The sequence below is a fragment of the Pseudopodoces humilis genome, chromosome 16, assembly GCF_049639895.1.
Source record: "Pseudopodoces humilis isolate 2021_Gansu_Grassland_sample_001 chromosome 16, ASM4963989v1, whole genome shotgun sequence".
Classification (NCBI taxonomy): Eukaryota; Metazoa; Chordata; class Aves; order Passeriformes; family Paridae; genus Pseudopodoces; species Pseudopodoces humilis.
Window position 1 is genome coordinate 14,570,836 of NC_142215.1, and position 144,179 is coordinate 14,715,014.

The 144,179-nt window shown below is 37.8% G+C and overlaps 6 protein-coding genes across 13 annotated transcripts in view; 2 read left to right on the top strand and 4 right to left on the bottom strand.

Annotated features, from left to right (window-relative positions):
- Nucleotides 1-292: 292 nt before the first annotated feature.
- On the bottom strand, nucleotides 293-35,507 carry LRRC49 (leucine rich repeat containing 49). Of its 2 annotated transcripts, XM_088063048.1 has the most exons (16): nucleotides 35,306-35,507; nucleotides 34,754-34,816; nucleotides 34,098-34,185; nucleotides 31,676-31,775; nucleotides 30,890-31,093; nucleotides 29,485-29,551; nucleotides 25,421-25,564; nucleotides 21,399-21,460; nucleotides 19,246-19,393; nucleotides 12,596-12,679; nucleotides 11,716-11,867; nucleotides 9,504-9,741; nucleotides 8,088-8,273; nucleotides 4,159-4,268; nucleotides 3,344-3,497; nucleotides 293-1,385 (listed from the first exon to the last, which is right to left on the bottom strand). In XM_088063048.1, the coding sequence occupies exons 1-16, from the start codon at nucleotides 35,357-35,359 to the stop codon at nucleotides 1,179-1,181; spliced, it is 2,061 nt and encodes a 686-aa protein (XP_087919174.1). In that variant the 5' UTR covers nucleotides 35,360-35,507; the 3' UTR covers nucleotides 293-1,178. The 2 variants fall into 2 exon arrangements, with proteins under 2 accessions (XP_087919174.1, XP_087919175.1); XM_088063049.1 differs by lacking the exons at nucleotides 25,421-25,564; nucleotides 29,485-29,551; nucleotides 30,890-31,093; ... (2 more) ...; nucleotides 34,754-34,816; nucleotides 35,306-35,507 and adding an exon at nucleotides 21,559-21,615.
- A 2,523-nt stretch (nucleotides 35,508-38,030) lies between these two features.
- On the top strand, nucleotides 38,031-45,472 carry LARP6 (La ribonucleoprotein 6, translational regulator). The gene is made up of 3 exons (XM_014251277.2): nucleotides 38,031-38,236; nucleotides 42,195-42,387; nucleotides 43,472-45,472. Exons 1-3 carry the CDS (start codon nucleotides 38,031-38,033, stop codon nucleotides 44,540-44,542), a joined length of 1,470 nt encoding a protein of 489 aa, XP_014106752.2. The 3' UTR covers nucleotides 44,543-45,472.
- Nucleotides 41,244-54,548, bottom strand: MAPDA (N6-Methyl-AMP deaminase). 2 transcript variants are annotated; one of them, XM_088063152.1, is made up of 10 exons: nucleotides 54,483-54,548; nucleotides 52,600-52,730; nucleotides 52,006-52,066; nucleotides 51,597-51,684; nucleotides 50,935-51,016; nucleotides 50,097-50,223; nucleotides 49,355-49,435; nucleotides 48,627-48,765; nucleotides 48,072-48,172; nucleotides 41,244-41,516 (listed from the first exon to the last, which is right to left on the bottom strand). In XM_088063152.1, the coding sequence occupies exons 1-10, from the start codon at nucleotides 54,540-54,542 to the stop codon at nucleotides 41,424-41,426; spliced, it is 963 nt and encodes a 320-aa protein (XP_087919278.1). In that variant the 5' UTR covers nucleotides 54,543-54,548; the 3' UTR covers nucleotides 41,244-41,423. The 2 variants fall into 2 exon arrangements, with proteins under 2 accessions (XP_087919278.1, XP_014106753.1); XM_014251278.2 differs by lacking the exon at nucleotides 41,244-41,516 and adding an exon at nucleotides 46,281-47,196.
- Nucleotides 54,549-54,884: 336 nt separating this feature from the next.
- Nucleotides 54,885-60,748, bottom strand: TM2D3 (TM2 domain containing 3). Its single transcript, XM_088063150.1, has 6 exons — nucleotides 60,650-60,748; nucleotides 58,387-58,485; nucleotides 57,439-57,596; nucleotides 56,746-56,920; nucleotides 56,104-56,179; nucleotides 54,885-55,832 (listed from the first exon to the last, which is right to left on the bottom strand). The coding sequence occupies exons 1-6, from the start codon at nucleotides 60,687-60,689 to the stop codon at nucleotides 55,667-55,669; spliced, it is 714 nt and encodes a 237-aa protein (XP_087919276.1). The 5' UTR covers nucleotides 60,690-60,748; the 3' UTR covers nucleotides 54,885-55,666.
- Nucleotides 60,749-60,994: 246 nt separating this feature from the next.
- On the bottom strand, nucleotides 60,995-74,995 carry TARS3 (threonyl-tRNA synthetase 3). Of its 2 annotated transcripts, XM_005521453.2 has the most exons (19): nucleotides 74,738-74,995; nucleotides 73,950-74,039; nucleotides 72,999-73,189; nucleotides 72,411-72,534; nucleotides 71,190-71,311; nucleotides 70,266-70,383; nucleotides 69,542-69,606; nucleotides 68,804-68,882; nucleotides 67,458-67,604; nucleotides 66,758-66,856; nucleotides 66,254-66,420; nucleotides 65,585-65,747; nucleotides 64,830-64,967; nucleotides 64,316-64,393; nucleotides 64,119-64,219; nucleotides 62,904-63,008; nucleotides 62,081-62,153; nucleotides 61,273-61,387; nucleotides 60,995-61,157 (listed from the first exon to the last, which is right to left on the bottom strand). In XM_005521453.2, exons 1-19 carry the CDS (start codon nucleotides 74,987-74,989, stop codon nucleotides 61,009-61,011), a joined length of 2,376 nt encoding a protein of 791 aa, XP_005521510.2. In that variant the 5' UTR covers nucleotides 74,990-74,995; the 3' UTR covers nucleotides 60,995-61,008. The 2 variants fall into 2 exon arrangements, with proteins under 2 accessions (XP_005521510.2, XP_087919275.1); XM_088063149.1 differs by lacking the exon at nucleotides 73,950-74,039.
- A 33,960-nt stretch (nucleotides 74,996-108,955) lies between these two features.
- The window catches only part of TJP1 (tight junction protein 1), a 159,291-nt gene continuing 124,067 nt past the window's right edge, over nucleotides 108,956-144,179 (top strand). For 3 of the 5 annotated variants that reach the window (XM_088062906.1, XM_088062907.1, XM_088062908.1), the window contains exons 1-2: nucleotides 108,956-109,122; nucleotides 118,075-118,207. In XM_088062906.1, the coding sequence (XP_087919032.1) occupies nucleotides 108,956-109,122; nucleotides 118,075-118,207 (300 nt within the window). The remainder of the gene's footprint in view (nucleotides 109,123-118,074; nucleotides 118,208-144,179) is intronic. The other 2 variants (XM_088062911.1, XM_088062910.1) reach the window with 2 other exon arrangements.

A 144,179-nucleotide genomic window follows, 5' to 3' on the forward strand; every position in this document is an offset into this window, starting at 1 on the left:
AAGGTTTTGGATTGTTTTAGTTAAGATATAATGGAACGAAAAAATAAATTTAAATGGCACAGATTTCTACCTGCATCTGAATGCTATCCACTGCAACTAGCTGGACTTGGTAACACTTCCTAAATGCAATTTCTGGACAGAAGATGGCAAGCTGTTTATTGTGGTAGTTACTGTACTATGGAATGGGCTTTTTTTCTACCCATTCAGTTGATTTTGGGGCAAGTTGTGTCTCATCTCTTCATGTAGCATTAAGGAGAAGTCTTTTCTTTGCACACATTACTTCTTTACAATATCTGTGAAAGGTAAAAGTGGAGAATTTATTTTTATTGATAATATGAAATTTTCACGTAGTCACAGAAATGAATTACATCCAAATAGTATTTATAAGTTACCCTACCAAATATAATGCATGCATTTTAGCTCATTTAATCTTGGCAAACCTCAGAAGTTAATAAGTTAGTAATCAAGAAACAAAATAAATTATATTAACATATTTTAACAAAATAAAAATAAAGCTCAAGTCACTATACCTTGGAATCATATTTTACCTATAACGATTCACACAACCTTATTAGTAAAATTAATGAAAAAAATTTGAAATTAAGTTTGGGCAATTTGTTCAGTTGAGAATTAGGCTGATTAAATGTCAATATTCTGAGCACTCTCATGTGAAAAAGTGTTCTATAATCTGACAAATTAAACAAGAATAGTAAGTCTTCATGGAGTTCAGGATGTAAAAATAATTTATTAGCTTCTGATCATAAAAAATTAGCTACTCTTCTTGGGTTTTTTAAACAGCAGCAGTCAAAAAAGTGACAATTGAAGAGTGTTCAATAAAAATAAGGCAAGCTTTGTAAATTGATTTTTTCTTTAAAAATCAATGCTGTAGCACTACAGAATCAAGGGTAGCAGAAAAAAATAAACAAAAACTTAGTAAAAAAAATCACCAAGTCATTTCAGTGTTATCACTTTAGCTAGCCAAGGAAGCATTGGTAAAGCATTATGAAAGTAAACTTTTACTTTGAAACTATTAAGAGTTAATTAAGATTTAAAGGCGTCCCTTTGGGGGAGGAAGTGAAGTATGCCCTAGTGAAGATAATTTTATATTCTATTGGTTTATGTTTGTAAAACATGAGAGAATAGTGAACCAAAAGCCTGCGAGACAGCATGTCTCGACTCTACTCTTTCTGATCCATGATCCGCTGAAGGCAGAGCTTCATGTAGGAGTTTTTATTGCGTATTTCTATCACTGCATCTCTGACAAGTTCAATGAACATCTGAGGCCAGAGCTTCTGCAACGACTCATTTTTCATATTGATGTCAGCTGCTTCTTCCACTAAGTTCTCAATGTATGTCTGGCAAAATGTTTTTCTTTCTTTGATTTCCTGCATGAGAGAAAAATTACACAATGTATAAGAAAAAGGAAAAAAAGGTTAAACAAGAGCAAATCCCAAAAAAATCTCCCCATGGTTTTAAGTTGCATGGCCCAGGGTCTATGTCCAGTTTTTATGAGTGTGCCATAGACCCTTAATATATTCATAATACTCATACTATATTAAGTTATTAATTTATCTGAAATTAAATTTCAAGTAATTATATAAATGTCTGTTAACAGCATTACAATTTGTGTTGCTTTCTGGCAGAGCAGTGAAAATTTACAGAAATTATTAAGCACTAAACTATTTTGTCTTCTCTGCCTTCCCAGAATTTCATCCTTATAGCACAACAGCTGAAAAGCGTATGTTTCTCTACCTGCCCTAACAAGAACATTGTCATAGAAAAACATGCCAGTACCCATCCTTTTCTACAGGCACTCTGGCAAGTGCTGGTTCCTAAATGTGCATTACATTAGATACTGAAGTAAACCGAACCTTTAAAAATAATAAAAAGATACTGTGCTTTGTGCAACTTCTAGCTTTTCATTTTAGTAACTCAAGCTGTATTAATCCCTGCTTCTGCAAAGTTTCTACAAAATGCCTTAAGCTTTGAACAGTAGGTTATATTAGAGCTAAATATCTAACTAGTTTGGATGGTGGCATTGTTAAAAATGTGAGATCATGCTTCAGGCCACAAAAACAAATGTTTTCTTTATTGTATAATAAAGGTGAGAAAATGCTTTTTAGCAGTTTCAGCTAAAATCCCAAATTATTAATCAAAGACCCAAGACTGTCATCTTTAGCAATACACTTCTTCAGTTACATTTCTGATGTTAGTTTACTGCTGCAGGGGAACTGGAAGGTGTCCTTTTTGCCTGGATGTACTCTTGTGACACCCTGCAGTACCTGCTGCCACATGCACAATGCTACAGCAAAGGACAAGGTGGGAATTGCTGCACTGGGAAGAGAAAACAACACGTTTACTTAATGGGCTGTACGAATACTAAACTTATTTTATCTTATTATAGGGCTGGTTCCATGGTAAAAGACAAAAGGAATACTTCACTGTCTTACTCCATGCTGTTCAAAGATGTAAGAGCTACTGTCACAGCTTTTGAGACTAAAATGTTTTCTTAATTTAATCTCTCTACACATGCAGTCACTGTCTCCTTCTAATGCTGTGGATCTAAGATAACAAAATCACAATGGAATAAGAGAATTCAGTGATTACTGAACTTGATTTAATTTCTTGCGCTACAGGATTTATATATTTCCAAATAATCTAAAAGCAAACAATGGGACAAATGTGGGGAGTACCCACAGTTAGAATTCAGAATGATTACTCAGAAGGGAGACTGTGGCTAAAAAAATCATATTCTCCCTGGGAACAATTTCCCTCTCCCCAAGCAAAAGAATTAGCAGATCAGAAACACAAACTAAAATAAGCGTGACTGATGCCCTTGTCTGAAACAAGCCAGCTTGCAATTTTATTAATAATTAAATCTAATACATTGCCTATATGTTTATTTTCCTGTAACTCACTTAAAAGCTAGGAAACAGCCTTTTATTACTTCAGCCTGCACTATCTCACGTATTCTCTAAAGGTGCTCTTCACCAATTCATTCAGGGAAAATCCAACATTTTAAAAAATATACATTTTTCTTCATAAAAATATTGTGCCCACTCCATATGGCTTGTACGTGAGAATGTACTTCTGAGACTGTGGCACTGCTCAGGAATCACTTCACCAAAGACAGAAACTGAGCATTTTGAGTATTTGAGTATTCTGAGAAAAAGATTGGTTAGATAAAATGTTTGATCAGATTTGTAAATATGTTAAGCAGTGATCTTTTAAAACCACTATTCTCAATAGCACAACTGAAACTTGATGTTCAGATAAATTTAAGGAGTACTAGCCTAAGGTTACCTAACATAAAATGTAAACATTTTGTAATGATATATTTTACCTCAAGCTTTTCCATATGAAAATCCTTCGTCATGTAATTCAATGTTGCTCGAGCTGTGCTTTCCCCTCCGCTTCTTCTGTTATCACTACTTTCCTCACTCCCAACCCCAGATTTCTTTCCCTTTCCCTCCAGCAGATAATGGAATTGCTTCCTCCTGTGAAATGAGATTTACAATCCTAATTAACAAAAACTTTTAAGTGCAGACATTTCTAGATATTGTGAGGGGGGATTCTCCTTTTGAACATACACTTTTGAGCTTTGAAGTATATTGCATCCTCATTAAAAATACATATGACTCTAGATGTCCCTCCATTAATTTGTCTCTAAACAATTGACCTTGATATAGGAGACATAGCATCTACTAAACAGGAAGTCTAGAAGCTTTAGTCTTATTAAGTATTTGTCTACAGAAGACTAAAAATAGGGGGCTTGGAACCCTTTTTTACAGTACAACTCTTAAATCTGTTAACCATTAATTAACCGCTATTAAATAGCCACTAAAAATACCCAGTTCTCCATCATGAAGGTCCACAAGTCTTCAGCAATCCCAGTACAAATGGAGAACTGAACATGCAGTTCATTTGTGTGCACATTCATTTTAATCTCCTCAGCAGACTTCATACAAATTCTGGGAAAACCTCTGGCTACATGGACCAGGAGATAGTAACACCTGTTCATTATGCAGAGGACCTACCTTCTAGATGGTATTTGTGAAATTTTTATACTTTCACCTAAAAATAATTCATCATAAGAGCGTGCAAAAGAGTTAAACAACATGTTCTGAACAAACTCCAGCTCTGTTCCTTTTATTTTACCTGGATTCTCCAAATAATGAAAGCATGCGATAATGTGGCAGCTCTGAAGATGCCACATATGCCAGAATGCCAAAGAGCCTTTCTGCCTTTAAAATATCATTTTCAGTAACCTGTGAGAGAGTGGGAGGAAAAAAGGGAAAAAAATTACATTTCAAAATTAGCACATTCATATTTCATTACATATCTATATTGAGAAATAACTACAATTTGTTATACAGAACACTGCACACAGATCTGTAGCAGGCACATCTTCAAAACATAGACTTGCTTTTACTTTAAATGTATTTTAGAAGAAAGCAAACGAGGTACTGGTGCTTGTTTTATTTCCTGTCATTCTAGATATTTGAATGTATATACATGATGCCCTGTGCTTCATGATAGTCTTCGTGAAATGAGGAATTTTATAAAGGTTTCTTACGCTCATTTTCTGAAAGCCAGACATATTAATTCTGCTCCATACTGCATGCACTTAAAAAAGGTCTACTGGAAAAATTCTGATTAAGTTATGCTGGAGAAACAGATTCTGGGCATGCACATGTGAAAAGATAACTTACAGACTCTCCTATTTTGGCAGCATCATGTAAAAGGCTTTATAAAATAGAGGCTTTAGAGGGAAAAATTTTTCTCTGCATTTTTCAGCTCCCAAAAATAAGTGTTCACTCATTATATTTCTCTAAATGTTTACCATACTGTTGTTTCAATATTAAATTCCAGTTGTCTCCTTAAACTAACTTTCAAGGGTTGAAAAATTTTCAGGATTCATTTTATACAAAATTGAAGTGTAAAGAAGGTGGAAGAGATTCATTCTCTGGTGGTGGTGGTGGTTATTATTTTTTGTTTATCTTGGCTTGTAATCCCTGGAGACCATGGCCTGTGTTTCTTCTCCACTGATGGCCAGACTATGAACTGACTTCAACTGCCAAAAGTTTGTTGGCACAGTTTCTGGACTCCTGACTTTGTAATGAGTGCAGAAGCGATCTTTATGATCACTAAATCTGACCTGGATAACACTGGACAATGAAACTCACTGACTTCTTAACTTTTGGATGAAATGTAATTTCCATTCATCCTATAACGTATTTTGGGAAAGCAACCCATTATTAAATACACTTCAATACTCAAAATATTTACTAAGCACTTCCAGACAAACTTTGTATTCTGTTTTATTGAAATGAGTAAAATGGAATTTTGGTCCACATTAACAGATCTTTACTGTATTCTTGTGCAATGTTTAGAGACTATACAACCTACACTTGCCTAAAGTATGCCACAACGGCTTAATGCAGGGGTATATTCAGTGAAAACACAGATCAGGAAATCAGAAATATAAAGTCAATTCCATTTTTACAGTGGAATTGTTCATTTTCACTGAAAATTGAGTAAATCTTACTTAGTAGCCTTGGAGTAGATAACCTTGCTGAACAGTCTGTAACAGAAGCAAGGTCTAAAACAAAGAGCACAGAAGGCAGCTAGGGAAACAAAGCCCAGTGCAGGCAGAAATGCCTGCTGGAGAAATAAGTGATTTTAATGTATTTATTTATGTTAAGAGAAGCATAAAGACCAGGTCAACAGAGACAGCAATGCTGAATACACTCTTGAGCTCACACAAACTCATGTTCTCTATCTTAGAGCAGTGCATTGTTTGCTCCATTAATCACAAAAAGATTATAACGGTAGTATCACATAAATGTAAGGCTTTATGCCTGCCCCTTGCCAAGTGCACAGAAAAGGCACCGACTGTGCCAGCAGGCCCTGCTCAGGGAAAGGGATGCATCTGTCACACTCTATTCCATACCACTGGGTGGACAGCAGTCTGGAGGGCTTGGTAACTTCAAACCTTGACAATTTAGAATTAATCTGAGATTACTATCACTGGGAAAAACTTCAAGTAGTATCCCAATAAAAATAATTTGCTTCTTCACAGTTAGCAAATGTAACAATTGGACAAATGTAACAATTGGGCACAGAACCATTGTTAGGGGGAGACCAACACTCAGTTTCTAGCCTGGAATATTAACTGGAATGAAAGGGGAGGGTTGGGGAGAAAATGAACGTTTTTTTTAAAGAGGATTTTTACAGTTTGAAAGTGCTAGAGTGATGCAATTTATTTAGTTAATTCAGTTAGTATATACTGCTTTTACTTTGCAACTCTGTGTACCTCAGAGCTGACAACACAATAGTCTCCACAAACATTGCACACTAATGGTAATCAGAAGAGCAGAATATGCACATTTCCTTTTCTGTCATCTGAACTTATTTAGGGCTGATCTAAGGTCTGAGAATCACTTCAGGGGTTGTGTTCCTTATATTGAAATAGGATTATCTACTACTCATGCTAATCCATAGGTAATACACATCTGCAAATCTAGATATCATGACTTCTGCTGTAGGGTGATGAAGAACAGAAATCAGAACTCTTCTCTTCCTTCTGCTTAGCTAAGACACTTTTCAAATTATTAACGACACTAGACAAAAAATTCTGTATGCACATCTTCATGCAGTGTGGTCTGGATGAAAAAGTTTGCTGAGGACAAAAATGTTTTTGTCATACATATTTAAGATCTCATATATGTCCTACATAAAATCACGCTGTGGTACATGTGCTCCATTTACTAAATTAATCCCCAAGAACTACTAAATACAAAGTTTTCCCTCCCAGACTGAAATTGTTGACCTTGAGATTGTAACAAAAAATCATCTTAAACAGTTGTGTTACTTTCTTTCTCCATGAAGACCAAACACACAAGATTTTTCCTCTATTTGCTTTTCATTTGAATCACTAGTGTTGATTTTGAAAATCTGATGCACTAAAAAAATAAATAAAATTTATATTTTTAAAATCAAATGTGAAGAGCATTTTTTCAGCAGAGTACTAATTTGAAGTTATTCTATATTTTTCAAGGAATTACTGATTATCACTATATATTTTTCCTTTTCAAGATACTGTGATGTTGGAATGAGTCCTATTTCCATCCATCCTTTCTATGCTAGTTAATTAATTTAATCTCTTTACCCACTCTTACTCTTCTGAGCAGCTAATATATGTTTTATATAACTAAAACCAAGTAAACCACAACATCCAGCTAGCTTTGGCTGGATCAGATAACAAGTATATCTAATCCAAAACATATGATGATGACCAAATTAAAATACCAGATCTAAATGCTAAAGCTGTGTATTATTTTTGCTCTAATTAACTTCCATAACATCTCTTAAACTTATTTAGCATTTAAAATTGAATGTGCATTCAAACATTGTGTTGCATTGTAACTATTTTCACCCCCTTTATGATCAAAGCCCAAGTATAAAATAGCTGTTTTATATGTGTCATGGGGTGAATGAATTTGAATAAATTTACTTTCAATTGATGTAAAGGGGAATACAAAGTACAAAGAACAGCAATATTAGTGTCCTAACTTCCTATTTATTTAAACATAAAATGCACACCCCAAGAAAAAAAACCCACCCTAAAGATCTTGTACCTAGCAAGCAGAAAAAAATTTAAAACAAAAATCTATTTGACAGACCTTTCCTGTGACAAGCTTAGAGCAGAAAATATGATTCTATGGTATTTTGTAACAGTAGCAGTTACAAATAATCACACACAGTAAACTACTAAGGAGTCTGTGAAACACATTTTTGCGTAAGTATTCAATGTCAGCACTGTGATTTTCTCAAAAACAATAAAAACTGCTTCTTAAAATCAAGCAAAATTGTGCAGTTCTTTAATAATAATTTCCACATAGTTTTATTAAATAATATTAATTGCACAAGAAATTATGTGGTGAAGTCCACTTAAATTTTTTCCTCCTTAATACTGAGAAGACACTGTCAGGGTAGTATTCATTTCATCAGGAATTTGTCTGCTCTTTTAAAAACAACACTAATTTATCCTGTAAGACCAATTGTAAGAAGCAACACCATCCTACCTTCACTCCATTTATCTTCTGTAGATTAAAATGGTTCAGTCTGAACAGAGCATAGTATTTCCACAAAGTTAAGTTGACAACTGGATTTCCCTGAGGATCAACTGTCAACTGTTCCATGCGATGCATCTCAGCCAATGCATTGAACTGCTGCAGCGCCACAAGATTTGTCTCCTTAAACTTCAGGTGCTAAAAAAAGTAAAATCCCAATAAATTAAATAAGGAAACAATACAAAGTGAACACAATGATTCCTATTCTGTGCCACTCAATTTTCAAAGTGTAATAATCATGTGTCTGATGAAGCAACTGAGCTCATTTCATTTGAGGTCTCTGTAGCAAAACACATCAATGCATCAACCAAGTGCCGTATTACATATACTAAGAGATGTCAACATTACAAGCCCCAAGCAATTTGTAAATTCTTTACTTAAAGCAGGAATATTTTCAGTGTTCCATAAAGCAATGATACTACTTAATCAACGTCTACTTTAATCCTGCAAGTAAAGCATGTGCAATATCTACACATAGAAGTAATTACAATAGATGCTTTTAAAATATTCTGCCCCTTTTGGGCACAGGCTGCTGGCCTAATTCATACCCTGCCCTACACTAATGTCTCTATGAGCATGGTGTATGCTACACAGTAACATTATTCTGGGAAGAGGAAGGAGGAAAAATTGATGCTGAAGATAAAAATTTAGTTGTGATTCTGTTATCACCCACAAACTGCCCCCATCCACACTGAAACAACTGTTTCATTAAGACAGATAAATTTGTCCTAAGCTCCCCAGAAATTTATCAGTCTCAATTAAGCCATCAAATTTTGTTATAGTCAAAATCTTGAGAAGCAGCAGGGAGCTCCAGAGCCAATCAATCTGAGCTACAAATTACTTATGTTTGTTATCTCTATTTTAATATTTGCATCAAAATGACTGATTTGAATGACTAAGAAAAAAAGAGACATACTGAAGAAACTTCTCATTCATACTGCTTTTCTTTGTCAAGAACTGAGGAATTCCATGAACTGTGCTAATTTGCTTAGCTACTCCTTCTAATCTTTTTATCCTATCAGCAATTTGCCCTTTGAACTCATGACACAAATGAAGTCTTCCTGATACCATGGATCCATAACAATAGTACAGAACAACAATACTGTATTTACACACAAGTTCTGCAACTTAAAAATAATTAGGTAGGTCAAAGGAATTAAAAGAAATAAAAACCAGTCTGAAAAGAAATCTAAATTAAAATGATTGATTTTTAAGTATCAAGGTTAGCATTATAACATAAGGAAATATGTAATTCTTATCTGTGTCTATTTACATAAAAGCACTTAGTGGGGGCTATGCCAAAGTAAGGTTCTATTAGACAATCCATGTTCCATAGCTGTTCAGAGCTGAAACATGAGGCATGCTCACCACACAATTAGGAAATTTTGTCTTCAGTTTTGCTAATACTTGAACAATTTCATCAAATTCTATGAACATAAAGGAGACTGTGGCAATAATGCCAGCTGTTTGAACACTCCAGTTTCGATCCAGGCACTCCAGTGCTCCAGCACCATACAAGCCAAGAGTGTCTCCTTCCACTTCCACTAAATGAGACTCTAGAACAGACAAGCCTTGTACTGCACTGCTCAGGATTGTATCAAGAGATCTGTAGAGGAAATAAAAATACAGTGATACAAATGAGATGATTTTGAAATAATATCATCACTCTACTGAATAGCAGTCCTTTCTTTTACCAAAACTCAACTGTCAAATACAATGGCATTTCTCAGCATTCATTCATTTTCAGTACCCCATCTGGTTCAAATACACTATGGGCTGGAAAACCCTTCTTCCATCAAGTAACACTGTATTTGTTCTACTTCTTCGGCAGAAAGGCTCTGGGTGTATCTGAGTTGGTGGTGGGGTCAAATTAAATAAAGAGTCCATTCATATTTAGTAATTTGCTTTAAAATTCCAGCTCAGAATGCTAACCTTGCATTCTTCATGTTGCTTTAGATATCTAAACAAAATTTTAAAAAATGTATTTATTTAAGCTATGTCCCCCTCACATTCTGTTTGCTATATGAAATGTGAAAGTGGACATAAGTAATAACTCAAGCATTTCTTTCAAATAATGTGACCTTTCCAATTGACAAGAGTAATTTTAAAATTAAGCAATAAATCCAGGTATTCCTGACTCCTGTCTATTTCTGTCCTACTTTCAACATGATCCATTCAGCTGGCTGGCCCTAAAGTGTACAGAGAACTCAAGCACAAATTACAGTTATTAAATTACAGTATTAATTAAAGTTATGTAATGATTGTCATTATTTTATTCTTTACCATATTTTTAATCTTTTTAATGTATTTTAACTAGTAGCAATCATTTGAGTAATGTTCTCTTGACAATCACAATCGGAACTCTAAAATTTCACTCAACTGAAAATGTTGAGAGCCCACCACTTCATATGTGAAGCTCTAATCATGTATCTATGCTGAATTTTACCTGCAATTTTATTGCTTAGTAGCTCATCTTGAAATTCTTCACAATGATAAAACACATACATCAAAACAGCATCATTTCTCAAGCAATGGGAATTTGTTCATTAACAGAACAACAATCAAACTACCATAATTATACTGACTTGGTCATGGGGGAGGGATCACCAACACTGAATTAAATGGCAAAGAAACTGAGCAGGCAAGAAAGCAGTGGGTGAATGCATTCAGGGAAAGCTTTGGAAACACAAGAATAGAAAAGATGATGGCAATTTAAAAATGCTAAGGAAAAAGTGTTTCAAAAGATGTAGCACTTGACTGGAGATAAGAACCAGTTCCAGCCATAATAGACAAAATCTCAGATGAGTTCTTCTTGTGAGAGACAAAGACTTCCTGAGCATCTCTGACATTGCCAGCATTGACCAGGGACAGCAGGAAGCTGTAATTGCTATTGAATTTGTGCAGACTATTTTTTCAGACATTTGGCTGAGCTAACCAAGGTTGAAGCACTACTTTGGTTTCAGCCAATGTTCATTAAGTTCTGCAGTGGGTTCTGGCCACACGGCCGCCTTTTTAGATCCAAATAAGCAAAAATATTATATTTTAAACTAAGAATACTAAAATTATCCTGAGAATAAAACTAAGTCTGGTAACTGCTACTATTAAAATAGCATGGGTGTGAAAGCAGCCCAATAAAAGACGCTGCAGTTCAAATTAAGAGCCTGAATACAACTATGAAACCTCTTCATACACAAAGAGATTACAAATCTTCATAATGCTCATACATCTTCATTTTGCTCATTTAAACTGAAGGCAACAATCTAAGCTGTTAAGGAAATGAACAGCCTAAAGAAGGGTCAGGAATTTACATTTAACATTTCTTGTAAACATGAAGTTGTCCTTTATTTAGCAAAATCACATAATAATTTAGCTTGCACTTCTTTAAGCAATGAGTTACTGTTCTATTTCTTTTAAACATGTTACTTATTAGTTATGGTCAATAGCAAAGTAAACCATCTTTTCAGTGTGAATTTGCACATATAGTACTTTTGATAATGAAATACAGTGAGATCTCAGAGGTGAGAAGTAGTAACCTGAAACTTAAGACATGAACAGGTAAAAGTATCACCCAATAAAATACCTGCTTTCTTCAGGAAATACATATGCAGCACTGCCATTGATCTGGCAGGGCTCATTTTCTTTATCTTTGTTTAAAGAAGCCTCAAGAGCAATTCGGTTCTGCTGGATCTCCCATTGCCGAGCAATGTTACCAATCGTTAACCGCTTCTTTTCCTGAAACAAGACACACATTATAAGGCATGACAGGGCAGGATCAACACGTTGGTTTGTTCAGCAATATGCTGCTTATTTGGAGACAAACAGTGATATTAACACAGCAAATGGAATGTAGATACTCTTAGATTCTTGAACTTTGGTCTCCTGTTAGGAGCACAGCTCATGTAGTCAGCAGCCCTATGAAGAGCATTTTGGAGGGCACCAGGGTTTCCCCTGGTGGGGCACTTCTCTCTCGTGTGTGTCAGCTCCAAGCAGTTCAGCTGGGCTGGGAGATAAGACAGATCAAAGTTCTGCTGACAGAAACAACAGCTGGGCCTCAGGGCCCCTTCACTCTATCCATGGAAAGGAACAACTTCACCAGGAAAATATGAAGGAAAAACTACTTCAGAACACCCTGCACAGCTGCAGTCAAGAGTGTTCATCTGAAAAGGGGAGACCAAGGAATGCAAAATCACTGGAGAAGTCCTTTACTTTAGCTTGGATTTCTGAAAATGAAATGCCATTCACTGACACATATCATAGTTGTGTTCAACATGGGCGTTCTGCTAAAGTGTACCTTGCATATTTGACTGAAGAGTTTCAGTCATGGAGTGCACTGTTGAAGCTGTAAAAATAGATAGAGGTGTACTGGGATATACAATATAATATCTGCAGCAAAAAATTTTGGATATAAATTATTGCTGTAAATTGGTTGACAGTAACCTTAGAACAGCCACAGACAATACCTTAAGCAAGGTCTGTCTATGGCTTTCACGCTTCCTTTCTTCCTCTTTCCTTGCTGCAATAGATGCCATACGTCTTTCTTCTTCCTGGATGAAAAAAAAAAGAAAACCAAATTCCTAAAGGGAGGAACTGAGCCAGTTCTGAAAAGTATTACTGGTAAATTATGTTCTTGTGTTGGTATTTTAAATGTAAATTTTCATTTTAACACAATTTTAGCATTTTTATCATCTTAATGTTTCTAAATACTATTAAAACCAATAAAATTGTTAATTATACATAACTCAAGAAAAACAGAACACATAACTAACCAGACATAAACGCTGAAGATAAAGCTAGTTAAAAGTAATATATGTAAGAGTCTTTGAAAAAGTATAAAGCATATGGTGAGTATGACCATGAGAAATACTTTTAGATATGACAGTACATCTTCTTATCTTTGTAGTAGTTTTTGAAATTAGCAGGATTATTTTTTTGTAAAAAAAACCACACAGAACAAAAAAGTTGGGTTCTATATATGCCTGATTCATAACCCAAGATTAATTTTCATCATTATAAACTGTTTCCAGGCCCTAGCTTTTCTCAATCAGCAACAGAACTTGAGAAGAACAGATCATTTTCAAAGTTAGCTATTCCATAACCATTATGTCTCATCAATATTACAGCCTTATCACAAAGTCTCAAGAAGAAAGCCATTGATTTCTAAACAATGAAAGTGAAGCTGCTTCATTTTCCTGGTACAGCAATTTGATGCTGCAATACACCCATATTAGGTTGGATGCCCCTTGTTTACAGAAGTCTAAACATTCTCACAGCACAGTATTTTAAGAACATATATTTTCCAAGTAACAAAAGAAATATTCACTATGAAGTAAAAAGTGTAGAGTCCTTCCAACACAAATATTTGGGAAGCATACTTTAACTTATTTTGATTTACTTCACATGCCATTTGGGTGTTTCTACTGAAGTGTCTTCCCAGAGCATATGAAAAGTGTTTTCATTTCCTCAAAATAGAAAGCTCCTGTCCAAACCTTTTCATTTTCTAGAAAAGTTATATGTTAACAAAATTAACAAACAAAAATGAACAGAAAGCACCATCAAGCAGTAAGATATATTGACATGTCAAAATTTCTACATAAATAAAACATGCTATGTTTAGAGCATTGTAAGAACTCCCAAGCACATGGGTGAGTGCTTACTGGAAGATAAAATAAAACAGGAACTTCACACTTAGCATGGCCATTACATTTTTAAGAAAAAAATTTCCAAAGCATAAGAAGTTCAGTGCATGTAGACTTACTCTGATCTGTGTACAGTCCCCCTGAAACCCACTGACACACCATGGATTTTGGCATCAGTCTGAAAAGGGGTTAAACAACAGATTTTCAAACTGTTCCTCCATGACTTTAGCCTAGCATCATACATTAAACAAGAGGAGTACCTCAATGCACAGTAAGGCATGAGACTTTGGACAGGTCAAGCTTCTCTAACACAGTCGTATGCAAGAATTTCCTTGGAACACTAACTGGAAAGCCCCTAATTTTTTTTTTGTTGTTGTTTTTTGTTTTGTTTTTTTTTTAAATTTATTCTCAAAGCACTTGTCTTTTGCTGATCAAGTTCTGTTGGTGGCCTCCTCTGCTACTGGACTTTTAAACTATTCCTAAACAGGGTATTTCCAAGGGGCTAGTGTCATGGAATTACAGCATAATCCAGGTTAGAAGGACTCTCATAGGTCACTAGTGCATGTTATAGGAGATCACCAGTAACTGAATAACAAAATAAAGCACACACAGGTACAGAAGGCCTTCTAGGTGCCGCTGCAACAAAATACCATACAACAAAATCCAACACTTGAATGGGAGGGTTCAGGGCAAGCTGTAAAAATCATTAAATAAACCCCATGCAGGTAATATGCCACAAATATGAATGCATCATTAATAATGCAAAATAAAAATGCACTGTTCGTCAAGATACGATTCAGAATTTTAAGAACTGCGAACAATATTCTCATTATAGCTGTTTATCCCAATTATGTATTTCATTATTCTGTTAGTGTTTTATTTTAAGGGATTTTTTATTTTTTAATTAAATCACTTCATTTGACTATGTATCTATGCTTTTAAACTTGGCTTCCTAAAAAAACAAGCTTTTTACAATTTTTTCTCTTCATCTTCTCTAATGACTTTTCAACACATTGAACATACCAAATAACAAAGTATGTTTAGAAGTCTTAAATTAAGGGACTTTTCTCATTCCCTAGATGTTTGATTATATTAAATTGGTATGTAGAAAGAAGAGTAATGTCAGCTAGTTTTACCACCAAGGAAGTGGAAGCAGAAACTGTCCATTCTATTTGGCAGAAAACATCTGGCCATTCATCAGAGACTCAGTTTCAAACTAACTGAGCTGGTGTTGTGTTTCATACTGGTGGAGGTGATAACTAGATAACAAAATTGCACTGATAGAAAATTAGCCTTCATTATTTTTTTTCATTTCAAAACAACTTGCTGTAGTTTTTTCCCAAGCTTTAAGGTAATCATCCATAAAGTTCCCTAAGTCAGATTTTTCTCAGCTTCTACAAATCTCTTCTTACTCTATCTTTCTTCTCAAAGGTCTCCCTTAATCCAGTCTGGACATGTACTTTACAGCACTGTCTTCCGTGCAGGAGGGTCTACTGCCCCTCCTGAAGTCAGTCCTGCACCTTACCTACCAACAGTCTCCACACAAATATCAAAATCAACTAATGAAAATTACATTCTAATAAGAGTATTAACTGAATAAGACTTTTTTTTTTCCTTGATTAAGAGTCCTAATTTTAAAAACACTAATCCTTTTCTAAAAGAAGTTAGCTCAGCCAAAAATTAAAACACATCCTTAGCTTTACTCTGTATTCATAAAGGCAGAGTGATAGAGAAAATCTCTGAATGAAGATCAAGGGTCACATCTACATATAAATTTCTTGATTAATCTTGCACAACACACGCAAGCAACCTTTAAAAACACATTCCGCAGGAACCAACTAAAAAACCCCAGAGTACCAAAAAAGGTAGGAGACAAACCCCTACATAACCTTGCCACAATTCATTTTTGCTATCATCCCTTCTCTTTCAGAAAGGATTTCGGAAGAGCTGGAGCCCTCGCCCTGTACCATTTGTTTCCCCTCGTTCTCCCGCTGCTTTGGCCCAAGGCTCCGTTCGCTCCCCGGGCCGTTCCCGCCGCGCTCCGTGAGGGCTTTCCCGTGCCGATGGCGCCCCCTGCCGGCGGCCGTCACTGCCCGGCTCCGCAGCACCGAGTGGATCCGCAACAGACCGCAGGGAAATGCACGCGTTCCTCCTCACTACTGCTCTGCTCTGCTTCAAACAAGTGCCTTTCAACAAATGACACCATTTAAGTCGCACAAAGTCACACCGAAGTATCTTATTTCCCAGTGGAAAGAAAAAAAATTAGGGATCCCTCCTTAAAAAAAGCTCTTAGAACACTTTATGGTAGTGATGGAATACAGTAATGAATTCTATTCTGGATAAAGCAATAGAACCTACTCCCTGAGCAGCAATGAAATGTCTAAGAAAATAATCAAAACCAAACACAGCTCTCTTTAAGCTTCTAAAACATATAAAACAACAATGAAAAATGCAAGCTTTACTTATAAAATAACACAGCTTCTCTTTCAATCTGGTAACATTTTAAAAAATTTGTATTATATATCATATTTACACACACATATAGGAATACATACACACTTAGCAAATTCTCTTGAGGTAGTCTGTTTGAAGTGATGGATAGCAAATGTTCCTGGTTATATAACTCCTTAGTAAGGAATATGTACACATTTCAATCATATTTAAATATTTTATTACATATCTGCAGACAATATCTGCTTACTATTACAAAAGAGTGGAAGAAATAGGTCCCAGTCAAACTAAGCACCACTGGGTAGACCCACTTTTGAAAAAGTTCAAACTGCAAAACAGGGTGAAAAAGCTTCAGTGCCCAGAAGAACAACCATTATGCTAAGTTAACCATGGTAAATAATCAAAAATGCAACCTGAGTCTGCTCTAAGGCTCTGCACAAGCCCATTCCATGGATCCATTTGTCCAGTCCCATCACCTTGCAGCTAAGGTGAGGTAAAGGTGTAACTGTGAGTTACTGACAGGAACACAAGTGAACACAAGAGTCTGTCCAGCCACGGTAATTCAGCCTCCTGTGCAGTCTTTAAGCTTTAGACTGAGCTACCAAAGGTCAAGCAAGCAAAAGATTTTCATAGAGTTGTAGATACACAACACCAAGTGGTTGAGTTTTCAGCTCAAAATCATCTTGTGTGGACAATGAACAAGTGAAGAGCGTTACGAGTACTTAACCTCCACTGATTTCACTGCAGCTGGGTCTGTGCTTCAGCGGTACAAGAGCTTGAATCTTATGTTTAAAAATGGCTTAGGGAGGAGGTGGCCTAAGAAAACATCAGCTTCTACACAGGTCAGGGTTTGGAGAGTTGTCATAATACAATACAACCCCTTGCCTAAAGGCAAATCTACCCCAACTTAAACGGTATTAGAACAATTACAATGCACAAATGTTTTATTCTAATTACAGTGTCCTTGGTTTTCATGGCAGCTCTATGTTTCTGAATAGTGCCCTAAGGCAGATACAGCTGTCATTAAATTTTTGCACCAGGGCTCCTTTCTCCAGGGAATCCTATGGAAAAAGCCTGGCACCAAAGAGTGTGCATCTTCTTGAAACAAAACATGAATGAAGCTCCCAAGTCTCATACAAACTTTTCAAAGAAAAGTTTTGAAAGGAAAGTTAAAATCAGAGCTAGCAATTGTGTAAAACTCAGTTATTGAGCAAAAAAGCTTCTGAACAAGTTAGTGAAGAATACTTGGTCAGAAGAAAACCCAACAATCATCCGTTTCAGTTTGTTACAAAACAAAGCAAAGCTGAAGTTCCAAATGGCCTAAATGTTTTTCAGGATGATGAAGAAAAGATCTTACAAATGTAATTAGAATTTAGTTTAGTGTCTTACACTAAACAAGACTGCAAATCACATACTCAACACTGCAAGTGCTTTCCCCCACAAGGTTAGATCTACCCTTACAGCCGATGGCAACAGCGTGTTGCAGTGCTAGGAAGAATAGCTGGATTTGGGACTGCCAGCTCTTTAATTTTACAACAAATCCCATGACACTTGTTATTTTCCTTTAAATTCCAGTTTCTTAAGTCATACGATTATCTGGGTAGTTTTTATTAGAGAAAACATATAGCACCCTCTACATGGAGAAAAATGTTAAAAGGCTCAGAAAACAGAAGGCAAATAAAGACTGTAAAACACATTATTTTTACAAGTAGGTTTATGAGGAGCACAACTGGTGAAGCCTGGTTTTCTATGGCTTTTTGTCTTTGTGGTTGATTCTCTGATGTTTAACAAGGTGCAAATCCAGATTAAGTTCTTCCCAAGGCTGTGCACTTCTGACAACTTTTCCCCCATACAGACCTCATGGAGTCTAAAAAGCTCTTTCTACAGTTTTTCCCATCACTGATATTTCCACCAGGATCCATCCCCTCTTGACAAGGGAAAAGGTGGGGAGATAGAGAGATACTTTCTTTATGCAACTCAAGTTTCCAAAAAAACACTGATGAAGGAAGTTTTCAAAAGCAAAGTAATTAGCAATTATTAAGTCAGTATAAAGTCATAAAAACCCCCGAAGCTTAGAATATCTGTGAACAAACAAGTATTTAGTATTTTCAATGACAGGAGCAAAACTCTCACGCCCCAAATCACTTTCTTTTTTAAAGCAATGTTTTCCACATACATGTTATATTTTTCAGCCTAACTGGTTCTATGAAAAAGCATCAGCTGCAGTTTACAATGCACTACAGCCTTTGTACAAAGCAAATTAGCATTTAAAAGAAGGTGTATGTATCAGCACCTGGTCCAAAAAGTTACCACTGTATCACTGTTGCTTGCTGCTGGACAGATTTCTCCAGTAAGAAATCATGCTTACACATCACTTTTGAGTAGGCACAGAAGAATTAGCAAGGGTATTCCTATATTAAAAGAGAAAAGAGGTGGCATTATGGTAAAACCCTGGTGATTTTCTTTCATCCTCTGAAGTGGATTTTCAAGAAGCCTGTAGGAGACTGAGTTGTGTCCAAGTCCTCTCTCCCTTATCAAGGTTACTTGAACTTGAGCAGCAGAAACAGAAATTATTAAGGAGAGTAGGTTACGAAGAGAGAAATACGGGCAGACACAAACTGTGTGATCACCAGATCTCCCTAGGGAGGCTGATTAAAGAAACCAATTAAATTCTTAAACAAAAGATACCAATTACAGCAGTTTTAGGGCAAACAGAACACTCCTTTGGAAGAAATGTGCTGTTCCTTCTCAGCTTTACAACAAATCAGCAAAGACTGTTAGGAAAATTCTAACCAAAAGCTTTGCAAGCTCTCTCATGTCACATGGCAGCTGAACCTACAGCATTTGCTGCTGAAGAGTTTTAGCACTTCAAAATAAACATGTAATGTCTATTCACCATTCAATTCAATGCTAAATTAAGAAAAAAGTTTGTACTTTTAATATACACATATACACAGAAACCCCTGCATTTTACTTCTGATTTTAATTATCTATTAAATTTTATGAAAACAGAAATTTCTTACTGTGATTCTCTTCATATCTAGCTGTCGGAGCTGCATCATATGATGGAGAACAGTGTGTTTGTACCATGTCTCCTGAGCTATTGGATTGCCATCAAGGGTGATATCTGATAAGGATGAGGAATCAGCAAGGCACAGAATATCCTCAAAACTGTAATCAAAAGAGTTTAAAATTTTAATGCCATGGAGCAGGAATAATTTTGAGGTGGAAGATTTTATTTCTTAAGGACAGAACATAAATATTTAACTGAACTGAAACACTTCCACCCATCAATACTGCATAAGATAAATACAAGTATTCTGAAATACCAGCAGATGCTGCTGGTACTTTTTAGTCTCTTCACATACAGGTAAAAAGAGATGCAGAATAAGGAGAATTACAGGGTTTTTAGCCTTCAGAACTGCTATATGTAGTAAAAGCTTATTTTAAAAAACCTGAGATGAATGTGATTAAAAGAAATTTTTCATTTGTGTGTTTTAAAATAATGACTAGTAAATAGAGAGTTAAAGTTATCTATCCACATATCTACCCACATGCATAGATCAAATTTATAGAAGAGCAATATCTTTTGTTTAACATTAAGATATTTTTATACCTATTCCAACTGCAAACTCAAATCAAATTATATATTTCCATATATGTTCTAGATAAGTATTTGTAACTTACATGAAACCTAAGACTAGATCTAGCAATAGACCAACTAAAGCCTCCATGAATAAATGACAAAAAAATTGATTTAGTACCAAGAAGCAAGCTATTGATCACAAACTTTGAGAAATCAAAACCTCACAGTAAATTCCAAACATTTTTCCTTCTTTGAACACTGTAAAAATAACATGAATTTGCCTAAATCAATATGAGAGAGTAGTCAGAAAGCTGCACAAAATCCACCAAGTCCATAAAAAGACAGGGCAATTTCCCTGACTGCAGTGATGCTCCCTGACAGCGAGGGAGTCAAGCTGCTGCAGTCCCCTCCTTGCTCCTGCCAACCTGAGACTTTTTTTAGAAAGCCAGAAACAAAGGCAAGTCTCAATTATGGAAATGATTCAATAGAAGCAAAATTCTAACCCCCTCTCTTCACTATGCCAATTTAAAACATAAAATAAGAAGAGTAGCAAATTAATTAAGGGAGTAGCATAAGAAAGACTCCTGTGGTTCATCTCTGAATTGTTTTTAAATGTTTAACTGCCATGAGTATTTAAGATGTACTGCATTTGTACTTTAAGAACCTAAGGAACACAGACAAGTAGGTTGGAGATGTCTGCAAAAAACATAATGCAGGTCAATATAAAATGTTTGAGTAGCTATTAAAATAAAAGCTCCCTACTAAGTACATTTTACAGAGAAAGCAGATACCACAAGAATAGCATGACATTTCCAGTAATTAGAACACGAAGCATCTTCCCCCTACCTCACATCTAATTATTTGATTCTAAACAAAGAAAGCTGTTGGTGATCAAGGAATTAAAAAAAGGACATCGCAAACTGAAGATAATGCAGGCACTTGGCTTTTTTTTCAAATACTGGCACAAGCATAAAGGCAGACTTCAAAAATGCATTAATATGAAAAGGCACAGAAGACAAACATTTCTATTTATAACAAAATGCTCTTAGTTACTTGAAACTATAGAAGCCCAGCTTTGTGAGTTGAGCTATTTTGCTTCTGCCATCTGGTCTGAAGGAGAACCATGAATATACCTTTCAGACTTTATTAATTCGTGGACAAGTAAAATACAAGCATGAAATAATTTACCCATAGCAAACAGAATCTGACTCAGCAGTTTGCATAACTCCAGAAATACAGTGATGGAATGTTAAATATAATTTGTACCTTGCATAATGCTGCTTTAACAGACAACTAGGTTAACAGCAAAACAACATATTTACAAATCCACTTTTAATTTTGACCACTATAAACAGTATAATCAATTAAAAATATGTTTCTTGGTAGAATACTCACAGTACAATTACATTTAAATGCAAAGGGTTTCAAGAATTGTTATACTTAAAGTAGAAAATAGACAATGCCTTGATTGTATTTTTATCTGACATGTTAGGGAAGGAAAAAAGGATCTGTACTCACAGTGTTTGAATTCAAATTTTCATGATATACAGTTCAAATTACTGATAGGAAGCAAGCTACCATTCCCCTTACCTAGATATATTGTTGAAGCTGAGGAAGAGACGCTGGAGACAGGGTAAAGTATCCACATCTTTCTAGAAAGAAAAGATAAGCATAAATTCAGCAGCTGAAATTGGCTTTTGAGCCTCTTTATTCGGCCTGATGAAATGCTTTCATTTCTAAATGCTGTAACCTTGCTGCAACATTGATTTCTGTTGAACGTGCAGCTCCATCTCTCCCTAATGCAGACTGCAAGGGAGTGTTTCAGTGCAGATCCCACTCTGCAGAACAAGCTGCATCACTTGCAAAGCAAATGATGGTAAAGAAAAGGAGGATACGGCTGCTGCTGCTGCTTTTGGGAAATAAGCCAAGGTGCTGTCTCAGCATTTAAACTGCAGGATAAACATGCTAAAAAAAAAAAAAAAAAAAAAAAAAAAAAACTTGCTGAAATAAGGTTTTTGAAGTGCAATACAGCAGTGCAATTAGCACTGTCAAACAGCAGTGACTCTCTGGACAGAGAATGACCTGAAGGACTCTGTCACCTTTACAATTAGTACATTTAGATGAAGGCATGAATTGTGAATTTACAGAATAAGAAACTCTAAATTTAACATTGCCATTAAATGTCTTTGCAGAGAATCTCTAAATAGCAAATAACTCAAATATTAGTAAGATGAGACATATCAAGTAAGATCAAACTTCATTTATGAAACATAAATCCATATCAGACAGACAGCACAGTCTGCAGGGATTCACAAGCCATTCAAACCTAACCCCTCAGTTCTAAGTCTGCATCTCCTTACCTAACAGTGGTCATACTCCAACCTGAAACCAGAGGACACAAACCTGGGAAAGGAAAAGGAGCATCAGAGCTCAGTGTCTTGATTTTAGCCTACATGTCTTCCTCCCTTCATCAGATTTCTGACATGTCTACATAGCAGTCCAGACCAGTTCATTCCAAACAGGTAAACAAAGGGAGCTCAAACAAACCCTGAAGCTCCTAATGAAACACTAAATCTAAACTAACAAAGCTGCTGAGAGTCACTGCTGGATACAATGAGCAGGGCTTATGTGATCAAGCCTGCAGTTGCAAAACTCTTGGTTCAGAGGTGTCCTGAGTCCCCCCAGATCAGACCATGGAAAAATTGAGTTCATACATTTGGGCATCCCCTCAGTCCCTAAGGCTACTTGGTGTTAATGCCTAAAAGGATGGACACACATGATACAGGTGGATACACACATGAAAATAGGTATTATAGGCTGATGCACAATAATGCTTAAGCAGTAATGACTTCAGCTAATCACTGGGGAACACAAAGTAATTAACCCTCAAGTCAAATTTCCTAGCAGGATGTGTTGGTCTCTTGTAAAACTTGTTGCAAGTCTCATACATGTGGCATGAAACACTAGACAGGATTGTTTAAAAAAACCCCCCAAAGCCTCTGGCTACTTCAATTTTGATACAAAGTCTTATAGTGAGGTGGACAGAGGGCAGGAGCTCTTTCCTGAAAAAAGTCTTGACCAGTCCTCCTTTATGTCTAAGATCAAGCTCCAGATGACAAAATCCAAAATACTGAATTTAATTCCTCAAAGCAAAGAAGCCGGTCATTCTTTCAAAGAAAAACATAGATAATCTTCCTATCAGAGGCCTTAACTCACAATTGGATGGAAAATAAGTAGATATTTCATAACTCACGGTATGTATAGATCTGTGCTTTTGATGCCATATGAGACTCTTTGTAATCATTTATTCTGCATGCTATTCTCCTGAGTAGTCAGACTCTGTATACACTTCAGTCCTGTAAGATGCTTCTGCTATAAACCAAGCCCCAGGACTACCTCTGTAAATCTTATAGCTTTGAATCAACTACAGTTCATTCTTACAAAAATAACTACTGATGATTCAAGGTTTTTCAGTCTGTAGTGAAAAGCTCAAAGACAAAAAACAGTCCCTAAACTGGTAGTCCAAGGCCAGTAGATTGTAAAGTCTGACTGCAGATTTAATTGTTCAAACTAGCTACAACCCAGTTGGATAACTTTAGTAATTCAATACAGTAAATTGCAAAGGGCAGAGAGTTCAGTACAGAACCTTCTTTTGTTTGACAAAGGAGATCATCCTCTTTCCTATACAAGAATAATACACTTAGGGCAGGTCAAAGGGAGGTATGTGAAAAATAAGGAAGGTTCACAAAAAAATGCAAAGTTATTTAGATCAGATTAATTTTTAAAATTATTTTAGAACAGTAATTTATTTTTAAAATTGAGTTTAGATTCTTTCATTTGAAGGACTAATCAAACTTAAAAAGCTTGATTCATAATGAGCATTGTCACAGTAGCTGAGTAACTAAAGCACAGTAAACAAATTATTTTCATGAGCTTAGGAGTGAATATTTTGCAGTTAAGTGCTAGATCATAACAATATAATGATTAAAATATCTCTACCACCTGCACAATCAACCACATGATCTTAATCTTCATCTTAAAGAAATATAGTCCCCCTCCCTCAGCTACTTGAGCACTCCAGAAATAAAATATCTTGGATATTCTTTCCATAGAATGATCTATTTCTTTCCATATTTCTGCATTTTTAGTAATTTCCTATTGCAGCAGAAACTGAATTTCCATACAAAAGGAATGTGGCTGTCATTTTAAAAAAATAAAACAAATGTAAGTAAAGAAACACACGCACATCATTGTACACACAGTAAAAGACAACACCTATCATTAAAATAAGAAAAAATATTTTATTTTAGGAGCCATATTTTCTTAAGAGTTTTAGACAATATAATGTGTCCAAAACTTAAACATAGAGTTAGTGCCATACTAGCTAAAATTACCATTCAAAGAAAAAAAAAACAATCCACAATCACAAAACTGCATTTCATTAGAATTTAACCAGAGTAAAAACCCAAAAAGATAGCAACAACAACAACAGTTAAAAAAATCCACAGGACAACAAGCAAAATAAATATTTCCCTGAAGAGAACATCATCTTCTGAAACACTGCCTCTGCCAGGAAACACTAAAACATTGAGATACAGCACAGAGTCCAAGTCTGTAAGTCACTAATTTAAATTTCATGCTGATTCTTGTGACAGCAGAAGGCAAGCAGAAAGTACAAGTTGCACCTGAGAGGACTGAAAAGGCAGAAGCTACAAGCAAAGAGAATTCCAGATAACATCACTGACACAGGGGAAGGTACAGTGACAGAATCAGCAATGAGCAGAAATTTCTCATTTTTGAGATCTAAGAACAATTCCAATTGGACAAATAGCAGAAACTGAAGACAAGAAAGGTTCAGCAGCAACAGGGGACTAGGAACTAAATTATGCAGGCCAGAAAAATGTAGCTATCTAAGTAAACTGTTTTATTTTTGAAAGCTCTTGTTTGAATAATCCACTTGCCATACCTGAACTACAACTCAAATTGCAAAGTGAAAAGCTTAATTTTTAGACTATGAAGATTTAAAATGCTGGGTTTAAGCTTCTATTAGAAAACTCTGCTCTTATAATCAATACCTGTTTTCTCTGCATTTACCCTGGCAACATTCCCAAGTTGAAATGTAAGATGGCCTTATGGCTTAGCTAACCTACAGAAATCAAGATGATTTCTTTCTAGAACATGAGCTTGTATGGAAGTATCCAAATTTACAGGTTAGAGCCACAGAGCTTTTGCAAAATCTCTTCCTCCCTCCCAAAGGAACATCATGAGTTTTCAAGATTTGAAACACTACAAGTCATCATAGAATCACAGCATGGTTTGGGTTGGAAGAGAGCTTTAAAGGTTATCTAAGTCTAGTCTCCCTGATCATATTTAAATAAAATAGAATTGAACCTTTGTTTCACCTTTATGTTGTAGAATTAAGCATTGCAGCAGAACAATATAAGCAACATATATGTGTTATATATATATATCACATAATATGAGGAAACACGAGATGTCAAAAATCTGAAACACTGATATGGTTTAAACAAGTCAGAGTTATCATGCATTTTGTCAAAAGCAAAGACAAGGAAATGAAAAAGAAAAAAAAGGACAAGAGTTTTGCTCCTTACAATAGCAGAGACTTGATTATGACGGAGGTTGAGCTCTGTGAGTGAATCCAGTCCATTCAGGTTTTCTACAACAGTTAGCAGGTTTCTGGCAAGGTTTAACACTCTCAGTTCACTTAAATGACTGATGTTTTCTATTTTGGCAATCTGTTCGAGATAAGATAAACATGTACACTGTGTTTTATATGGATATTAAAAAAAAAATTAAAATAATAATAATATATATATGTGTGGCACACACATTTTCTAAAAGTATACATGAATTATCAGCTTCATACAATAGTGTGCCTGTTTCTCTAAACCATGATACTCAGAGGTCCAGAACAAGTATTCACCCACATTTTTCTTGCTATCCTGCAGTAAAACTCAGTAAACATTTCCTTCTATCCCATCAGAAATCAGGTTACTTCAGCTGTGCTGCTCTGTAGCAGCAACCTCAAAGACAGAAAACCAAGACAGCTCTGGTATCGTAGTAAACCAAAATGGGGAAATCTTGTGCATGGTTGAGCCTTAATTTGTCTGCAAAGATATTCAGTTGTTTTCCTGAGATTAGAAAAGGGAGGGACCTAACAAAGAATGAATTACAGTAAACAGGCAGCTGACAGGTGCTTCTTTTTATACTTAATTCCCTATTTTAAAGGCTCAGGTGATAATGACAAAGCAAAACAAAAAAGGCATAAAAGGAGCAATAATAGCTAATGATCCTTAATTTTAGTTTTTATTTTCAGAAATACCAATGTATTTTACAGAGGTGCTATCAGATTATTGCTCTGATGATTCAGTATGGATTCAATTCCTGCTGTTATTATTTCCCAGAGATCCACACAAAGCTCTCTATCCAGATAATTATTTCTCATGGCAGTGTGGGATCTGTCCTTCAACACGTATGCAGAATTTGTGCCTGACTTTAGGAGTCAGGGAGAAGGAGGACAGCCACTGCACAAGGGACATGCCTATGGTACTCTCAGTAAAATCCATGCTGGGTGGCAGAAAGAAGACAGCAAGTTTTCCTGTGGAAAATACTTCAGCAGCCACAAGGTTTTGGCAGTGCAAAGAGCTACCAAGATGTATGATTCCCTGTCAGTTAGAATTAGCATCTCTGTACCACTTTAAGCCCCGTTTAGCACCCAGTGCCCAGGCACACTATTCCTCCTCCAAGAGGCCAACAGTGCCAAGGTGCAGACCAGTAAAACAGTGCCTGGTGTTACAGACATGGAACTTCCTGATGCTTTACACCAGTGCAAGTCTGGCCATGCCAGTTTGCAGAAAGTGTCTAGCACCTCCAGGAACAGAAGATGATTATTTAACAGTTTGAGAACATCCAATTTTTTTGGTAATTTCCATTATATCCATACACATAGACATGTATATGTAAATCTGTGACTGGAATATGCTGCTATAAGAAATATTTTAGCAATTTCTCAAGTAAAAAGCATACAAAAGTAAATGGCAAGACCAAAATTAAATAACGTCTTCAACCTTTGATTTGAGGTTCTTAAACTTGTGATTCAACTGCTAATTAAACTATTGATTTATGTGTATTTCATAAAAAATATTAAAGCAAGAGGAACAGAAAATACCACTATTTAAAAGAACATATTTATACTGAGAGACTTTTAAAAGCAACCCTAAAATCAGAGTTGGCATGAAGAGCACAGACCTCTGCTGATGTCTGCCCAGCTAGAATTACAGGCAAGAATGCCACAAGTCTAGAATACTAATCCTGGTATTTCACTGCTATTGCAAAGATAATGATTTCATCAGCAACATATAGAGATACTCTTTACTATTTTGCTAAGCTTTAAGATTAACTCTACTGAATTGCCTGTTTCAATAATGCATGCACATATGAAGGTACACCAGCTTTTCATATGGACTATTAGATAAGAAGTAATAGAAGCTATTATCACTTCTTTTTGGATGTTTCAAATAATACTTACATAATATAAAAAAATTAGTATACAAGTCAAAGTCTCCTTGTAAACACTGAACAAAAACACTATTCATTTTCTCATTAGCTTGTATAACTTAATACCTCACTATGAAATAGAAGTCAGAAAAAGGTTGGTATGCACCAAATAATCACCCATCAATAATTAAATTGCACAAATGAAAGTTACATCTTTTAAAAAACATTCTGAGATGAATGAAAAAAAGTTCATGCATGAAAAAAAAAATCAGGTTGCATAATTTTACTTGCATCTTGAACTCCCGGAAAGAAAAATGATTCACAGAATTAAACAGAACACAGGGAATTACTCCAATGACATTTCATATTTAACACATTCTAGAATAAAATTTATGTGTAGAGTCCCTGAACAATGCAACTCTATGTGTCTATATTAATGTGTCAATAATAGTTAATCTAGTGTATTTCCAGTACCTTGTCTATAACTTGTATACAGGATTTAACTGTTCAGTGTTCATCTGGGATCACTGGTAACATATAAGAGATACTGCACAGGATTAACAATGCTCAATAATTATTGTCTTTTTGCTCAACACCACTGAGATAAGTCTGACTCAAATTCTCTGATCTGTTGTTTAAATTGGTACATTCTTGAACATGAGAAACCACATTTTGAAGTTCTCAAAGCCAATTATGTTGCTGTAGTCTGTTCTTCAGAAATTTAGAGTGTAGAAGAAGTATCTTTTAAGATAGGCTAGAAGGCTGCCAAAAATAAAAATCCCACAAATTTAAATAGTCAAAGGAGCTCCCTTATTCAGTGCTGTATAAGTAAACAACCAAACAAAACCCAGCCTTCAAAAGAAGGCACTAGTCCACTAAGATATATTCCCAAACACAGCATTTCTTCATTCCTTCATTAAACCTTCAAAAATAACTAATACTATGGATGGCAGATTGGTGCTTTAAATTTTGAATTCCTCAAAGACAGGGAAAAAAAGAACTTAAACAGAAAAACTTGATTATCTTTGCATTAGAAAGGAAGAGAAAAATAATTTATTTATGGAAGATAAGTTCATAGTCCTTATTTGGACTTTACATGAATAATACACTAAACCTACCAAAACCAGAAATAATTAACTCCATTTCCAAACATTTGTGCCCTTCATATCTACATTTATGATGCAAAAATTTTGAAAACCAAAATAACTTAATAAGCTCCAAGATTTAATGTTAGTTCCAGACACAGGGTAATTTTTTATATTCTCTGGATCAAAGAAAGCCTATCATTATTTAGGGGATCAAGCAACAACCAGCCCAAAACTCCTAGTAAAGTTGCAGTTAATGTAAAGAGAGTTCTACAGATACTTGAAGACAAAAAAAGTCAGACCTACATCACAGTCACTTGTAAGAACTGTGCAAGATGTTTTTCATTTTCATTAGTGATACCTTCATTGTGCTGGGAAAGTGTGCTGCCACAGCTGCATTGTTAGTCTGCATGTATTTTTATCAAAAAAAAATTGCAAATTTCCAACAGCAATACAAAAAGGATTGTGTTGTTCAGACAAACACTTGTGAATGAATGTTTGGAGATGGCCAAGACTCCAAGGGCAATGCCATCACCTGGCCACAGACTGCCTCTGCCACTGCACAATGTGCACATTGTTTGACTAATGGGATTCAAAGCAGCCACAAATTTATTGTATCACTTATGACAACAAGTCCCTACAGTGCTAACTTGGCTTTTTCTTCTCTTCTACATGTATGAAGGGAATCTGGTTTTGTCAGACCACCAACAGCAGAAACAGAAATCAATCAGACCTAAATATTTTATAGCAGTTCTAAAACTGTGATACTTCAATTACACCACAACTGTTTGTGGTAGGTTACTGTTGTGTAGGTGTGAGTGCCATTATACTCAGCTAACTCAGCATTTTAATCACTGTAACCTTCCTGAAGTACAACACTGAAAGTACAAGAGACTGGTACAAAGACTCAAAATAAACGTCATGACACCTTTTATTAACATATTAATTTCTGCTACCTCAAGAGCTGCAAACTTGCCACCAATTCCCTTTCACAAAAAAATACTTTGGTAAAAGACACACCAAAACATGATGTCTACACAACAAACATAAGCAATCAAGTTATTGTACTGCACCTGATTTCCATGAAGATCTAAAACATCAAGGTTTTTTAGGTTCTCCAGATTTGAGATTTTCTTTATTCTGCAAGATTACAATTATGACAATTATTTTTAATATTAGATTAAAAATATCTTTTGTTTTCCAGCCAATACAAAATTAAGCCTTTTCTTCCTGACTGACAAGACTAACAGAAAAATAACAAAATTTTGAACCATGAAAAGAAAAATTGATGGATAAATGAGTATGACTTTAAGACTATCACCTTCTTCTCTGACTGTCAAGAATTTAATAGCAACAGAATTTATATGGTTCTTCTAGAAAGAAGAAAAGGATGGAATACTTGCTCCACTGGAAACCAAAGTCAACAACTTCATTGACTTAAAACTTCTCTGTCTGGTCATGTTTTGTCAGGTTCCAGACCTAGGCTATTATACAGCCAACAGCATCATCTACTGGCTGATGACATTAAACACGTGTATTAAGCATTTGTTTTAAGAGTAATCAAAGATCCCACACAGACCAAGCTGAAAACAAGGTGTTAACAGCTCTGTCTGATATATATCCACTCACTCATGAGTAGGCCAAGTCCTAACTACGTCAACACACTTCTAAGCTAAACTGCACTCAGGGTGATTATGATAAAGAAAATAATTCCTCAAAGCACTTTAAAATTGTAGTATCCACACCCCATCATTTTACTATAAACAAAATTGATTTCTACAGGTGAGTTTTTTAATACAAAAGCTCTTAGTTGTAGTAACATACTTCACTATTGAAACTTTTAAGTTTTGAGTACAGGCTGAATTAGGAGGTACATTCTTTAAAATCTGCATATAAGTGAAATCTGGTCACCGGTTCTCACTTTACTGAATATAAGAAAATGAGGAAAATTTAAAAGTCAGAGCACAACCTTTAGATGTGTGAGCAATCCCACAGATAAATGTATTAAATTTTTAAAATTAAAGGCTGCAGGACTAGAAGCAATAAATAAGCATTAAAATCCATGAGTCATCTGTCTGGTATTTTTCCCAGCTAAATATATCAGGAAGAACCTCTCTATAGGTTATAAATAATCAATGAATACTACATTTGATCTGAAAAGACATTCCACAACATTCCATACAAATGTAAGAACACTTACATATATTTAACAATTGATCAGAATAGAAGATTAGATGGAAACATGTGAAGTACTTTGGAAACATTGCTTAAATTTACTAAGAAAGGAAGTTTTGAAGAACATGACACACAAAATCTGTGTGCTTCCTCAGTGGGATCCCTGATACTTAGCTAATCCTATGGCTGGTCTCACTGGTATGACAGCAACATCACAAACTGAAAACTAACAGAAACTATGGGAAATCATAGTTGTTACACCATAGGCAGAAGAGTGCCTTGGCTAAGTTTTATTATTTTTACCTGTTCTTTCCCAACAGAAGGACTCTCAGGGATCTCAAAGTTGAAACCCCACTTATCTCTTCAATCTGATTATCATATAAATCTAAGAAAACAAGATGGTGGAGATTAGAAATATTTTGGATACGAGTTATAAAGTTATGCTGGAAATTCAAAAGACGAACGTGATCTTCCCCATCAATAATTGGGCACACTGTCAGTTTTTGCCTGGAAGAAAAAAAGAAAAAAAATAGAACACACCAGTAAGTAACAAATCAGTAATCCACCTTCTGCTCACTCACTCTGACTGAACAGAGAAAAGTATATTATCTTGGTTAAGGTAGCATTAATTAGGTTTGCTAATTAAATTCTGTAGATAAAGCAGAAACTCCTACTTATTAAAACCTGAAAACATAGCAGAAATACTTTCAAAATTTTCTGAACACCTCTCCTCTCAGAGATTTGTTTGTTACATGGAAACTACATGGAAGTTTTGTGTTGTCACCACACTAAAATTCCATCAGATGCAGTCTCACAATCTGTTAAGTTTTTCTTCAGTTATCACATGAACAGCCTGTTCAGATTCAGAAATCTGTCTGCTTTAGATGACTGCTGTATGCATATATTCCTCACAAGGATACTCACAAAGAATTTCTCCATGGGACACAATTCTTCTCTCAAAAACACACACACAAACCCCAACAACCCAAGTCCACCACTGACTGCAGCCATTAGTGGAGCACTGGTCACTGTGGCCACTGTAGACCAGAGGCCTGAGGCTCTGGTGCGTGCGTTCCATCACCCTCTCACCTTTCCAGGGTAAGTCTATCTGAGTTCAGAATCTTTTCTTCAGCAGTACGTTGCAATACAGGAAATGTTATTGATGAACTGCTCCCAAAATTCGTGTTATCTATTGGAAAAATCATACAGAGAATATATGAACTACTTCTCTGTAGATGCATGTTGTGAACTACAGGTCATAAAAGCAAAATTTTCTTTTTTATAAAAAGTAAAGCATGAAAGTGCTTTTTGCCTCCATTCAGTACTATGATTTATCCATTTTTTCCCTGATTTTATTTGTTTATGACTATATCCCTCTACATTCTCTTTCCAAAGTACATCCATTTCTTTCTTTTGAGATTTTTTTCCAACAATTTGTTGTAAGCAGATATTTTGTAAATGCCTTTATTTTAATTAGAATTACCCAACGATATTTTAACATAAGATTGTAAAATTCTTTCATAGTTTCAGTATCTGAACTTACAGAAGATAGTACCCAACTTAAGAAAAATTTAAAGGTACAGATCAAATAGATGTGCACCAAAATATTGAAATACTCCCACAGAGCCACAAATAAATGCAAAGTCTTTCAAAGGTAAGTGCACACAATACCTAGTGATCATTGGTATTTCACTCCATTATCAAGAAATAGGCAGCCCTTGAAAACATATTTATAAAGCTATTCATCTTTATGCATTTCATTAATATAAGAGGTAAAAAGGGAGAAAGTCTAAAAATACCTGCAAAATGAATCAACAAATGTGTTCTATGAACTTTGGCTTATCTGGAAAATGATCCACTGAAAAATATTGGTCAAAAATATATCATTGTGTGTGCACACTACCACAAAATATAGGCTTGACTTCTGTGTGCTTGCCTTTTTTTTTTCTCTTCAAATAAATCCAATATATAACCAGGAAAAACATCAATTCTTTAATAAACAAGACAACTGTTTTACTACTATAGCAATGAGTCCATTGTTGTCTGAAATATACTCTTAGGAATCTGTTTGAGTTAAACAATTTGTCAGCCAATTTAGAATCTTTTCAGTGCTACTCTTGAATTTTATCATTAGCTACTCTAACAACACTCTTTACACATCCTTCAAAATCAAAACTCTTAAAAAAACCCAAAAAATATTAAAACAAATTAACATCGTTGCAAAAATCTAACTCTAGTTGTGTCACAGGTTTTTAAATGTAAGACCAGAAACTGAATAATCAGTCTGAAAACGTGTCAGGATGGCAGTAATGTGACTTTTTTTTCCTACTGTCATCCTCCTAAAGACATGTGAAAGATCCCTACCACTATTCTTTCATTAAAGAAAGCATTATAAAGCTTTCATTATAAATGAATGCTTATAAAAAAACATTCATTTAAATGCCTGTATTATATTTTTGAAAAAGATTTCTAGTGTCTTCTTGACAATTATGTACTGACCTCTATTAACACCCAAAGGGAGCACTAAGAATCATCTTTTATTGTAAGGCGCCCAGTAAAAGAGAGAGAGACTAATGAGAAATTTCCACTGCTACCTGAAGCATGTGAACTAAAAATGTGGCTTTTTGTAGGGCTCTGGATTTTGTGCTTTATCAGGACCTAGGAAGATATCTTTTTTATTCACTTTTGTGAATAGAAGTCTCCCCAAGTCCTGATAAAGAACCTGTACTCTGCTTCAATGCCAAACTAGAAAGTTCTGTCAGACTGGATGGTACTGGGAGATGGAGCTGCTTATTACGCACCAAAGGACTTAATATTCTTTGGTCTCCTGTGCAGGGAACAAAATCAAACTGCAGACTTACTCCACAAATTGCATAGTATCCCTAAAAGTCAACCCATTCTGAATGAATGAAGGCTGCTGGCCTTCATTTTTTACCAGAATGAACAAAGTTACCTTGATAACTAAACTGGTCTTCTACTCACACTAATCACAGACAAGCAGCAGCAACATGGCAAGAAATGTTGTTTCAAGTCTCTTCCTGTCCTCACCACAGTTAGCAGTGGTGCTTAGATAGATAACAGATCACAGATAGCACCAATATCTTGCTTTGCAAAGCCAAGAACACCCAAGCACAATAGAAAAACTATCTCTTAATATCATGGTTCTAAATTAGAAACTAATTTTGTCTAAACATATTAAAATGTTAAACATCCAGTAAAATGTTTGTGTGGCTATTGAGAATATATACAGTAGGGCACTTGATAGGTTGTGGCATTGTAGGTAAAAGAAAAAATGCTCATCCATGAGGGGGGAAAAAAAAAGGATGCAAAAAGCCAGACAGTAGCACAGTTGGTTCACCCCATGATGCAACAGTAATTACATTGAATTACTGTAGCCAGGTAGGAAACACTGTCACTCTTACATTTTCTAATCATGATACAATCTTTCTTTACTTTTAAAATAATAAAACACATACAAAAGACAAACAAACCAAACCCTGTCAGATATTACCTTGTCTTCCTGAGTAGTTTCTTTCCAGATCATGCTGCAGAAGTCTGTTGTGGAAAGATGACTGTTCTTTATTTATCCTGAATTCAAACTGTAATACAATGTAATAGATAAATGTTAGAGGTTTCAAATGCAAATGTCTTTACACAGACAAACAGAATCTTAGTACTAACAGCAGTTCTCAGGAATTCCTACAAATGCTTTGAAAAAAAAAGAGAAGAAATAATTTCTCCAGTAAAAGGTGTATTCATTCTTTCAAGACACTACAACTAAAAAGCTTCACTGTTGGAAACCAAAATGAAAATATGGAAGTTACCAGTACATACACAGTTGACTAAATAAATAAAAATCAAGCCACACCCTGCAAGGAATACTTCAATTACAGGAGAGGGGTACAGACAGAAGATCAAGAAATCAAATATACATATATATATATATATATATATATATATATAAAGCTTATGGCAGGCTATAGTACAACGCAATGTTTTTATATGTTTTTAATATGATGAAATAAATTAACAAAATACTATCAAATACATTAGATAAGTCAACAGATGAGTACTGAAAAGGTAATTCCTATTTGAAAGCATACAGCTTTGTTTGTATGATACAACTACATTAGTTAATATAATTATCCAAGAAAAGGTAATAATTACTGGTTTGGTTTTTTCTGGTATTGACGAGGTCTGGATGACCAGCTGGAGACCACAATTATTAACCTGCAAATTGGAGAAAATGCAATTAAATGCTACATGTCTCAGAAGTATCAATACAATTGTTGATTGTAATATTTATATATATAGTGCATGTCAGTAAAATTGCTTTTTAAACAATAAAGCTATTTTCTACAGCAAAATCTGGCAAGAAAGGAACTATTTTGCAAAATACTATGAAGAATACATCACAGCTCTAAGTAACACTAATTTTTTATTTTACAAAAATGACACTTGTTTTAGTTTTAAAAATACACTACAAGCGTGACTTTTGTGATACCATTCTCAGTATGAAGAAAACAAGCGTTTACATTTAAATATGCCTTGTATTTCCAAAAGGCAAAACATGCTGATCTTTGAGCTGGAGCTACGTGACAAAACCGAAAGGTCTGACAGGAGCACTGAACCAAAGGGCTCGTCCCTGCACCGTCCCGGCACAGCACGAGTGATGGGGAGCTGTCACCCGGCCGGCACCCCCGCCCCGGCAGCACCTACCGCTGCGGGCGCGGCCCGCGGGCTCCGGCCGGGGCGGCCTTTGCTGGGCACCATGGCCCGCTGCCCCTCGGCCCCGCTCGGCTCCGCGCAGCTCCTCAGTTCCGCGCAGTCCCTCGGCCTCAGGCAGTCCCTCAGAGCCCCGCAGCCCCAAACAAACCCGCACGGCCCCGCGCCGCCGCCCTGTCGGAAATGGCTCCGCCGTTACCGCGGCGACCGCGGCTTCCGCCCCTCCCGCCGTCTGGGGCGGCGCGAGGGGCGGGAAAGCGTGAGGGGACGGGGACGGACGGGTGGACGGACGGGTGTGTGTGGCGCTCTGTGGTCATCCTGCTGTGTCCGGTGTCACCCCCACCCCGTTGCCCCATAGTAAAAAGCCTCTATTATGATTGTATTTTTATGAATTCTACAAGCTAGTGAGTGTGTGTGAAAACCCGTGACAGGGAGAGAAGCTGGATGGTTCCTGTCGTGCCTCAGGAAGTTGTTTTCTGGGGGCACAGACTGGTCACAAAATGTGACAATCACTGAGGTGACAATCAACCTGTGCGAGCTCCTGGTGCTGATCCTCAGCAGCTCCTGGAGCCCAGGAGCTCCATTGATGCATAGGGGACGCTTTCAAATATACACATCAAGAAATGGGTGGTTAGAGAAGCAATGGTGCGACTGTCAGTGCGTGGAAGGGCTTTGAATTGGTGCCTTCCCCAGTCAGAATCATGGCTTCAAGGTTGGAAGAGACCTTTAAGGTCATCGAGTCGAAATGCCAACCCAGCAGTGCAATTGTAACCCCTAAATCACAAACAACATGATCCAGAGCACATCCCGATGCTCCTGAAAACCTCCCTGGGCAACCTATTCCAATGCCTGGCCACACAAATGGATAAATATTCCAGGTTTAGTTTCTTGCATTGTCATTTTAATTTCCATCTGCTGAAAGGTTGACAGAAGAATAATGTAATTACAGCATATTTTGTGAGAAATGCAAAATATGTGGGGATTTTTTGTTTGTTTCGTATGTTTTTTCTTAAATGATATGTCAACAGTGCTGTACGAACAATAAATGCACAATAAGAAATCTGCGCAGATTTTGGTTGTGCAGTTGAGGTTCACGGGTTTATGACGTTTACTGGGCACCAGTGACCCATGGGTTTCCCTCTAAGGGACTTGTCTACATTAATACATTTAGTTTTAAGTTCTGCTGTGGTTACAAATACTGCTTTATCTCTACAGGAAGTTCAGCATTATAGAGCACTGTTACATTAAGAGGAAAATAAAACAAACCAAACAACCCCAAAAAACATTAGTCTGGTAATTTCAATGGAGATCTAGTCAACACAGTGTTTGGAATTATGTCAGTCTTCATCTGGCCAAAGTTCTGTGCTGTGAGCACTGGTAGAACAAATAAATGCATCTATTGCCCTTTGCTATAAAATCAAGTTCCCTTAACCTTGACAGAAAGATATATCAGATAAACCAAAAGGTCTCTCTCAAACATCATTTGGGTTAGCTGTAGCACAAAATAGTCCTTTGTTCATACTCCTGACCTTGTTTGTGCCCAGGGAGACAAACAACTTCCATGAACCCATACAGAATCTGACCCACAGTCCCTTTCCATATTCTTTCCTAGAATGTGTAATCTGTGTTTGTATTTCTGCATCCACTGAAATAAATAGCAAAGTGATGCCTTACCCAATACATATTACAGAATGTTCCATTAGCAGAGAACTAGTGATTTGGTTAGTGATGCTTGTAAGCATATTTCATAAACAAAATACTTTATTGCTTAAGGCACATTTAAAACTCAGCCAAAGCCTGAGGCAGGACAGTCTCAGAATGTGTCCATGCCAGCAAACCTGACTCATGAGGACTATTTGCCACAGTGATGAGAATTGGCCCTGAGTGCAGTCTCACTTTTTGTCCATCTAAATTTTTAAGAAGAAAATATTGAAGCAATGCAAACATGAACAAGGATGCCACAAATGAAGTTGTGACTTAAAGATCATTTAGCAGTTTGGGTTCAAACAGTATTGAAAAAAAGAACTTCCTTGAGTGAAGAATGAGTTGTTATGTGGTAAATTAAAAATATTTTGATTCTAATATTTAGGCCATAAATGTTAATTTCACTTTAGTAGCTGAAACAGTCCACTGAAATATAGTGCAATAATCTTAAATAATCACTGCCTAAGTGTTTCAGAAAAAGGTCCTCTATTTTAATTAGTTCTTAAGGGGGAATGTGTAAGTGCCATGCAGAACTACAGAGGAGTCTCCTCCGCAAAACCTTCCTTTACACGTCCTTTCCAGTCATGTATCTTTATTTCCAAATCTCACCTTCGGCATTTAAGCCACACTTACCGCAGCGAAACCTTTCTGACTTTCATAAAACGCAACGCCCTGGTCAGGGAGCAGTGGCGTAGCCGCAAGGCTGTACCAGGAGAAGAGAAGCTGAGACGCTGCTTTCCGGAGAGAAGCCCGTTGTTTTCCAGTGAAACAAAAGCAGTCCCTGTTCAGCCGTCAAGGAGAAGGGCTCTTCAGCTGCCCGGCGGGCCCGGGGGCGGCACGGCCGGAGGAGGGTCGGACCGTGCCGCTGCCGTGCGGACGCGCCGGGGGAGTGGAGCTGGGAGCGCCGCCCCAGCGGGAGGGGACAGGGGGCGACAGGAGGGGAGGCGGCCGGGCGGCTGTCGCAACCCCGAGCATCGCTGGTGTGGCGGCGGGCTGAGCCCGGCCGGGGAGCGCCATGGCCCAGCCGCAGCCGGCCGAGCCCGGGGCCGCGCCCGCCGGGCCGGGGCCGCCCGCGGGGGGCGGCCCCGTGCAGATCCGAGTGGCCGTCCAGGCGGCCGCCGAGGAGGACGAGGACGACGAGGAGGAGGAGGAGGAGGGGGGCGGCGGAGCGCCGTGCCCCAGCTGCAGCGAGGAGGACTCGGGGCGGTGCGAGCGCTCCAGGTGAGCCCCCGGGCAGGGGCTCCGGTCCGGCGGGGGCGAGGTGCGGGCGCGGCTGTGCGGGGCGAACAGCGGGGCCGCCGCGGACACCCCCGGAACGGAGCGGGCCCGGCTGATGCAACGCCGAGGAACGGGTGGGAGACGCTGGAAAGCCTCCAGCAGGGACGGCCGGCGGCCAGGAGGGAGCTGCCCGCCGAACCGATGGCTCCGCCCGGGCTGCGTCCCACCCGGCCCCCGCGGGACTGCCGGGCCCGGGACCGCGGCTCCCCCACAGCAAGAAGCGCCGGGCTGTGATGCCCCCCACATTTCCAATTCACTGCTTTTTACAGAAAGATTTTGGGGGTTAGTTGTAGCTGCGTCTTGGAGTTTTGTTTTGGATTTCATGTTTTGGTTGTTTTCCTCTTTTGCCCGTTTTGGCTTGCTGACCTGAAATAGTTTTGATGCTTACTAGAATCTCTTACTTGTAAGACGAACATGCAGGATTTTTGTGCCAGCAAGTTGCAGAGAGACAAAGCTCTACTAGTTGTAGTTCATCTTGTGGTTTGTACTAAAGCTGCAGATGGCGTCATAAATTGTCACATAAAGATTTAGGTACAGTAGCAAGAAATCCAGTATTCTGTTTGAGCCTTTATTGTTTCTAGCAATAACATGTTATTGTTTCTAACAATTCTATTGATTTTCTAACTTCATACGTAGTATTGACTCAGAATGAACTGAAATGTAGTATTATAAATTACAGAGGGGTAGAAGGGGAGTGAGAAATTTTCTGCAGCTGCCAAAATTGTCAACTGTGGACTACAGAAACAGGAGTTGAACATAACTAGGCACAGTTAAGGTTTTTAAACTGAGACAGCTTAGTTATTCCACATTTATATGTGACTGTTGTCATCTTATAAATATGTACAGCAGCCTACAGTATTGTATTTCAATTACTGATTTCTTAAAATCGGGATATTATTTACATTTGTTATCTATTATAGTATTAATTGTGAAGAGCTTCTAACCCTGGCCTAGACTAGTAAAAAAAAATAGTTATTTTTTCAAGCTTTGAAAGACAACAGCTATTCTTAAATGTGTTGATGTATATTCAGTTCTTGTGGAAGTTGCCTTTTTGTAAATGGCAAGAGGTATTGTGTATTTTGTAAATGGCAGGGGTATTTCCATGGAGAGAACTCTCAAGTTTCAACTCTCCCCACCAAAAGCAGATGAATGGAGTTTACACATGTTTCTGCCATTTACATATAACCTTACCCAAGGATCTCCTTTTTGTGAATGCAGCATCTGACAGGAAATAATTTACAAACATTTTGAAAATTATTAGGGATGATCTAAAACTGCTGGGAATGAGCCGTCACACTTCCCAGCTGAAGCTTGCAGACAACTTGCCATCAGTAGGTACCCAGTACCGTATTAATGTTTTTGTTGACAAACGTGGACTGTCCTTGAGTGATTGTACTCTTGGAACTTATAAATTAGATTCCACACAGTGCTTATTAATACAATTAATACAATACTTTATTCATTTGGAGACTCAGCTAAAATAATATATATTATTCTAAAATATAATTTTAGAATAGAAATTATTATATTAAAAAATAGAATTTTTAGATGCTATCCAAACAATTTATTATTTGTGAGTCTTGATATTTAAAATTCCAAATCTGCTTTCTCTGTAGATATGTTTAGTTTCTTGTGTGACTAACGGCTAGATGAGTCACCATGTTAAAAGATCGTCTTTCATTCTGTTTTACAAGCATATCATCACAAAGCTCTGAATAAAAAAATAAGTTGTGAATGGCTACTAGGGTTTGCTTCTTTGTCAGTGTTGACTGAAATTATTTATCAACTACTTTTGTAATACAGTTGATACTCTAGAGGTGCTGCTAGTTTATCATTATCACAAAGTCATATGGAGCTACTTTAAAATTTCTGCATTTATTGTAGGTGTTATTTCCATACATCATTTAGTGAAGGCTGTTGTAAGAGCCCATAAGATTTTGTAAAAGCTGACTTGTCTCCTAAATATAGAAATAATGTATAGGTCAAACTGTGACCAATATTTGAGAGGTGAAATGAGACCTGTCTGGCTCTGATTCACTGTATTCAGCTGTAGGTAGGGATGGTGCTGTTCTCTGCAAACATGCAATTAATTTTTGTTGTTTTCCAAAGCACAATATTCCTTTTTTGTCTCCAAACAAACACCTGCAAGTATCTGTGCTAATAAATCCCTGAAACAAATGTAAGCCAAATCCTGAACTCAAGGCAAGCTTTTCCTAGCAGAGTGTGGGTTTGTAACAAAGGCTGAAATGTTCCAAGCTTCTTGTACCCAGAGTAATTCTCAATCAGTAGTAAATGAAGTAGTGGGAAGAGATGACCATGAATGAAAAATAAACATCATTATTTTTTGCTTCCTTCTGAAACCACAGCTGGGCATTAGGTATTTTTTACCATCCTAATCATAACTTCATCTATTATCCTCCACTTCTGACTTTGCCAAGTAACATAAATTCTTTGTCTTGCTCTCTCATTCTTGTCATTCCTTTGAACCGTACCCTATTAAAGGCTAGGGAGGTTTTTAACAGGGAGACTTCTAGGATTGTGCAAGGATCCACAAATATCTGATGTGTTCCCCTATCATCATAAGAATCGTAGCATATAAGTGAACCATAAGCTTCAAAAAGCCAGGTCCCAGAGAACTGCTGCAACTTGTCCCAGCAGCAGGCACAGTTCCTGTGCAGAGCCCACTGACCTATCACTCTCTCCAGACAGCAGCACAGCTGCAGCACTGCGGTCACTGCCTCCATCACCCCTGGACAGAACTGTCGGGGCAGGGATCCAGCTGCCTGCATCCTCCCACCAGAACGGCCTCACAGACCTCCAGTGTGATGCCTGCTCCTTTTCCTAAGGATTTCAAAGCCTGCAAAAGCCACTTCAGACCATTTTGGGGAAATGAATGGCTCCTTTCCATTGTTAACTTACCTGGGAGACCAAACTAATACATGATTTATGGGGTATTTAGTAGATGATTTTATTTTTTTAACAGAAACTTTCATGATGATCCCACAACAAAACTAGACCACTAACAGCTGGAAAAGATGATTCCAACTTAAGATAGACTTGTCCATTTTAGTCACCTGTAAATTTCTATTTCAGCAACAATCATGTTGCTGTAACTGCACATGGCAAGATGTTAACCTTGAATCCATGGCTGCAGTATTTTTTGAAGAAAAGGATGCTCAACAGTGCTCCATTCTGCCCAGGTACTGAGACAATATGATGGGAGCTAAAGAGAAGAAATGAGAATGATTTATTAGGAATCTGCATATGTGCATATAAACCTGTTCCTGAGGTACATGATCTGGCAGGTTTGGCCCCTTTGGTAAACTGCTGGTTATGTTACTCTATCACTCTGGAAGTGACCTGTAAAATGTGCATAATTCCTGTCAGTCCTTCTTACTCCCTGGATATCAGCTCCTGCACTCATGCAGTGAAGAGGCTTAAGAAATCACAACTGCATCATGTTGGAATATTCATTCTCTGGTATGTGACACTACTCATGAAGCACATAAAGGCCAGGCCTAGGTTTAATAGCTTCATATTGAAAAATGTAACACTGTCACTGGAGGAGCTTATATAGTACCAAGTGCCAGTGCACCTTCATTTCATATTTTGGTGAATGATTTGAGTTGGCCATGCTTTCAAGCCATTAGTGTAGATGTCTCATTGTTCTGCACTGAGATCAGTTTTTGGAATGAACTCAGGAACTTGACTCCTTATGCTGACTGGAAATCTTCATCCTCTGAGCTACTGGCTCAGCTGGGTGGGGATACCTGTCCAGTGCCCACATCTAAAGTCAGTTGGAACCAGCACAATGGTTATGGCCCTTTCATTTTGAAAAGCTATTTGAATCCACTAATAGAAGATGAAAATCTGCTGATAAAATGATTTAACTGTTTTCCAGTGGTGGAGAAAATGATGATGACTCTAACCAGAACTGGAAACCACCAGAAAATGACCTGATCCAGAAGTTAATAGCACAGATTGAATATTACTTCTCTGATGAGAACCTTGAGAAAGATGCCTTCCTTCTGAAGCACATAAGAAGAAATAAGATGGGCTATGTCAGTGTTAAACTCCTCACTTCATTTAAGAAGGTAAGGTAACTTTTTAAGACTTGAAGGGTCTCATGCAAGTCTGATGACTCTAAAAACAGTAGAAGAGATTAAAGTAACATCTTCTACAGGCACCTTTATAGTCTTTATCTGCCTGGTTTTGCTATGATTTGCTACTCATCCAAAACTTTAACTGCTGAACTCACTGATGACTGGCTAAGGAAATCATTGGCTTAAAAGCCTGTATGCTTTTAAATTATCATCCTTGGACACAGGAGGACATTAGATAAAATTAATATCCATGGCAACTACTTGCGAACAGCTGGGTAGTCCTGGTAAAGTTACATTCCTGTCTCTGAGAAGGAACAGTGAATCTGACTTTTGGACGGAGAACCAAAAATTAAACGTAGTATAAAGCAGCTGGTAACCAAAGTCCCCTAAACATGATGAGAGTTTTATTATTTTTTCTTTTTTTTCTCCTTACATTAGAAAGACCTATGTAAATCTGTATGTAACTGATTTCTAGAATTACACAAGAAGCACTTTGTCAAGATTCTAAATCTCATTGTTCTACAGAGTTATTCTGTCTAGAAGTTAAGGCAGTCTCAATTTCTTCAGACCACTTCAAACAGATTATATTGGTGACAGATAAACTCTTTACAAACATTTAATGAAAATGGAAAAGTCTGGGGTGTTTTTTAGACTTAGATTTTTGAGGGAGGAAAGATCAGGTCAATACAATGAAGACCTAAACTTAACAAAACTTTTTATTTGGCAAATGTAACCTCCCTAGAACATGCATTTTGATCATGGTTCAGGCCAAGATGACTAGATGATGTGGAATGACCAAGCACTACTTGAGCAGGCTTTCAGATGTAGTAATGATTTCCAGTTTGAGCTTTAGTGCCAGTTCCTGTTTTCATTAGATTCAACAGGATATGAGCTTTAGAGGAGCTCACTGATGCCCGTCATAGCATGAAAACTTTATTTTCTCACTAAGTCTGCTACATGAAACTTAAATCCAGGGTTCTGTTTGTAGACTGAAGCCTGCATCTGCTTTAAAATTCAGTGCTTAGTTTGATTGGGTTTGCTCAGTTGTAGTGCTTAACCTGTGTCTGTCCCAAAGGTGAAACACCTTACCCGTGACTGGAGGACCACAGCCTATGCACTGAAGTATTCAAACACTCTGGAGCTCAATGATGATAACAAAAAGGTTCGAAGAAATACTCCAGTTCCAGTGTTTCCAAGTGAAAATGTCCCTACAAGGATGCTACTGGTGTATGATATCCACATGATTTCTCAGCTGCAGGTCCTTAACAAAGAAGAAAATGGATGCATGCAAGAAAGGATAATGGAGCATCTCCTCAAAGCCTTTGTAACTTTTGGTGTCATTTCATCAGTTCGCATTCTCAAGCCTGGCAGGGATCTCCCACCTGATATCAGGAGGGTCAGCAATCGGTACACCCAGCTGGGAACCCAGGAATGTGCAATTATAGAATTTGAAGAAGTAGAAGCTGCCGTACGTGCTCATGATTTCATGTGTGCTGGAAACAAAGAGACCGGCATGAAAGTTGTCCTAATAGGCATGAAACCACCAAAGAAAAAAGTTCCCAAAGACAAGAACCGTGATGAAGATACCAGCAAGAGCCTTAAGAAGACTCGATCCCTTAACAAGAGAGTTGAGGAACTTCAGTTTGCTGGTGATGAATCTTCAGCAAACAGCTCTTCTGACCCAGAGAGCAATCCTACGTCACCACTGTCAGGACGCAAACGTACCACGTCAAATACTACGAGTAATTTGAGCCCTGTCATCCACCCAAACAACCATTTGAGCCCTAATATGTCACCCAGATCAAGTCCTTGGAACAGTCCATCTTCACTAAGAAAAGTAACCAAAAAATCTCCACTGGCTGAAGACAGCAAGCTTAACCCAAGCACTAGCCCTGAAATTCCAAGGAAATACACTGATTATTCCTCAGATAGCAGCATCACTCCTTCTGGGAGCCCCTGGGTGCAGAGAAGGAAAGCCCAAACTCTGACACAAGAGAAGAGTCCTGTCAGCAGTCCCATGTTGGTTCGGAAAATACAAAATGCAGATGGTCTCCCTGTAAGGGTGCTGCGGCTGCCTAAAGGTCCTGATGGCACCAAAGGATTCCACAATGGCTGTGAAAGAAGGAAGGCTATGAAGGGTGAATAGACTATTCTTTATAAACAGTTTCACAAAGCAGCCAACTGCTGGTGACCAAGCCTGATGAAAAATTGTCACTTGAGTGACTCAGTTAAGTCAGTATTTAATTTTAAAAGCTTTTGTATTTATACAGACTTTATCATTTGTATATTTGTTTATTTCCTTCACAGAACAGATGAGGTTGGAAGGCATCTCTGGAGATTTCCCAGTCCACCTCCTTTGCTGAAGCTACAAGTCACTGATAGGTTTGAGTATCTACAAGGACAGAATCCCCAGACTGTCTGGGTGAGGTGCTCCCATATTCAACCACCCACACAGAACCAGTCTGTGCCCCTTTCCTGTTACTGGGTATTGCTGAGAAGTGCCTGGCTCCATCTTCTTCACTCCTTCTCATCAGATATTAAAAACCTTGATTAGATCCTCCCCCAGAGCCCTCTCCATTCCAATCTAGCCAGCGCCTGCTCTCTAGGCCTCACAGGAGGGACATGCCAGCCTTTTAACCAGCTGAATTGCTTAGCTAATGCAGGACCCTTACCTGCATCCATTCTTTTTAATGGATTATTTTGAAACACCTGAATATTCAAGCAGGCATATAAATCATTGATGTAAGTACTTTACAGTACTTACTAAAAGTAATTATTTGCCAAGCTAGGATCCTGAGGAGCAGTATGTACTTATGTACGGTTTAGTGGTTGTATTATGAAAAGCTATGGAATGTTAGTCTCATCATAAGGAGCTGAGGTTTTGAAGACTTTCTGTGTTTGCCTCAGAAGGAACTGAGAAACCAATGCCACAGTGAGCAGTTGTTCTCACATACATCACCAAAGCAGTATTCAATAGTACCAGTGTGCATTTCCATGAGTAAAGACTCTGAGTACTGGATACTGCTCTGTAAGTGCTCTCTTGTATAATCAGATGGAAATAAAAATATTAACTCTAGATCTATTTTGTTTACTTTAAAAATAAGTTGAGCTGCACATGAATAGATAACTTAAATTTCATCTTATACCACATGAATTCTAGTAGCAGTTACTCAAAATTTCCATTGCATTCAGGAAAAAAATCTTCTCTGCCCCATTTCTTATGATCAATTCTGTGGTGATGCTTCACTCTGTGTCACAATCACTTTTATACAATATTATAAACTAAACAGCGATTATGTCACCACTAACTCAGAATTTGACAAGCAGGCTCAGCAAGAAGTGCTTAAATTAAAACTAACTATAATGCTACATGCAGTCAAAGAAGGAAAAAGCAGTTTTACTTATAAAAGTTAAACTAGCTAGTAAAAGTGTTTCAAGTTGCAACGGTCAGCTTGGGAACTGTGCATGACAAAGGTCTCATCAGATGGTGATTCTTCATTCCAAAAGTCCACATCCCGTCCAATTTCCTAAGTGTAACATTTCTGCTGTGTAAATAACAGCAGTAACTCACAGACTCTTATAAAGAGAAATCCCAGTTCCGTGCGTTGCTCCTCAGCCACTCACGTACATTCCTGGTTCTTTTACTGCACACAAATGGAATACTCCAGATACACAAACTGCAGCATGTGCACATTGACAGACTTTGTGAGCTCTCAGCACCAGAACTCACAGGCAGGTGCTTGGAGAGGGTACAGAGAACCCTGTGGCTGCCAGAGCAGCAGGGGAGAGGCTGGCAGACAGCACAATTGCTCCAGGGACTCACCCCACAGAATCCTGCTTCTCTTCTGCAGAGCTCAAACATGCACATGCACACCTTGCAGTGGTGGTTTCAAAAACATGGAGATTTTTATTCTTTTTTTACACAACAAACAGCAATTCTAAAAAGCATTTTAAGAATGAGACCACTTTGCCAAGTAGCTCACTTACTGAAGGTATTCAAGATTCTTAAGTGCCTACACACCAGCAGTGCCTAGGGCACCAGCAGACCCCCACATGCTATTCCATCACTGCAGCTTCAGTCATACATGTACAGCAATAAAAACAGATATAATATTAATTCCTTGGAATAAATATTTTGCTCTCCCTGAGTTTGTCTCTGTCTTCACATCCAATCAACAGCTCAAAACCTGAAAACAATACAAACCCCAAAAATACACACCACACATTCAAACAGCTTGGTGGAATGCTGCCAACAGAGATGTTTTAGACATTAATAGCTCTGCCTTCATTTTGTTGCAGCTCTCAAATGTTCATATTATGATGACATATTTCAACTAAGTGTTTTTTAAAATGTCATATCAGCTCAAAAGAAACAAGGTGACAACACATTTGGCATTTTAGTCACTGGCTGAGAAGCCCTTCCCAACTACCAAAAGAAGATTTACTTCTGTCCCCAGTAACAAGGGACCCATTCCAGTTGCCTTCATTATGCACAGGCAGTTTACGGCTGGGTTTAAAACCCTGAGGTCTGAAAAAGGCTGGGGACTTCAATATAAAAAGCTTATTAAGTCAGCTAATACACCTAAGCTATTTAGGACAACAGTTTGATTAATCAAACAGAGCTGGCTTCAGCTTACACCATTGTTCCCTTAGCTTGGATTTTACTGCATTTGAAGCAAAAATATAGTTGATTGAGTCATAGGAAAGATCCCACATCTGTGATCGAGTCAGATTAAATGTTTTTGCAACCAGCTCATATTCTTGCGATAGATCAGTTGCAAAGACGCCTTTATCATCAGTCTGGAGTTAAATTGAAAGGGAAGAAAAAAGTTTAAATTAGTTCCTCTATATCAAAAAGATTTTTTCCTGTATGTACAAACCAGGTTTATCTTGCTGTTTCCCATTTTATTCCACTGTTCTTTCATCTGTGCGGGGTTATTTCATTCTCTATTTGCCCTATTGTCACTAAAAATTAGTAAATTATTCAAACATATAAGAAAACTTCTTAAAATGATGGCACGATTTATCAAGAAAACAGGATTTCCTACTAAAATTCCCAGAAAGATGGCTATCAAATGCTGCATATATTCAAGGTATGTCAGTACGTGCAGGTCTCCTTATTCCTCATTTCCCTTTTCCCAGACAAGCACAGTGCTATTAAATATATGTTTATATATACACACACACTTGGACAATGCTATGGATTATGGGGGTTAAACTAACAGGATAATAGTGAAACCTTGTCAGTGGCAGCACAAGTACTCAGCACCTTGAATGCTTAAAGACCTCAATGAGTTATCAAGAGAAGGCAGGAGCTCTCACCCAACACAATGAACACCCAGGTAAGCACAGGTGCATATGCAAGCACTGGAGCCATGGGTTTTAAGAGAAATCTGTCATTGTGCAAAGAGTTATTAATTCACTGCTTGCATAGCTGATCATCTTATCCCACAGAAAAAAGGCCTGGCTTTACAATAGAACCAAGATAAATACTAGCAATTCCCACTTGAATTAAAAGCATTTCTCAAACAGAACATTGATTTCCTAAAAGCAAATTATTTGCTACAAGGTCAAAAATTTTAAGTCAGTTCTGATCCATGAACAGAGAAAGACTTCTCTAACTTCACAATTTTAGCCCTTTGCCTAAATAAATGCTTAAAAATCAAAAAACTTACACAAAGCACTGCAGGATGGCCCATGCTGTACCAGTACCCAAAATGGTGTTTGTCACAGGAAGGCACTGTCTGAGATTTTATGTTTGATGTCATGCAAAATTCTAAAGGGAAAAACAGAAAAAGAAATGGGGACATATATCAAAACAAGAGACATGTTAATTGACTTAGAAAGGTCCTGAATAAAAATTAAAATCAGCTACTGTTGTTTCCTTAATTTTCCATGCTTCTTTGGTAATTTCTTTTGAGAAAAGTTTCCTAATCAATTTCTTTGGGGTATAAAAACTTAGGGAGCTTGCAAAGCAGGTACAGAACCACCACACAGTCTTGTATAGTAATGACAAATTATGATTTGGTTTTGCTTCTATCTGAGACATCAGCTGTTGTCTGCTTCCACAGAGGAGCCAAAAAAACCCACAAGTGTCATGAGTGTAGCTTTATGGGCAAGTCTCATTGCCACGTTTGTCCAAGTCACCTCTGGTGGTGTCACTATATCAGCAGTACATATCCTGTTCTGATATCCGAAGGTCAAGTCATGGTAAATATTTTTTTCCTTACCAATAGGTATATGATTCTGGTGTACCAGTGATACTATCTCTTCAGAACCTGCTGCTGTGGAGTTGAGAAATGTTCCATGTCCAATTCTGTCAGGAGGCAGGCCCAGGAGAATCTTGGTCTCCTCCTCTTGATTTGGAATCTAGAGAGGATATATTTCACATTCTGTCAAGGCAGCATAAAACAGCACATTATTTAATTACAGTGGACTTTCAGTTCCACTTTCACAGCATCTCTTATCTGAAAGAAAGTGTTAGTGAAATAGAAACAAATATAAACATGCTGATGACATCATATGTCCTGTTTAATTTACTGAAAAAATAATTATCTTCAGTATTTATTGGACTTCTCAGAGCCATCATTTGAGCAGAAGCCCAATTCTTTGTACTGATACCAGTGGAACTAATAGAGCTCACTGCTCCTGAAACTGTGTGGATTTCACTACCATGGTAATACCAGGAAGAAAGAAGTGAATCTCTTAGAAAGCTCCTAATTTCATTTTCACACCTAAACCCACAATAGATATAGCACAGAAAGCAATAATCTGGCTGTTCAGACTTAGAACAAAAGGTTGAAGATTTCTCCTTCTTTTGCTGTCTGTTGTCAAATGCCCCAAACCATTAATACTTTGGCCTGAGAAGATCAAAATGCACGGAAGGTAATCTCAGTTTTGTCAAGATTTTCACACAATGACAATTGCAGAGAAGCACCAAAACAGAAAATCCTTTTACCTCAGAAAGATGGAGTGCCAGCTTTAGACCTGCTTTTTTTGCTTCTGAGAGAGGTTCCAAAAAATCTTGACCATGTCCTGCCTGGAAAACAGGGACACATCACTATTCTACAGCTTATTTGACAAAATCCCTGTCATTACCATAATTAAGAAGTCTAGCAATAGCCAAACACTACATTCAAATACAGTTACATTTAATTATTCTACTTTTCCCATTACTTCAGTTTGGAATGCAGCAAATCAAACCCTCTGCCATTTGGTTTAAAGGAATGAATCAAACACCAGTAGCTCAGATGATGCCTAAGACTTACAAACTAATTTCCTTGGTTTTGATACCTTTTACACAGCTACCACCTAGAGATATTTCACTTCAGCTTGACAGCTGCCTTTGAATATTTTTGCTTTATTAATTCAAAATAGGATTTGGTGTAGCCAAACAAAATTTAAACTACTGACAACTTGCCTTCACACACTTAATCTGGGACAACTCAGGTATAGACACTTCCCAGATAAACACTGCTTTTCAATGGTTCTTTTCTCAGTCACATACTAATCTAAGGATTCTTTGTTAGACTATCTGCCTCTTATAGCAGCAATAAAATTAACCCAATATCAATCCATTCCAGCTAGGCACAAAAATTGGACAAAAACTTGTGAGTAAAAGCTATGATTAGAAGCACCTGCTGTTGTACAACATTATACATTTATCTTCAAGACCAGAATAAAATAAACCAAAAACTTACAGTGGGATCACCACTGAGGTCAAGTCCTACTACAACCCCATCACTGGAAAGCAGGAACTCTTCAGCAAGTTTAACAGTCTGCTTAGCAACTGCTGGGCCATGTCTTCTGTTTATTGCTATTAACAGCCTGGGACAGAAATATATTAAATTATTAAATTAAATTATTATTAAATTATATCCAAGCTGTAATATCAGCAGCTCAACAGATCTGATACCAATAAAAAAATGGCACTTCATATCCTTCATGGCTGAGCATAAAGAATATTGTACAGGAAACTGTTCTAGGGATGAATGCACCAAAGTGCAGAGGGACACAAACAGATAAATAAGCTGGCTCATGACAAGCAATACCACACATGAAGGATGAAAATTCTTCAGCTTTCACCAATAAATCTAGTAAGGCTTGCTACTGGGGCTATAAAAGACAGGAGAGCAAACTGTCTCCAAACAACCACTGACACCTTCTGAAACTTTTCTGCTGGTCAGGACCAGCTCTTCTTTACAGCAGGCTGCTTGTAGAGTTAACCAAACAAAATCTTTGCAACTAAGCTAAGCTATGAAAAAGGAGCCAATTCCACGAAAAACACCTCTTTTCCTGAAAATGTTGCAAAGAATGGACAGTCTTAGAGATGAGAGGTTTTACCCGCTTTTCTTTAGCAGTAAAAAAGAAGATAAAAAGTGAAGTTTCTATATGAATTACCTGTTTCCACTCCATGTAGTCTAGTTTAAAAACAATTTTCATTCCTAAACTGATGGCTTGTTAACCTGTCTGCAAACATGACCAAGTATCAGACTACACAAAACCTTGAAACAGAGATATTCCATATGCTTTATTTACCTTACATCTATATCCAAGCCTTCTTCTTGACACTGCTTTATCCCCTCAAGTACGGTTTCAACATACATCCTTTTGGTCATACCTGCAACACATGCACACATTTGGAACAAACATATTTCAAATTATTTTTATTATATTGCAGACCCAGCTCTCTAGTCTCCTAGGTTTCGTGTTGCACCTTTGATTTTAGACCATATAGTCTTCTAACCCATGTAATTCTAATTCTATCTGTAAATATAGCTTTACTGTGAACCACACATTTGAACTAAACCTCCTCCTAAGGATGTGGAAAAATTAAATGACTTTGTGTGAATGAGAGAATCGGAATAGGACTTCCATTACGTGTTTCTACTAAATCACACCTAGAAGAAAAAAACCAAAATAACAAAAGTAAAATATATCAGCTAGCTACTAAAAATATTAGCAGACTCAGATGCCATACTCAAGTGAATAACCCAATTTCATGTATCATAGATTCATGACCAACACATTTTTGTCCTCAAAAATCTAATAGCAAAATGACATGGTTAAATCTAGCTTTCATATTTAAAGAATATTTTTATTGAGCCAACTAAATTTGACTTTTCTTGTTATTACCATACTCTTTAACTAAGTTTTACATTGCAAGATGATCACAAATTAAAAACCAGAAAAGACTGTACCTGTGGAATTTTCTTCTCTTGGAGTGCTTCTCAGTTCCAGATACTTGACACCATCATCAGCAAATTCTTTAATGACATCTTTAGTTATCTGATTAAGTAAAAGTGTATTCAACATCATAAAAGTGATACTTATATTTTCCTTCACAACTAAAAGACTCAGTTATTTTTTGTTGTGAAAAACTTGCAATGTCTTCAGGCCCAATATGTTTTTAGTGAAATACTGCCACACAGAAGGAGCCTTTGATTCCTTCAGGGATAGTGAAGAGAGTTCAGGTCTTTTACAATAATTATTCTGACCTTCAATTGAAAGGGACCATTGTTGATATTGTTACTTGGAACCCAAGGCTCTTAATCCAACTGATTGTGACTGTGTGTACTGCTTGCTTAAGTGAACTTTTAATTAATTTACCAGCAAAATATCTTCAGTCCTCGTGGTAACCTGATAGATGATCTGAAACATCTGAAAACATCTGAAATAAAATTTTAAAAAATTAATTGGAAAGACACTGAATGAGTATTTAGGAAAAAAAATAAATCTACATTTTAAAAACACCTACCCACTAGAGTCAACTCACCAGATTGTAGCTTGAAATACAAAGAACCATCTGAACAGCAGTATTTGATTTTAGATACTAACAAAGCATTTGCAACAGAAATTGTTACAATCACAAAGCCTTTTGAAGGAAAAGGAAAACATGAAGTTTCCAAAAAAAGAAACTATTCAATTTTCAATTTCAACAAGTCAATTTTTTCTGAAAAGCATATGATCTCAGTGAAAAATTTCAATCCTTTAAAGAAGGAATTAATCAACAAGTTTTCCTCCTAGCTTGCAAGCACCTAAGAAATCACTCTGTAGATACAAATAACAAAAAAAAATCTGAGATTATGCTGTAAAACTTAAAAACATATTTTCTGCATTTATTGTGTAAGGGCACACATTCCTGGTTTTAACTTAATTAAAAAACCTTTGGTAAATGCTCATCACACACATGCACATACTCACTCATCTAATGTTCTTTTCTTTCCTTTGTCAATTACAGTCATTCCATTCTGGATCTGAAGGTTTGGCTTCTGAGCCATGAGTTTCTTCATAGTAGCAGAACTGATACAGCCATTCAAATGAGCATGAAGTTCCTACAGAAATAAAAATCCTATGGTGTCACTAAAGGACACAAAATTATTCACACAAGCACTCTCAGTGTCAGAACAGAAAAGCCCCCTTTTTTCTCTGATTCCAATATTTATATTCTCAACAATGACCAGGGATTGGATAATTAAGTTACCACCTTCCCAAGCACACTGGTCATGTGAAACATCCATCAGAAGACATTTCTTAGAAGGAATGTGATAAACAACTTATGTTTATAGAACTTTCATGGGAAAGTAACTAAAACTATACAAACATTATCAGAAGGCCTAATCTTCAGGGTGACACTATGGACTTATGAAAAGGATGGTTTCTGCACCTTGTTTGTACTACTGTTCTCATATCCTACATCAGTGTTTCACTCAGAGTTTGAAAAGAACATTTGTGCATTTTGGCTAATAGTAACTTCCTTAGGTTTTTGAAGGCACTGGTTCAGCTGAGAACAGCCCTATTTCTTTCCTCTCACTTGGTGGCTGCTGTTGGCACTGGTCTCAGTGGGAGCACAGCTGGCTCAGCAAAGAGCTCTCCACACAGTTCTTGGGGTGGTGTCATCCAAGGTGAGGAGGAAGCCAGCAGCCACCTCAGTATTACAAAAAGTATAGTAAGATTCAAGAACTCTCCCCATCCATTGCAAGTTAAATGTACATATCCATCATTCAAAAATAGCAACAGGTGTCTTACCCACTCCCCTTCCTTTTGTTCATACTCTGAAGTTTAAACTCACACCAGAAATGCAGCAAGACTCTGCCATGAACAGAAACTGCACTAACTGCACTCCTTTTTGCCCAAGGCCTCTTCCTGCCTGACTTCCGACTGACATTCTAACTTCAGACTCCAAACCTGTGGTCCTCAGCTCCATTCCTCACTTCACCTTTGTTCCTTCTTGCCTCCTGGGTCTTGATTTATCAAATAGGTCTCCAGTGCCCTCCCACCTCATTCAAAATGTATCTCCAAAGCATCTACTTTGTTACCTACCTCTCATCTCCCTGCACACATCCATTCTCAATAGGAAAAGAAAAATTCAATAAATGCTTCTCTTCAAGATTTACATTGGAAAACATGCTGAAATTGTAACTCCAACTAAGCACTAGAAGCTGTGGCTGCTTACAGGTTCTGGTGACTGAGCCATACATACAGTGCTACAACTCTCATATTTTTCACAAGTGTACAATTAGCTCCCAGAATTCTGTCAGATATTAAACATACACCCTGAAAAGCAACTCGGTGAAAAGGAACACTGGAATGCAAGGATGGCGTGGTCTGAGGTGGGTTTGCTGGGGTCCCCCTGCACTGCCTGTACGAAGCTCTGTGCTGCAGTACGTGTCCTCGGGCTTTGGTCAGAGTGCGGCACACGAACCCCGATAAATCCGCACGCACCCCTACGGAAGGCTTGCACTGATATGCCAGAAGTAAGGCACACCCTTGGCAAAGAGAAAAAGACTTATCTGAGCCAGACTTCTCGGCTAGACTGAGGGGAAATAGGACAAAAAGAGAAAATTGAGATCGTGCTCAGTTGATTTAATTGCAATTAGATTACTTAGATCACTAAGGTCTGTAAACAAACCGGACAGACGAACAGCCGAGTGCATTTTGCGGTGGGGTAAGGCCCTCAGAAAACGCGCGTTTGTGAAGAACTCCGGGACAGCAGCAGCGTGTGTCGCTCTGTCTGTCTCTCCGTCCGCAGCCCGAGCGCGGTGCCGCCGGAGGAGGGTCCGTGCCCGCCGCCCCCCGCCGCTCACCGCTTTGGGCAGCCGTCGGTAGAAGCGCAGGTCTCGCTCGCGGTCCCGCTCCTCCGCCATGGTGGCTCCTGTGCCGGCGGGGGCGGGACGAGCCGGGCTCAGCGGCGGCACCGCCCCGGCCCGGCCCCGGGCCCGCCCCCGGCACCAGCGGAGCGCGGGGCCGCGCCCGCCGCTCCGGCCGCGTCGCTGCGGCGGGACCGAGCCGAGGCCACGACAAACACCGTCAGAATTCAGGCCAGCAAAGCTTCAAGGCGCAGTTTATTCAAGCGATAGCACTTCCAGCCCGACGGCACCGCAGTGCTACAGCAGCGGCCGCCCCAGCCCCGGGCGAGGGGCGCGCACGCACGGCCGCGCGTTTACCGCGGCTACACAAAGCTGCTGTCCTGTCATGGCACTAGCCCGCTACATTACCGCGTCACAGAGGCCTAAGTGGATAAACTCATCGATTATATTGCCAACCCTTTCTAAAAGTAGTTTGGCAAGCTTGCTAGCACAAGAATAGGAACTGTAACTAACTTTCATTGATATGCAAGTCAAACCCAACCAAAACAAAACTATTTCAGGACAATAAAAAAAACTACTTCAATTATTTAATATTTAGCCTTTAGTGTTACTGCAGGCTAATTCTAAACCCCCCACAACTTAAAGTCGATTCTCTAAGCAGATATTGGCTCTTGCTATATCCCAAACCAAGAAGTTAATGTAATTAACATAATAAAATATGGCAATTTACATACATAACTCAGGCAAATAAATTATCCTCCCACAAATACAAAAAAAAAGAATACTGACATATTTAGGGAACTTAGCTTTAGAGTTAAATTCAAGCATAGAAATATGAAGTAAACAATTCAATATTCAAGTTAGTTTGCAGATCTTTGGGGGCCTGACAGGTCATCCAAGTTCAAGCACAGTGGAGAATTTGGTTAGCTGCTCAACCTTTTTTCATAGAAAAATACCATGTCCATAGAAGAAATGAAATTAATTTCAACTTGCTCAGTGATCCACTCTTTTATTTGACCTTAGTTAAAGGCAAACCAAGTACAGATACTGTACATTAAAACATATGCACATAGAACAAACACTTGTTCTTCATTCTACCTTAAAGGCTCAAACCTCCACACTCGTTTATTTAGAGCCCTTTGCAGGCAATGACTCCTCTCTGAAACACATTGCACCCACATTTAAATATAGAGAGATCCATCTGCAGGTCCCACATAGCCAACACCTATTAGCAGCACATCAATTAGTGTCCATATTCCAAGTCCACCGAAGCTGAAGAGTTTTCCCAGACCTTCCCGCCACTGACCCAAATAGAAACGATCGGCACCAAATCCACCAAGGGTGATGCTATAAGAATAAAAATACGATTCATTACTATTAGAGGAACTGAGCTTGGGTACCCAAGTGTTTTTCCTCCAGCTGTTTGCTGAAGACAGCCCCACACTGTTGCATGTGAACCCTTTATGCATTCTATGCCCACCATTTCAAGCTAGACTATCTGAAATACTGGTTGTCCGGCACACCTTTAAATAATACCAAGCAGGAAAACATAGAATCTGAAGATTTTAAAGAAAACAAACCTATTTTAGCTTGACTTTATCCAATAGATCCTGCTTACCTTAGTGCCAAGGCAGTAGACCACTTATAACCTCCAGTCCAGTTGCAATAGAGCATCTTAGGAAAGACACGGTTACCTAAACATTGGAAAATATTAAAACCTTAATGAAATAAACAAGACCATATAATAAGGAAGAAAAATACAAGGAAGAAGATACTATATTTTTCCAAAAGGCATCTAAAAGGGTTGACACTGAGCTTTTGTGTTGACAGTTGTTTCTCATTTATACCCTACAGTTCTCTGTTCCATCACTCTTGGTCCCATATCAGAAAAGTCAGTGAACAAACAGAGGGAAAATTAAGCCTAATTGTATGGAACCAGTATAATTTTCTTTAATTTGCCTATGGAGACATTTGATATTGATTCTATTAGTGGTCTGAGAATAAGTTTAACTCACAGGAATTGACAAAAATAAAAAGAACTGGTGTTCTCTGTTTCACCAGAATGCACTCTGGTGTGACAGTATACAACAATAAGCCAATGTTTGCAGTCAGATGTCACTACAATGCTAAAAAACTAAACAATAAAAAAAATCAGTAGATTGATCAAGGTGCAGGCAAAAGGATATAAACAATCTTTGTATTCAGCCATTACAAAATATGTGAGAAACTGTTTAGAGAAATCCAGCTATGCCCACCTTACCTAGACAATGAATGTGATCCCGGACTGTGCAAGTTGCATTGTATCGTTGTCGAGGGCAGGAAACTGTCATGCAGTTTGTGGAATTGGTACAGACATAATCACTTGTGGCAAGCTGCCAGCAAAACTGGCACGTCATGTTAATTGTAAAGTTCTCCTGCTCTTGGTTATTCTCATCCTGTAAAAGGACAGCACTATCACTTCAATAGTATTAAAACAAAAATCAATGTGCAGTATTAAATTAGATTTCATGAGTAGACATTTTGGGCAAAAGAACAATTGCTCTGTTTGCTACCTCTTACAGAGCAGAATAAAAATCCACCAAAGAGGTATCAAAGTCACATTTAACATTCCCGATTCCTCCAATCTAAGGCTGCTGCCAAAAGGAGCGCTCATTTAGTCTCACCCTTAAGGTCAGTTTGTAGCTCTGACAGATATTTAGCCTCCCCACTCTCAAAATGTTTGGAGTGGTTTAACTCACAGGCATGGCCAGGTAATGAGAAGATCATTAGGCAAGAAAGGCAAACCAGGGAAGAAGGGCAGGCCTGCCTCTTCAAAAGCCCACAGTGAGTGATCAAATTTATCTCAGAACTGCAAACCTGCCTACATCAGAACCTGGAAATCGCTATTCTATTTAAGACAAGATGCCACAGTTTAATTACTTAAATCTGGGGTTAAGAGTAACGGGTTACTTACAACACAATGGACATGTGGCTTGACTTTGCAATCAAAAGTTGCTGTCTTCCCATATATACAGGAATAGTTTGTGTTGCATGTCATGCAGTCTGGTGGCAACCTACTGCAGAGCCCGTTGCTGGGACAATTAGTCACGTAAGGTGGAATTTCTGTACTTTCTGAAAGGTGCAATAAGTGAATTAAGAATCCGAGCAAAAATAGCTAAATAGTCTAAAGTATATATATATATATTTTTTTACACAAATACATAGACAAACACATGCACTGATGCTGTATAAAGGACTTTCCGCACTCTACATGGAGCAGCATTCCCAGCCTGTGCTGTGAGGGCCAGAGGAGCCACAGAGCTCCGCACAGGACACCAGCCAACACTTCAGCACAGCACCAGGACTGAGCTTATGCGGATTAGTGCCACCTCAGCCAGCGCTCCTCAGCAGAAATAATCAGTTCAGGAATAGCAGCAGGGTGACACGGGTAGCCTACTTTGAGTTGAGCTCTAATTAGGGCTACATCTACCTCAGCCATTTGCTGTTTGTATATGTACAGAATCACTTCCTAAACTACCAGCAAGAACAGCATTTCTGTCAGTCCTGATGCACCCTCAGTGAGCTACAAAGCTGTACTGATGGTAGACAGGGAACAAGAGCAAGTTCTTGCAGGATACTGGAGTCTTTCAAGAACTTCCACCATCCTGAAGGGTATAAACCACATATACCACAAAGGTACTTTAACCTACCATTTTCTAGTTTTCATATGGACCAGTTGTCTAACTAGATAACCCAAAGTAATTGTTACAGTCATTAAGAGTAACTCAATGTGTAACACTGCAATGCTTCTTACCACCGTGAAATAATGTACCTGTTTCTAAGACCCAATTCAAGAACTTTTGGCCTCAAGACTGAGAAGGACCCACAGATAACAAACAAAATAAACAACATAACACCTTACCTAATGCTTTAAAATAGGGTGCATTTGTACTTGTTGAAGTTAGGCTTTTTGCCAGTGTAGACTGTGGCTGTGAAAGCTTTGTCGACATCAAAGATCCCGCTACAAGACAAAAACATGGAGAGAGTGAAATATCTAGAAAAAAATTCATCTTCAGAAATAGTTTGATTTCAGCACTCTGATATAAAAATGCAAGTAGAAAGTGTAATGAGATATATAAAAAAAACAGTTCTCCAGTTCTACTAATAGTGGGATATTTATGTTAAACATTAGAAAAGTATTAGAATTGACATGTTCCTTAAAGACAAGGAACTACATTTATTTCCATTCAGTCTTATTTTCTGATTCATGAGAATGAAAAGCACTGGTCAGAAAGCAGATTTACACAGTGTTTTCTACTGAACAATACCATATAACGAAGCAATGCAAGTAGTTCCTTGTCGGAAAGCTGGAATAAAGGAATAGAGGCACGGCTGTGTTGGTGCAGGCGCTGTGCGCTGGTCGCTGCGGGAAGCGCCGCCTGAGGGCTCGGGATGCGCCAGCCCCTGCCGAGCCCTCACGGCAGCCACCGGGCACAGGTGGAAGGAGGAGGACAGCTTTGTCACACCACCCACCCTGGCCGTGCCGAGGAGCTCCAGGCCGTTTTGTGTCACACACGTTCGCGAAAAAGGGCCGGCACAAAAGGTGCTGTGTAATAAAGCAGCACACGAGCCGGCGAGAGGGGCCTGGCCCTTGTTCTGCCCTGACACCGAACACCTCAGCTCCAACCCCGCAAAGCCAGCACAACGAAACGCGGCCATGCCCGAAACAGCCGCTTCGCCCCTGGTCAGGAGAGCGGCGGCGCATCCTCACCCCACCGCGGTCACCGCCACCTCCGCGGCCGGACCCGCGCTCAGCCCTGGCTGAGCCGCCGCAGCTCGGGGCAGCCGTCCCCCCACCCCAGGCCCCAGCCGGAGCCCCTGCCCCTTCTCCCGACCCCGGCGCCCTGTTTCGGCCCGGCGTCCGCGCTCACCGCGGCCGGAGAGGACGGAGAGCTGCGACAGGAACAGCGCGGCCCCGCAGGGCCCGCGCAGGGCGCGCCGCCACCCCCGCCCCGCCCACTTGGTGCGCGCCCCGGGCCCGGCCCCGCCGCCGCCAGGGGCCGGGCCGGGGGCGGGGCCTCGGCGCTGAGGGGCCGCGGCGGGGGAATGGCAGCACCGCGGCGGCACCACACGGGAACCGAGACCGCCAAAACCCGAACGCCGCTGCAAAAACCCTCAGAACTGAACGCTGCAGGCTGAACACACCACACAGGGAGCGCGAAAGCGACAGTCCATAAAAATAAATGTACGTATAAAACATAGAAATAGAAATCGCCCGCCACTCCCCGTGTTAATTCTATCAAGTGGAACAGAAAGCTTTCTCAGCACTTGCTCTTCAATGTTTGTTTTTTCCCCCTTTTCCTTTAGAAGCAGGAAATAAAAATAGATCCAGTAACGCAAATGAATACAAAACCAAACACAGACCTATTAAACATAGGTCTGTATGAATGTGAGGCAGAAGTAAAGCATAAGCTTTGTATTTGTGTTAATATTTATGCACTAAATTGTAGTTTCTGCTTCATGGCTGTGATATTTAAATCACAACTAGAGCTGTATAGCTTAGATAATTAAGCAATACACTTAATACTGCCTAAGCCCGTTCATTAAATAACAGCATATTAAAGTGAAAAAGAGGTAAAAATTAATCTCCAAAAATCCAGTTCAATTGCCTGCAATAGCAACTTTAAAAATAATTTCTAAGCATAAACAAAACAGAAATTTCAAGTCCAACATACTGTTTTAAAATTAAAATTGTCCTCTGCTTATTTTCAGCATTCTAACTACTCCCAGCAAATGAAGAAATAAGTTACACAAAAAAGGCTTTTCAAAGGGTTTTTTTTTTGTTGTTTTAGTAATAAGCCAAAACAACAGCAAACAGAGGGAAAAAATAAAACACTTCACACACAGTTACATTAATTCAACTGCATTCTTGGCAACCACCATTACAGCAAACAGTCATCACTCCAACTCCACGAGTGCCTTCTTACACTGAGACTTCCAACAAAGATTCCAGTGGATTTATAGTCTGTGAACACACATTATGAATTAACCAAGATATTCACATCCCACCTCGCCCCCCTCACAAATTTTTGTTACCATCTGGAGCTAGAAAAAAACCTGATCCAAACTGCTCCTGAGGCACTTATATACTGCCAAGCTCTGGCTGCCAGGTCACAGTCAGGTACCTGCTCTGTGACTGAGGGAGCTCAGCATTCCCAGCAGCATCTGCTTTCCTTCCCAGCCTCCTCATCCCCACCACTGTAACAGCCCTGACTTATTCCCACAGCAAACCCACCACATCAGAGGTCTAGGGCTTTCTAAATAAGCATTCTGCAATTCAGGCAGATTGGAAACTCATGCGATTGTTAAAGGAGTTGGCAGGTGCATCTGTCCTCTCATGCTTTTCCTGGAGCACCAGAAGTGCTACATTTGCTTATTTTGCGTATCCATTAACTGAAAATTCTCTCAGATGAGCATCACTGCTGTGCAGGAAGAAAGAAACATTTCACATAGGCAACTAATAATTTTTTTCCTAGCAGCAACATCAGAATTCTTCTTCTGCATTTGGAATTTGTGAAGTCTTTAATTTCTTGAGTTTCTCAATAGCAGAAGATACTGAAATCTCTCCATGAATTTTGTTGTCTCTTGTTCTCACATTGACAGCATTATTTGCTTTCTCCTTTTCTCCAACCACTGCAAGACACAGCACAAAATATTACACAATCTACATTAGAAAATGAGCCTAGAACAAACTTTGTCCAACATTAGAACTTAAATTATATTCAGAAACATAAGATGCTGCAGTTACCCAAAATGAAGTTATACTGAGCCAGCTGTGCATTTCTAATTTTCTTGTTTAAGGTGCAACTTTGATCTAGATCCACATCTGACATAAATCCTGCTTCAAAAAATTGGTTGCAAACCTAAAAAAAACCCAAAGAAACCAAAACCCTCTTAGTATTACTATATAGTTTAAAACATACATTTGTAAATGCTGCAATTACTAATCTCTCCCAATAGTTAATTCATGCATATGCATAATTTTGTTCTTGTGGATGATTATAAGGAATTCAATTAAGTTATTTGAAAAAAATCTACACAGCACCCCAGCTAGGAGACAATACAAGATAACATCAAACATATGCTGCTCTGCTGCTGCGTGTCAAAACACGTCCTCAAAGAAAAGAGAAAGAGGAAAAGGAATAAACACACTTATTCTTGCATTAAAAGGAAAGCATGGGACAGGGGTAAAACCAGACATGTTTCAGAAGTGATGAAGACAGGAATATACATGGTGGGAAATGGAAGAAACTGGCTCTGCCTACTTAGAGCTGAGAGTACTGTAATGAAGCATTAGTTATATAAGGTTTGTCATCCAGGTTATTTTCTCCTTTAATAATTACAGAAGTATGTACATAATTAAACAACCCAAAATACTCCAAGTTACATACCCCTTTCTTAGATATATTTAAATTTTGGACTTAAACTTTTATACTGAAAAATTTGCCTCTCCCCCCAAGCATGTCTCCAAAGTTATTAAGCATTAATTCCCTGTTCTAGGACAAGTACTTAAGGATCTATGGAATCTGCCAGAAGGAGTCAAGCTCTCCTCTCACCTGCTGGGCATATTGTTCCGAGGTGGGGCCCACAGGCACAACCATGACCTGCCTTGGAGACAGCCAGAATGGCCTGGCCAGCACAGGACAAACAGGAAATAAAGGTGCATTTTACATTTCCAGTCACAGCCACAGTCATACAATAATAATAATAATAAAAATTTCTGTATAGAATTATTTACGTTAGCTAAGGATGTTGGATAGTGTATTATCTCCCTCTTTTCAAGCTCACATAAAACAGCAAATAGATTGATTCCAGTACATATGGGAAAGTTGGACCTTCTGTATTCTTCCCAACTAATTTCACTTTAAACAGAATTTTTTCTGCATAATTTTCACTTTTATCTAAAACTTTACAGTGAAAAGTGGACAATCAGGTGGCTGAAAATAAGAATTAACTCTTCCTTAGTACTTTCAATACATTCATGAAGAATTTCCAGATCTTATCCATGAAAAAATAATCAATCGTGGAAGTACAAAAATATTTCACATATTAGGACTAATTAACGTCTGTATACATAAATAATTGCTTTACCTATATCTGACATCCTTCTAGTATGAAAGCACAATTTTTAAGAAAAAAAGAACAAGAATAATGCAGGACTTACACATCCGATTACAATTCCTACCTCTGCATTGTTTTTCTTTTTTCTGCAGTCCCATGAAATAGTATGGATATGATACAACTCAGACCAGAAACCTGGACTTCTTTTGAGAAAATATTAGGGGAATTATTTTTGCATTATAATATATGGGACATTAGGAAGGATATGCAGTTTCTATGTTTTTAAAGTCTTCTTAGAATTCCATTTGTGCCACATACCATTTTCCTCCATAATTTTCTGCTAGAATAGCTATCATTCTCTCCACAGATCCCAAAATAGCTCTGTGAATAATCACTGGCCTTTTCTTGTCATCGCCATCCTTACTGAAAAAAAATCAAGTTTTTTTTTTAAAATAAAGTTATCTTAGTTCACACACATGTAATCCTACTGATATTTTTGATTCTACTGTTAACAGAAAGACAAAATTTAGTTAATTATACTTATGAAAAATCAACTGGTTTTATTAAAAATGTACTTCAAGTCAACTGGGCTTTTAAAGGAATTCTAATTTAAAATAATCATGCCTACAGCTAGTGGCAGAGACACACTCTTAAATTTGTGAAAACACTTGAATGACTCAGCATCATTTTTGTGCATTTTAGTATTTTATGTTCTTCCTAGCACTCTCCTTCCATTAGGACTGACTTTTATTTTGTTGTACAGCATCTTACCTGCTCTTACTATTCATTACTTCACTAAAATTACAATCCCAAAATTTAAAAAAAACTAGCTCTTTTTAAAAAAGCCAGTTCATAACAATATTATTTCATATCATAAAAGCTGTGATATCTGTAGAATATACTGCTGGACCAAAAAATTACAAAGATTCTTATTCTATCTTCCCCATCTTCATAATACGCAAACGCAGCAAGAAATACAACCCAGAAAATGATATTCAAGTCAACGTGGCACTAAGATTAATTCACCCAGTGGGCCTAGCTGGAAACCACCCAGATTTTCACTAAAAGCCGCTTGCACTTGGTTTATGTTCAAAGTTAACTAATTTAATCTGCTAAAAATAAAGAACTACTTAGTACAAACATACTTGCTCCTTAGGGCATGTTTGAATTTGTGTGCTACATCTTCCAAGGAGACACAATGACTAGGCTGAAAATGAAATCTGACTCAGCTGAGGGGTTTTTAGCATAGCTTATGATCAATTGTCTTCAAAACTGGCAGACAAAACAGAAAATGAGATTTTCCTGCATTTCCAATTAAAGGGAGCTATCATTACACTGAGAAAATATCTTTAAGTTCATGACTCGCTCCTCTGCTCACTCAGGGTATTTGCTCTCCCTACCAGCTGGCTGATTTACAAGCTAATCATTTGTTAAATAAGCAATATAGCATTAGTACATAATAGGAATTACAGATAATAAAAGCTACTGTTTAATTTCATTTTAAAAAGGAAGATACTTAGCTTAACCACTCACCCAACATAAGTAAGATTAAACCGAATGGGGAGCTGGAAGTCAAGTTGGATGGTAGCACACTGATGGTACCTACCAATTGCATCTTTGATTTTAATATCAATCTGTGAAGCAAAATAACACAGATAAATATAGTTTGCCTGCAGTATATCTGCATTTCTGTCCATCCCAAAGTTATACTGAAACGCTGAGTCACTAACCTTAGGTCCATAAAATGCTCCATCTCCTGGATTCAAATTCCATTGCTCTCCAAAGTCATTCAAGCTGTTTTGAAGTTGCTAATCACAATAATGAGAGAGTAATTAAAAAAGGTATAGAAGGGCCTCTCATCAGTGGAAGTCAAAGCATTTGCCTTTGAAATTCAAAAGGAGTCAAAAAGCAGCACAACCCCTGTTGTTCAAGCATTTGTTCATTTATGACAAATAATCTCAAAATAGTAGTTCCTTGTATAAATATGATGATTAATCAGAAAAAAAAGATTATTAACAATCTAACTAGTTCAAGTTAAGGGGCTAAGTAAGAATCTGAAAGCTCTGGTTTTCTGTAGAAACTTCAGATTTAATGTGATGTTTTCTACAAGAATTTCCACTAAGGGCAGTATTCAGCATCTGATTTAAGCAATTTCACCATGTCGCATGGAAGAACTCAGTTAAATATCTACCTCTGCAAGTACAAATATTAAGAAGTTTGTATGTTTGCTTTTAAATTAATTACCTTTTCTGCATGATCCCAGACCTCCAAATCTCCAAGATAATTTTCTGGTCTTGTAGAAAGATGTAGTTGAAAGGTAAAGCCAAAGACAGCATAAACTGACTTCAAGAAATCAAGACAGCCCTTAATTTCTTCTTCAATCTTAAACATAAAACATATTAAAATAGGTTAAAATTTACTTACATAAAAATGTAATTGAATCCACAGTATTCTTCATAACCAGAACATAAGCGTCCATTAATTAATAAGAAATAATTAAAAATCACTCAAAAATTACATCCAATAAACCATAATCCATTTAATGGGCAAAGAGAGATCTGAGGTGTTATGGCTTCAAAGCATGGCAAGCATGAGGTTCTGGAGACAAATTGTATCCTGAACTGAAGTACATCAATTTATACATATAGTTCCACTAAAATCTATGGAATTACTGACAAAATAAAGGTTTTATTCAGCATTTCTACAGAAAACAGTGGATCAACTACTTTTTTTTTGCAGAGGGAGATGGAAAATGTAACAAATCTTACTTTCTGGGATTTAGTTGCCCAATGCATCTTTCTAAATAAAAGGAAGCACCTAGCAAAAAAAAAAAAAACCACCAAAAGCAGCATTATGCTACACAATGGAAAAATGAAGAGTTGAAATACTTTGGGGATTTTTTTCTGGTTTACTGTTAGTTTGCACTGGGAGAGGGAAAGGTTTTTTTTAGTTTTTTTTGGTTGACTGGTGGGGGTGTGGTAGGTGCTTTTTTTTTTTACCTGTTCCATTGTGCAAAAGATGTGAGCATCATCTTGTTGGAAGCGCCTTACACGAGTCAAGCCACTCAAAGTGCCCGAGAGTTCATTTCGGTGAAGAACTCCAAAATCTGCAAGCCTAAGAGGCAACTCCCTCCAGGATCGGGGACGATGGGCAAACATCAAGCTAAAAGGAACATGGAAGAACCTTCCTCTTATCCTTCTTACAGGAGATTTAAGACAACACAAAAATAAACGAAGCTCAGTACAGACAGTAATCACATCTTTAAGCATTTACTCATTCAGGTTACATCCTGAAAGACAGGCAAACAGAAAAAGCACACCACTCAATGAACTGCTAAAAACCCCTGAGGAAAAAATCCATAAGAGTAAATCAACACTGGTTCATCCGTACCCTTCTTGGAACACCACATCTGATGCCCACCTCTATCCAATAGAATTGCCATTTACTAGTGGTACAGACTAGTACTAGCATGCACAAACCCAGCTGAGTGCAGAGTTACTGCAAAGGTCTGCTTTGGGACACTGTCAGAGAAGCTCTCTGGACACACTGGCTTAGCAGTCTATCATAAACATACATCACAGCATGAATTAATAGTCCTTTTATTTCTCCTCAGCCCCACAAAGGAAAAATGACGTAAAACAAGACATTTTCCAGTTGAGAATACAAACCAATGTCCTGGACAATTCATGGGTTTAAGGGCAAAAGTTTCCTTCTCAATCTCAAAAGAGAACATATTTTCACTGTAGTGCTGCCAGTGTCCCGAAGCTTCCCAGAGTTTACTGTTGAAGACGTTTGGAGATACAACTTCAGTAAAATTACGCCTGCGATATTCCCCCTATAGAACAAATGCAACATTTAAAAGGTGAGAGCATTTTTGACAAGCAAAAGCCTGATTCTTTTTAACTGTGGTATTATGATGGCAATTTACAGGGACATGGTAAGACTACTGCATATGTAGATTGTGCACAATTGGAAAAGCACAGCTTCACTCTGCCTTATTTTCAAAAAGGTTACATTTGTATAATCCTTGTGAAAATCTTGTATATGTTTACATACATAGATACTTCTCTTTCTGTGGGTAGCTCAGGCTATGAATAGCTTATCATTTAAGATCAACAAATATTAATCAAGCTGTTAGGACTTACATCAGTAACATTGGTATATATACGCACCCGTATGAAATCCATGAGTGTGTTATAAAGAAAGGCACCTCTAGGGAGGAAAAAGCAGCTTCCAGGACTCAAATCATGAAAGAAGAAGAGTTCTTGCTCCTAGGTAAATTAAAACCAAAATACTCTAATAACAATTCAGAGAGAATTGAAGAGTGTAACTACTTCACACACATCGAGACACTGTATGGGAACAAGATGATTTATGGTCTACAAGTTCTCAGCAAGACCAATTAACTGATCTGCAGTTCTTCTCTTAGAAATTTGTAAGAACACCAAATTCCACTTGATTCTTTGACCATGTAAATACACATTTCACAAAATTTACGCCTATTATAAAGAATAACCAAACCATGTTATTCACACAGTTTCCAAATGAATTCTCTTCTGTGAAAAATAGAGGGGTTTAGGTAGGATCTGCAAAGATTCTACATTAATAGGTTTAAGATTTATATCCCTAAACTAAGGGACTAAAGCCATTAATTTCTTCCCAACATTAGTTTAACACTCATGTGCAAGTGAAAAGTTGAGTTTGTAGAATTAAAATTTTAAAATGTAACCAACATCAAGAGGCAAATAGAACTCGACCCCTTAAAACTGTCAAAAAACAACAACAAAAAAATCAAACCAAAACTAAAATACAAGGGAAGAGAATGAATTTTATAATAGAAGTGTAAAAGAAGTAGACAGAGGAATCGTGTACCTTTCCAATTTTCCTATGATCCCGGTTTTTGGCTTCTTCCTGGACCTTTTCCCATTCCTTCATCATTTTGTTATCAGGAAAGGATATTCCATATATTCTCTGCAGAGTCTCCATGTCAGATTTTCCTTCCCAATATGTAGAGGAACTCTGATACATAAAACCCATACTTTAAGATAATATTATATAATATTAGGGAAAGAGGGATAAACAATAACCCATTCAAACATTGTATTTTTCCTTGGAAAAAGAATTATATGCAGTCCTTCAGCATTAGTTTGTAATACAAAGAGACTTGCAGTGCCTTTTAGTCAGCATACTAGTACAGAAGACAAACAAAAGTGACAGGTCAAATCATATTTTATTCTCTTAGGTACCCGTTTTAACTCATGGCATATTATATTATTTCATGTTATAGCTTCTAAAAAGGCAGGACTTGTTTACAATGGAAACATAATGCAGTAGGGAAACATGAAAGGCAAAATAAACCTAACTCTCACAGATGAATCTGAGCAGTTTTAACCCTCTACCCACACTTAATCCCCAGAACTCAACTTCCCTAACACTTCAGTTAGGAAGCCAGCGAAAGCCACAATGATGAATGTTCCAAAGAGCTCAGTCTAATCAGGTCACCAAAATTAGCATCCATGGGTAACTTAAACTACACCATAAATTCAGAGGCCTCTGCAAACAATCTCTGGCTTTCCTGGAAGCAATGCCATTTTTTAACAGCAGCACTTGCAGATCTGCCAAGGTCCACTTTATCTCCTGTACCTGAAAGATACCATCTGACAAGGTCAAAATACTATTTTCTGACCCAGTGAGTATCTTGATGCTCACTTACTGCAGAACAGAGCACGCACTCCCCCCTGCACTCAGATGTGACAGCTGGTACAGACTAACCAGGACACTTGTCCTGTGAAGTGCAGTGCTGGTGGGGAGATAGTGGCCCAGTCCTGCCACAGGAGCTTAGGCACTGCACTTCTCTCCTGTGCACGGCAGAACAGCTCATCTGGTCACCACCAGCTAGAGTAGCTCTGCAGTGTTCTGCATCAGTCTAACTGTGCATGTTACTACACTAACACTCTGATTAAAAAACAAACTGGTAACTCTCACTGAGGAACTACTGTTTTAGTCAAGAATCAGTAAATGTCAGATGCAGACCAATGACCAAAGTCAGTAGTTCTTCTTGTACAGCGGGAGCTGGGAAAGAAAAGAACTACTGTATAGTAAGCAAAGAATCCAATACAAAGGACCAACCCCGGTATCATCAGCTCAGGAAAAATAAATACATAGGTAAATCAACTGACAATTATTTCAGTTTCAATGCACAGTTAATTTAAACTTACCTTAACTATTTTAAAGGCCTTAATTTTTCCAGTGTGTCTCACGTGTGGACCCCTGCAGAGATCAATCAATGGACCACATCTGTATGCCAAAACAAAAAGAGTGTTCATTTCTAAACAATACAACATTTTTCAATACAGTCACTAATAAGTGACACATTCAAACATGCCATTAAAAGCAGCATGCAGCAAATTCAGTGCACCTTAAGTGTAACTGTGCTTTCTACTGAAGCAGAATATTCACTCAGTAAATGCTCAGCACACTTGATCCATTTTCAACAGCATCATAACACATTTGCCAATTCATATAGTTCCATACCTGGACTTGTTCAAGCTGGCCAGGAAATTTTACACTATGCACATCAAACAGAAAACGGTCATTTTCCAACCAACTAACAAGCAACTGAAAGAGCAGGCTCCTCACTTCACATTGAGCTAGTTAGCTTTATCCATTATGCAGCAAGCCAATGTCAGAGACAACAATTTATTTTAATCAGTCTACTGAAGCCAGAGGGAATAAATAAAAACTGAATTCAACATTTGTCCATAAACTGAGATCTAATCTGCCCCAGCAGAGAAAGAAAAAATCTCATTTTACCTAAGCAGCAATATTAATTGCAAACTTAAGTCCCAAACAAAAAAGAATTCAGAACTTAGAATAAAAATACCAAACTATTCTCTCAAATTAAATTAATGAGCTAAAAAAATACTTTATAATACCTTTCAAGTGTATTTCTTTACCTGTATACTGTGGTAGTTGGTGTCTTCACCTTCTCATTAAGGATACGACACTTAAACTTGTTATACTGTGTGTGGAAACATGAAAAGCCATAAACATCAATAAAATAGATAATAAAATTCTCTTTAAAAATTACATTTTAATGATACAAGTGTGCCAGTAAAAGACACTTCTAACTAAAAAACAAAACCAAAAACAAAACAACAAAAACCCCAAAACAACAATCCAACAAAAAAAACCTCCACATATATTTTTCAGAAGAGTTGCAAAAGCAGAGGGGAAAGAGACAGAAACATCTTAACTCCCTTGAGGGTGTGTTGAGGATTGTGATTACCACCTGAACACCCCAAAGAACTTGTGAAAAGCAGTACACAGTACAGTGAGACTGGAGATATTCCTGAATAAAACAGGACCAGAGCTAAAGCCTTTTCTGACCTGTCTTCACAAGTGAGCCAGAAAAAATTAATGCCTTTCATTTACTTATCTGTTACTTCATTGAGCTTGAGATGTGTTTTTGTAGAATACAGAATTGCTTTAATAAGTGCTTGAAAACATCCTGAACACTTGAGAGGCACATGGAGAGGGGGAGAAGGATTGTATTGTTATTGTTTTTCTTTGTTTTACTAGACAGGTACTATCCTGATGAGTCAGTCACATGCAATACTGCATAGAAGTTACATTTTAGAAGATCATTGTACCAGATCCACAGCTACTGTAAAGATTTACCTTAAACATGTCTAACAGGATCTCCTTTTTGACTTCCAGCCTTTCAAAAGCCTGTTTCTCTTTTATGATATTTTTACAACGGTTCTCCAGTAGTGGGAATTCAGTACTAGACACACTTCTAGATAAAATGACACAGGCAAAATAAATATAAATTAATTATTTTGATACTCCCATTTTTTCAAGTGACTACTTTCTCACGGTCTAACTTGAAAAACATGGAATGTGTTGTCGTTTGTCACAGTATTTTTTTTCTTAGTTACTTACAATCAACTGTATTTTCAGACACTAAACCCAGAAACACAGACAGTACCACCCTGAACAAACCCATTGCAATCATTCCTGGAACAGTCTTTGACATGATTAAATGTCTGAAAGACCTATAGCTCAAAATATACATCTGATTTAGGAAAAAAAATAAACCACGGGGGAAAAAGGCTCAACCCAGCCACAAGAGCCAGTTTATCAGCTCATGCAGATTCATTATTCTCCCTGCCTACAGAGAGATAAACAAGGAAAAAACAGAATTGTAAAGCTGTGCACAAGGATTAGAAAAGTAGTAAACACCTAGGATAAGTTACATGCATTTTTGCCCTTTCTACAAGTGACTATGGCCCCTGGAAACCAAACTTGCATGACTCTTCAAGGAAACCACTCCCTTTGCCTCACAGGAACTTCAGAAAATTCAACCCAAATGCTCTGCATTTTTTTCCACAGAACAGCTTCAACTCTTACAGAGCAGGTATCTGAACACTGCTTCTGAATTTAAATATATACACACACTCAGCTGAACTGTATACACAGAAGACTACGTTTCAAATTATATTAGAGATACAATTATATTTTTAACATGCAGAACCAAACAAAATAATTCTGGTACTGAGCTTTAATATGGAGTATTAAAATTCTAAGACACTGTAATTTTACCTGTCTTCGATATACATGTCATAATGAAACCCATTCTCAATTGGTGGTCCATAGCATAAGCAGCCCCCAAAATATCCTTCCATGGCCTCTCCAAGAATGTGAGCACTTGAATGCCAATAAACCTGTAAATGAAGTCAGGTCAGCAAACCATGAGGTCAATGGCACTATGTAACTAAAAAGAAGAAAAAACCAACTAGAGATATATCTGCAGATAGGACACAGACTGGAACCAGTAAAACAACTTAATCTTTTCATTTTGAAGTACTCTGAATGATTAATATAATGGCAGATGAAGCACTAAAGGCCCACCATACTTCAGTCTGAAAGAGGATGACTACACGTCTGCACAATTCCTTCCACTCAGTACTTACTGTACCTTGCTCGTTTTTAAGTCCATTTCAGTCAAAGTCTATGCACCAATAATCACATCTAAAGCAATGCAGCCAATTAAGTTGCCATTGCTCACATTCAGTACATTTATTAATGGGCCTGTAAACTACATTACCTGAAATATCAGAAGAGGGAAGCCAACAACACAATAGATCAATACCAGTGTGATGTTCTGAGTTCTTATTAGTTCAGACTGTTTCAGAGCTATTGCTACAAGATAAAGCCTTTACAGGCTCCTGAAATGTTTTCAACAAGCTTAATCACATGCACAGCTCTTTGACAAAACTGAAATCCAATCCTAGTGTACAAAGATAATACAAGCTTCAGACTGAATACCATTAAAGGAAAATCTCGGTCATGTTGCTAAGTATACGTTCAGTTTAATTGACTAAGATATGTCTACTGAAGGATCCAATAAACAGTGCCAGTACAAGGAGGTGTAAATTGTATTTATGACTCAAGTCTAATATTTAACAGTTTTTAGAAAACAGTAGAGACTGCCTCACTTTGCTTCCACTGTCTGATCTTCAAATGCACTGAGCCAGACCACAGACTGTTTCAGGTTAACATACAAGTCAAGGCCTTCTGTACAAACTCCATTGAGAAATAACTTGTTAATGCTAAAGAGAAGGATGAAAAGAACACAAAGATTTTACTCACTCTCAGACTACAGGTGCTTAGTATCCAATCTTTGTTGAATTATAGGAAATACATTACTTGAATAGTTCTGTCGGGTTTTTTTTAATGCAAGATTTTAAAAGCTTAGTGCTGCAATCAATTTTATGTCATTAGTTTATTTAATCAAGCAGAAACCATACAGTGTTTACTCACAGTTTTGGCTTCTTCATTATCAAAGGTGAGCAGCTCTAGAGTACAATCTCCCTCCAGTGGACGGTCCAGGTCCCAGAGTTCACCATTCACTTTGGCTATGACTGCATTTGAAGCCAACACTTGACTGAAGAAACAGAAAAGACAGCAAGAGACAAGAATATTTAGGTTCAGATTTGTAAAAGACTTAAGATTTCTAAACCTCATGAGATCACATCCACATCTTGTAGCACCTGAAGACCTTAAACTTTTGTTTCTGTGATCTTCTTAAACACTTGCCTACTTTTAAGACATAGAACCTTAAGGTCTTGAGAGGTTTTGTTCAACAGTTAGGGATCCAGAGGAAAGGCTTCTACTTACAACAGGTTCCACTGTATCTGCTGACTCAAAACTTCTGATGTCTCTTAATTCCTAGCAGTATCATAGATTTAATTGGAAGCAAGCATTATGATCCCAGCACAGAACCCCAACCATCACTCAGAATTGTAACCAGCTGTTTCTACTATATGAAGCTGATGTTCCAATGCTTTCCAAGCAAACCAATTTACTTTTATCACTACAAAAGTACAACTCCTTGAATGAGCAGGTTACCTAATTCCTACAGCTATTTGATATGGCGTGGTTTTCCAAGATTCCCCTTCAACCGTCTCTCCGTCTGTCAGAGTAATTTTGATAGATTTGCTCTGGTTGGCTGCTCTGTAAGCTAGCAAAGCATCATGCTCTTTTTTCAGTGCTTCATAAAGCTTCAGTCTGTCTTCTGTGAAACTCGGCACACACTGGAGCTGTAACACATGAATTTGATCATACACACACATATTTGTGAGACAAACAGAATAAAAGGATTCACAGTGCTGGTGCATACAGGTTCCAACTTGTCCAGATTTATCTGTACTAGAATTTATACTAAAATTCATATATATAATTGCATACAGGATAGTCCAATCCAACTTACTGACTACTTTATGGTGGTTTTCCAATTTTCAATGCACTTTCATCAATCTGGGCCTAAATGATTCTGTGAGTTGGACCTCAGAAAGCAGCTTATATTCTTGACCAAAAATTTGCATTTGGCTGATATCCTGGGGAAATTTGGATCACTCCAACAAGCCCTCGCATCTGCCACTACATTCAAAGCATCAGATTCAAGCCAGACAGTTCACTGAAGGTTTCTGTATTTTAACTTAAGGTGAGTTATTAAATTCTATTGTACTACAGCAGTGCTGCCATTCCTTTCAGCCAACAAGAATGCTGTTTAACTGCTCATGAACCATCGTTCTCCTTAGGCACCACAAAACCATCACTTTTCCAACAACCCAAATCCTTTGGTTACATAAAAAGTAGAGATCTAAGAATATATCAGTAACCCTACTAATGCAAGATGAAGGTCTTGAATAATGTTTTTTTTTTTCTCTGGGCTACAGCATGCCTTCTTCCCAAAAGCCAGGATTTCAAAATACAGCAAAGTATTCTGGATATGAGTGCCTTTTCTGAACCTGGCCGAAACCAAGTCCTATTGTTATGTGGTATCAAAGAACCACTTACACCATTCTGGTGTTGGTTCACAGCTTCATCTTCTTTCTTTTCCTCTTTAATTTGATTCACTGCATCAGTTGGACTTGCACTGGAGACCTCCTAAAAACAGTGATAATTCAAAGTATACCCCTACTATACCTTTAAGATTTTTTCCAGCAATCATCGAAACAAACCAAACCAGTACAACACTGGGCTAAAAAGGCAATTACAGGGAATAAGGTACGTCCTTAGTACAAAGACTTCTCATGGCACATCTAAAACTGCATCCTTTTGATGTTCGGTAGACACAGCAATGCCGCTCACCAAGCAAAGTCCTCTCAACGCAATTTCCCAAATTTTACTACTACAATTATCACCAGCAAAATCCCCATTGAGGCCGCTGGAGATCAGCGAGCAGCCCCGGCAACTTCAATCGCGTGATACCTCAAACAGGTTGCGCAGTGATGCTGTGGCTGCCCCATCCCTGGCAGCGTTCGAGGCCAGGCTGGATTGGGCTCTGATTAATCTGGTCCAGTGGAAGATTTCCCTGCCCATGGCAAGGGGGTTGGAACGAGACGATCTTTAGGGTCCTTCCCAACCCAAACCATTCTACGATTCTGTGAACCCGCCGCCTCGGCGCAAAGGCGGAGACCGCTGCCCAGTGCTGCGGGCAGACACCGCGACAGGTTTCTGTTCCCGGGGGCCGGGCACAGGCGGCTCGGTCCCGTCAGTGTCCCCGTCCCGTCCCTTCCCGCCCGCGGAGGCCCGGCCCGCCCGGGGTGAGCGTCCCGTCCCTGCCGCGGGCGGCCCGGCGCTACCTCTCGGACGGCCGGGGGCTGCGCCGGTACCGCCCGGCCCAGCTCGGCCGCCAGGCTGCGGCGCAGGTGCAGCAGGCGGTAGCGCAGCTTCTCGTTCTCGGCCCGCAGCCGCTGCAGCTCGGGGCTGGCGCTGCCGGAGCAGCGGAGCTCCTGCGGCTCCTTCAGCCGGCCGACCTCCGCCACCAGCCAGCGCAGCTCCCGCTCCTGCCGCGCCAGCCGCAGCTCCACCGCCTCCGCGGCCGCCGCCGCCATGTTGGCCCCGCGCTCCGCCCCCCGCCGCCGCCTCAGCCCGGCCGGGCGCGGCTGCGGGGCCGTGAGGGGCCTTCCCTCCTCCGTTCCCTCCTTCTCCTTGAGCGAGCGGCTCTGGGGAGCCCTGCCTGCTGTGCCGGTGGTTCCTCAACGTACCCGAGGCCGGACAGCAATTGGGAAGTGTCGGTATGCACAGAATCAATTAGGGTGGAGAAAACCTCTGAGATCATCGAGTCCAACTTATGACCGAGGAGCCCCGTGTCAACTGTACCATGGCACCATGTGCCACATTCAGTCTTTCCTTGAACGCTTTATGAAACAATGTCAATGTTAAAACATATTGGTCAGATTGCTTCCTTATATGACTTCAATGTCAAATAAACAGGTGTTGCCAGGTGTTAGGACTCAGAGCTTGGGAGGATTGTACAACTCCTACTGCACATCCCAACAGTCTTTGCTGCATCATTTACAGTTCATTGCACATAAATACCTCAGTTCCTCGGCCCTGGGAAAAGAGTAGGTCTCCATCACAGATCTTTTATACCCACCATGTACTCCCATGTATCCTTTTGTCTCGAACACTTCTTTGGCATCATCAATTTATCTAGTTTCCTTCCTTGATTGTACTTCACACTCACCTTTCTGTGTTCAGTTTCTCAGCACACACTTTCAAATTTTCGCCTTTAACCTATACTGAGGCTTTAAAAGGTGGGGATTTTTATTACCAAATTGGCAATTACCAAACCAGAATTTTTGCACTTTATTCTTCTGTTTACACAATGGGACATAACTATATGGTATGTGAGAAGGCAGAGAGACAAATTTTTTAATTGTCCACAACTTGATACATTACCTATATCACCCATTCTTTGTGATTTTAAGATTTTATAAGAACACATTTGAGGTTATAAAAATATATTCTTTTACCAACAAAAAGAATGGGGACATGTCAGGCTCAAAACATACTCCTTTAGAAGAAAAAAGTTCATTATTACTCTTTTTATTAACTTTATTATAAAAGTTAAAATTATTCAGTGCATCAAGTCCAAACACACTCCTGTAGTGTACACTCACAAATTTTAAGTTAATATACCTCAGCAAACTGATACTGCAGCAATTTTTTCATTTGCACCAATTCTTCCTTCCTTTTCTGAAGAGATGCAGCTTGACAACACCTATTTTATCCCTCACTATAGCAAGGTCATGTATCTTTGAGGTTGGATTGGCAGATGTGAAAGTAATAATCAATAGCTTCCTTTAGAAATCTATTTCATTTTTAATTTGATAGGTTAAATGTTCCTTTAATTATTTACTCTGCTTAGGATACTGATGACAGTGTTATCAGCACAATAAAATAAGCACATATAAAATAAAATAAACCCAGATTTCTTTTTTAAATGTTTAAATTTAAAATTAAATTTAAATTTGTTTCAAAAATTAATTTAAATTAAAATGGAAATATTTTTTAATTTGTAAAGTAAATTAACTTACATCCTCTATAACCTCTCTAACCATCTTGGGTATTGCCTTATGAACCCAAAACCATGTAACTTTGGGCTAGCATTTACTGAAGTAATGGAAGAACTTCCCCTCTGAAGTTGTAGAGCCCAAGAAGGCTGATTCAGAGATTGCTGTCTAACATGTGGAGTACCAGTATCCTCTATCAGGATCTTCTATCTGCTGAGATAATGTGGTGTTAATTAGTAGAATTTCTGAGACAGAAAAAAATTTGAAGAGAAAAAAAATTGTACTGCCTCTACAGACATTCAAAACTAGAGGGAATTTTGAGAATGAAAGAGCCCTTCCTTTCAAAGGCTACCTAGAAGATGTGCCAGGTAGGTTGGCTACTTTCTCTGCCCTCTGCAGATGACCCTGGTTTAGCTGTGCTCCCTGGCTCATGGTAAGGATGGCTCATGGTTGGGACAGCAGCTGCTTTGTACCATCTCTCTCCCCCCAGAGGATCCTCTCTGGTGTGTGATGTGCAGAGCACAGGGATGATACCTGAGATGATCACAGGAGTGTGAGAATCTCACTGCTATGGCAAATAAACCATAACATTGTAAACTGGGACCATTAATATTGCTTCAAATAACACAATCTCCTTGTGATCCTTGCTCCAGATGATGTGTCACACAGAGGCTTGTTGTATCTGCAAACAGCCACAGGGTGACAGGCAATGCTGCCAAACAATTCTGTGAAGTCTCGCTGGCTAACGATACTCACATACACAATAAAATTCCTGCACTATGATATGGTCAGTGGTTAGCTTTAATGTTAACTGGCTAACTTTAATGTTATTTTAAAGATAAATACTTGAAATTTTAGAAAAAGAAGCCTGTCAGGAGGATACAGTGTTGCAGCTAAAGATCATAAGAACAGAAAATATTCTAAAACTCTTTGGACTAAAAGCTTGGCAAAATATATTTGTTTGCTCCAAAACAGATAAACTACCCTTTAGAAAAGCACAGGTAAAGCCATGCAAGCAGGGCCATGGATGCATTATGAGTTGGAAGCAATAGAAATAGAAAAAATAGACTAAAACCAGAAGGAGGAGGCAGGAAATATTCATAGCTTTTCTATACAGGGAATTTATGTTGACAGAAAGTATGAAAACAAGACCGAGAAGCCCACGTACTAAGGAGCATTTGCATAAGGGAGGTTATGTAATGTGTGATCCTCAATGAATGATTATCAGTGGCAGAACACCTCCACTGGGATTGCAGTAATCTCCACTGTTAAACCTGGCTCAGGAAATGGACGCTACATGGTTTATTTCGCTTAGAAATGGCATAAAAATCTAGACCCGCAGAAATGTTGTTATTCTTTGTAGTTATGTATTTACCTTCACAAAAAGGGTCTTATTCTGTAACCTTTTTTTTTTTACTTTTTGCATATAAGTTTACAAAATATATATAGAAACTTGCTTTCTAAATGTGTAATTTCATTGCATATTAAAGGTAATATTTTATGGAAGAAAAAGAAGTGGAGGACATTTGTGGTTTGGGTATGGCCTCTGAGGAATATAAAATCAAAGTGTACAAAGGATGCTTTATTTTATGTCCTGTACCAGCTTGTACAGATTATTTCAGTTTGATCATCTGTCTTCTAGAATGAATTATTTTTTGCAAAGGGATATCTTTGAAGATCAGTTACTGAATTAAAAAGTAACAGTAACTAAGCAATTCTCAGTCTCATCATTACGGTTCAGAAGCTGTTAACAGTTGTAAAGGGCTAATTAGTGTAATGTAATCCTCTTAGGAGGCTGCAGGCATTGAGCTAGATTTCTTTATAATTTGTATGTAGGCCTTCTTTATTCCATTGGAATTACAATAATCATAGACAGCAGTATGTATTTGCATTCTAGCCATCCACATTATGTTTATTTTGCATACTGAATACTTCACAATAAATGCAGAAGTAGAATTTTCTATTTTCTATTTAAATATCAAAATGTTTGGAAGAACAGCCAAGTCTTGGTTTTACAACTGTGCAAAATCTACCAGAAGAGGAAATGAAAACAGGAGTAAGTGGCTTTCTGAAATCCCAGGCAATCAGAGAGAGAAAATACTGGAGGAGCTGGATGTGAACAAAGTGCTGTCATATTTGGTTTACAAGAGAGTATTTTCCTTGGAGGAATACAAAGACATTTGGTCCCAGGAGAGCTACAAGAAAAGAACTGAATATTTTCTAGATAAACTCTATTTAAAAGGCCCAGGTGCTTTCTCTGCCTTTTGTTCCATTTTGGAGGAGGTCTCTCCTAACTTGCTGACATGCTTTCTCCTTGGCTATGAAGGTAAGGTCACTGTCTGCTCTGAAATGCTTAAGTGTATATTGGTAATGTCTTGCAATCCTTTGACACTAATAGTTATTTGCTATAATTAGTGTTTACTTTCTCTCTTGCACTCAACCAGAGATGGTATTTGCTGCCTTTATGGTTCTTTGTTATAAAAGAGAAAATAACCAGGAGAAAAAAATATTAAATATATTTTATTGTTATACTTAGAATATTTAATCTGATAAAATGCTGAATGCTCAAATTGCTGCTATTAATAAATAAAAGTCAGGAGAGGGGAAAGGATTTCTAAGTATTACTGATAACGGTTAGATAAGAAATGTAGCACTGATCATTTACGTTCCTTCCCCTTTCTGAAATATTTAAAAATAGATTGAGAAGTTCTGTAGACAAAATGCCCGAGTATGTGATACCTTCCACATTTTTCTCGTAAGTCACATTATTTATTGTATCTGTCTGTAAACAACTGCGTGAAAAAGGATTGTGTTTCTAAATATCAACAATACAACTGAAGTTAATCAAAAGGTTATTTGGAAATCAGGCATCATCCGTCCTTATCTGCGGAACAATATTTTGCTAGATATTAGCAAAGATAATGTGAAAAATGTGTGGTGTGCTTACAATTATATCTTACTGACCTATTTTTATTTTTTGTGTCTGTTATATTCTAAATTTCAGTCTATCAAGTCAGCTAGAGTTTTTCTCAGCAATGACTGCAGGGTTGTGCTCAAAGGTTATATAGAGAATGTCCTTTTAGAATGTAATTAAAATAGTCACATCTTTCACCGATCTATTCAGCACCAGGTTTAAACACATTAAAATTACAACTATTTATAAATAAAAGAACTAAGTCTGAGTCCTGTAAAATATTAGTAAGCTAAATATGAAAAATTGAAATATAAAACCATTTTGACCTTTAAAATAACAAGATTGTGCCCTCTCTTGACAACCTGATTACTTTTGAAATTGACAGTCGGAGTTCTAATTACATGAGAAGGGAACAGACATTTTACTCTAATTTAATTATGAAAAGATGCCCATTAAATGTAACTTTTCAAGATCAATTTACAGTAAGGTTTTATGACAGTAACAAGAAAATCAAAGGAGGTTCACAAATGTTGCGGAATTTAATAGATGTACGATGTACTTCACAGGCAACCATGTTATAAAAAGGCTACCTAGGACCTCTTTACACTATAATTTCTTTAAAAAAGCATATAAATATAAATACAATTAATTATAAATACATTATAAAGCCAGGTCTTTTGGAATACACTCTTTGGAATGAAGTTTGGGCTTCCTCTGAATTAACTGAAGAGACAGCACAGGGAGATTTTTATTCTGTGCCACCTAACAGATCATGCAGGGGCCTGTCACAGAACAGGTTTCCATCTTCCAGTGGGTACAAGGTTTGGGGGTAGTACTGCTCTAAAGGGGGATGGCCTCAGCAGAGGGGTGCGAGTCAAGGACTGTCTCCCTGACAACATCACAGAAGATACAGAGAAAAAGGAGAAAGCAAATGCTGCACATTTCCGAAAGAGTAAAGGATACTGTTGGAACAGCGTCCCCAATCCATTCTGTCTGTCTGTGCCTTGTGCAGGCAGAAGAATGCCTCAGGCTACCTTAGCTCAGCCACTATTACACTCTTCCCTCCTTCCCCTCCCCCACTAGCGCTTATCAAATGTGCAAAGCTAGTTTTAGAATCTGTTTTTGCTAGTAATAATTGACTGGATAACAGGCAAAGAAAACACATGCTATATATTCACATTAATTCATGCAAATAATCTGTTTAAATTCATGCATGCATATGTTGCAGATTCAATTAAAATGCATTATGTGTTACGGCATTGTGGATTGTTATAGATCGATTGCGATAAACCATGTTACAAGGTGCACAGAAAGATATGATGAGAAAGAACATTGTTCATTATTTCCATTGCAATAATTTTCTTCTCCACCCTCTAAAAGCTGACTGACAGGGCGAAGGAATCAAGAGGAAGGAATGCAGTCTAGATGCATGACAAGAAGCTGCTATGCCTGTGCTGTGTGGCATCAACACCCAGCTACCAGGGTAGTGCCATCCTGCCCACTGTACTTGTTAAAGACGCTCTTTATGACAGGCTGACTGAGCACACAGAATAGAATCAATCCCTGTTATTGATCAGCTTCATGTACAATGGGGGCCAATTTCTGTTCTCTAGACCTGCCCCTGTTGGCAGATATGGTTATTTTAATGTGTTTCCATTGTCTGCATGCCCTAGAGAAAGAAGCATTTGACAGGTGCTGGAAATGTGGCATGACTCCAAGAGGTCACTCAGGCTCTGGACTAATGTAGCTCACTGCAAAAGCTGAACTGTGCTAGTGAAATGTGGCCACTGAAGGATGTACTGCTGCTTGCACATAATTGTTTTAACACCACTTTGAACTCTTTCACCTAATTATTTCAAAGAATTACTCTCACAGTAACTTCAGGGGTGTTACAGCACACACAATGCCTCAAGATTAGTGGCTTGATTCCTTTACTTACAATTCTCACTATAAAACAAAACAAAGTCTCAACTGATTTCATGGAGAGGAACAGGTGGTTACTATTTGCCCACACAGTACAACAGAAAGTCAGTTCTTCACTAGCCACACAGAATTTTATATGGAGTAAGACTTTTTATTATTTCCAAATTTCTACAAATTGTTTGACCTGTATATCTTAGGTCTATTGGAAATATGAATAGGGAAACAACTATATAAAAAACTGCATAAAAGGTCAAAAGAGATTGTGTTTACCTAAACCAGCCACTTCTCCAAATGTAACATCACTGACAGAATTACATCAAACTGTAGATGTTATTTTGAATGATGCATCTGCTATTAGACAATTTTCTTTATTGTTATCCAGACCATATGCATTTCCCAGCGTTATCAGAGCAAACAAAACTGAGAGCTGTAGCAGAGATGGAGCTTCAAGAAACCTGTCAGATGAGTGACCAAGAAGGAAGTCTTTCTGCTGAGGAGCAACTGAACCAATCATTCAACAAATACAGGTTAAAATTATCACTGTTATGATATCTTCAATAATCACAACATTTCCCATGACTTAGTTTCTGTGTAAATGAAGCACCACTGAAGCTTTCAAGGCTTTAATTGCATTGGATTTTACCTGGCATTTGCAAAGTACAATTCTGCTTTGTATAAAGAACATTTTTGGATGTTGATTTTTGGATGCTGTTGAATGCTGGGGATCAGCCCTGGTTTTTGTTACAGATGTTCAGTAGTGATGTAATGCAATGATGATACTGTTAGTTTTCAGTGTTCAAAGGCTAAGTACATATGTAGAGTATATTTTACTCATACATTTTTTTGGAGTGTGGCATACAACCTAAGTTAATATCACAGTTTCTGTTACTTTTATTTACTTTCAGATGAATAGAAATTGAGGAAGACCTATGTAAGAACAGCATGTACCCTGATACATGCTGGGATACTGGGATTTAAGTCCCTTCTTCAGAGATTTGAACATAAAAAGAAGATAAATAAAACCTTGGAAAATCCTAAAATGCTTAATTTTATGTAGTTAGTATTCAGTTCTAGTATTTGCAGTTGTGTGTTTGGAGTCATGCTTTGCCTAATTCAATAAGGAATCTATCTGAGAATGGGCTACAGCTCACAATAGCTCATTAACTCTTAAGAAATTCTGTCCAACTAAGACAGAAACATTCTGAGAAAGTCTTGAAACATAGTTAAAAGCTGTCCTGTTTTGATGTGTCAGAAGTATATAAAGAGTAAATTATGAAGGCTTTAATTCCTTTGCATGCCTAGGTTAATTTTGTTAAGTTTCAGCTAGTGACTGGATTACAGAAGGTTTTAGAAATGTAATAAAAATTAATGACTGTGAAAAAATTGCAGTTGTATGAGGCTGAGTTCATCCTGAGTAGCAGTGAAACATGAAATGGTAACAGGGTATGAAGACACTTGGTAGAATACAGTATGGGCCTAAATTGTATAGTATGGGCTGATTGATACCCATAACTAACGAAATCCCAGGCAGAACTCATTTCTCCATAGACCTTCACAGGAGTTCCAGGAGACTCGTGGCCATTCACTATATGAATATGTGCCATTTGGATTTTAAAAGATTCTTCCTGTAGCACTGGTCCTCTAACCTCACAAAGCAATTCACTTACAAAACCAAACCAATTAAAAAGTGCAGCTAAAGAATCAAATTAGAGAAGTAACAGGCAAATAGGAAAGCTTCCTTGAAGTCAGCTGAAGCTGGAAATACCTGATAACTCAAAAAACCCTAACCAGATATAAAAGATGGCAGTGTTAGTATTTGCAGAGCCAGGTAGTGTCACTGTAAGATTGTTATATACATCCTACCTTACAAGAAGTATATGGTATATCAGTTCTGCATACACCCTGGAAGGAAAAAAACCCCAATGCTGGGGCTGTACTCCCTCTGTGGTGTATCCGTGTTAGGTGTGGAAGTTGATGTATCCCCAGAAGCCACAGAGCAAGGAGGGAAAGTTATGTTTTTATATCAATGTTTAGACAAGTATCAAAATCTTATTACTGCAGAATAGATGGTCTGGGAAGAGCAAAATCCTCCCAGTTCTAAACAGCAGGATGACCTTGTTAGTTAAGAATCAACCAACTACAGCCATCACATTGTCAGCCAGTAAAGTAACTTGGGCAAAAAGAAAATAAAACAAAGGATGCAAACGGTGTGCAAAATTTTCCATTTAAAGGTGAGACCCCTAATAAGGATAACCCACTCTACATGTAGAATTTCCCCTCTTGAGACAGCTCCACGATTTCTGATTAATACAATAAAATGTAACACAAGTGAAATTGAATAAGTTTGATGTTTTCCTATTGTGATTTGGTCTACAACTTTTCAGGGCAAGCAGCTTATCTACAAATAACCTCACAAAAATACCAGTCAGAAGTACGGTATTGCATGATTTCTGCAAGTCAGTGCTAAGGATATGTTCTTGGTCTGATTTTGGGCCAGAAAATATTGTCCCTGGTTCTGTTTATTGTCCTCTCTGTACCTTCTTTCCCAGAATATCCTCTCCAAAACAAGACAATCTCTATTAGACTAATGGATGGAATTATAGGTTGGGACAGTAATTGCCTGAATATGACCTCAAATTAGTACTGCTTTCAATACATTTTTGGTGTGGGTTATTGTTATCTTTTGGGTTTTTTTGGCTGGTTTATTGTTGGGGGGTTTTCTATTTACTTTATCTCTCAAGTCTCATTGGACAGTTGGTGCTGGTCCTATGAAAATTATCAGATAACATAAAGAAAAGAATTAATTCTTTTTCTTGCACTTTCTGTTTTCTCCTCCAACAACAGTTTTTATTCTCCTGTTGACTGAGAACTAAAATGCTCAGTAGCACTAATAGTACATATAAATGTTTCTTTCCCATGTATTAAGAAGAGATAGTGCTACAAAGGCTGTCAAATAAATTATCAGAATAAGTAATATCCAAACTGTGAAAATCAGATACTACTTTTGTAGTTGTTATAGAACAAGTAATTTATTTTCACACTGTGAACAACAAGAGATTTTTGTACTCACTTTTCCATTTTCATGTAAATGCATTATGATTGTGTGATACATGCTTTATAGTGCATGTAATTAATTCATGTTTGAAGTCTGCATTATGAATTTCCCACTTTTTTAATAGTTTTAGAATGGCTGAGTTCCATTGTAGAATATACCTTTCTGAATCTATTGGGATTGTGTTTTACAGCTCTTAGATAAGCAGAGTTTCAACATTAGCTCAGTTGGTTAGAATAGGGTGCTGATAACAAACCAAGGTTGTGGATTCAATCCCCTTATGTGACTGCCTTAAGTCACTTAAGAGTTGGACTTGATGGTCCTTGTGGGTCCCTTTCAACTCAGAATATTCTGTAATCCGTCATTTGAAAATTAACATTTTGCACAGGGAATAAAAGCTTATGTGTGGCAAAACTTCACTGCTAATTATAAGTTCTATTGTAAAGGTGACAGTCTCTGCCTTGCTTTAAATCATAAAAAATAATGTGTAAAAACCATGTTAACAGCATTTATTCAGAAAGAAGTGCAGAGCTAAGCCACAGCACCAGATTTTTATGATTTATTTGGACAGCCATATATTGACATCTGACGGGTCTAAACATCATTACTAATTTAGGTATTAGACTGTTTATATAATTTTTTGCATGTGTTCTGTGTTCCTTCAGAAACTTAATAACAATAACAATAATAAAAAGCATCAACAAATGCAGCATTTGGCAGTTAATACTGAACACCAGTATTTGTCTCCAATAAAGCCCTGTTCAATGGGGCCACTAGGTGGTACTGCACCACAGTACAATTCCTTGGCTGCCTGTTCGAAATCATAACTGTGAAATGATCATTGAGGATTGCAACAATAGCATAATGACTTGTTTGCCCACTTTTCCTAGACACAATACACACACACAGACAGATGCAGAGGATACACATAGGATGTTTAGAAGCATTTCTTTGGTTTGATTCGCTAGCATCAATAATGAGCTTCCTTATCAACCCATACAAATGGAACTTTGATATTTCAAAGGCATAGTGGCAAATACTTTCTTTCCTTCATTGAATGTGGCAAACAAAATTCAGAGACTGTGTTCCCCTGAGAGGAATAAATGGCACCCAAACACAAACCAGTGACGAGTATGAGCCCAAATTCAGAGATATGATCATTTTTATACATCAGGAATTTGGAATTCCTTGCTGATTTGAAGACCTTCATACCCATGTTCCGTATGCAAACAGCAAAATTAAGTGCACTGTAGTGGTAAATCAAGCCCATGAAATCCAAACCAAATACAAAAGCCATAGCTATTCAAATATTTAGGTTTTATTTATCTGGCTATGCTCATTCACATCCAACAGATTAATATACGATTCCTTTTTTTGCATATGTTTATGAAAACATATCATATTACCATGGACTTTCTGCTCATCTTCTACAGTTTCTCTAGTGAACTGCTGTATTCGGTCCTGAGTACTGGGTCACAAGGCTGTGTACTGTTAACCTTCCTTTGTTCTAAAACACTTCTTCTATGCCCCAAAACATTCCTTAAGCAAAGGCTATTAGTGTCCTACCTTCTGCGTGAACTTAGACTTCTGAAGCTCATTCTTTTTTATGTGTGTCTGATCACACGAAAAGGGATGTGTAACACGGGTGTCAAATCACATGACAAAGAACAGTCTGGACTGCATATAGAAAAAGTCCCTTTTGAGAAGACCTCAGTTATGCAGAATCTTGATGGCAATCACACTGTCCTCCACTGCTGGGAAATGCCAAATAATCCCCTCACCTTCTGCCCAGCATGCCAGGCACAGAGGAAGGCACAGATCAGTCTGATCAGCTCTTGCTGGTGTGCAGATCCCAGTGCAAGGGACAGAGCACAGCACAGAGAGTTGATGATTCTCACCCAGGAAATCCCAAACAAGGGACCATGTAGCTCCCCAGCACCTTTACAGAGCCATGCTGAATGCCACATTCCCCAGCACCAAGGCTTCAACCACCTGAGCACAGGGAGGACACAGAGAGAAATCACCAGCAGAATTCTGCAGAGGATTGATTTTTCCTAACAAACTCAAGAATTGATTGGAAGAAGATCTTAGCAGTGAAGTAGAAATATTTGCTGAGGATATACATTTACTCAATGTAGGTTGTGTGGGAGCTGTGCAGAGAACTGTAAATGGGCTTTAAGATTAAGTAACTGGTTAATAAAATGGCAGAGGAAATTTAGTGTAGGTAAATGTGAAATTCTATACGTAGGCTAGTGTTCTTGGCTTTAGGAATAAAGTTATGAACTCTGAGTTGCCTGTTAACCACTCAGAAGTTTCAGATTGTGATAGATAGATTTTTCATAAAAACATCAACTCAGTGCATGGCACCAATCCAAAAATACAAATGTTTGTTAGAAAAGGAAAAAAGAACAGAACAGGAAATATAATTATGCCAGTCTATAATGCCACAATTTTCTCATGCCTGGAATACTGTGTGTTGTTCTGCTGCTTGCATCTACCTCCTATTTTCCTACTTCCAGTGATTACTTAGAAAAGTGGTTAGTCCTCAAAGAGGTTTTAGGATGTGCTTAGAGTACAGAGCTCCTTAAAGAATGCTCATGTTTTTCTGCACATCTGAATGATTTGGATTGGCACTGGAAATAGAAAAAATATCCTGCTCTCCTAATGGAATGTATGTGGGAAGAATCTAGAAGAGAAAATTCTCATGGATCATGCACCTCCTCGTGGATGGTATTCTGCAAGAGAGGATGCATTGAGCCAGTGAAATCAAGGATCAAGAAAAACAGCCATTTCTTGCCAGTAAATACTGAGACAAAACCTTAACTGGCTTCCTTCAAACACCTGCTACTTGGCATACCCAAGTCACTGCCAGTATTCCTGCTTTGAGGGTGCCATCCCTGATTTTGCATGTATCTTCAGAGCAAACGTGTTTTGCAAAGTGGGAGATAATACTACAAGTAAAACATACGGAAAGATTTTATTCAGATTATGCCTGATCACAAATGTTTACTGAGGTTTGAGAGATTAGATTTTGATGAACCAAGGGACTGCACTCCTTTATGTCTTTACCACCTGGTATTTTTATGACATGCATCAAGAATACGAATCAGCTGTGACAATACGTAACAATTGTCACCATTGGCTTGTGGCTTTTGGCATCACAGCAGTCATGTCAAGGTCAATTCGTTCAGCAGCACTGGCTGATTTGACAGGAAGCTGCTTATCTCAGTGTGGAACCTGGAACAGATAAGCCATGGCTATAGACAGCAGTAGAAAGAAGTGTAAAAGAGAAGTGAAGGAGAAGAGAAAAGGAAATAAAGAGCTGAGAACAAGTGTCTTTCCCAAGCACTTTAGAAATACCATTTTAAGTACTTTCCAGTCTCTTATTGTAATTTCTTGCAACTGTTGGCACAGTTATCTGTATAACTGTTAGCAGCTATCAGACAGTTAATTACTGTAAGTACAATATGTCATAATAAAGACCAGACTCTTTCTTTAGTAGCCTGCTCAGCTCAGGGTAATCTACATTTCCTCTATATAAATTGGCACTTCAGTAAACTGCTCCCCTTGCTACACAAAATGTAAAATATGAGAAATTCCATGATATTATAGATAACTAAATGGCTCTTGTGGCTGAAATAGTAGTTGCTTATGTAACTACACTTTTACAGAATTTATTTGTTTTTCCACAAAAGATACCAACTGTGGCAACCATTACCATAGCAATGCATTATGTATGCTTCCTCACACAATATCCCATGTCTCAAAATATCCAGACCTTATCTATTCTGAATTTTGCCTTCAAGAAAACCTGAAAGCAAGCTTTTGGACTTGAAAACATTTTTTCTGATCTTTGAATTTCCCTAATATTTGGCTTTTACATTTAATTACTGCAGTCTTTAACTTATTTTTGGCTATTCTTGGCAAGGAATGCCCAAAAGATTGTTCTTTGCATCAGAAAACATCAGAGTACAGTGGTATTCCAGCTAAATCCCACATTCTGGGAGCTGTGATGGGCCTTCTATATATATCTTAGGACATCTCTTCAGTATCAACCTTTTTGAATTTCTTGTGCTTCCTAGGTACAGTTGGCATTGTTAGAACAGACCAGACACAGACAGGGGTCAGGTCTTAGAGCTGCATTTCCAGCCACCCAACAGCCTTCAGATGACTCCTTCCTGCTCTAATGGTTTCCTAAGGGTTTTGATACAGGCTAATGAAATGGAAGTCTTGGGTTTGAGAAGGGTTGTGTGAGGGATGAGCTGGAGCTGGAAGTGTGCATTCCCACTGTCACTGTGCTAATCCATCACTTGGGGGATGTACATATTCTTGCTGCAATTTAATTTACATTTAAACCGGTCTTTGAGTAAGACATCACAACACAGGGACTGCATCTTAGTAAGAAGCCTTTGTCTTAAGTCTTGGCTATATTTAGGAAGATTACCTCTGTAATATTAATAACATATTCTTTGCTGCTGTCCAGCCCCAACAGCACTGCACCATAAAACTGCCATAAAAATATTTCTTCTGTGAGTGCTGTTGGCATATGCTCTGCTTGCATCCTGAGGAAAAAAAGAATTAAACTATATTTAATAACATAATTTTGACCTTTCTGTCATAGTAATACATCCATAAAGACATACTTAGATTGTAAACACTTCTAGTCCAGAATAAATCTCTGCCAGTGTCACCAGGGAACTCCAGGCATTGAAGTCCTGAAGTAACAATAGCACCAAGAAACAGATACCCAGTTTATGAGCTGGGGGAAAAATCATTGTTGCTTTTGGTATCATTTCCAATATATGTATTTAGTACAGTGTTTGGGAAAATCTGTGTTGTATACATCATGAATAGTCTTGCAAAGGTCAGCACAAAGTTTTTAGAGTTCCTGCAGTGAGAGTATATGTAGCTGTTTGCTGTGCAAACTAATGATTTCTCAAGAGGCAGAGAGCTTTATGCACAGTCACTTAAAGCAGCATTTTAATTAATCAAATTATTTTATTTTTCCATGTCTTTTAAGACTGAGCTAGGAATAAAGCACAGCATTAAACTGAAATGCTTTTATACAAGTATATTGACCCCAATAGCCATTCTTCACTATGTTTTTAAACCTAAGTGGAATGTTGACCAAACATCCACAAAATTGCAGTACAGGCACTGCAATCATCAGGGTGTTTCATAATGCCAGAAGAAAACTGATAAATACAGCAGCATTATGAACTGATTTTAGAAGGGATAATAATAATTTGTAACCAGTGTTCAATATCATGATGCATTTAATGATTTTTGAGACAGCTGTATGTTAGTCTATATTGGCAATGCAACACTTGTACAGAAATGGCCCAAATAAATTTTCATTAATAGATCAAAAAGATTATTATCTTCTACTTACACTTTTTTATACAGTGTATGTGTCACAGCCAAAGAAATTATCTTAAATTCTTAGATTCAAGTTGGTTTCTTTCCACAATAAAGTTTGCATCATAGCTTGGTTTCACTGGTGTACATTGAAGAAAATTTTCACCTCCTGTTTAACCTCATTTATTGACATAAGTAAACACTTGGCAAAAAGTCCTAGGTTAGTAACATTCAAGTTTGGGGTTTTTATTAAGGAGTTTAACGTCAAAAAAACTGCTTGTATTTTAGAAGTCTTATTTTACTGGAGTAGTAGCTATGATGGTTTTATTCATTGGTTCACATGTTCATTTATGGACACAGTTACAAATGAGATGAATAGAGTTGCCTGCAAGTTAATTTGGATGATGATCTTTATTTCTAAATTTATAGGTACCATGGGAGGAAAAAAAAAGAAAAGTACTTGCCAGTAATACAGAAAGTTTAGTAAGAACTGGTGGTTGGTGGTCTAGAGCAGCCCGAGTATTATGATGCAGAAAATATCTATTGGAAAAACTCCTCTCTGATGCTATTCACTGTTCTTTATACTCATCCCAGAAAAGAAGAAAAAAATTATTAAGAAAAAAATTTTAAAATATTAGGCAAAATATATTATGAGTTTAATAAGCAAATATATCTTTTTATCTGAGCTTGAAAAAGGCACTGTTTGATTTAGACTAGAGATTAGGATAAGGCAAAAGGTAGGCAATAGAGGAGATGAATCAAACAATTAGAAATATTATTTTTCATTTTGTTCTATGACAAGGCAAAATGAAGTCTGAAAGGACAGAACAATTAAGTATTTAGTATTTTAGCAAAATTTTAAGTAATCTGTAGAATTAATTGCCAACATATATGATCAAAACCATTAATTTAATCTGATTCGGAACTGGATTTTATTTTTGCATGAGTAGCAGACACTTCTATAATCTTGCTAACAGTAAATTTAATTTCCCTACCATGTTGCAAATGCACAACTATCAGAAGTGTGTTTAGAAGAAACATCTTCTAGAGTTTACTCTCACTAAAGTCCAAAGCTAAGGCAGCTGGGCTAAAACAGGTTGTACACCCCACAAATTCTACAGGGCTGATGCAGGAAAACAAAATCTGTCTTACCCTGCAACATCTGCAGCACTTTACAAGACAACAAAAACCAAAAACACAGATTAAAATGACAGCATATGAATGACCATAGCCTAGACCATATTTGCCAACATAACCCTGCAGCATTACCTGAAGAATTTCAGAATATAGTGAATCCTTGTCCACTGGTTCTGCCTTCTATCAAGATTTATGTTCCACTGTGCCATCTACTCCCATGGCTTTAGTAAGACACAATCAATCAGCTGTTCCAGGAGCCATTTGGTCCTTTATGCGCACTGGGTTTTATCTCTTCTTTTCTTCTCAAGGCTACTTTCTCAACTCTAAATTAAAGGAGTAAAGAAAAAAAATTCCTGATTGGAAGTTTCTGTATATTTCTTAAATTTATAATGTCCCTAGAAACCAATGATATGATTTTGCATAGAAAATAAAAATACTTTGACTTTTGACCAGATAATATTTCAAAATAATATAGTGAGGTTTAAATTAGTTATTTAATGTTAAAAATTAAACACTTTTGTCCTAGCATTACTGAATATTTTTTTTTATTATTTAAATACCACGGAATATCTTAAATATGTTTTCTGATAGATCTGGGGCAGCAAAGCCCTTCTGGACATTTATCTCTGAAATTACATTGAGAGGAATAAACAGCTGTCGGGAATATAAATGCTAACTCATCAGAATGCTGACTCAGTGCTGTAGAAATCAAAATATGTTCATCTACTGCAGAGGTAACATGTCATATACCAACTAGTCATGTTTTATCTTGGCCAACTATAAAACCAGTTGAACAAAAATGCTGGAACAAGGGAGTGGAAATCAAATTATAAATGGGAATAATTTTAAGGTCTTTATAAAGATCTACTGTATGACCATAAAAATAGAATCATAGAATAGTTTGGCTTGGAAGGGACCTTTTAAAGGTCATCTAGTCCAAACCTCACTGCAGACCAGGTTGCTCAGAGCCCCATCCTGCCTGACCTTGACTGTTTACAGGGAGAGGGCATGTACCATCTCATTTGGCAACCTGTGCCAGAGTTTCATCACCCTCACTGTGAAAAATTCCTTTCTTCTATGTAATCTAAATTCACCTTCCTTCAGTTTAAAACCATTGCCCCTTGTCCTAATATAACAGGACATGTTTGTCCCCATCTAATAACCCTAGAAGTGACCATCACAGTCAGGATGTTGTTGGTCACCTTCAGTGGCAAAACCCCCTACTCTTTTAGGACTGAAGAATGATTTAAGGTCCAATTCTGATTTCTCTGCAAGTAATAGAATTTCTTTGTTTGTTTGAAGCAGGATTTAGCAATGAAGGAAGGACCTGAATCCTCTGCAATGCCATATTAATGCTTAATGTCCCATTGGTCCAATTTTGACATTAAGTATGAGCTGAATGCTAGTGACTTTTTTGTACTAAGATTTATTAAGGGTGGAAATCTGTTACAGGAGAAAATTATTACATTTTACTAAATACACTGATGATCTGCAAACAGATGTGAGAAGTTGGAGGCTTTCTTCAAGTTTTGTTCTGGTAATAAATTCTGTTAGGAAAATAACTGCTATCTAGGCATTATTTCAGGACTTTTTATCCAGACTAATTTTATGTCTGATACTTTGGGTCAAACTGTCTTGACTTCGGTTGAAGCTCTCCGTACTCTGTGGTGAAGGTTTTGGCTCAGTCTGGAGTTTTATCCAAGCAAGTAATGACTGGACTAGTGCGCTTTTCTGGTGGAACAAATTACTTTACATTTAATGCATTTTTTGCTTAATATTTCAAAATGATATATACATGTGAATGAATGTCTATATATTCCTAAAACCATTTCTACAATTTCTGATATTACCTTTTGTATTTCTTCAGTGATCTGCATCTGGCACTTTTCTGCCAGATATCAAGGTTGATATAAGGCATCAACCTATATCTTATAGAAGGATGAGCACCTAGTTCTCCAGAAATACACTCTGCCATAGGTCCTGCAGCAATGCTGCAAAGGAAGAATTTGCTTTTCAAAAGTATGACCCTGGGCATTACTCAGCAATGATGGCTGTCAAAGGGAAAGAGCAAAACACAGCAAAAAAAATTCTTCTGAAATATGACATTAAAGCTGAAAAGTCTTTCCATTGAAAAACCCCACTCCTCTGCAAAAAGAGAATCGAAAAGAGGAAAATCTTAAGCACTTCATGCAATGCAATCTTTCTAAAGGTAAAAGATGACCGAATACAGCTCTATTACTTAAAGAAATCAAAAATATTCATAAAGACACACTGCAGCACAAAAGTATAGACTTCCATTTCTAATTTTGTAACCTCAAGCTTAATTCTGTTATTTGTTTCAACTCTTCAAGCAATCAGAATTTCTCAAGTCAGAATCTTTCCAGGCAGCTGAATTTCTCTGCTGGGCTCCCTGATCCTGTGACATCTTTGTCATGCCCAAGTTATCATGCAGTTTCACAAGGGAGCCCTGGGTCCTGCAAAACCCAATCCAGAGGCATTGTTTCATTGCCCTAGGTAAAGTAGTCTCATTTCATAAACTGAGTGAAATTTTCCCTGTACTGGCATGTTAGGCCTTCTGGTTCCAAATCATCCAGCTGTTGCTAATCTGTTATGTAGCTAGTATCTCTTCTTGCTGTATGATCCACGAGCAGCCAACATTTCTGCATACTTTTATATAGCAACATACTTAATAACCTGTAACATTATAAAATACAGATGCAGATATTATAGAAAAAGACTGCAGCTTGGACCTACTTAAGACCACATTGTATCTATTTTTGGTTTGAGAAATTACTTAGTCAAGATATTCAGTTCCTGGACACATTCTGTTAAAAATCCGAGAAGCAACATTTAGTTCCTTTAAAATAATTACCATAACTTACAATTTTCACGTTTCCTTAATGTAAAAAAAAAAAAAAGAAAAAAAAAAAAGATGAACCTCCCTTCATATAATTTTCTTTTCCATTTTTTTTATTGCTTTAATCTTACATGAGAAGGTTAAAAGGAACTTTTTCTTATTGCACTCATAGGTACAATATCTCTGACCTTGCCTCCTAAATTTCCTGACTTACGAAAGATTTGGTGGTTTCGAAGACGGTTATCTCACCCAGACTTTCACATCTGGCACCGGTATCAGCACAGATAGAAATAATCTGAAGCAATTTAACCTCACATTCTAATTCAAGCTTCTGTTAACAGCCTTTCTTCAGCTGTTCTACTTCCAAATTAGCTTAGGATTTCTTATGTCATGGTAGTTCTAATCCTGCTAGTTAGGGGCATGTTATCCAGTGGCAGCCCCAGGACTAGATTTGCACCTTATCTGCAAACATTCATGCTGCAGAATTCAGGAAAAAAATACGGATTTGTGTTTATTTTATATTAGCAACTTCATTTTCATTTCTGCTGTAATTATAGACGTGATAGTGGTTTATTTCTGAAACAGTTTTTTACCTTGAGCAGTCCGACAAAATATAACTTCATTTATGCAGAATTGGCCCACAGCTTCTGATCCCATAGTTCAGCTTTCTTGTTTGTATTTGACAATAAGCTTTGGATTTGCTACCAATCTCAGCAACATAAGGCTCCTCTTCCCAGAGCACTGCCTGGATTACACAATTCTCTTCCATCTTTCCTCTTGACTTTCCACTGCTCCTGTAATTTACCTCTTGCAGTCATGAAACTATAGGAGTTTCATAAATTTTCCAGGTTCCCTCAGCCTTCTGTTGTGAACTTTCTGTTCTGAATTTCACATTCTCTATATCAAGTTTATTCTCTACTCCTTTGGCAATCTGGTCTCTCCTGGGAACATACACCTTGGGAAATTTTACCCTGCACAAGAGCAGTTAATGACTACAGTCTCAGCTCTTGCACTTCCATTCGGGACTTCAGAGTAATGAAGCCTGATTAAGTATGGTTGGAACTGTGTGATACTTCTGTACAATAAAAATACAGATTGAACATGATTATTTGGGATCAGCTCCTCAAATAAATCTGTTGCCTTAGATCTTTCCTTCTCAAAAAGTGATTTTTCTTTAAATCAAATGAGTCTTTTGATTAGGAAACAAGGTTGATACTCACTAAGGTCCGACTCTTATCTTTTTGTGATAGCTGTCTTTAAATCCAGCAAACTAAACTCTGTTTTAAATCAATGTAAACTCTCTGAGTAATAGGAGTGCCAGTGCCGCAGGATAATAAAAACCTGGCACAGAGACATTGCACTCATGGAGAAATGTTTGGTTGTTGCATTAACTAATAGCAATAGATTAATTAATCAGTTTGCTTTTCTTTCTTGCCAATCTGGTAGACTGTGACTAAGTTCTCTACTGCTGGCCATGTTGAGGGGTTTATTTTTGTCTTATTTGCTTATATGTCTATTCTCCTTTTGCCAATATAATCCTCAATCTATTCTTAGGTCTCCATAGACATCTCCCTATAAGTTAGGGAGAACATTATGCATTTATTATAAAGAACAGTGTCAGAACAGCTACAGTCTCCCTTGGGAGGCATTTGATCATTCATTTTATCTAGATCACTTAAAATCTTCAAAGACCAGCTGTACCTGGGTATTAATGCTCTTTCAGAACCATATGTTTCCCTTCTGCACAAAACCCATGTAAGGGGGACACTTACATAAAAATCTTGCTGCAAATTATTGCTACTTGCTCCTTCTGTAGGGGATAAAGGATAAGGGACAAGTGGAAACACATGATTTTAATCAACCCACGGAGGACATAAGAAAGCCTATAGGACATTTCAACATAGCTAGATTTTTTTCCCTCCCTTCCTCAAATCCTCCCTCAAAGTAATGGTAAACACTGCCTGCAAATAAACCGTGTCTATTCAGCTAAGAAGAAATACAGATAGTACTTTTAGAACCAGGCACAGTTTTTTTGCTTGATGTGTTTTCCAGTTACAGAATACAGAATGTTGTATTACTGTGCTGTTGCTACAGGCAGCATACAGACATATGATGGCTGCCTGATAAAGAAATATTAGATTACACATTTAGCCCACTCTGCAGAAGTTTGAAACATATTTTACATATGGTTTTGGCCCACTGGTTTTCTCTACTTTTCACAGGTAAATATGTCATTGTTATTAGTAAAGACACAGCAAAATAAAGGCAATATGCAGCAGGCAGGAACAAGAGGATCATTTAAGTTCAGTTTCGAAGTTTTTTGGTTTCCTGGGTTTTTTCACCCCTTAATCATCATTCTCCTATTCTTCTTGTGAATTTCCTTAAAACTTTACAAAATTATTACTAAAACATACATAAGAGGATATGTATTCCTTCTACAAACAAATGCAAAAAAACAATTTTTATAAAGCACATGTAAACCTGGTTCATACAAACAAAGCTCAATTATATGGTTCCATTAATTATTCAGAAGATTACATAAAACTGGCATGTGCAAATCAGGTGAGGGTGCTTCTCTTTCCTGTGGGTTGATGAGAGTAAGTAAGAATAATCATATGTACCACAGTAACTAGCAGTGTCTTGTAAATTCAGTGAAATTATAGAATGAAGAATTATACCTGGGGAGGGGTGAATTTGCTTCTTCCAGTTGTTGGCTGTACGTCAAATGCACAGCACAATTTATGAGTAACTTCAGCACTGCTGCTGCTGCTGCAAAAAATGGAAGACAGCATTGTCACTTTGTGTAGGTGATACAAGATGAATTTGTTCTTTGTAAAACACTTGCAACAGACTGCAAAGAAAAAATTAGCTTATGATATTGGAGAGGGAAACATCAAAAAAGAAAGCATATGACAAGCTAGCAACAAACTCCATGAAAATGTCTCAAGATGTCTCAATACTGGGCCAGCAGAAGTTAAGATGAAATCTATAGTGCTTTTATATGGCTGTTGCCTTACTAGTCTCTTTCTATTCAATGCTAGCCAGAAAACATGTGAAGAACCAGAATGTCTCTTCAAGGTCTCTTGACTGAAAATAGCAGAAAATAGTCTTCTCTTGCACCATCTAGTGAAGGCCAATTGAATTCAAAGGGCAAGTAGCTGGTTGCTAGACTAAAGCATGCTAATGACATATGGAGAAATACAAACTGAGACAGGAGGTGATAAGATTATGTACTGTAGGTTAGGAGAGGATGTGGAGTAATTTTAAAATAATGCTATATACCAGAGCAGGAATGTTTGTCACTGGTGTGTGTTAGGTGTGTGAACAGATAAACATTATTTGTACAGTAGTTTGACAATGCCTTTGTAAGGGAAAAAAAAGTGACAATTATTTTGGTGTTCTTTGCACTGTAAAAGACCTATGACAAAGAAAATGGAAAATGCAACTTCAATCTGAAGATTTTAAGAAGATTCAGAGAACATTTGTAGCCAACTCCCCCAGAAATTCATCACTCTTAAGGCTGGAGCTATTCACTATTATACTCCTTCAGAGATGCTCATATAGGAGATGACAGAAATGCAAATGAGATTCTGTGCATTATATTTAATTTTATCTTATCATATTCATTTAGAATCCTAGCTATGACCTTGAATTTGGTTGTATTTGTAATACAGTTCATCAAAGATGCTGACCTTCAACAGCATCAGATTTGTCATGAGATGTCAGATGTCTGCATCAAGTAGGATGACAAGTAGCTGAGAAATGACATTGGCGCTACCCTAATCTTAAATCCATCAAAAGAATAAAATTCCTTGCAACCAGAACAGCATCAGGATACTTATGTAGAACTTTTTTTTTTTTTGCTACTGGACAACTCTATTCCACTGCTTTGCTAATGATTTTTCTTAGTGTGTTTTCCAGCCATTAGAAATTTTTCAGATTTGAGTTGTATAAGAGAGTTTAATGTTTTATTCTGGTGGAATAGCATTATTTTGTCAACATTTACAGAAGTCAGTAGGAATTACGTAGATAAATACCTTTGATCAGATGACCAAGTAAAAAGTGCAATACAATGTTGACAGCTATACTTTCAGAAGTTGCCAGTAGAAGAGATCATTTAAAAATAATGCATCTTACTGAGAGATGTGATTGTATGAAAATAAAGGAAGGCAAGAGCAGCCTATTTCTGTTTTGTTCACAGTGTAGATATCACAGTAGTAACATTTCATAAATGTTCAAGACAGATGGTATGTATGGTTTTTTTTGCATTAGATAACCAGAAACTTATCTATTGAATGGAGTGAATCCAATATCATGTGATCCACCTTAATCTTTGGCTTCAGGTTCACAGGAAACCTTCCCTCTGAACAGCTGCAGAGCTTGTGATTTATTGCTGCTGTCACAGTGATGTGCACAGATCACCAGACTGAATATGTTTTGCAGTGACTACTTGCAAGTGTTGGTATTTTTGCTTTGTTCCTACAAACACTATGTCTTCTGTCTTCTAGAGAGAACTGTGTTTTCTTTTAGTGTCAGTGTACTCTGGTACACATTCCAACTGGCAGCACTGCAAAACACTATCTCCACCACAGCGAGGTCACTCTCAATAAGTGGAACATCTTTGCTTTTGTCTACATGAGTAGATAAGAAGCTTGATTTTGTTAACTCCATTTGAATATTCACTTTTGTTTATTTGTTCTGTTGTGTGGTCACTGCTTAATTAGCTCTATTTGTTCATCACTAAGGTCCAGCAAAGATTTGGAGGAGTAATATCACACTAGATTTGTGTGAGAAATCAGCTGATTTTCTTTAGAGAAGTTCTCTGGCTTCTTTAGTGTTTGTATCTTTCACTTGGGAGTGAGACCAATGAAGAGGTTCTTTAGCTGCTTGAGCAGTTGTCTGGAAGATAAGTGCAGTGAGTTTGAGAATGTCCTTGATCATTATCCATTAAGCAATGGTCTTTTTTCTGTGTTCTGGTTTTTAAATCTCAGTAGTGTTGCAGATGGTTCTGAGGAAGAGTTTGCAATACTGCAATAAAATGAACAGATTTGCTGAGATGTTCAGGGTGCCAGGAGAGATCTTTATTTATGGATCTTATAGTTAATCTTCAAAATTTATCCTTTGTGTATTATTTAAAAAATTTCACAGAAAAAAACCCTGGGGTTCATTAACTAAAAAAAAACCAAAAACAAACCAACCAAACTAGGACTTAAGAAAAAAACCCAAAACACCACCAGAGGTTTATTTTCATTTTGTTGCATCTTCTCTTGCTGCTCCAAAGTCTGGAGAGCCAACGAGCAGCTCCCAAGAGACCACAGGGCTGAGTAAGACCCAGTCAGTTTCCTAACAGGGTGCTCTTTACCTGCAGATGGTGGGCAAATTGATTAGCTGGCAAGAGAGCTTTCAAACCTGCCAGCATATAACAAGAAAAAAACCCCAAAACTAGTAGGTTATAGTGAGAAGAGTAATTACCCTGTAGCTGTTAACATGGCGCATGCTGCCATTGCAGCAGTGCAGATCACAGCATGACTCATCTCAGGACAGACATGATCCAGGTCAACTTCAGGAATCCCTTGTTAGAAATACTGTTCCAAACACTCACCAAAATCCAAGGATTAGCCCATGCTACCAGACCCTCACATGGTATAAAATGATCACTTCCATGTGGCCTTGTTTTATGCCAGCTGAGTACACCTGACCCCAACATGGTCTCTCTTCTTCTTTCAAAGCTCCAAGAAAAGATGTTAAATAATTAGAGGCAAACAAAGGGAAAGGACAGACAGTATATTGAAATATAACTTCATTTAATGTCTTTTGCTACTTTGTTTTTAAAACATGATAGGAAGTAGAGATATTGCAGTATCAGAGAATACTAATGCAATGACCAATTTTAAATTGGACAAATAGTCTTGTCCAACAGTTTTGTACAGACTTCTGTTTTTTTAATGTCTAAAAACAAGCAAGAGAAATATTATATAAAGCAGAAAAATGTTACATAAACTGCCATAACAGCAAAAGCTAAGTCTATTTACGTTACCAGACAAAACCTTACTAGTACATTATTTGTGTTATTCTTTTGCTTAAAACCAAGTGACTGACTCACACCACACCTCACAAGTTAAATCCAAAACTTTGTGGTCTCTGCTAAGGGGTGAATGGCAAATTGCTTAATTACCCGCACTTTTTCTTTTGCTCTTTATGCTTTCCCCAGGATGGAAGGCCTTATGCAATTTGATAGTGCAACATCAGGAATGTCATAAAGGCAGTTTTATTTTTATACTGGGGCAATTAAAAAAAAAAAAAATTGGTCTACTCACAGCAAATTTGGAGCCAGATCATCTATGCCAAAAGTAGCAATAACTGCAGTGTACAAAGGAAGCTAGAATTGATTGTGTCTTCTCTGAAGCAGAGGACAGAAACTTGCTTATTTGATATAAAAATCTGGTTTGAAGCAATCGTTGATCTGCATGTGAAGTTTTATTGCTTATAAATAACTGACTAGAATCTAGAAAAGTCTTGACATTGGTTAGTAAAACAAAGATGAATGTAAATCCCTTATGTATTTAATGTAGTAAAAAAAAACCTTGCCTGATATTCAAAATTATCTGTATCTAGAATTAACAGATCTGTTCTATCACATTAGGTAGTCTTGAAAGAAACTAAAAAGGGTTTTACATTCTTCATGTAGTTCACCTGAAAAAATGACATATCTTAAATTTTTGTCACATTGAAAGTATTGGTCCAAATTAATATAAAATATTTTTAATAAATCAAAGTTGAATTGGGAAACACAGACATATATTGTCTGAAGTTAGGCTTTCATAAATTGAAAAATTTTCAAAACTTTGGCTCAAGAGTTCCTTTAAGCTGATTTTTATCTCTCTCACATCTTTCCTTTTTCAACATATACCGCCCCCCCACCCCTTCACTTGCACATCCTTAATGGGAGAGCTCTTCACTAGGATAAGTGCTACCTCTGCTGTTTTCACAAAATTAAAAATTCAGTGACTAAAAGACCAGATCTTGCAGATTCTTAGCAGCATGAATAGTTTTTGTTCTTGAAAATATCCAGACTGGACTTTTGAAAGCTTTGTAGATGCACACTGTAAGCCAGTACTGCATTTTGAATCTCCAATAGGGTAGGGTGCCATGGCACCAGGGATGGCATCAGCTAATTACTGATGACAGCAAAAGCAACATCCTAGGAACCAGTCCTTTACCCCGCTGCGTTCAGGCTGATTCTTCCACCATGTGGAGTCCCAGATACAAAGAAAAAAATTCTCTGCAGCATCAAAGCTTTTGCTATTACAATTACCTATATTTTAAGTTATTTTTTCATTTCCTAATTTCCACTTTTGGTTGAAGCAGGAAATTTGTGTATCTTGTATTTTATGATCTATGAGAATGTTATAAGGGACAGATATATAGTAACAGTATAATCATCTGGGAAACAGATCTGGAATCTGAACCAAAATTTCATGTAAGTTTCCCTACACTAGAATCATAGGAAGATTTGGGGTATACAAATACTGATAAACATTGAGTACTTAGTTTCTTCATCTATGTTGTAAAAATCTTGTTTATCACCATTTTATTATTTTTACTCATTGTTTTCATTGTATCTTGTATTTGGACAGGACAATGAAAAGAGAAGCTTGTAGTCCATAATTCTTAAAAATTAATTGTTTTTTAATTGTTTTTTAAACTTCTTTCCAGGCCAGAAAAGAGTAATACTTGAACAGCAATAACAATTTTGGATTGAATTGTTTTATTAAATTTGTGTTTTAAAAAAAAAATCTGATTAAAATTAGATCTAGCATGCTTTTTAAAACATTTGAATAATTACCACAAACAATATCCCTGTAATGAGCTCCACTGACATTTTTTGTGTTCTTTTCATAGTAGATTACTGTATACTTGCCTCTAATTATAGCAAATCCTATTACATTAATTTTTATTGTACTGCTAATCTGATTAAAATAGTATAACGTTAACAGTCATACACATGATAATGAGAACAGCTTTATACACTCTAAGCTTTATATACCCTAATGAGAGCAATTTCTTTAAAGTGAAAAATGTTTTTTCTATTTGTGATGAGTGTGCAAATATACAACTAGAGATATAAAACAGTCTTTGATTCAGATTATAAACAATTTAAATACATTTAGGAAGCATCCAGCTAACCTTCAGTCTTATAGCTCATGAATGTGGAAACACTCCTGTCAGCATTTAATTAAAGTTATTAAAGATGCTAAATAAGGCTCTGAATTTATAAATTTCCTATTTATAATATTGTAAATAAATTACAGTTATACATTTTTATTTATAATATAAAAATAATTAATAATTTTTTAGGCATGTTTATAAATTTTGGCAAGAGAAACTCCTTAAATTTTATTTATAGTCTCCGTAATTTTGATCTACTTATCCTGATGTGTACAGGTACCATGCACAAAACTCTCTACTGTACTGAAAACAAAAGGGGCAAAGTAAGCAAGTAGTTTTTCTAAACAACCAGTATAACCATATGAATTTCTCCTCGTTCCAGATTTTTCACAGTGGTTCTATAACACAACTACCACAGCAGCCATATTTCTTTCTCAGTCTGCAATATTCTGAATTTTTGTTTTTCAGAATTTTACACCCTTCCTCTGGGGAATTGTAATTATCCCCTGCTTTTCACAATCTTTTATTTTAACTGTTGTATGCTTGGAGGCTTGTCCATAGGACATGGCATCTAAAAATGAAAGCTATTAACAACTCTACATCCCAAAATCATAGCAAGGTCTAATCACACCTTACCTCAGAGTTACAGAGCCTTGCAGCTCTACCAATACACAGTTAGCAAGATTAATTAATTAGATCTTTGTGTACTAGGACTGTGATGTGTTGCAGATGGCAGTGTATTCCTTAGAATCTTTTCTGGGAAGCGATGTTACTTACGCTTCTCTTTCTTTGCATCTCACATTGAAATTGTATGCTTGGTAATTTCTTCCCTCCAGTAGTTTTCTACATGAATAAGCTGTATCAGAGAGCACCATTGGAATTCATGCATATGCTTATTTTTTTCTACATTAAGCTTATTTTATCCTGTGAGAGGGTCATGCTTGTCAAGCATAATGTGATATTTGGATAATTTTGACTTAGGGTGGTTTTCTTTTTTCTTTATTTTTTTTTTTAAGAGTGAAATCTTAGTATTACAAGCTTGCAAGGAACGGGTATATCTAAAATCACTGGGCAGTGGCTGCACAAATCCACTTTGGTCTAGTCTGAATTTCTCACTGTAATAGTATTCTTATTTTTGCAGTAACTTAAAATTTGCTTTTAACAGTAAAAAGCAATTTCACATCAGACTTTATAGAAGAGCACTAATACTATTTGTATGGAAAACCACTTCTAAATTCCCTGATTGCAGTGAAACAGGGATACTTGCTTGCAAGTTTCTTGTAAATATTTCAATTTCTTAATCTAGAAAACCCTTTCTTCTTGATAATCCACAGTAAAGTTATTTATTCTGTGAATAAGTTCTCTTAAAATAATGTCTTCTTCTGAGAAAACAAGGTGAACATTCTTTTCTTCCTAAGCAAAATTATTTACCTCTTTTTATTTTGGCAGCCCAAATAAATGATCAGGATGAACAGTTTCAGAAAATGCAAGCTAGTTTTAAATAGCTATGTCAGTTCATCACTGTACACACTTAGACCCACAGTTCTCTGCCACCAGTCAAACCAGCCTATCATGAAGGCATTTCAAAGAAATGTGGGAACTTCCCTTTGTGTATATGGTCAATTACAAAGTAAAGTGCCATAGGAAAAATCCTTCAAGTGTCTCTGTTTATTTTTTAGGATGGTACTGTATGTATATCTATATATATATTTATATAATCTTCACTTAACATTTAATAAGAGACCAGAAAAAACCCTTTGTGTGATATTCAATAAATACATTCATGTGAGTACAAAGAAGCCTTAGTAGATCAGAAAAAGTCACAGAATTGGGTATTTTAAATGTGGTTAGGAAATGTACAAGCACACACTTATTGCTTACTTCCGAGGAGGGAGAAAATAACCCCCATTGTCATTGCATCTGACAATCTTGTACATTCCAAGGAATTGTTTTGTCTTTGACAGATATGACTCCTCTCTTTTTCTTTCTGGAAAAAAAATGGAAGCTGTAAAAAGTTTACAGATGACAGACTGAAATAGCAAGGAAGCCATTACAGTAGCTTCAACAGAAATCTTTATTAATATTACTATAATTGACTACCTATACAAATTCACATTACTAATAACCCCTGCAGAAAAAAAACTTCCTTAGTAAATAGGAACATTTTGATTAAATTAAAGATGGAGATCAGTCAACTAATGTCATGCTTTAATGTCACTACTGTATTCTATCAGTCTGGAACTCTGCCACTTTACCAACTGAACTGTGTAATAAAAAGTTCTCAAATCATATTAAGTACCACAGAAGCATAAAACATGACATGTATCAAGATTTTTTTATCAGTCATTGGAGAAAAAGTCAGCAAGGAGAACAGGTTTATCCTAGAAGCAAACAAAACGTTAATTCTTCAGCATCCACAGTAGCCCAGTATTGAGAACCATATAGAACACATGATGTAATGTTATGAAAAGTGTCTGTTATATGCACAGTACAGCTAAAATTAAGACTATCCTAAGAGTCAAATAAAAGAAGTTATTAAATATTCCATGAAACCAGCAACAAGTTTATTTAATGTTTGATTTAGTTCTAATAAATTTTGCAAGCCTAAAAATCAATGCAATTGAATGCTTGAAATGTGCCATTAAGGTCTAATCTGCCCTCAGAAGTTGCTGATGCAACCATTACATTACTAATAAAGATGGCAGTTATTCTGGTAAGATTATTTTTTTTAATTTTTGCGAAATAGTAGCTTACACAAGTTTGTTGAACAAAATAAGCTACATCAGCAAATAAAACGTATTTTTGCTTGTTCACACCTATGCCAGTTAGAAGTGCAGTGTCTTTTTCCTCACATTCTTGCAGAAAAACATTATCTGAAGTAATTTAAGCATAGCCAAGAGTTTTTAAAGTGCATTTCTATAGTGTCTCCAAAGAATCTTTTGAGCCAGTCATAAACTTCCCCTTGTCCTTTGAGCACAGTCAAAATTGACACAAGTGAGAGCTTGAAAAGGATAGCACCTAGTGACAACTGGCACTTCAGGGTTGTGTGATGGGCTGATGATAAGGGAAAGCAAGATAAGGCTTTGCAATCCCAGTGACAGGCTTACTGAAATCAAATCTAAAGTCTGCAGAGGTAGATAATGCTGCAAATTTTTGCTGTGTGCTCTCTGGAATCTCACATTTATGCTATCAATATTAAGATGGAAAAAAAGAGAAGCACAGCTTAGGATGAAAATAGCTTTACACCACAATTACACGTCCTCAGTCTTAGCAGCTGATGGGAGCTCCTGATGTACAACTGCCTCAGTGGCACCCTCTAAGTTGCAGTGAGTCAGTCTCCTGCTGCTGACAGCCTAAAATCACCATAGCACAGGCCAAGACTGTCACACACACTGGCATTAAACTCTACCTTCTTGGGCCCCTTCCATCAGTTTTCTGGACACAACACTGTCCTGGTGTAAACACACAATCATGAGTGGAGTTGTGTCAAGACCACATCCACTCAGCATAGCAGTCATACACCACAATGCAACTTGTTATTGTGTGAAAAAGCAGTCTGTTCCTCTGAGCCAAGAGGTGCATTGCAAGGTCATTCTGGAGACAGGCTTCAGAAGAGGCCAGGGCATCACAGACTGTAAGAAATAGATTATATAGCTTGTTCTAAGGTAATGTCTGCATCTGAGTTACCTGAACAAATAAAATTAAGAAATTAATATGGTTCTGCTTGGTTTGGACTGAAAAAAACCCTATGAAAAAGCTTTATTAACCTGACAGGAATTAAATTGTTTTTAAAACACACACTAGGTTCAAAAAGTGTTTCAGCTTTCTGCAGTAAAGGAGAGTATGCTCTGTTAGACAGAATGGGTTTGCATGGACAGCAGCAAATAGCATCAGAGACCCTCCCTTGCATGGATCTCTACCAAGGAAATTTTGGTTTTAGCTCAGCAAACAGGTCCATGCAGGCCTCAGAGACAACAGTGGGATGTCCAGATACTTCCCCCAATCTGGAAGTTGCTGATTGACTCCTGTTAAAAATAGCCTGTTCATCTAAAAGGCAAGAAAGACAGGATCTTTTTTACTCTTTCAGCATATATGTAAAACATTGGTGCATAAAGTAAGATGTTCAGAAGGGCAATGGTACACGAAAAACAGAAATAATGGCAATTAAAACAAGAGGATAAAATGTCTTCATTAAGAAGTGGTTTTTATCTCAGTAATGCACTTAAAGAAGTACAGAAGATGATGCATAAAATGGACATAAGTTAATTTGTTAATACCAGATGGACAGAATATAATAGTTCAAAACTATAGAGCTAAATTTGGAATAACTGTCATTATTCAGCAAATTTAAATAGATTTAGGAATCCCTATTGAATTAGGAATAGGAATCACATAACAGACTTTTAAAGAAGTTTTGAATATACACCCATGTTCCACTGTAAGTCTTTATGCAAGGTACTGTTGTCAGATTTCTTAACTCTTTTGTATATAAATACTTAAAACAAATTTATGTCCCAAACTTGCAAATGTAAAAGTGAAAAGCAATATTTTGAGCTTCTCTAATACACAGTCCTTTTACAAAGAAACCTTTGACAGCTTACCTGCTTCTTCCAGGTTTATCAGCTTTCAAATAAACTTCACTTCCCATATCTGTAGATTGTCTGATCTAAAAAATTTTCACCACTACAACCAGATTAAGACTAGATTTTTTTGGGAAGAATTTCTATATGAGATTTTTTTTTCTAACTAACAGACATAACATTCAAATATCTAATGATAACAAATAACACTCAATATTTAAACTAAGTCTCATCATTCTTTTAGTCAGTACTTCCTACCATTTTAAGGTGTATGTTATTTTCTTAATAGTATTGCACAAATGTAAATGACTACTTCAATAACAAGGTCACTGGCATTCTGTTAATGTTGTTGAGATGAAAATCCAGCCCACACTTACTCTCTTACGTGTGGGCAGCAAGAGTTTTTTCAGCCAGCTAATGATGACTAGATACACAGAAGGAGAAAGCAACATGTTGGCTTTACAGTTCTTGGTTTTAAGGCAGAGTAAGATCTCTACAGGTTTTCAAACTAATCTGATATAGTGTGTACGTAAGATACATACTTCCCAGTTAGTAAACTAAGAGCATTGTTTAAGTACAACAATTAATGCCACCTCCTTAATCTTCCTAATCATTTCAAGTTAGTTATCCCTCATTGCTCATAATGCCTGAGCTCTTCAAAGTCAAAGAAGCCATTAATGGTATCTTGAGAGGTGGAGATGTACACTGGACATCAATCTGGACGTCCAGCTGCCATTTGAGTTTTTTAAAGCGTTTGCTATACAGAATTTCAGGACATTTGTGTACATCAGATTCCTTGGTGGAAATGGAAGGCCATTGAACTCATTAACTACAGTAATACAACGATGGTGTTTCTAATTAAAATCTATTGCACTTGTTAAGTATGGCACTTGTCTTCTCTGCTTCCTGTGTTGTGAATGCAGCCTACTGCAGTCTTGAAGTATCTATTATACATTCACACACAAAATAATCACTGAAATGCTCATCTCTGAGCCATAAAGTGACAGTATTATTCACATTATTTCTTCCCAGGTGACAGTGCCACTTTAGGATCTCAACTCTGGGTAAGGATTACAACTCATACTATTCACGTTAGAGCAACTTAATGAAAAGTTGTCACTTCAGCATGGATTTGTTCTTATCTGCGTGCTTAAACAGGGTATCCCAGGCCAAAGTATTTTGCACCACCGTTGATCAATGTGTCCAGCTAGGTGCCACCCCTCATTGCAGGGATGTTTGTGCTGAGGGTCTCTGTACTGTACCAGGTGTTAAAACTTATTCCAAATGCACTTCTCAGACACCACTGTCTTCTGCTGCTGTTAGTGCTGAGCTTGAGGAGGAAGGCACGGAACAGATTAAAGCCATGACAACTGTGTCACACCTGAGGCCACCACAGAGTTGCGTGTTCAGCTATTTGTGCTTAAGCACACAGAAGGCGGGAACCCCCCAAAATCATGTAATACTTTTAGATTGGCTTCATCACCATATGATTTTTAAGCACACTTCAGTTGTTTTTGTCACATGGAAATAAATAAAAAAGGGGTTGCCTTCCTGTGGCCTCACCAGGGTTTTTAGGTGCGCCTGCCCGTGCAGGTGCTCGGGGTGGCTGCTGTGGTCCCGCGGCGGGAGCTGCCTTCCAGCCATCCCTCCTGAGGGAGCCTTAGCGGGACGCGCTGTCCCCCTTTCCCTCAGCGCTGCTGTCGCCCTCAGCTCACCCGTACCTATGCTCGCCTCGTCTCACCCCACCCTCCTACTGACCTTCCCCCTCACGGGGCCGCCCCGGCAGGCGCTGAGGCGTTTGCCCCGGAGCTCGGTTACTGAGGCCCCACAACCGACACCGTTAGCCGGGAGGGCGATTAAAATAACATGGGTCTCCTCTAGGCGCTAATGGGATTAGAGGCGAGGCCGGCGAGGCGCGGGCAGCGCTGCGGCCATGGCGCTCCTCTGATGGCGGGAGGGCAGCGGCGGCTGCGCTTCATGGGCGGGGGCGGGATACCCCAGGTAACCGGGGAGGGCAGCGTGGCGGGAGCGCCCCGGCGGCGGGCAGGGATGGTGGGGAAGGCCTGCTCGCCCCGGGGGCGAGGGGAGGCGGCGGCCGCCCAGAGATAGCCCAGGTGAGGAGAAGGCGAAGCGGGGGGCCTGGTCGGGGGCGGGGAGCGCGGGGCGGCGGGAGAGAGGGAGGCGCGGCAGTGGGTCGGGGGAAAAGCGCGGGGGGCTGCGAGGAAGGGAGTGCGACAGCGGGAGGAGGAGAGGAGCGCGGGCCCGGGGGAGGGCAGAGCGCGGCGGGAGGCGGAGGAGAGCGTCAGCTGGAGCGGGGATAGCGGGAGCGCGGCGGGAGGCGGAGGAGGAGAGCGTCAGCTGGGGGCAGAGATAGAGGGAGTGCGGCAGGAGGAGGAGGAGGAGAGCGTGAGCCGGGGGGGCAGAGAGAGAGGGAGCGCGGCAGGAGGAGGAGGAGGGGAAGAAGCGCGACGCAGGGACGGCAGATGCCTGGAAATAAAAATTTGATGATTGCATGCAGCGGCTGGAGAGACTCTGTCGGTGGCGGCGGCGGGGACGAGGCAGGGACAGGGGGGGCGACGGCAAAATGAAGTATCAGAAATACCTGACTGTCTTGCAGATGGCCATAGGGGTGACCGCCTCCAACAGGGGCAGTCTGATGCCCTTAAAGAGGAAGCTGTGGTGAGTAGGCACAAACGGGGCCGCGGGCACTGCGGGCCGGGCCGAGCGCGGGCCGCGGCGGGACGGGCGGGCTCGGCGGCGGGGGGTCCCCGCGGACATGAGGGGCGCCGTGCCCGGACCCGGCCTGCGGCTCCCGGCGGGCATCGCCGGGGCACAAAGTTCCCGGCGGATTCGCCGCCAGCCCTATGGAATCGCCGGGAGGCGTTGGCGGAGCTGTCCGCGCCCGGCCCGGCGGAGGACGCGGCTGGAGCAGGCGCTGCCGGACCCGGCACAGCGGCAATGGCAGCGCGGGCTGAGGGCGCGGGAGCCGCTCCGGCGGGGGCACCGCTTGCGTGACAGCCCGAGTGTTGCCGCCGATGTAGCGCAGTGTGCTCCCGGCCCGGGCTGGGCACAGCCGGCTCCGAATTCCCTGCCTTGCTGCTGCTGACAGGTGTACCGAGAAAATGCGAACAGGGAGACGCAGGTCTAATAGATCAGTGAGCGCCAGAGGTAGTGCTGTTCAAATATGGTCATTTTTCCTTAAACCCTGCGTTTCCCCTCACTGATTCCCACTCCTTTTGTGCCTGCTGATTGTGTGCTGAACTGATTTTTCTGGATGAATCAACAAGACGTTATGAAAAATGTATTAAAGTATAGTGGTGTAATGTGGGTGAGTAGGGCACCGACAGGAGTGTGGCACTGCGATACCCGGTCACTCGTGGGCAGACAAGAACCCACTGCTAGCTCGATGGGAGCGGTGGGACGTGTGTCATCATCGGGACAAATCATAAGGAGGAAATATGTGAACTTGTCAGATCTTCTGAGAGGAAGATATCAATCACAAATTTGTACACTGAGAATTTCTTACCTGTAAAAAACCAGGAGTGATATTTAGGTGGTAGTGGTCATACAGTTCTTTCACTGTACTTATCTGGTCCTAGTGAAGCAAAGTAAAGTGTCACAGAAGGCATGATAGGTCATTTTATTCAAACATGGATACTTTGTAAATAAAAATATTTTCGTGTCAGCAGTTATAGCAAAAATTGGCCTTACATGAATTGTACAATGTGGGTTTCTTATATCTTTATATCACAGTTTCAACTAGTATAGGCAGTGTCAAGAAAATTGAAGAAACATGATGTGGAACTAGTAAGCTTTCTATCATTAATTCCAGATCAGATAGGACACAGTTTGATGAATCTGTTCATTCTGATTGTAATGAAAAAAATCAAATTAAGTTTTAGACAAAGATATGTTGCCATGCAAATAAGGTTTATTACATGTAATCAGAGATTTTTGCAATGTATTTTGTGGTTTGATTCTGATTATGTAAGTTACATAAAGTGTACCATACCTATTTTATTCTCCCCAAATGCATCTCCTGTCTGTGTGCAGCAGGAGATGCAGTTGTGTGTTACATCTTTTGAGAAGTTTAATTATGGGAAATGTAATCATGGCAGTTGTTCTATTTAATATTTTGTATGTCTTCTTGGAAATGTTTTATTTGCTGGCCTGTTAAGGGAAAGCTATATATATTTGTGTGCTTTAAAAGTACATCTGAGAGGACCTGATTCAACTCCTACTCTGTCTTCAGTTGGAGTTAGATCTGCTCTATATTTTCTTGTTTCATGGTGAGATTCTGTGCTTTTTGAGGCACAGCAAAATATTATAGTGGCTCCACACTAATACATACCACAAGCATTGCATTTCATAACATTTCCAACTTGACATCATGTTACTGCAATGCTGTGTGAAGATTTAATTGACTAAAAGTGTTAAAGAAAAATAAGGCAAGCTTTTTTTTCTAGTTTTAGGCAGATGTGTGAATTACTTGAGCATTTGAAAGTATGTCTCTGGGATATTCTTGTTAATAGGTGACATGATATGTATTCTCATTTTCTTTAAGAACTTTAATAGCATTAGGCATTATCTGTATGGATAGATTTTATGCTTATGGATAAAATACTATTCTCTGATGCACTTAGAGAAGTGCTTAAAGATACTTTGTCATGTTAATTTTTTCTTATTTGTGCGCAATCTGTATCAAATAATGCATTAAGAAAATCTGAACATTAGAGAGAAAATACGTTGCTTTTACTCAAATCAATGTGGAACTAGTGTTTGTGTATATTTACAGTACATAAACCAAAAGCATAGCCCAATACTGTATCACTGGAAATCTCCAAAATACCTAAAGAAAACACATAAATCTACTCTGTGTATAGTCAGAGGGTGCTTTTTAATCTATTTTTATTTGTTTATTTTTAAAAGCTTAAAAAATTCTGTTTAACCAATGAGAATCATAAGGTCTTTGATGTGTGAATCCATACTGTAAGTGGAAACGAAGCCATAATTTAATAAAAAAAAAGGGTTAAAATACTCATCCTTTTGTTGGTGGAGATAATCCACCAGAATCCTACTGAAAGAAAATGAAAAAGGTAGCAGCAATGTTTTATTTCTTTAGAGAGCATCTGCCACTCCAATTTTCCCCTGATTTCCCCCTCACCAAAATCCAAGTCCTATTCTGTGATGTGTGGAAGCAGAGCTACAAATGAAAATACCAATATCTCATGATGGGTTAAGAATAAATAGTTATTAAGTGACTAAGAATAAACCAGGCAATTAAACTGAGAGAACAAAGCTGTGCCACAGGCTTGCAGTAAGAGGTGGAGGAGACAGAAACCTGCTTTGTGTGGAGTTTATAATTTTATGATGAGGTTTACTTGGGGCAGTAGTTTTGGACTCAGTGCTGGAGGAAGCTGCTGGAGTCCTGAACTGCTGATTCAGACCCTTTCCTGTGTGTGTGCAGTGTTGTAATCTAATATGTAGGAGCCCAAACGAGATGAGTAGGATGTTTTTAATCCTCTTGCTGGAGGGACAGTATTTGGATACAAAAGCCACCATCATAACTCTGCTAGTACAGGTTGAATGCAGCAGGGACTAACATCTGCAAAGGCGGTTAAGGACAGTTGAACTGGGAGTAGTTTAAAAATAGTAAATTTTTATAAATATTTACTGACATCCCAGTATGTGCAACCTGAGTCCTTTTACAATAGGGAAATGCTAAGTCACATTATTAAGGGGAGCTACACAGGTAGACCATAATTTCTTGTCAAACTGATTGTTAAGTTTCTCTGCTGCAAGAACAGTGCAGGCAAATAAATAAACAAACAAAAAAGGAAAAAACAACAACAAAACCCCCAACAGGGTATCATATCCATTCTAATAGTTCTTCTCACTAACATTTCCTTCTGTTTCTCACAGCATTTGCCTTTACTCTGAAAGAGTTCCTGTGCTTTGGCAAATACCCCTGCTGTTCCCCTTGGTGCAGGGGAGTGCAGCATCATGAAAAAAGGTGAAAAGCTCAGTTAGTGATAAGTTTTCATTGGGGAGATTATGGAAATGGCTGAGACTATTCCATATTTACATTCTTTTAAGAATGATTGGTAGTTGTCTTAGGCAATCTAGGTTACAGCGAAGAATGTAGGTGCAGTGCACTACAGAATTTAAATTTGAATTTGACAGGATCCAGTTCCCCTGTTTGGTGATATTGTTAAAAGAATGTGCGATACAGAAACCTGGATGTTAAATGATAGCTGCTTCTTGTAAGATACTGCACAGGCACATTTATTTTCAAGTGTAGGAGTATTTGAAATCAGTGAGGAGTAATCAGCATGTCTGGAATTAAGCAATGATCTGAATGCTTTGTTGTCTCAGACTCTTTGTATTTAAGCTTGGTCTTGGCTGTAGAAGCCCAGGCTTATAATGAAGAATGTCTGTTTTATCATTAGGACCATCCCTAGGGAGAAAAGTGCCATTGTTTGTTTATGTTCCAAGTAGTGTCATATTTAGTATAATTAAATAATGGAAAATGTCACCTTATTGCAGGAGAAAGAAAACATCAAAGATTGATATTCTTGGTGTTGCTACAGAACTCTATGGAAAAGTACAGATCCTCAGAATGGATATTTTCCATTTTTGATTGCTAGTTCCATTTAATATTGTTTGAAATGAGGATAAAATTTTCAGTTTAGCCTGTTGTAAAGCTTTATTTATGTTGAAAGTTAATTAATACTTTTTTTTTTCCCTAAGGGAGGCAGGATACCATCCTTAGAATCAACATACTTGCAGAGGTGCACAAGTATTCAGCATAGCAACTGAATGCTTGGTGTCTCTAGCATTGTTTCAAACTTACCTTTTATTTTCTCAAAAAAACTACTAATGTTGAGTAACTATAATTGTTAGGATTTCCAGTCTGATCAGTGGGAGTAAATTTCAGCTTTTCCAGCCTTATGTTTGAGCCAGAAGCCAGTGATCACACCGAGCTGAGCCCAGCCTGCGTCCTCACTTTCAGTGGTGCTGAGGAAACCTGGCTTCTAATGGGAGGTATAATAATTATGGGAACTTTATACATCTCTCTGCTGAGATCTGTGTAGCTACCAGAGGCAGAACTTCCTGAGAAGTTTGCCTTGGATGTTGCTACAAGAACTTAAATGCTTTCTTTATAGGATAGGCAGGCAACTTGCAGTATATGAAAAATGTAATAATTATGTCACCATTAGAAGTCATGTTGAGGCTGCATAGTTGTCAAAACCTTGTGCAGTCTGCATTAACTCTAGTGCTAGTACTGCACTTGGAAAACAAACACAGAAAATGTGTCATTTCAAGACAAATTTTTTAAACATTCTGGTGCTGACTTTTATAAAATTGTTCGGAACTCTTATCACTGAACAAGAAGAGAGTTTATGAAGTTCTTGAAAGATTTTCAATGTAACTGGTCTGTCTAGAAACTAAGATGACATTAGTAATTCTAGACATAATTTAACTTCTAAAAAAATAGGTATATTGAAATTTGTTATAAATAGTAATTATATCTGAGTAGACTATAAATACAGCTTTTATTCATAAACTCTTATTATACTCATACCATCTGATTATTTTATAATATGTATTAAGTTATTAGCCCTTGATATGACACTTCACCTTGAAGTCACTGTTGCACATTATTTTGTTAGGCTACTGTGCTTGTCGGTGGATACAGGTAGTGAAAGTTTAGGTTTTTTGCTTATTTTACAAACTAGAGAAATAATTTAGAGTCATGGTTATGTAATCTGATATATGATCAGGAAGCAGTCAAGGTCAATGAAACCATTGTAAGAATTGTGTATAATAAATAAGAGCCTCAGACTCCAGGTGGGATATACAAAATGGTTCAATTTTACTTGACTAAAATTTTCAAAAGTTAATGAATTGGATGCCTTAATTTAGGATTCCTGTGATAAGCTCCATTAAAAAGGTGTTGTATTTCCAGAATATTAAACACCTTATTTGAACAAAACCAGCAAATTTGAAGGCACCAGGAATTGTTCACTACCTTCAAAGATCCTTATGCTACATTCTACTTTTTGAAGCCCTAGTCTTCCTTGAACGTATCATTCCTAGGCTTTTGTTCAAGAGTACTTGCTTTAAAGTAGTTGATGGCCTGCAAATATTTTAAAAGGACTCTTATATATTTTTCTCCTTTAGTCTGTGACAATTCCTCTATACTCCCGATGCAGGCATTACAGTGACTTAGCAATTCACTCTTAATATTAAACTTCACTTTTCTTAATATTATACTAATATATATTCAGAAATTTAAATAAAAGTTGAAAGGAGTAATCAGATGCAGCGAATTTTATTAGTAACTATTTTTTTTAACTTAAGATTCAGATGCCAGAACCATGGAGCATTGCATTATAGTTTCAGTATTCACTTAAAAAGAATAGTTTCTGTGATTACAGTGAACGCTTTGGGAACACAAAGCATGATTCAAAAGAGAGAAGGATTTAAAAAATATGTTTTTCAGATTCTTTAATAATTTATTTTTGAGTCAGTCTCAAAACACTTTGGACCTTTTCTCATGAGTTCGCACTCGAGTGGGCTTATTTTCCAGCTTTGTAGTCTGAACTTTTGAGATGTATTCACTGTGGAAATAACTAGTATTTGAAGGAGTTCCTGTTGCAGTACTACATGAGTGCTACTGGAAATGGATTCTTGAGAGTGTCATTTTTGCATCCTGCATTCTGCAAAGCCTGGGTAAAATTGATCCATGTCTGTCTCAGGTCTGCTATTGCTTCCCTTTGCTAAAGGAAATGTTATTGCTGGTCTGTTATTTCTCCCTTTGTGGGAGGACTGGGGGCACTGGAGAAGCTGATAGTTAATTAGTCTGCACTTGTCCCAAAGTTTCCTCATCAACCACAGAGTCAAAAACCCCCGTGATGCTGTCAGTGTGGATATCTGGCCTCAGATCCTTCCTTTGGTGTACATACAGTGCAAAGCTTCCCAATTCCCAATATCAATGATATTGATTGGTTTTCTTTGGTTGGTTAAGTAATACTTTATTTGCTCGTAAAGAAGTTAATGATTTTATAAAGGATTGGAGGGAATAGATAAATTGTAATACTCCTTTTCATATAGTTATATATTGAAAGTTACATTTAACTTTAAAAAGACTTTTCTGTATCTTAGAAGCTAACAAGTAGCAGCCATAATTTATTCTCCAGCAGAATGAAATGATAGCTGGACTCCAGTGGCAGCAAGTTCATTTTTTCAAGTGGCTGTAAAGAGTGAAGCTCCTAAACAGAAGGGCCTTTTAAACATACGACTAGTGTAGCTCTTTTTTAAAACTGTGTAACTTTGATTAGCCTGTTATTTGTTTGGGCTTTTTCCATGTAAATAGTTTTTTCTTTTTTATTTTAAATAAAGGTTTTGGTTATCAGAAAACATTAAAAGACTTGCAGCTTAAAGGAATGCACATTTGTGGGTAAGCCCCTAAAATAAATGGCTCGAAATGTTATTCAAAATAAGGAAAAGCCCAGTGTAGCTTACAGCTGCTAAGCTTTTCTCTTAAGTATAAGGAGGAAGTGTAACATGCCAAGCATTTGATTCATCAGAGGTGCATTTGAAGATTAATTAACCCAAATTATAAGTAATGGAGTAGGCAGCCCTCAAAGATTCCCTTAGATTCCCTTTACAGAGGATAAACAGAGACTCTGACAGTAGGGGAACAATGGATCTCTCTGAGGGCTCCAGCATCTGCATTTGCCATGGACACAGAGTGTGTTCAGTTAGGTACTTGAGCAGAGATGTTTGGAGCACTCTGTTACAGAGAGACATACACACAATAGCAATGTGCTGTCATTGTAAATGTCACTGTCTGTGCAACAAGATAGAGGCTGAGCAGTTGTCTTTATTTGGAAATCTGTCCTGGTAATTCCTGAAGGCATTTTAGCAGGGAATCCGTGGTGTTCTTGGAGTTTCTGTTGTGTGAACAAATATGTTACTGTAGTAGGCAGGCATGGTTCTCAGAATTCAATCCATATATGATTAGACAAAAAAATCCAGTGCAGTCTCAGCAGGAGTTTCATATTGTAATTAAGATGTATGGATATTATAGTTATGTTTTCAGATAGAAATTTGCAGTTTAAAGTTGGAAATAAAATAACCCAAGGGGGAAAACTATCTAAACCAAATTACTATATTATCAAGAGAACTTAGAGCAAGTTTGTTTGTATGAATGTCAGAGTGCATGTGTAAAAACCCCGAAAAATCAGGCATCTGAAAGCAAATCAGTGATTTGGTAGTTGCAGTAATTCAACAAAAAGAAAAAAAGAAGGGCTTTATCTTTATAAATTGAATAAGAGATTTGAAAGGATTTGCTTTAATTTTCAAGTTTGGCTATATTTGGATAACTTCTTCTCCCTAGCTGTCCCATATTATCCTGACCATGATGGTGTGTAGACCTGGAAGTCTCACTAATCAAACAAGTGTATTCAGCATGGCTATTGTATTTTGTATTTGCAATTGTGTATTTCAGGAGTTGATGTGGCCCACTATGCAATGTCCTGTTTTGGTGATGCATATGTTTAAGACATCTCCACCTTTCTTTCTTTTTTTGCACAAACATTTATGTGCATACTAAAGCCATTAATCCAAGTAAAAGAACATAAAAAACGTCCTAAAGTATTTTTTGTGTAAGGAATCTTAATGGTTTTTGAGAGAAATACTGAAATAGTGTAAGGACTAGGGAAATGCAAAAAAATACATATTATTTAAGCTGGTTTTTGAAATCTTCTATGGCTGCAGTTGAGAAATAATATAGAATAAGTGTAAATTTGGACATGAAGACTTCAGGTTTTTAGGTAATTCTTGGTGAGTGTATTTGCTGGTATACAGTTTTTCTTGTCCTGAAGTGCCAGTCTGACTAGGGACTATTTTGTATTTGAAATATTCACCTCACAAATCCTAATACACTTAGTTAATTGTTAACCCCACATAGTTCTGCTCATTAACAATTTCCAACAAGCTCATTGAAATATGGATTGCTTCCTCCAAATATTTTAGTTATGGACTCCCCCTAGGACTACGTGTAGATTATAATATGATGAAAAGCCTTATCAAGTGTAGTTGCTTAATATATTACCCCTATAACTTTAACAGATGCTATTAATGTCATTATTGTTGGTTGTTATTCATTGCTAGAATAGCTGAAGCACCATCAGCACTCAAACTGGAAAAGGTAAAAAGCCAGATACTGCCAGGCTTCCTGGTGATTTAACTGACAGCTGTCAATGTGTATCACAGGACTTGGGTTTCCACTGAAGAAGTAAAGAAAAATAGTCCTTTTAAATTTTCAAAAGTTAAATATGTTTTTCTATAATGTATCTTTTTTCTGATTCTACTCACTTTAGTACAAAAATACATAACTTCAGGATGTTTTTGACTAGATCTGCAGGCAGTGTGGTCTTGATGGGAGCTAGACTTCTACATACTTGTGGTCTTATTTTGGCACTTAGTGATTGAAAACTGTCACTTGGATTGACATTTCTTGTATGTATAGCATGGTAATGTGTTTTCCTTTGTAAAGTTTTTACTCTGAGCAAATAAAAGAATGTATTATTTGTCTGATATATGGCTCTTTTTGTTTGGCAGGGTAACTCCATCTTCCGAAAATCCCAATGGTGCTACCTGTAGTGTAAGTCAGGGAAAGCCCTCTTTAAGAAGAATAAAAGGGAGAATACACAGAAGTAAAAGCCTTGATAGCATTGATTTCTGTGAATTCACTGTAAGTACTATATCTTTTACATTTATCCTATGTGAAGTTAAGAGAATCTTATTAATAAAGCATTTTGCTTCTTGCATTGGGTTTACCTGTTTGACAGATTAGCGAAGGTATTGTACTTAATGTTTTAATTGCCTTGCTATGCTGCCAAATATTTTGAGCAGTGATGTACAACTACATTCTTGCTCTTCAGTGACCATGAGACAGAAATTTCTATGTCAAATTTAAACATTGTTGTCTGTGTAAGATTAAGAAATTGACTAGAAATAGAGTAAACATAAAAAACAAAACATTATTTCAAATTTTTTTTTTATACTGAGATTTTGGATATTGTGTTTAAAGTCAAACATTGCTTTTTACAAAACCCAAAAAACTATTTCAGTTGCACATGGCTATAATAAAGTGCTAGAAAAGGAAATATATTTATCTAAAATATGTATATGCTTATAGCACTTGAAAGCTGGTATTACAGGTGATAGTTACTACAATTAGGCAGTACTGGTATATTCCTTTTCTCTTCTCTTTGGTTAGGGGGTAAATGTGTTTGTGTTACAATTTCAGAAACTTCAATGCGATCATGGTAAAGAACTGTGACAACCTTCCAACTAACTGGGGGGAATTTGGTCAAAACAAATTATATTCTGATAAACTAAAATAATGTACTGTTTAAATACTTAAACAATGTCAAAGAATATGTTAAATTATAAATTGGTTATGAGATACGAGGATGAAAGAGCTAAAAAATATGTGCTGTCTTTAAAATGTAGAAATCAATAGTGATGTGAAGATATTGTCTGGCATTGCATGATGCTAGAAACAATATCACTATAATTTTCAGATGGGATTTGGGGAAACATCTTTAAGGCATAGCAGTGGTTTGAGTGTGTTGTCTTTCAGTGGGATGTTTTCCACAGATGATGCCAATAGCATAATTGGTATTTTTTTCCTCAGGACAGTTTTGTTTCTAATTGCGAAGTCCTGCAGTGCTATCTTTGGGACAAAGAGCTTGTTGTTTGCTGTTCAGGGAGGTACTGAAGTTCAGATGTATTGTGTTGTGTGGTGCCCAGATACTTCTGGATACGGCCGTGTGCCCAGGCTGGGGAGTGTGTGAGGGAGCTGTGCTCAGGCAGTGCTGCCCCATTTCCGGCTGCCTTAGGTGTGTCTGTGCTAACTCTTGTCACAGCACCGATCCTGCTGCAATCATCGCTCTGCTGAAGGTTACAAATTCTCCTAGCGAGCAAAATTTCCTTCTGCTATATGGGTCTTCGTCTGTGTGGTCCTATTAAGGAGTTTTATCTAAATCTATCTCCACTCTTGGGGCCTTCAAAGAAAAAAAAAATTATAGCCAATGGTAAAAATAATTTCTTGCATGCCATAAAACCTTTGCAAAGAGATTTGAGACAGATAGTAATGGGCAAGTCTGTATCTGTAGCATACAAATGTGCAGAGTATGTACATGTATAAATTCATACATTAATAGCTAAGTATTGATAATTAGGATCAGGAAAGGAAGTTCACTTTTTCTGAGTCGTGTTAAAGGATGACACAGATTTAAATAGCTAAGCAGACAAATCAGAGTTAAAATATAGATTTTCTTGCTGCTACATAATTTAGAATCATAATGAAATATTTCTTGATATTGTATAAGTGTGATTTTATTGTTCTCAAATTGTGATTAAAAATAGATCTAAAGAAGTAATTGAGTAAATTAGTATGCCCAAGTCTTTCAAGAGTGCTCTCAGAACTGAACATTTTTCATGTTAAGAGTCTTCATGTAGTAAAAACACTCAGGCACTGGCATACAGAACACAATTAAAAATTAAAAGACAATGTAGCTTTTTTAAACGTCTCTTTACAAATATTTTATGCTGTAGTATATTCATTTTATACAAAGCAAAGTTGAAAAGTTTCATATTTAAGTATGTGGATAACTTATATGCTGACAGCATCCAGTGAACTGTTGGTTTCATTCATCATGTAATGAGATCCATTAATAATTTTGAATGTTGCTGGATTTCACTTTAAAATAAGTAATGTCTACATACATCCTAAACTAATCATTTTTGGGAACCTTTTGTTTAAAGGTTTCACTCAGCAATTTCTTACCAAGGAAAAATCCTAACAGCAGAAAGACATAAAAAATAAGTTATGCTTTCTTTTCTCCAAGTGAATAAATGGGTCCCCAGTGGGGAAGTTCTGCATTTCGATGCAGTATGCCCATACAAATATTCAATACATGAAAATGCTATATTTACTACTTTACTGTGACTTCACCTGAAGCTGGGGACAAGTTGTAGGAGCTATGTTAAACAGGGAGGCTTATTTAAAAATAGGTTCATTCTTTGCAAGGGTGGGAATAACCAGTGAAGAGCCCTTTGCATGTGTAAAATCTCAGCAGAGGCCAGGGAGGGACTACCATGGGTGGCTTCAGAGGGCTGGGGCAAGGTGACACTGCCAAGTCTGTTGTTTACCACAGTGTGGTAAAATCTGAAGTTTGTGCTATTAATGGCTTTTGGTTATACCTGTGGCTCCTCATATGGGGGATGTACCTAAGGGTGCAAGAGAGCTCCTTGCCTGTGGAACCATATCCGATGGCCTGCTGCTGCAGTGACCCATTGCAAGCCTTAGGTACTTGGATGTCCCTGCTCTGGAAGTCCCTGGCTCGAGGCCAGGCTGGATAGGGTCCTGGGAAACCTGATTTAGTGGATGGCATCCTTGCCCATTGTGAGGGGTGGAAACTAGGTGAGCTTAAAGGTCTCTCTGAAACCAAGCAATTCTATGATTTGTGTGAGACTGTCAAAGCACACGATTCCCAATTGGTGCATTGCATACCTATATTAACATCCCATACCTGCATCACCTGTATTAAGCTCACAACACCCTTCAGGTATAAGTTCTTCCTGATTACAAATTGTGAGAATCTGCAGGACTGCTGACAAAAGCTCAGTTTTATTTCTTAGTGATACCTCTGCTGTCTTAAGTGGATCATACTGGGGTTTCTAAGTGATGCCTCCTTTTACCATTTTGCTAAGGCAGCAAGTGAGGAAATAAAGTGATGAAATTATGTTAAGCCACAGAGTGATAGCACAGCAACTCCCTTAAAATGTGTATCCATTTTCAACTTCTTGCACCCTTTTTCTTTTCTTTATCCTCTCCATGTATTAGCAGTACCACTTAGTTAGATTAGCACCTGTTTACCCGAAGTAAAATCTGATTTATTGCCCTTCACTTCTTCTTTAAAGAAGTATCATCATGCTGTGCTGTGCCAGACATTAGCCCTTGAAAAACTCAGTTTTAGTGGTATGTATAAAAAAAATGCCTGTATTTTACGTTGAATATTGGCAAATGGCTGTTTTCTACCCAGAAATGTTGCAGTACTCATTGTCTACATTGCAGAAAAAGGGAGAGAAGATAAAGAATAGCATTATCAGCTCTTGGAGGCACATTTGGAATACCTACTACTTTGTAGATTGAGCTTATTGTACTAATGTTCCATGACATCCATATTTTCATCTTCATTACTCTGAAACAACCCCTGGCTTTGTAGAAGCTACCCCAAATAGCACTTCCGAGCCCAGTTCGTCGACAGGGTTTTTGTTGTACTAGGCATTGTGCAAATGTGGTGTGTTTACTCTCAAGGACCTTACAATCTATTTCTAATAATAGGTAAGATGTGACTAACCTTTGATTCTTTAGCTGCATATGGCTCTCAAGCTGTTCAAGTGCTGCACTGATGCTAGGGCTTCTGAAGGTCACGTTGGGATGCAGGTGCATTTTGGGACTGCCCTGCTTGATAGAGCCCTGGGAGTCCTCCTCACTGGTGTGTGAGCTACCTTGGGAGGCTGTGTGACAGCTCAGAGGTGTTTGAATGGATCTTGTGGTTGCTGCCTGTATGGCAGATTTTGTGCAGGTCTTATAGCACTACAAACACTGACCACCCCTACAATGTGTAGATGCAGAGAAGCTGTTCCCTTCTTTTTCTTTTAGTCAGTGCTGGAGTTTTCTGGGAATGACCAAAAGGGAGACCGTGAAAGCTTTTGTAAGGAGCTCATATAATGAATTTTATATCTAAGATACCGTTTTTTATTTTTAGTTTTGTAACTCTTTGATTGAACTTGAGAAATTACTGAAATCAGCATCTTGAAAGTGTATTTTTAAAGGAATACAGATTTAAGCCATTCATGCTAAAATCAACCCTTTGGACAAAGGATTTTGTCTTGGAAATCAGAGCACTGCAGTTATTTCCAATATGAACAAGTCCAGTGCTGGAGTCAGCTGGTGCTAGCCTTCTCTCACTGAACATGCACACAGCTAGGTTCAGCTAACCTGCAGCTGGAGCAAAACAGAAAATGTCCAGTGTCTGTTTGCATTGGAGTTAAAATCCAAGGAATAATTTTTCCAGATGTTATAGCAACGCAGGTTTCTTTTCCTCGCTTTCCCATTCCTTTCTAGCAATTCCTTTTCCAGGTGCATTGTTTGTCTCTTCTTGCCATATACTGCCAATGAAGTGATGTTGGCTACAGTCGCTGTGTGCTAATGCTTTAGAGGTCTGTGATGCCAGCATGCAAAGCACAAAAGTAACACAGTAGGGTAGGAGATTAGCAAAAAGAGGAGAAAAGAAAGACGGCTAAGTACAAAGAGCAGTCTCAATAAAGCACTGTGGAAAGCATGATAAAAATGAAGAGGTAATGAGAAAGTGAGAATTAGCTAATGTGTGGTTGCCTTCTTTAGATGGGGAATACACATGTTCATCTGGAGTAGTAATTTTTAGTGCAGTGTAGTAAGTGTTATGCCTTTGAACGGGGGGTGATACCTTATATGATTCCTCACAGAGGAGCTGCAGCAATTTCTCTGTGTGCTTGCCTGCTCTCATTAGCAGGATGGAGTGATTGACCTCGCATGCTCTGTGGGGGTGTGTGCCTGGCATGTTCTGTGTGCAGGGAGGGACGTGTGCGCCCGAGCGCTAGGGGAGCAGCTCCCCATCAGTGGCTGTGTCATTGTGCTGTTGCTGCTGCTGCTCTTACCAGCAGTTTCACGTGCTTTATAATTTCTGGTGAAGTTTCAAGGCTCTTTAGAGGCTTTAGTGATTAACTTTAATGGATGTTTGTGATGACATCCTTATTTCACTTCCCCAATCTCCTTGGTAGATTTTTATAGCATACAGCAGGCTTAGAATCAATTTGTTGTTGGAGATGTCCTTACCAGTGTGTTGGGTAACTGTTGCTGTGAGTAGCCCCATTCCCCCAGCGAAAAAAATGTAGTGATCAAAACATAATGCACTATACTGGTTAACTTGTCATGGAGCATATTGCTGAGCAAGGCAGTCTAATCTGTACTGAAGCATGGATTTCTTGCAGTTTTTTATTTAATTTCATCTAGTCTAAAGTCATCTTCCCTTTGAATCATCTTACAAATGACTTCTGAGTAGATATTATTCAGTAATTTGATTTTTGTTTTCTTTTTTAAAATAAAATTCTTCAGTTTTTATGCTTTCATTTTTCTTGATTTTCCTGCTGAGTATTTTAATTTGAATATGTGTCTGTAAAACTAGTAAAATGAAAAATGAATAATAACAGAAATGGTATGTATCAGACTCAATTTCTTAGGATGGAGATGTAAGAGCATTCATGTTCTTTAAAAAGTCCTGCAGGTATTTTGATCATCTCTGTGGATGTGGAAGGAAGCACTCATTAGCACAGCTGGAGTCTTGTAGATGCCCTTAATTTGTTACTGTTCAGAGAAGTGTGGTTGTTATGCAGCTGTTTCTGAGATTTAAATCCTCTCTGCTAGCTTAGACTTGCTTCACAATATTGTTGTTGTACTGTAACCCATTTATTATAATTTAATCTGTTGGTGTGTGAACACAGTACTGACTTCATACAGTTTTGGCCAGTTTATTTTATCTAAGATAGTTTAAATAATTTTAAAAAGGGAATATTTAAGCAGTTAACACATTTTACAGTTAATGAAATAAAAATACTTTATATCTTACATGTGTATTTTTATGGGTCAAGTATATATAGAAAAAAACAGAAATATACTTATTACTGGTTTTAATGTATATAGTTAATAGTTTTAAATACAGAGGAAAAAGAGCTTATTTGGAACAAGTTTGGAAATATAATACCTATGGAAAGAGGAAGAAAAATTGGAAGACTTTGATCCAAAATTATAACTCTTCTGGGAAAAGGAGTATATTTTCAGCATTGTTTATTCTGTCATCTTGCTTTTTATTTAAAAACAAACCTAAGTTTTATGTAAGAACCATTCTAAATGTCAAGGCAAATTACTAAGTCTCAAGCATAATACTAGGTGAAGCTTATGCAGCCTTAAGATTAACCTAAGGAAGTTAACCATAAATGAACAAGTAATTTAATTTGCTAAATTCTGAATTGTGATTGACCTTGATTTATGTTTCTGAATTGATTCAGACTGATTGATTTATGTTTCTCAACAAATTCAGTGCTCCAGTTTAAGTCTACCAAGGATGTTAACTGACGACAGTGTTTACATTTAATTTTAGTTAGAAATACATTTTTGGGTGCATGTTTTAGGTTATTTTTATTTCTTCTCAGAATGGCACTGTGAATTTGGGCAGATATAGCTGTACTGAAACACTCTTTGGCATTTGTTAGAGTAATACCTGCTTGATTACTCCACCACCATTATACTTGGTGGATGACTGTGACTTGTCAGGTCCATCATCTCTTAAAATGTCAAAAGATATGTAGGCCATTGTGTAGTTTGTCTTTAGATTACATAATATCAGCTCCTCTTTGTGTGGTGGCGTAGGATGCAATTGTCATGTGTTTATTCCCAATATTAGTGCCCACCTGCCAGAGAGCTGCAGCCCCAAGCAGAATGAGGGTTCAATTATTTGTCCTTCAGCTAGGCCAGAGGTGCAGGGAAGCAGAGGTGATTTAGCATGACCACTATCCCTGCTTTTCAGATACTTTTGAGCTCCCTTGAATGTCTCAATTTCTGAACTGAACTCTGTATGGAGCCACATGATGATCAGTGTTGTATTAAAGCAAATTGATGGGATGACTCAGGGAAAAGAGTTACGCTCATATAAGTGTGAGCTTCTCTAGGTCAATGCTAATTTTTTTTTCTGAAAACTCAAGGTTTCTTATTTTAGATTAGATACCTGAATGTTTTGTTAGGCACTAGATACTTGTGTAATAAATAACTGTTTCTGTCCAAAAGAATTTTATGTGAGTGAATGTAAACTGGCTTTGAGTCTAATTGCATTTATCTTTCATGCCAAAAATTCTTCCCAGATTTATTTCTAGAGTAGAAGTTAAGATTATATTGCTCAATCTGTTTTCCTGTTATTGATAGATTTTATTTGTTTGACCTTTCTCCACTGTTGTGCTCAAAAACAGGGAAACTTGTTATATATGAGGAAGCAAAGACTGCAACAATTTCTATTGCAGGCTCTCAGCCTTGTGCTTAAAAATAGCAAATAACAGAAGTGTCAGTATGAGTGGCTTTTCAAATATATCACTAGAATGTATATGCTAGTAGCATGTCTGTTTTAATATTTTTATTAGGTTGATGGAGGTTTTTTTGGATGTTTGATTTTTGGCTTTTGCTATTTTTTTTGCCTCACCACAACTGTTTACCCTTGGAAACTAGTTTGGGTAATTAATTCTAATGGCTTTTAAAATTTGATTTTTATTATTAAACAAAATATGTTGTTTCTGTTTGCAAAAGCTGCTTGGATTTTTCTGTCATTAAAATCTTGTCTATGTGTGGGCACCACTGTCATGTCTGCAAAGATATAATCATTTCATGGAAATAATAATGATCCTATAATGCAGGTATAGTCAGTGTCAGTATGCAGTCTTTGGTGGGGACAGAAATTTTTCTTCCTGCTTTTTCTAGCAAAAGAAATTGAAACGTCTCCTTTGACCTTCAGACACTTACTTTATGTTACAGTCTTGGAAACAGGTTCCTTGATCCATGCCTGGCAATACTACAGAAAGTTAAGGATGGGACTAGTATTCCACATGCTCTTAAAACTTGTTTGTGCACTGAAATGAATGGAAAAATATTTTCTTCCCGAAATAGGAAAATTGATCTAGATGAAAAATCAGACTATCTATGTAACTTTTGCACAAAGGCAGTAGCCACAGTTATAATTAAGGCCTTCAGGTTTTCAAGATTTTCAGCCTCAAGCCTTTCACTCAGTGCGATTCTCTCCAGGTGTCCATCCGTTGGTATTTTCACCAAGCAGGACTTGAGTCAGACAGGCCAGCTTGGTGTGGAGGTACTTGAGGAGTGTTCCAGAGGAGCAGGGGCTGATCTGTGTGGAAGTGATGCAGACAGAATGTCTGCAAGTGTTGCAATAATACACAGCTTTATTTCGATAAGCCCAGAGGTGCAACTGGCCAAATACTAAAGATGCTGAGGGCAGGCTGGGCAAGATCTTAAATACATTTGGCCTCCTTAGAAGGTCTTTTGATTTTTTTTAAGTTTTAAATTTTTCAAGTTAACAGTAGAAAAAAATGTTAAAGTATTCCATAGCTGTTACTCAGATACTCCAGTAAGCATAGCTGCTGGAGCACTTTAAAGTAGGATTTCACAGCACTGAGTTCTTTCCTTAAACTTTGGAAGAAGGTCTTTTTTAGTTACATAAAGGGATGAGAAGATAGTGTGAGTGCCTAAGCAGCTGCAGAATTCCTCTTTTTAAAGTCAGCCATGCTGAAGTTTATCTGTCACTATCCAGACACTGATGTGCATATCTGTCTGTATAAATTATATAAACACACATGTGTCATATGTACACACATGCATGCACTTTGCATTTAATGTAAAAATACTACTGGTTAGGGTCACTCTTTGTATGATCTCGACATAAATTTTTAGAGTCTTGTTGACTAAACTCTGCCTGTCACATTGTACCATCTCTGCAGTAGCAAATATCTCCAAGGGCGGGGCCTGACCCTACACAGGCAGTCCTTCAACAACAGTTGTAAAATGTCATCATCACCCTGTCAAGGTCTGCCTTTTCCAACTTTTTTCCCTCTACTCTCCAGAAGCCCCAGTGGGCATTCAGGAATGTGTTATTTATCACACAAGTAAAATATGGCTTTTTTTGAATATTCTTTACATTCCCAAAGAATTCTCCATTCTAGCCCTTTTCCCATCTTTGTTGTCCAAATGGCTGGGGAGTGTGCCCAGGCAGGGGGACAAAGGAATTTGCCTATAGCAGATGGTTTACTTTAAGAGGATGCACCAATACTAGTGTAGAAGAACTGACAGGATACTCTCAGCAGTAAAAAAAAAATTAAATATGGGCTGTAGCATAAGGTTTTGCTGCAGTCACTGGAAAAATATTAACTGAAAATGCTGTTAAAGTAATGGAAATGTAGTTGTATGCACTGAAAGTTGAAAATGAAGTAGATTGCACCCAACACCCAAGTCTTCAACCTAAATGCAGAGTAAAATAAAAAAAGATTGATTGTGAGCACCTTGGAATTCAGACTGCATGAATTTGCAAAAATGTCTAGCAAACTTCTAGGAGAACGTTGGGTTTTTTTAGTCCAAAGAAATTTATTTTTGAAGTCTGGGGCTGTGAATGGAAAACAAATTGTTTATAAGCTGTGCTTAGACTGAAAAAAAGGGTTAGACTGCGTTAATGGAATAGGGCAGTTAGCGTGGGCTGGCTCATCGTTCTTGCAGCAATAGAGACACTTTCCGTTTGCAGAGATTCTGGTTTCTTTTGGCACAGATGTCCTTTTTGTCCTCTGGCACAGTTTTCCTTGATTTTTCAAAGAAATATTGGATGTTTGTTATTCGTCTATATCTAAGAAGAGCAGCTTGCTTCTCCCACTGGTATAATATGCCTTTGCTTATTGCTCTGCAGTATTCTGTGAGGGAGCATACAGGACTGGATAACCTCTACAGAGCAGCTGCCTTTGGATATTTGGCACTGTTATTAGCAATATACTATTGGGATCACAGGCTCCTGTAATAAATTTAGCAATCTTGGCTGCACTATCATTATACTTATGTAGCACCCCTCAGAGCTAGAGAATTTGAAAAGTACATATCGTAGTCTCACCATGGTGAATACCACTGCACGAATAGAAAGGAAGCATATAATTAATTGTTTGTATTTTTATGAAGGTTTGACATTTAACTTCTGGTATCTACTGACATCTGCAGCTGTATAATCTGTTTCCTTTCATTGCCCTTGAGGACAGCCCAGGGAAAGGGGGCTTGTAATGACAAAGAAGGGGAAAAGACAGCAAGGAGAAGATCTGCTCTTGGAGCTGCTCAGATGTTCAGAAACCAGAAAGTGCTTTCTCAATCTGCTTGGAAAGTAAGTTAGGCATGTACAGTACTTATGTCTGAGCAATATGCTTTTCAGTGAGGTTTCTTGCAGTTCTTTGATAAAGGAAAAATTCTGAAGTCACGTACTACAGTTTGGCACGGAGAATGACATGGAGAATGTTCAACATTCAACTACAAACACAATTTTTTCCCCCTCTCAGGAAGGCAGCATGTCTTATAATATTATTATAATATTATTATATTATAATGATTTACTTGACTCTGATAATACAGAATAATGATTGCCAGTCAAAGCTGCACATTGAAGTTGGATGCTGCCTGAGTGCTCAGCTGGCCTTTGTTAGGCGTGTTTTTGTATATGGACTGTTAAACACAGCTTTGTGAAATCATGATTCATTTACTGTAATGAGATAGGGATGTGAGCTCCCAAATGAAGACTCTCAAGAGCTGCTAGAAAGCTTTTCACAATTTATAACTGGATATTATTTAATTCTTAAGCATGTGATCCCTGTGAAACTTGGTTGGCCAAATTAACCAAGTTTGCCTTTCTTAGTTATCTCCCAGTGCTTGCACAACCAGAGAACTACAGGCTTTTCCTTTCTCTACTTTCAAAGTAAGGCAGAGATGGCCTAAATCAGGTGTTTTCATATTGCACCATTTAACTAAAAGCTGTTTCCAGTTACTGGATGCAGTATTTCCTCTACTTTCACTTGCAACAGTTTTGGGCAATATAACAAAATAGTTTTGGATACCTGGATGATTGATTACTACAGAATCCAGTACTTGCAAGGCTGTAACAATCCAGGGATGCAAGCACACAGAACTGGCCTGCCTTCATTTCTCCACTTGATAGGAATTCTTGTGAGTGTTCACAGACAAGCTAGAATGAGTTCAGACACATGCCCAGAAATGTGATGCATTAATCTGAAAGTTCTGTAGCCAATATTTTATAATCTCATACATTCATTATTAATTTCTGCCATATCTGCTTCATGGATCTGCTGCTGTGTATTCTGTGAGGGCATTTTAAGGCTTTAAGATGGGCCTATGAAGAAATACAATTTAGGATGGAAAACAGACCATTTTTAAGAACAAGTGCAAAACCAGGAAGATAATGGTTGAGTCAGGAGGATTTGTTGGACTTGATCCCAGCCACCTAAAATTTCCTGACAGGAGCTTCATTTATTCTTCTACCACTGCAAACTTTTCTGTTTAAGATGGTGTTTAGAATGGTGCCTGCACTCTGTGGAGGGCTCACAGAAGTGATAAGGCACAATTTGCAGTGATATGCACCTTCTGCTGATACTGTCTTGTGGAAGTGTACCTCTGTGAGCAGCAATTGCAATTGTAAAGTGTCAGGTAAAGGATTTTAAGTGACCCCTTCCAGCATAAATCTTTCTTATAAGTTTTCTGGTTCTGCTGATAATCTAGGATTTTCTATATGGGATTGTGTTCTTTCCAGACCATACCTTCAAAAAGCATCTTTAATAAATTGCTGGGGCTACCATGCTATGTGGGCTTGGCATAAGGCATTAGGTGTCCTTGAATAGATTGTACTTCATGACTTCTAATAAGACCAGCTGAAGATTTGCAGTTATATTTTTCCCTTAATGGTCTACCTTACCCAGGGCTTACAGTGGCTTTTACATTAATGTTGGCACAGTTTGTCTTCTGTTTTCATCTTCAGCTTTTGTGGTGATTATTATTCATATTACAGCAGTAATTAGACCACCTCAAAGTCCTATTGTGTCATATGAGCTACAAACACGCAGTTTTCTAAATATCAAATATGTTAAACATTCTAAAACTAACTGTACTAAAACTCACTAGTACAGATGTATCAAGTGGAATTGAAAAGGTAAAGATGGCTTATCACGCCAGTGATAGTGCCCCTAAATTTACCTCAAGGCACTGCATGGCACTCTTAAATGTTTTCCTCTCCTACCTTTTCGCTTTGGTACACTAAATATTCAGAAAACTGGGGAGAATTTGCCCTGAAATCACTTTTTGTCAGGATCTGTAGTTCCACTGGCGTTAAGAGGCACCCGTGTTGCCTTTTCTGTGGCTGCTCTAATTAAAAGTGAAGTAGATGTTCAGCATCCCAGGAATGGGGAAGACCTTGTATAAGGATATTAGAGGGGAGTTTGTCAAAGAGAGGTATTGTTGGCAGACCAGAATCAATGAGCAGGATAAATATGGTATTGAACAGAACAAACATGCTGGAGGGGAACACGTGGAAGGAAACTCAACCAGTGTGTTTTCACCCAAAGGACATAGTCTGGAATGTTTGTTTAAAGGTCGAATGTTCTTAGTAGAAATATCATTGAGTAAACACCTCGAGTGAAATAAACTACATTTGAGAGGAAGAGAACTGAGGTGTAGATCTTTTAAAAAATATTTGCCCTTTGAAAGGAAAAAAATCAGTTAATATCAGTTGTCATAATTGTGCTTATGGTTCATAATGTGGTATTAGAGGATAAAGCAATATGTTTTAAAACAATTGTGGCAATCCTAAGTGTCAGAAAACACTGTGTTCACTTGTAATGGTGCAGGGAAAGCAGAAATTTCAGCAGAACATATGAAAATAAAAGTGACTTTCTCTTTTATGTAGCTGATTCTCTTTTCTGGAGTGCAGAGTATTATTTTCAGATAATTCCTTTCTGACAAGGAAAAAGATGAGAAGAATGAGTACCATTAATTGTTAGTTTTTAAGTGCCCTGACTAATGAATGAGCCTGATTTTGGTAATGCTTTAGGATGACACCTAATTATAGATAATTGCATCTCCTGTGGAGATGCTCAAAATTAATAAGAATTGTCATTTTAGCAACTGTTGTTATTAGATATACTTACAAAGCTGTGGATGTAGGAAATTATTCTTCTACAAGAAGAATTCTTGTTTCTGGGACCTTTCTGATTGAAGAGTTGTAAGGAGCACAGAGGAAAGAAAATACCAATATGTGTGTTGGAATTCTACCACAGTTTACCTGGCACTGAGAGAAATGTGTTATGTAAATAAGCTTGTAGGCTAAACTCAGAAGTGGGCAGTAATTACCTTGCTGCTTACAACTAGAAGCCTGAAGAAATAAAAAAAATTGAGAGCCTCTGGTCTAGTCAAGGTTTCTCTGTGTGCCATCTTCGATGTGGATAAATTGGACAATTTCTAACTTTACAATATACAAAAATGATAAAATAAATGCAGAGATGCATGCCTAATTGAAGGGTCTTTGAATCAAATGGGTTGAAATATATCAAAATCTTCCTCTCAGTTAACACAATGCATTTTCACATTCATTTTGGAAAAACACCAGTAGGGTGCATAGTTGGGCTTCACAGTGATATGGTGTTGCCATTTACTGTAGTTTTAGTCCAACCTTTTTGATCTAATGTGGTGTGGGTTTTGTAAGTTGTTCTTCCTAGGGAAAGTTTTCATTGATCTTTTTTCCCTTGTAGCTGTGAGAACAGCTTTAGAACTTGGTTATAGTATATACCAGAAGCTCAAATGAAAAGGACAAAGAAAGTGTCAGACCTGAAAAAAAATGTGGAAGAAACTGAAGTGCTCGGCCCTAATGCCTTTTAAGTCACTTATGACTCACAGTTTAGACTGACTGAACTTGGCTGCATTTATGGTATTTTGGGTATATTTGTGGGAGCCCACAATAGTGGGTTTTGTCATCCTTTGTATTCAATAATTCAACACAGATTTTAGTCTTTTAAATTGTTGGAGTCCTTTGAGATCTTTTCAGGAGTGAGAGTTAGCTTTGAATTACTTGAAAAGTATTATTAAATAGATTATGTAAAGAAAGTGTGATCTCCTTTGGAGGTTTTCTATCCTTTAATAAGGGGCAGAAAGCCTGGGAGCTGGGCCAGAAGTAAGAAGCTGGCAGGGACTGTGCCTCCTATAGAAAAAGGAAGGGAATTTGGAGTCTAAACCTGAGCGGGCAAGGAGGTGGAGGAGAACAAGCCAAAAGCAGGGTATGCAGCTTTGAGGAGCAGGGGCAGAAGCAGTGGGAAGCAAGGCATACTGTCAGCAGCCATTTGACCAAACCAGACTGTACCTTCTCCTGCACAGCTGGAGCCAGCCTGCATGTGGTCTGAGCTGCAGTTCCCTGCCCTTGTCCCGTCCTCGGGGACAGCTCTCTGCAGAGCCGTGGCCCACATCGGCATCCTGCTCCTGCCCCTCGCTAGCAGGTCCCCTGGGGCACGGTGGCACTGTCACCCCACAGCTGCCAGCCTCAATGCAGGAGCCTGTTGCAAACCTCGCACGCACCTCCTGCACTGCTCGGGGCCCCTTATGTAACACAGCGCTGCCAGGAATGAAGGATTTCAGCCTTGTTTTGAGTGAGGAAGACTCATCTCATCTAGCTGCTAGGAGGAGTCAGCAGAAAAACTAAGGATGCTCGAGATTTTAATTGTTTTGTATGAGGGTGAATCAGCTGCAAAGTTTGGCAGGGTCGAAGTACTGAACCCCAATAAACTGTTTGAATTAAATTAGAGTAAATTGCAGAAATTAAATGTTTGACAAAGTTTTTCAAGAAATTATTTTAACACTCGAAGGAGGGAGCACCATCTAAGCCTGCTTTCTGTTCTTTGATTAAACTACATAAAATGCATTTGAATAAGGTATTTTAGTCTTTAAAGGAGGTATTAAAATAATACCCACTAATGTTGTCTTATGTCATAGATTCTTTACAAAATCAAATTATGTCAAATGAAAAACTTCAGTCATTTTTTTAACCTCTCTGTGCTCAGCTCACAATTTGAAGATTCGTGTTGAAGGATGGTACAGATAAAGTAGTATAAGCTTGGGTAGATTGCTTCTCAAAACTGTGTATGTTTTATGCAAAAAACAGGCACTGACATTTAGCTAAAGCTGTTTGAATATTGGCAGAACAGTCCCACAAGTAATACAGCTGCAGTATTTTCAAGTGCAAGTGATTTGTCCTGGACCAGTCTCTTAATACAAAGGTAGACTTGACACGCAATTTTTGTTTTGTTTTTATTTTGTATTTGCTCTGTAAATATGCTAGGTTAATTATGAGTAAACAGTTCCTTCATGTACCATAGGGACAGCTCTCTGACTTGCTCACTTGCACTTTACTTAGCTATGATTTTCAGTATTTGTAATTAATCAAACTAATGAATTTACAAAATAAGTGAATAATATTATATTGTAATGCAGCCCTCTTGACTTTGCTTTTTAACATTTTTGGATATTCGAGTATTTTGTCTTCAAAAGGCATGAAGAAAAATCCTGTAACTGCTTTTGTGACTGCTTCTTTTAGGAGCCACCCCAAGCTTAGTGTCCTTCTGTCCTTCTGAGAACCACCAGTGTCACAGTCTGTGAGGGGTTGTGTCAAGCAGGTTTCAGAGCACATCACATCCACAGTTGCTTTCGCTGCAGTTAAGACACACCCTGTGCTAATACAGGAGTGGTGCACAGCGGTTTATACGCCAGACTACTCTTTCTTCTTTTCCTTCCTCTTGTTTAACCATTCCGTGTTTCCATACTGGTCTTGTTACACTTTTAGTGATAAGACAAACTTCAGAACTTGTGATAATTCCTTCACAGCACAGCTTTAACAGCACCATCTTTTCACAATTGTGTATAGGCTAAATGTAGAAGTGATGCAAAGGGTGTTGCCGTCTCAGTTTGAATGCAATGAAGAAATGAAGTTTTCAGCCGAAAAAGCAGCTAGAATTGATGAGATAAACAGTATGTTAGTTGATATCACCTGTAACTTTGCAGACATATGTGCCTAAGACATTAAACAAGGTATACCTCACAAATATAAATGAATGCTGAATCCTATTATGAAGTTTTTGAAGAGAATGCTTTAGCACAAACAAATGGCTATGTGCTTGACAGGAAATTATTGTATCACAAACAATCTACTCACAGAAAAGAGGTAGAGTCTGAGACACTAATATAACTTGTTAGTATGTAGTCAAGCATTTATATTAAAAAGTAGGAATATTTTCATGGGAAAGCCTACTGGAGTTTTCTTAGTAAGGGCTTTTCTCCCATTCTCCAAATCTTGTGCTAATTAGCCTCCTACCTGCTTTTTCCCGATGCCAGTTCTGACTGTCTCACACCATGTTCAGTGCTTGAATCCCCTTCCTTCTGTCTTGTGCTGGCTGAAATCCATCTCTCTGCATGCTAAATATGTTAATTAATTTTCTCATACCCTGGGCTGGTATATAAACTTGTTTTCTTTAATCACACATTGATGTTTCTTGGTTTCTTACAGAATACATATACTTTCATATATGTTCTGCAGAAAAATAGGAAAATTAACTTTAGAGGCCACATCATCAAATATATGCTTCTCCATAATCCCTAGAAACTGAGAGTATCCATCAGCCAGGAATGCATCCTGCAGCATTCCATCTCTGCCTCTGCTTTCCCTGTCCATTTTCAATGCGGTCTTTGAAAATGTGCAGGGAAGGGAATGCTGCAATAGCAGTGATCAAAGGGAATGCTACAATAGCAGTGATCGGTGGGATGATATTGTGGGGCAGAACTGCTCCTCTGCAAAGTACATTGCAGTACAGAGGGGTAGAAGGAATTGGTACAGTTTGTGCAGAACTGTGCATTTGGGTTACATAGTCTGTGTGATGGATCATTAGCAAACGACCAATTTGTCCCGAAGGAAAGCCCCGGTCTCTCCCAACTATTAAATGCTCTGTTTATGTAGTCTTGATGTCATTGAAGGGAGCAAATGATAACACACAGTGATTACACTGGTGCAGCTTCCTGTCTACAGGAATGGCGAGAACCAGATGCTGGAGATGTTTCAAGTAAGCATGGCTAGACAACTATTGCCCCTGAATAACTCTGTGTTGCTTTTATTTCAGAAGAAATTACGTTAGGCCTTAATCCAAAGTTTTAACAACTTTTTCAAAACTGTTGACAGTGCTTCTATATTCTTGAAATGTATACAGAAGAGGTGAAGTTTCTGCCCTGAACACTTCCACTGGCAATGCATTCCATAGTTTAACCAAATGAGAAAGACTTATTCTTTTTATTATACTTTTTAAACTGGCTTTAGGAAGTTCAGGTATTCATTTGTTAAATCTTCCTTCTGGTAATCTGAGACAAAAATATGATCTTTATCCATTGTATAAACATACCAGTTTGCCCATTTGTAGTCCTTTTCTTACTTAGAAGAGATTTTTCTATGCAATTTTGTATCTTTCCTCTGCAGTTCCCTTTTTAGAAGCAATGACTCATAAACATAGAGTTGAAGTGAAGACCTATTATTTATTCCTTGAGGAAATTATAGTGTTTGCAGTGCTAATCTTCATTCATCTCCCTGACTATCTTAACACTTTGTTACCTTCTTTTGGTACAATGATCAGATGTTTCTGCTGAGCTTTCTCCAATTAAATCAATGGTCACAATATTTTTTTTATTTGATAGAACAACTGTCATGCTAAAACTTTGCTTTGATATTTTTGAACATTAGGTTTTATTTGCCTTCATGTTGCCTATTCAGGTTGATTGTTTAGGGTTTCTGAAGCTTTTGTGGCATTTTTTACTTATGACTTGACTATTGCTTTATGTCACCTGCATGTATTTTTTATTTTTCTACAGATTCCTGTTCCTAGGGGATTCAGTCAGAATTATGGAGCAGTTCATTGCCACAGTAGAAAGAAACTGTCTATGTTTTTATTCTTCGCTTTATATCCCGATTTTGACTCAATATAGTAATTCTATATTGGGCCAAAATATGCCTTCCCCATTAAGGGTGGGTTTTGAACAAGAGATCTAAAATATTTCTATGCTACCTTAGCACAAGAGAATAATTCTGTGGAAAGCACAGGTTTCATAAAATTTAATTATCTTGGCTAGCCTTGGGTTTTGTCATGTTTTAAAGAACTTCATTGTATATTTATTCAATGTGCCAAGGCAAGATATATTGCAATATTTCTTATTTCCTAGCAAACAGCAAATCCAGTGCATGCTTTTGGGAAGCATGGGGATATCCAGAAACAAAGTGAGGCATCTTGCTCAACTAGGATCTTTCACCATCCCATTGCCTTTATTCCTGCTGCTCTAGCACTCCCTTCCTTGCTTCAACAGAAAGGAAGCTGCTAACAATAATATAAATGCAGAGTGAAATAAAAAAATACCAAACATTAATTGAGTGGAAATCCTTTAGTTCAATTTTGTCAATGCCTACTTCTAATCTTCTCTAGTTTTGTCTTTTTTTTTTTTTTGCCACATAGTGTTCAGACCTCATTAGTGCTATTTTGCTTCACTTTTAATAGATTTTCTTTGAGTTCATTAATACTCTAAATGAGATTGCACTTTTCTGGTGTCCAAGAGTCAGGAGGGAATGCTCAGAAGTGGATTGTTACCATTTAAAAATTGGATTATTGCTCCCACCAATGTCAGTTGGAATACTTGGTAATCACACCCTCCTGACAGATGGCAACAAAGGTGGCTGATGAAAAGATCTGACACAGAGGTTAGAGAGCAGTGAATTTGGCTTTTGTACACGCTCCCTTTTTTTTCCTTGTCCTTTGGAATGTGCTTTTGTGGAGGTTTGTTCTCGGGTATTTGCAGCAGGGCACCTGGATGGGCACGGAATTTCTGGATTGCACAGGGTGTGCCACATCTGCAGGCACAGCTTAGTGAGTGCCCTTTGGTTTGGAGGGATGTGTGGTATAGCCACAAGTTCTCCCTCTGAGCACCTTCACAGTTTTGCTGCTGCTTTCAAGTCCACCAAGCTTGAACCTCTGTTTATTCTGAATATATCTTTGATACAATTATGAATGTAATAGGAAAATAGTCAGTTATTATTCTAAATGGCTGGATTACAGGAAATCCTTGAGACACCATACATTTTTAAAGACTCCTATTTTATTTGAGCTGGTTGGCTTTGCTTTCACCAGCTTTTACAATGTGACAAGCAGCAGACAGTAGGATGGGAAAGTCCAAGGAATTTGGAATGACAAAGCTGCTGACTTGCAGTTACCATTTACCAGCAGGAAGCGGCTTATCTCATTACTTTTCACTTGAGATCTAACCCAAGCCACACACATAACAGATTATTTAAATATGTATAGAAACTATTTTCAAACACTTTTGAACCAAATTTTCCTTCACCTCAGCTGGCTTCATTTCTGTGTCTTGGCCAATGGTTCCTGTGTTGAACTTGTAATTCCTTTATTAATGCTTTTTTAAGGAAAACAACAAAATCTGCTGGCATAAGGAGTTTTGTCATTTTTTTGAGTAAATTGTCTTAAATGTCAAATTATGTTGCAGATAAATCATTTTTAGAATCAATTCAAGGCCTAAGTTCACATTGTATCCTGGAATGCAGGATACAACGCTTTATAGCACGAGTCATAAAGAAACCTGAAGACTGTCTTTGAAAAAAAAATAAATTAATACTATCTGTTATTCTGTAGACCTGAGAGTGCTTTAAACAAAATCTAAAACTGTTAATGAAGGAAAACCAGTGACCTAGAACTAGGAGTTGTGTAAATTCTGTGACAAAATAATTCAGAGGAATTTCTCAATATTCTCTGGAAAATTTCTAACTCTTTTACCTCTGTAGAATCTAAGATTCCTGAAAACAGTAGTGATTTCGTCTAGTTAGATGCACTTATCTAGATGCACTTTGGCTTTTGAGCAAAATCTGCTGCCTGTAGATTGAGAATTATGCAACTTACTGGTGAAATTAATTTGACTAATTCCCTCTTATAGAGAGTGGAAGGTAATAAATCAGTTTGGAAAAGAAGCATGCTCCGAGTTAAGCATGCAGGTAACTTATTGAAGGATGAGGTGCCATCACAGATTAAGTGCCATCTTAGCTGCAGTCTTCTGTGTCAGAAGACAAAATGTTTTCTTTTTTCACATTAGATTCTCTCTGAAGATCAGTAGATCTCTGTGATGTCTTGTGGAGAAGAAGTTTGAATATTTGGGTTTGTTATCTGTGTTTATACAACACTCCATGGACACTGCAGGGGCATCTTGCTGGTACATTTAGAGAACTGAAAGGAAGGGCAGCTTTGAAAATAGTAGGATGGGAGCAGAGCTGGGTTGGATGGTGACCAAGCATCTCAGAAGCTGTTTAGTGACTCACTGTCACACTCCGGGTCCGCAGCAGCCACTGTCCGGGACAGCCACGCTGCTGACCCTGTGACAGATCAGAGCTGACTCGAGCTGCTTCAGAGCTATATGCGGCTCAAGAGCCACACATTGGTCCCTCTGGCATAGATTGCTCAAGTTTGTTATGTCTTATGGTTGTTGGATATGGTGTGTTATCCCAATGCCTTAGTGGGGATTACAGAATATCCCTGTGACAGTCCCTGTGAAAGAACACAGATGAGAAGGAAATAAAGATACTTCGCGGTTTTCTGAAATCTCTTCCTGTGTTCCTTTGATTCTAAAGCAAAACTTGTTTTCTGAAGTTCAGCTTCAATTCTTAGTAGGCATTGAACTTTCAATGATGAATACTCATTAACATGACTTTTTTTGAAATTTTCTCCAAACCCATTTTTAAAACCAATATTTATTTTTTGATCCTCTGATATGTGTAAGGTTTTGATCTTTACTGTTTTTCTTTTATATCATCTTACACCTGTCTTCTTTCCCTATAAGCAGAAAACCGGTGTGGAAGCCTGAGTGTCGTATTCCTTGTTCCTCCACATGGATCTTTGATTACATCATAGATTTTAGCATGTGCAGAAGACACAAGCACTGTATACTTTTCTGACTGCTAATGTCTTTTTGCCTACTGCAATCACAATTGCCTCATGTGCACTTTTTTAGTTGATGCTGATTCTTACTGACCTTAATCCCTCTTCTGAAGAGAAATGCCTGTCGAACCTTGTAATACTGTCAAAAAGCATGAAATTCAGAGAATCATATTTGTGATGGAAAAGTCCTGTTAGGTCATCCAGTCCATCTCTTGCCAGCACAAGATTGTCCACAGGGATACTCTCTAATGCTCTGCCTGCTTGAGAATGGTCTGTAGTTCTTCAGCTGGAAACCCTGAGACTGATCCATTGTACATATAATTAACCCACTGCAACATTTCTCCTCTGTATTTGCTTAAACTTTGACCTGAAGACCAGTCAGGTAATCACTGACTGTTGACTCAGAGCATCTGTGTGTGTGTGTGTGGCTGTGGTGTATCATATCCAAAAGCCATGAATGAATATTGGCAAAATGACAGAATATTACCGATGTCTAAAGGGACACATGACTGAGCAGACCAGCATCCTATTTCTGCACTGTCAGGCAGTACTTGCCAAGAAGCTGAGTATCGGTGGCTGTGTGTTTTAGTTTAATACTGTGGCAGCTGTCTTATCAAGTTTCTCAGTATTATATTGGGTAAAATACTGAGATTAGCAGAGTCATGTATTTCTTTCAGGTTGCCTGATCTATAGAGTAGGATGTAAAGTTGTACATTTCAGGATTGGAAGTAATTTGTGATACTGGAGGATCTTAAGTAAACAATTATGGACTGATATTATTGAAAATCTATTTAGCTCACAGTAGTCTCGATTGAACCCTCTATATATATCTCAGAGTATGCTTATTTAAAATAAATGAAATACATACCTTTTAGAAGTTGAGAGATTCCCAGGAGGAATAGTGGTTCACTGGCCCTGGGGCCTAAGGCTTCTCATCTGCCACCAACCATGATGAGCTGGGGCTGAGCTTTGGAGCTTTTAATTTTGGAGGCTTTTAAGTGTTTATTTGTAATGGTCTTACTTGAAGTAAAAAGTGATTCTCAAGGAATAGCCCCTAACTCCAATAGAGGGTTTGGAGTTTGAAATGGAGTTTTGGAAATCTGGCAGATTTCCAAACTGTTCAGCAGTTATTACTGAGTAACTTGGATGCTGGAACTGTGTACCAGGCAGTCTGTACACACACTCTGTGTAACTCTGGGGACAGTCAGTGCCTTGAATTACATGTGTATAATTAATCCTTAAAAGAACTGCCTCTTCCAGTGTAGGAAAAAGCTCTAAAGGGACAGCTGAAGTATCATTTCCTTTTAGTGGTTTTATTTGAGTACTTAGTAATATATAGGAAAACTAATGCTTTAAAAGCTTAAGATTCATGATAGAGGATATAATGTGCCTCCTTTTATTTTGTTTGGTCTCAAGGTGAACATTCTCCTGTTTAAATAATTACAAAATCTTAATATTTTTTCTTATGTATTCTAAAAGTGAAAATAAAAAGCTCATGAGCTTAAAAGCTAGCTTAATTGTGTCAATGGAAAAAAACAGCCTTAAAACATCTTTCTCTCCTAACATCATCTGAGAAGATCATGTCTACCTCATGTGGCATCATGACAGTAATCTTCTGATGAGAACTTCCTCTTATTCAGGACTGAATTGTTTGAGTTTCTAGACACTGATCAGCACAGCTCATAAACAGATTGTATAAAAGTAATTCATCCTGAAGGTAAATTTTGAACTCCTTGAGAGGAAATGCTGGAGCAGGGACAACTGTTGAAAATATCTCTTTTTGTAGATTGATGGTAAAATATGTATGCAGCCCTCTTGTGACTGTGCTGTGTGAAGTATCAGTTCTGTGCTTATATCGTATGACAGGTTCTACTTACAAAATCCTTTACAAAATTGGTCTTTTGAAATTGAAATACAAAATTCAGTGTGGGCAAAAGTATCCTGACATGCAGAGTCAAAACAGGGATTGAGGCTAAGGAAGACCTTTTCAAATGTAAGCTAATATAACATAGCAAGTATGGAAATTTGTATTGATGCAGAAATCTGGATTTTCATGAATTATAATATTTATCTATATAATTTTCATCAGCAGAAGAAAACAAAAGAGTAAATGAAACACAGTGCTTCTGTTTGAGCGCTTGCTATTGTCAGAAAAAATTTGCCTTTTTTCTTCCATCTGGGATTTGAATTTACTGCCCATGTGAAAAATGGTAAAAATGGAATAGGGTTTTGAAAACATGAATCCTTAGTTTATTATGTACTCTTAAAATTTTGAGAGCAAAGTAGTTATTTTAAACTGTCATGTAATTTATGAAGTTAATGGAAGGTAAAACTTCCAACATTCCTGAAATTTTAATCCTTCTGTAGTGCATGTGATTTCATGTGATCTCTCACCCTCTGAGAAACTGCTTCATTATCTTGCATAACAGTTTGGCAGATCTCCATCTTTGCTCTGCTGAATAAAGGAATAGTGTTTCTACCAGAAACAAGTTTGAGAATTTACAAGATGGAGAAGGAGCTCCAGGTTTAAAATCCAATTCTTAAATAACCACTTGTTAGAAGCCAAAGTTTTTTTATTGTGGTAATTTTGCTGATGCTATATGTTATATACAATGTAATATTAGAGTAGTTTTTTTAGGAGCTGAATTTTACAAATATTTTCTGCAAAATATTTAGAAGCTGTTCGTATTTCTGAAATAATAAGCTATTTTTCTCTGTCTTTAGAATCAACTTATTTAATAATGATTTCATTGTATTTTGTAGCTTTCACTTGGTAACATCATCCTGGTTTCCTTTCTAACTTGTGCCAATATAATCAGGATTAGGAGCAACTACCTGATATAACAATTTTATTCTGTTGTAGAGCTGGCAGTTTCCTTTTTTCACTCAACAAAAGGTACTATTCATATTTTCATTACCTAACCTCAGGCAGGAGCTGGCACTGGGCTGTTGTGAGACTGAGGGCTCTGACCACATGTGTTGTGTGCAAAGGCCTGAAGCATCCCCTGGCACTGGAAATTTAGAAAAAACTCCTGTGAAAAGTCCCAAGGGGTCACAACAGACACAATGTCTGTTCAGTTGCTAATGGAATATGTGGATAGCACTCTATACATTGCATACTGTATGGGGATTTTTCTTCTACAGGGACAGATTTAGCCAAATACGGCCCAGAAGTGCAATTAATGGCCCATTATTGATAATTGTAATTCTTAAATGCCAAATTTTAAAGCAAGTATGTCCACTTTGTGCAGCAACTCAAAAGCTGTGCTGTGGCTTCTGTTACTGTTGGGTTCCAGTTTTAACATTGGTAAAAAGAAGCTTCTCATTCTTCAGGTGTGAAATAAATCCCCAAGGCATTTGGCTAAAGGTTGCTGTGGATGGGTGCAAGCATCCATTCATGTGTGTGTGCACATGCACATGTATGGGAACTAGAAGACACATAGGTTGACTCAAAATGCCAATTATAAAACATTTATTTTACTAGTAAACAAATCAATAGCAATCAGCAAAGGATTCATTAGATTAACAATTTACGTAATGCAATTGATTTAGTTTTTCTGAATGCAATTAAAGTTGTTTCAGGTGTACTTATATAGTTTTAATTTGATTTAATGAATTAATGGATGAATCTAATTCCTCAGACTGTCATTTAAATTGGTTTAGATAGGTCTACACTAAACTGGATATGAAGGTAATTTAATTACTTTAGAACACTACAGCAAAGTTATTCCCATTTACACAGAAATACCAGCTACAGTTGTATTTTGTATTTGAAGTGGTATGGTATCAGAGACATTCCTACTTTGATTTTCTGTGTTTTGCTGTAGGGATTCTGGCCAAGGTGTGAGTGCTGCACTGCTGACAATTAACCATTCACTAAGGGGTCAATCCAATTATTTGAAATATCTGTATTCACTATTGATTCAGGAAGTTTAGCCACCTGCACAGGCTTTTTGCTATCTGTGAAGTAATCAACCCATGAAACACTTGTTCAATTATTGCTGCATTAGATGCTGAGTTGGAAATTTCATCTCTCTTTTGGGAATGGAAATTTAAATCTTGAGAGAAATTAGGGGCTTTATATTCCTAATTTAACACTTGGTTCCTTTGTTCTGCTAGACTACCTCAGTAAGTGAATAGTTCCTGCTCCGAAATGGAGCAGAAATAAAAGCCAGTGAAGTACAGCACGAGAAGGCAGAAGGTTTGTCCCTCTCTCCTGGGAAATGGAGGAACAAGCCCCCTTACTGTGTCCGGGGGTATTTCCTTGCTCCCACAGAGGGATCAGCTTGCTGGCAGCATTGCTGGTGAGCTGGAGGTGTCCTTAGGATACCAAGGAAGTTTCTGTTAAGTAACAGTATCTAAACTTGGCAATATACAAGTGAAGTACTGGTACTAAGACTGGTCTTTTAAACCAAAATAACTTGCCATTGGCTAAAAATAAAGTTTCTAGATATGACAGAATGAGCCCTGGTAGAAAAACATGCCATTGGGACCCACAAAGACTGTAAACATTTTGTGATATATGCCAACTCCATTTAGATTTTCTTTTTTAAAAAAGAGGGAGCAAGTAGATGCAGCAAACTGATGTAATGTATGGTTTACACTTCATGTAAAATCAGAGGTTTTGTGATGGCTGTGTTTAAGGGCATATACTGCCCCCTTTAAACAAATAATTCTGACTACAGTCACATTTAAAAGATATGCCAGATTTTGATCTCAGAAGATATACATGGCTCTTAACAGTGAAACTAAAATTTAGTTTGTGCCTGTGTTACATATGAGTACAACTAAAGAACCACCAAATGGAAATTGAAAAAGTTTCTAGAATTTTGTCTATTTTATTTTGTGTCTGAGACCAAGCATGTTTTTCCACTGCAGTGTTTTTTCCCAAGTAATTAGGTAACAAGGTGCAGATAGTTGTGAAATCCATCCTCTCTAGATGAGTTTGGGGTGAGGCATAA

Excerpts from the sequence above, each read along its gene's own strand:
- LRRC49 (XM_088063048.1), bottom strand. The coding sequence starts at position 35,359 with ATGGTGCCCAGCAAAGGCCGCCCCGGCCGGAGCCCGCGGGCCGCGCCC. Across the intron at positions 19,394-21,398 it reads AGCTTCAACAATATATCTAG|TTTTGAGGATATTCTGTGCC; the intron begins GTAAGGGGAATG and ends TTTTGATTACAG. Across the intron at positions 11,868-12,595 it reads ATAGACAGACCTTGCTTAAG|GAAAAGAAGCGGTTAACGAT; the intron begins GTATTGTCTGTG and ends GTCTTGTTTCAG.
- LARP6 (XM_014251277.2), top strand. The coding sequence starts at position 38,031 with ATGGCCCAGCCGCAGCCGGCCGAGCCCGGGGCCGCGCCCGCCGGGCCG. Across the intron at positions 38,237-42,194 it reads GGGCGGTGCGAGCGCTCCAG|TGGTGGAGAAAATGATGATG; the intron begins GTGAGCCCCCGG and ends ACTGTTTTCCAG. Across the intron at positions 42,388-43,471 it reads TCCTCACTTCATTTAAGAAG|GTGAAACACCTTACCCGTGA; the intron begins GTAAGGTAACTT and ends TCTGTCCCAAAG.
- MAPDA (XM_014251278.2), bottom strand. The coding sequence starts at position 54,542 with ATGGCGGAGGAGCGGGACCGCGAGCGAGACCTGCGCTTCTACCGACGG. Across the intron at positions 51,017-51,596 it reads AAGAGAAGAAAATTCCACAG|GTATGACCAAAAGGATGTAT; the intron begins GTACAGTCTTTT and ends CATGTGTTGCAG. Across the intron at positions 48,173-48,626 it reads CCAGAATCATATACCTATTG|AATTTTGCATGACATCAAAC; the intron begins GTAAGGAAAAAA and ends TTTTCCCTTTAG.
- TM2D3 (XM_088063150.1), bottom strand. The coding sequence starts at position 60,689 with ATGCTGCTGGGAATGCTGAGCTCCCTCAGTCACAGAGCAG. Across the intron at positions 57,597-58,386 it reads ACCCTATTTTAAAGCATTAG|AAAGTACAGAAATTCCACCT; the intron begins GTAAGGTGTTAT and ends TGCACCTTTCAG. Across the intron at positions 55,833-56,103 it reads TCTACTGCCTTGGCACTAAG|CATCACCCTTGGTGGATTTG; the intron begins GTAAGCAGGATC and ends TTATTCTTATAG.
- TARS3 (XM_005521453.2), bottom strand. The coding sequence starts at position 74,989 with ATGGCGGCGGCGGCCGCGGAGGCGGTGGAGCTGCGGCTGGCGCGGCAG. Across the intron at positions 70,384-71,189 it reads GACATGTATATCGAAGACAG|AAGTGTGTCTAGTACTGAAT; the intron begins GTAAAATTACAG and ends CATTTTATCTAG. Across the intron at positions 66,421-66,757 it reads CACTCATGGATTTCATACGG|GGGGAATATCGCAGGCGTAA; the intron begins GTGCGTATATAT and ends TTTGTTCTATAG.